General features: G+C 48.6%; 1 protein-coding gene, 1 long non-coding RNA gene and 1 other non-coding gene across 7 annotated transcripts; 1 reads left to right on the top strand and 2 right to left on the bottom strand.

Annotated features, from left to right (window-relative positions):
* Window positions 1-2,985: 2,985 nt before the first annotated feature.
* On the top strand, window positions 2,986-4,611 carry LOC132679705 (uncharacterized). Of its 2 annotated transcripts, XR_014137355.1 has the most exons (4): window positions 2,986-3,112; window positions 3,370-3,523; window positions 3,696-3,847; window positions 4,129-4,611. It is a non-coding gene; the product is annotated as an uncharacterized LOC132679705 (long non-coding RNA). The 2 variants fall into 2 exon arrangements; XR_014137354.1 differs by having other exon boundaries at window positions 3,696-4,611.
* Window positions 4,612-32,962: 28,351 nt separating this feature from the next.
* On the bottom strand, window positions 32,963-123,093 carry ACTR3B (actin related protein 3B). Of its 4 annotated transcripts, none has more exons than XM_078437173.2 (12): window positions 122,905-123,075; window positions 103,222-103,277; window positions 88,756-88,880; window positions 87,773-87,883; window positions 76,837-76,932; window positions 75,020-75,127; window positions 72,211-72,354; window positions 68,961-69,134; window positions 67,307-67,399; window positions 35,306-35,431; window positions 34,336-34,419; window positions 32,963-33,834 (listed from the first exon to the last, which is right to left on the bottom strand). In XM_078437173.2, the coding sequence occupies exons 1-12, from the start codon at window positions 122,946-122,948 to the stop codon at window positions 33,739-33,741; spliced, it is 1,257 nt and encodes a 418-aa protein (XP_078293299.1). In that variant the 5' UTR covers window positions 122,949-123,075; the 3' UTR covers window positions 32,963-33,738. The 4 variants fall into 4 exon arrangements, with proteins under 4 accessions (XP_078293299.1, XP_078293300.1, XP_078293305.1 ...); XM_078437174.2 differs by lacking the exon at window positions 122,905-123,075 and adding an exon at window positions 121,384-121,838; XM_078437179.2 differs by lacking the exon at window positions 103,222-103,277 and having other exon boundaries at window positions 122,905-123,093.
* Window positions 84,416-84,518, bottom strand: LOC144615776 (U6 spliceosomal RNA). The gene has a single exon (XR_013554399.1). It is a non-coding gene; the product is annotated as a U6 spliceosomal RNA (small nuclear RNA).
* Window positions 123,094-144,179: the final 21,086 nt, after the last annotated feature.

Genomic DNA, 144,179 nt, shown 5'->3' with positions numbered 1-144,179 from the left:
CGTCTTCTCAATAGCTGCAGAGAAAGCATTTGACAAAATACAGCATCCTTTCTTGATAAAAACCCTCAAGAAAGTAGGGATAGAAGATCATACTTCAAGATCATAAAAGCCATATATGAAAGTCCCAACACTAATATCATCCTCAATGGGGAAAAACTGACAGCTTTCCCCCTAAGGTCAGGAACAAGACAGGGATGGCCACTCTCGCCACTGTTTTTCAACATAGTATTGGAAGTCTTAGCCTCAGCAATCAGACAACACAAAGAAATAAAAGGCATCCAAATCAGCTAGGAGGAGGTCAAACATTCACTCTTTGCAGATGACATGATACTTTATATGGAAAACCCAAAAGATTCCACCAAAAAAACCTGCTAGAACTGATATATGAAGTCAGCAAAGTTGCAGGATATAAGATCAATGCACAGAAATCAGTTGCATTCCTATACACCAACAATGAAGCAACAGAGAAATCAAGGAATTGATCCCATGTACAATTGCACCAAAAACCATAAAATACCTAGGAATAAATCTAACCAAAGAGATGAAAAATCTACACACTGAAAACTATAGAAAGCTTATGAAAGAAACTGAAAAAGACACACAAAAAAATGGAAAAAGATTCTATGCTCCTGGATAGGAAGAACAAATATTGTTAAAATGTTAATATTACCCAAAGCGATCTACATATTCAGTGCAATCCCTATCAAAACAACACCAGCATTCTTCATAGAGCTAGAACAAACAATCCTAAAATTTCTATGGAACCAGAAAGGACCCCAAATAAAAAAAGCAATCTTGAAAAAGAAAACCAAAGCAGGAAGCATCACAATCCCGGACTTCAAGCTGTATTACAAAGCTGTAATCACCAAGACAGTATGGTACTGGCACAAAAACAGACACTCAGCTCGATGGAACAGAACAGAGAACCCAGAAATGGACCCACAAACATATGGCCAACTCATCTTTGACAAAGCAGGAAAGAATATCCAGTGGAATAAAGACAGTCTCTTCAGCAAGTAGTGCTGGGAAAACTAGACAGTGACATGCAGAAGAATGAACCTGGACCACTTTCTTACACCATTCACAAAAATAAACTCAAAATGGATGAAAGACCCAAATTTAAGATAGGAAGCCATCAGAATCCTCAAGCAGAAAGCAGGCAAAAACCTCTCTGATGTTGGCCACAGCAACTTCTTACTCAACACATCTCTGGAGGCAAGGGAAACTAAAGCAAAAATGAGCTATTGGGACCTCATCAAAATAAAAAGCTTCTGCACAGCGAAGGAAACAATAAGCAAAACTAAAAGGCAACCAACAGAATGGGAGAAGATATTTGCAAATGACATATCAGATAAGGGGTTAGTATCCAAAAATCTATAAAGAACTTATCAAACTCAACACCCAAAAACCAAATAATCCAGTGAGGAAATGGGCGAAAGACATGAATAGACACTTCTCCAAGGAAGACATCCAGGCGGCCAACCGACACATGAAAAAATGCTCCACATCACTCACCATCATGGAAACACAAATTAAAACCACAATGAGATACCACCTCACACCTCAGAATGGCTAACATTAATAGCTCAGGAAACAACAGATGGCAGTGAGGATGCGGAGAGGGAGGATCTCTTTTGTGCCGCTGGTGGGAATGCAAACTGGTGCAGCCACTCTGGAAAACAGTATGGAGGTTCCTCAAAAAAGTAAAAATAGAACGACCCTACGACCCAGCAATTGCACTACTAGGCATTTATCCACAGGATACAGGTGTGCTGTTTCGAAGGGACACAGGCACCCCCATGTTTCTAGCAGCACTATCGACAAGAGCCAAAGTATGGAAAGAGCCCAAATGGCCATCGATGGATGAATGGATAAAGAAGACGTGAGATATATATACAATGGAGTATCACTCGGCAATGAAAAAGAATGAAATCTTGCCATTTGCAACCATGTGGATGGAACTAGAGAGTATTATGCTAAATGAAATTAGAGAAAGACAAACATCATATGACTTCACTCATATAAGGACTTTTAAAACACAGGACATATGAACACAAGGAAAGAGAAGCAAAAATAATATAACAACAGGGAGGGAACAAAACATAAGAGACTTTTAAATATGGAGAACAAACAGAGGGTTAGTGGAGGGGTTGTGGGAGGGGGGATGGGCTAAAGGGGTAAGGAATCTCCTCCCCAAATCATTGTTGCACTATGTGCCAACTAACTTGGATGTAAATTTAAAAAATAAATAAAAATTTAAAAAAAAAAAAAAAAAGTCAAAGTCTGATCTGGTCCAGAGAGCAGAGACAGCCCCGGGGGATTTACAAACCTGCCCGCAAGTACCGAGCGGAGTTGTGGGACACACCACGGGGGCTGGTGGCATTAAGGGAGAGAAATCCCCTCAAAGGAGATGGGATCCCGGTTGTATCATAAAGGGGAGGCATTTGACTCGACAGAGGGAAAGACGTGGGACGCCCAGCTGGTGGATAGCTTGTCTCCCATGCTCCCCGTTCATGCACTGTGCTCACGATAATGGTCTTTCTTACGGAAGAATATGCTCGTGGCCTCCGCTGGCTACAGGGTAAAATCTCAACACCTCCACATGCCGGGCCCGGTCTCCTCACTCCCTCCCTCGTGCCGAGTCACTGCCAGTCTCTGGCTACAGGGCTCACTTCCCTTTGCACAATCTCTGTGACCTTGCCTGTTCATAAGAGTCCATCTGGGAAACTCCTACGTCCTTAAAAGTCCCTAAAGCTTCAAGTCAATGTGACCCCCTCCCAGTGATCCTTCCAAGGCCAAGGAGGTTCCTCCCTCCGCCCTCCTCTCTGGAGTGCACACCTGTGCACCAGGGGCCACGCGGCCCTCACCTGACCTCAAGTCTGTCTCTTTGTGACATCATAAGCTGCCTTGTCAGGAGAGCTCTGGGGAAGCCGACTCAGATGGTGATTAGCACACAGGGGTTTCTGGGGATGCACAGGTGGGGAAGGGCAGGGAGGGGAGGAAGGCATGAAGCCAAAGGAGAAGTTGGGCTGGGGTGCAATCTGAACAGAGGCCTCGGCTGACCCTGGGTGAGGGTCCGAGGCAGGGACAAGGCATTGGAGGAGGAGCAAGGGTGAGACAGGAGGTCCAGGAAGTGGGGGTGGCCTTTTGGGGGGGGTGCTCTCTGCAGCACAGGCATCCCTGTGGGGGCTTCAGCCTAGGGTTGACTGTCACTGGGGGCGATGCAGGTGGCACAACCCTGAGGGCATGTCCCGACACCCACCCATCACTCGTCACGATAGCAATAAAGAATGGCACCTAACAAATTTTCATCGCCTTGAATGAAATATCCTACTATTAAAGGATCTCCTCATCTCCCATTATCTTTAGGAAAACAGAACGTTCCTCTGCCACACTGGGTGTCCCCGGGGGCTGGCGATGACTTCTGCAGACCTCTAATCTCCAAACGCCGAGCTGCCCACAGCACCCCCCCGCTTTGGAGCCTGCGGGCAGCGAACAGTCAAATCTATTCCGACCTCCAAGGGTAAGACTGCGCCACCCAGGGGCACAAATCAGGCATTACCGCATCTATTTCAAAAGCCACAGCTCCGTGCCTAAAATGCGTGCATGACATACGAGTCCCAAGAACATCTCCCGGCAAGTTTGCTGGGTTTCGTGTTTCGAACCTGGTGCAGATTGCATGTTCTTCCAAACAGCTGCGGTTCGAGCTGCTGGTCAATCTCAGCCTCGCGTGAAGGCAAAGCGACAGAGACGGGGTGGGATCCGGGAGCAATACCTCGTCGTGGGCACCCTGCAGAGCGTAAGCGTGCAGACACGGAGGCTGCAAAGCAATGAATGCCTCTGTGAGGTAAGGGGCTGGGCCCGGCAGCTGGGGGAGTCCCGCCATCGTCAGCATTCGACGGTCTGTCTGCTGTGCCACCTGCCACGCTTGGCTTCCGGCACGCTGTGCCTGTCACGTGGCCCGGAGGCAGTCCCCTTGGAGTCCCCAGATGCTGGCTCTCCCACCTCTGTTCTTGTGTGACACAGAGGTGTGGCTATGCGCGGGGGAGCCCAGGGCTGTGGGGAGAAATCAGAAATGCGGCCAAGAGGGAGCGGGTCCAGGAAGAGCCACGGTTCGACCCTCGCCAGGCCATCCTACACCGGTCGGACTCTTCCTCCGGGGTTTGGAAAAACCGAGCAGCCACAAGAGGCTCCCAGGTGTCCCATCTGCCGCCTTTCCTCCCGGGGGGGAATCTCAGGAAGGTCTGGTGGCCGCAGCCGTGACCTCCATCACCACGCGCCCGCGAGTGTGAACGGTCACAGCTGTGGCCCCCGCACACACCAGGCTTCACCGCAGCATCCCCTCCCCGTCCCCATCCCAACACTCACCAACAACCAGGAGGCGTTGGGGGAGTGTTTAAAAACCATGATCACCCATTAAAGCCTGTAAGGCACAGAAGACCTTCACGCGACCCTTGTCATCACAAACCAACACGTTCTCAGGGTTCCGGGCGTCATCAGTGAATAAGATGCTGCTTAAGTGACATTTCTAGATGACCCGGTCAGGCCCGCCTGGTCATCGACCGACGCCTTATGGTAGCCACGTTAACCTAAAAAGCTTTCCCAAATTTACGCTGTGTCTTCACGCCTTCTTCGGCCGGGAGCCGCGACCGCGCTCCTGCCCATCCCTGGGAACCATCCCTGTGCATACGGACCGCGGTGCTGAGCTGGCTTCCTCCTCTGTATTGGCAAGGTCATGGCCACAGCTGGAAGGCAGCCCTCTCGTCCCTTCCCATGTGTGGCCTCCCGTGTGCTAAGAGGCCAGGGCCGGGCAGTTTGTGCCTGAGACGCGCCGGCCCTCCTGGGTTCCGGGCCCACTTCCCAGGTGCGCCCCACACCGCTGGGGCTTCGGGTACCGGAGCAGCAGGGAGGAGCAGGGGCCCCGGACCCAGCCTCTGCACTTGCCTCTGGGTTCTTGTTTCCAGGGAGCTAGAGGGTCTTACAGGCACACGCGCTCTGAAGGCAGACAGTTTGCCCTGCCACCTAAATCCTGCTCGGTTCTTTACCGCCCCAAGCGGTAACGAGACTTTCAAGCACACGGAACTCCTGATTTCAACTCAGAGCCGACCTCAACTGGGCGTGGGTGCCACGCCAACCGGCGGTAACTGCTCTGCACACGCAGCCAAGCAGGCGGGCGGCGGTGCGGGGCGCCCTCTGGTGTCCTCCTCTGGGATAGCCGGCCCGCAAATCCCTTCAAGGGCCAGCCCCACCGTGAGCCCTGATGGGGCCAGGAAACGCGTACCATGACAGGTGCGGCTCCCCTCCCTGGAATCTAAGGAGTCGGAGAACAAAGGGAGGAGGGAGAGCAAAGCGCTCATTCCCAGCATCGGCCCATTCCGGTCCTTTTGCGTCCCTGCATCCCTGCCACCTTTCCCCTCCCAGCACCCCAGAGAGCCCCATTTACATCCTCTGATTTGGAGACCAGGAAACTGAGGGTCAAAGAGGTGAAGAAATACACAGAGGTTCACACAATTAATAAATAGGACCCAGGAGTAAAACCCTGGCCTCCAGATTCTCGGGCCAGGGCTTATAAACATCATTATGTACTAATGAGTGTAGGAGACAGGATGGAAGTCGTTAGGGGTTGACCCAAAAGTAAGATCCCAGTGGTTTGGAGACGCGGAATGTGCGGGAGCAGGCACTGGACCTCGCAGGGTGCTCACTAACCAAAGGAAAGGAACACACCACCTCATAAGCACAGCCAAAGTATTAGATGATGTCGTGCACAAGGAAGGCATTCCATACAGTGGAATTACTGGTCATATTTCTGTTTTCACTAGTGAAATAGATGGTTTTAAGATTGTTTTTAATATTTTATTTATTTTTGAGAGAGATGGAGACAGAGTGTGAGCAGGGGAGGGGGAGAGAGAGAGGGAGACACAGAATCCGAAGCAGCTCCAGGCTCCGAGCTGTCAGCACAGAGCTCGACGCGGGGCTCGAACCCTTGAACTGTGAGATCATAACCTGAGCCAAAGTCAGATACTCAGCCAACTGAGCCATCCAGGTGCCCCGTGACGGTTTTAATGTTAAATTATAAACCAAAGATTAACCTACCCAATCAACTGATAGTTCAGACAATTCCACAACCCCCCCCCCCACACACACACACACATACACTGCACACGTGTCTTCTAAGAAACGACCCCAAACCACTAGCCAGTATGGTTGCCAGATTTAGCAAATAAAAATACAGGACATCCAGGCAAGTTTGAATTTCACGTAAAAATGAATAATGTTTAGCATAAGTATGTCCCATGTAATGTTTGGAATGTGTCATAAATACTGCACGGGACATACTTATGCTTAAAAATTATTTGTTATTTACCAGAAATTTCTGCTTAACTTGACATCCTGTATTTTATCTGGCAGCCCTATTTGAGAGCTGGCTGGGGTGGGGCATGTGAGGCAGAGAGATGGGTGGGGGTCCCAGAACGCAGGAGGTGTGCAGAAAAAGAGGCAAGAGGAAACATCAACACACACATACCTCGGGGCCAGCCTGGCTCGTGAGTGAAACAGCTATACGGACAAATGAAGTTATGCCAGGAAAATTACTCCTATGGGCTCCCTTCTGAGCAATAGTCTTTCATATGTGACTACCATATTTTCAGTGGAGGTGGGAAGAAATGACTTTTCTATTCATAAATATTTTATACCTCTTTATATTCAAAATAGGCATTCATTAAAGGCCCTGAATGGCATATCCTATTTTACTGTATTTGGAATTGATGGTGATGAAATTCTTACGGATCTACTTTTGCATCAATGGGGCTAAAAACGTACACGTCGTTCGTCATGTCGGACATGGAGAAAACTGGTACCGTGTTTCTGGGTTATTCAAATGTTGTCTAAATACGTATGACTGATCAGTGCCTCAGGCAGCTTCCTGGCAAAGCCAGCCCTTAACCCAGATGTGAACAGCACCTCATTCGGGCAGCATGGCCCCCATCTTTGCTGGGCTAGGTGTTGAAGAATATGAACATGGCACACGGCTGGAGTTGGCTTTCCAGTTTCTCTGCTGCCGTGTCTCCACCCACTTCCCTTTCTGTCACCTTCCCTAATTTAAAAATAAGTGGGAGGGGCACCTGGGTGGCAGTCGGTTAAGCATCCAACTTCGCCTCAGGTCATGATCTCGCGGTCTGTGGGTTCGAGCCCCGCGTCGGGCTCTGTGCTGACAGCTCGGAGCCTGGAGCCTGCTTGGGATTCTGTGTCTCCCCCTCTCTCTGCCCCCACCCCCACGCTTGCTCTCTCTCTCTCTCTCTCTCTCTCAAAAATAAATAATAAAATAAAATAAAACAAAATAATAGGTGGGAGTTCCCAACTTTCATGCAGGGAAGAATATGAGATCTCCTCCTCGCCACAAAATCATCAAAATCTCAACGAGATGCCAGGCCCCCCACCAATATTGGAGAGGAGGGCTGGAATTATTTTATTTGAATAGTAGCGGGGGGAACCAACAAAAACAAACAAAATGCTAATCCTCAGGGCTTTGGGGGGACAGAAAATAAAATCGACACTGTTGATGAAGCATCCGCCGCCAGCAAGTACCATTCCGCGCCTCCCGTTTCCAAGTCGAGACCAGGGCAGGGCGATAGCGATCGACGAGTTTGGGGGAATCGGAGGCACTGATTCACGGAAGCATTAGAAGCTTGCCTGGCGTTGTTTGCGCTTCGGCCAGCCAGCGTCATTATGGTCATGTCACATGTGCTGGAGGACACCCCGGGCAAGATGTTGCTCGAAGGCCCCTCTCTTCCAAGCTGGCTGGCCAAAGACCGAGCGGAGGTCAACTCAGGGAGAAAGGTCACGGCCCATGCGCGTCACGGGCCGCTGTGACAGAGATGTGGTTTGGGGGGCGCCGGCCCTTCCGAGGACTTCAAACACGAACACTACTAGTTTGCTAGGTCTGTCCACGAAGTACTCAGGCCGGCAGCTGAAGGACGGAAACGTCCCGTGTCACAGATCCAGGTGCGGACGGGGCCGGCTCCTTCCGCGGGCGGCGAACCCGCAGCGCCCCTCGTCCCCAGGTGCGTGGAAGGGCCACCCGCCCTCGTCTTTGCGAGGCGCTCCCCTCCCCGCCGTGTGCGTGTCCTGAGCGGGCCCCCCCCCCCCCCCCCCCCCCCCCCCCCCCCCGCTCATCGGGACACGGTCACATCGGAGCGCGGCCCATCTCGCTCTGGGCCTGAGCACATCTGCCAGTGACACACGAACCCGATTTCCAAATAAAGTCACATTCCGAAGGACGGGTGTTCGGGCCCCCCTACACGTGAATTGGGGGGACACAGTGTAGCCCCTAACGGATGCTTTTACAGGTCACCGCACCCCTCCTCCCAGACGCCCACCGCTCACACCCTTCGACCCCCCAGGCGCTGGCATTTGCAGCCCCACCACGCACATGGGGTGGGGTGGGGTGGGTGGGGGTGCCTGTGGCCCTGCCCACAGGGGCCTGCTGCGTTCACACCCTCCTCCTTCGCCCACTTGATGATGCGCCAGTCAGCCCCTCGGTTCCCCCGTCTACAACGAGAGTGAGAGCGCGAGGCCCTGGGTGGATCCCAGAACAAGGCGCTCACCCGCCCCCGGCCCGCGAATCGGCGGGCGCAGTGCCTGGCGCGCCTCACACCCGCTGGGCGCAGGCCTGTCCCCCACTTGTCAAGAGGACGAATGGACGTGTGTGGACCCGGTTCACTGTGAATGCTGTGTAAGTGTCACCCACGACTATCGCTGCCGCTGTTGGCTCTCACAAAGGAGACTTCAACACCATCGCAAGTCTCGGCGTGTAATGCAGCGGGGAGGGGTGGGGGGCTGCAGGAAAGGTCAGGCAGGTGGAATCCTCAGAGAGCAGAAGGCTGAGCTCAGAGAGGTGCCATAACCAGCCCTGGGCGTCCAGCAGCCCAGGCAGGATCACGCTGAAGACAAAGGCGTCTGAGGACGTCAGGATGCTAGAAGCCATGGTCAGTTGCCACTGTTTAAACGGCATGCCCGAGGGGCACCCGGGTGGCTCAGTCGGTTAAGCGGCCGACTTGGGCTCAGGTCATGATCTCGAGGTTCATGGGTTCAAGCCCCGCATCAGGCTCTGTGCTGACGGCTCAGAGCCTGGAGCCTGTTTCAGATTCTGTGTCTCCCTCTCTCTGACCCTCCCCCGTTCATGCTCTGTCTCTCTCTGTCTCAAAAATAAATAAACGTAAAAAATTTTTTTAAAAAATAAAATAAAATAAACGGCATGCCCGAGCAAATTAAGATCAAGACGGACATCTTCAGGAGTCTGTGCTTTAGGTACAAAAGACCACAGACGCTGACAGCCCACAACCCAGAATGGTCCTGATCTGTGAGGGATGACGCATCCAAGACCCCCCGCCCCTTCTTCCAGGGCCAGAAACTGCCCCGCGTCCAGGCTCCTGAGCCCTTTGGGGCCTGCACAAGCTGGCAGTGTCCCCGCTCACGTCCCCAGCGGTCGCCGGCCGCCATCCGGGAGGCCAGCACGTCCACGCAGAGCCAGCTGGCTGCCACGGCCCCCGGATGCCCCGTCAGCGGCAGCCAGAGGGTGACGCGGGTGAGGGCGGTGGGGGACGGGGATCCAGCCCGCTCACGGCCATTGTCTTTCTCCGCACGCTCTCTAAGCTCTCTAGTCAAAGATGACCAGTTGGGCTCAAAGGGCGAGCCCGCCAAGTCCCCTAGGGCCCGAGATGCGGGGACCCGAGCCTGCTGGTTTGCGCTGGCCTCAGACGTCGCACAAATTCCCTCATCTGCCTGTGGCAACAAGCTATTCTCGCAAGGGCTTCATTACTTCCTCATCGTCGGGATTTATTTGCTTCATTTTTCTTGTTAGGAAACATTTAAAAAATTAATCTCCAATCTGGGGCTGCTGTTAATTTAAAAGCTCCTCCTCATTTATTAATGGCATCGTCCGTCACTTCGATCATATCCCACAACCACCATCGCCCCCACACGGCAGCACATGTGAGCACACGTCCTGCTGACTCCAAGTCCTTCCTTCGCTGTCTCCCCTTCCTGGTGAAACACTCGATTTTCCAGGGCGCCTTGGTGGCTCAGTTGGTTGAGCATCTGACTCTTGATTACAGTTCAGGTCATGATCCCAGGGTCATGGGATTGAGCCCCACATTGGGGAGAGATTCATATTCTCTCTCTCTCTCTCTCTCTCTCTCACTCTCAAATAAAAAATTTACAAACTCGATTTTCGGGGCACCTGGGTAGCTCCAGAGGTTAAGTTTCTGACTTTGACTCAGGTGATGATCTCACGGTTCATGGGTTCGAGTCCCATGTTGGGATCTGTGTTGACAGCTAAGAGCCTGGAGCCTGCTTGGGATTCTGTGTCTCTCTGTCTCTCTCTCTCTCTTCCCCTCCCCCCCAAAATAAATAAACATTAAAAAAAATTTTTTTAATAAAATAAAAACTTGATTTTCCATCCGCCCGGTGAACCATTGTCTCCATTATATCTGGGGGGCTTGAAGGGGCCATTTGATAAATGCTAGAATTAAAAACTGTTGGAGTGGGCAGTGCTCTTACATGGTGAACCCAGGCTGCCCGGGGTCCAAGCTCACGGGGGCCTATGTGGCCCCCTCCCACTGGCCCATCGGCGATGCCGTCCAGCCCCCATCAGCGCAGCTCACCAAATGCAGCGAGTGGTGGAGGCCACAGGCACCAGTGAAGCCATCCCCTCCTCGGCCCCTTCCTCGGCTCTGCCGGCAGTGAGCTCCCGGCCAGACGTGTGCCAAGAAATGCTTGGTACTTTGGCATCAGAGACCCACAAATGTTAGTTGAAAAATTAATTAGATGGTACTTAATATGAGAACAATCGATGGTTTTATCAGCCAACAGCCACAAAGAGTATCCCCTAAAATTAGAACAGCAAACAGATTTTCTCTCTGGCGCCAGCTCCGAACAACTGTGTTCATGGACTCTTCCAGAAGATTCTGAGACCACATTTAGGAATGGAGGAAAGACCACTGCCGCAGTCGCCCGGGACACCCGAGCTGGAGAGAGAGGGTGGGTAGTTCAGGCGTGTCCAGGAGAGAACAGACTGAACAGGACATACACACGTGGTGGGGGGGGCAGGGGCCAGACAGAGACTTATTTTAGGAAAACGGCCCTCACAGGTGTAGGAACTGGCAGGTGTGGAGCCCGTGGGGCTGGCCGGCAGTCTCAAAACCCAGATAAACTTGGTCCTGCAGTGTTGAATCTGAAATACATATGGCAGCAGGATGCAGGCTGGAAACTCGGGCAGGAGTTCTTAAGGCAGGATTTCTTCTTTAGGAACCTCAGTCTTTTCTTAAAGCCACCGGCTGATCCGATGAGGCCCACCCTCATTTATGGAGGGTAATCTCCTCCACTTAAATTGTACAGACCTATACATACAGAGAAAAACTGGTGGCTGCCAGACGGGAGATGTGGGGGGATGGGCAAGATGGGGGAGGGGACAGGGAGGCACGGGCTCCCAGCTGTGGAATGAATGGGTCACGGGCATAGCAGTCACAACACAGAGAACACAGTCGATGGCGTCGTATCGATCGTGTGGAGTCACCGTGTCGTACGTCTGAGACGAACGTAACTGTGTGCCAGCTGTAGTCACATTTAAAAATTTTTTTAAATAAACAAATAAATAGAAAGCGCAAAGTAACTGATGTTGTAAACGCTAATCACATCTACCAAACAGCTTCCAGATAGCATCTAGACGAGTGCTTGGCCAACAGCTGGGCACCACAGCCCAGACGGGCCAATCCAACACCACCCGGACCTCCAATACCTCCGCGGAACCCTTGAAACAAGGCACGGAGGCCACGCACCGAACAGGTTCTCAACAGCATCACTTCCTAGCAGAACACGGGTTTTAAAGTTGATGCGCGGTCACAGAACGTGGAAGCCCCGAGGAACTTCCTAATTCCATCGTAAGTTTCCCTGAGGGCCCAGGAGGCACCCGGCTCGCTCCCCTGCCTCCCGGAAGGTCCCGCTCACCATTTCTGAAGTCCTAGAATCTCCTCCCCGACGCCTGGGAAAGGGGAAGGGGGAGGGGGGGCCTCAAGAAAAAGCGGCGTTAATATCCAATGGGCACTAATAGTTTAATAAGCTGAAATAAATTGATTCTCCATTATAAGCCAAGAGGCAACAGTCAGGCTAAATAGGCCTCCCCTTGCTTACGGCCGGCGCACCGGTAACATATAGATGCAGCGAGACTTAATTGGTTTCCTCGAGACTGCGCGGAAGAAAGAAATCACCCAACCCAACTGCTAACGCTAATGAGACTTTCGGAAAGCTCCATTGTGAAAACAGATCACCCTCTTCCCCGGTCACTTCCCAATCTTCTGGATCCAATTTATGCGCCCAGGCTCCCCGCGGCCTCCCCGCGGCCTCCCCAGCACACCCCTCCACCAGGGAAGTAACCACAGATTCTCGGCCCCGACTGACTGGCAGTGAGGACCCGGCCCGGACGCAGCTCCGATGGCGTGGCTCTGTGGCTCCAAGTTACAGAGGCTGCTTGAAGTCTCTTCCCCTTCTTCAGCCACGGAGCCCACGCAACCGCACGCCGTGGTGACCCCCGGGGCCCCCGGCCCGTGGCATCATTCGGCGCTTCCGGGTCTGGCGTGGGGCGCGGACGTCCCGTCTCCGAGTCAGAACGGCAGACGTTTAGAAGACTCAGCCACACGTCCCGTCCTCACGGCCAACACACGCTCCAAGAGTGAGCCTCCCTCCCCTTACGCAGACGTCTGCCAAACGGAAGCACCACTGGGACAATGCGACTTGGCAGATGGCCCACAAAGGCCTCTCACACGTCATCCGGGCTGATTCTCCAACCTCCCTGCGAGGGAAGCTGCCAGAGTCTCGCGCCGTCGACCGGGGGACGGAGATCAGGCCATGAGTCACACAGATTGCGAACGCCCGCGTGGGGCTTCAACCTGCAGAATCTGAGCTCCGCTCTTGCAAGGAAGCCGCGGGAACGTGGTTCCCTTCCAGCTCCTGAGTGGGTGGGGAGGGGCGAGCACAAAACCCCCACGCGGCACAACCACAAGTAACCAGAAGCCGGCCAAGATGGGCCCCCGGCTTCCTCGGCCCCTCTCGCCACAGGCACCTCACTGTCCCCGTCCGCCTGGAGGGAGGGCGTTGGTCATTTGTCACCTGAGTCCATAACCTCAAGCTGACTGCTTCACCAAAGCGTTTGCACTTTACGTCAGTTGTTTCTAATCGTAAAACCTAAAACTTTGGTCTATTAGACGTTCATCCAGAATGTGGGTAGTGTGTACCCCTTAAGCTTACACGGGCATTACGTCAATTATGCTCAGTAACCCCGGGGGAGAAACAACAACAAATAAGGAGTCGATTTGTGGGGTGCCAGTCTGTGGGGGTACGGAATCGTGGGGCACCTCCCGGGCCCCTCCTGGACCCTCAGCCCCCCACACCTGTCCATCGCTCTTCCCCAGGCTGGAGGGCCCTGAAAGCGCCACCAGCGATCACGACCGCTCTGCTCCTCTTTGGCTGACACCCTCGGGTCAGGAGGAAGGAAGCACCCTGCCCTGTCCCTCACCGCGCTGCCCCGATGCAGCCTTCTTCCCGTCAGTCACCATGAGAACTTCTCAACCAGTGAACCAACAGCCTTTCCGGGTTTAACCAGGGACCAGACTTTGCTAGAATTATCACGGCATCTTAGATTCAGGCTCTCCCTTCCTGCCTCCTCCGCTCTACCCCTCCAGGCCTGTCTCCCACGCTTGACTGTGCGCACAAATCACGCGGGAGCCTGTTCAATGCAGGCTCAGACTCAGTGGGTCTGGGGCAGGACCTGCGACCCCACATCTCCGGGCCACGGAGCACCCTGCCAGTAGCAAGGACCCAGTCTTCTCTGGACAATCACGCTGAGGGCCGACTCTTTTCTTCCAGGCCTCACAACCTATCCCTTTCTTCTCCTTCCCATTTTTCAAGACCCCTGAGCTACTAGAACCAGCGGAGAATTTAAAAGCTCGGGGGCCTACAGGAATGATATTGACCTAGCTAGCGCAGCAACTGGGTCGGTCGGAAAAGAAGCTGTCCACCAGCCACCGTGCAGACTAGCGAGGGCACTGAACCCCTGCCTCCAGCGTGGACTTGGCCGTTACTGGCTGAACTGTGGTCCCCAAGAAGCTGTGCTGGAAGCCTTACCTCCCAGAACCTAAGAACAGGACCTCATTTGCAAACGGGGTCTTTGCCGATGATAAGTAAGTTAGGATGAGGTCACACTGGACTGGGGTGAGCCCCGAACCCAATATGACAGGTGTCCTCACGAGAGGAGACGCAGACAGGAGAACGTGCAGACACGCAGAGGGAAAACGGCGGGACTGGAGGGACACAGGCGCACCCCAGGGCACCCCAAGGAGCGCCAGCACCCCCCCCCCCAGACGCCGGCACAGGGAGCGTGGCCCTGCAGACCCTCGATTTCAGACTTCCAGCCTCCACTCCTGCTGTTTAGACCCTCCCCGCCACGTCCCCTCCCCGACGTGCCAGGTTGTGCCAGCAGCCCGGGAAATGCTCCAGGTGCGTTATTTTGTTTGGTTTGCCTTAAACAGCAGTCAGAGGGAGAGGGGGGCTAAGGAAGGAGACTGAAACTATGAGGTTGAAATGAAGGATTCTTCCCCTTCTTTCTTTCTACGGCCTCGTGCCTACCCTCGGTGAGCCGAGGAAGACAGAATTGGCTGTGTTCTCAGGGAACGAAGAGCCAGCCGTGAGCACCATCTAAGTGTTCTATTTCCTTAAGGTCAAAGGAAAGCGCCTTGGAAACGCATCCGTGCCCCTCGAGGCTGCCTGGACCGACTCCTGGGTAATGGACTCGAACGTCAGCACCTGTGAGACCGCAGGGCGGGCGGCCTGAAGCGCAAGGCCCAGGAAGGAGGCTCAGCCCACCCTTTTTAGAAGGAAACCTATAAACATTGATCCTTCAACTGAGCTGTGGCCAGAGACCGCTCATGACTGCCCGACGTCCACTCTCGTATTCCTTAATAATAAAACACGGGTTCTTAGCTGGGCCCGGGGCCACCGGGCTAAGTGACTACATTTACCGCCATCCCATGTGACCAAGTTCCAGAAGGTGCTAGAGGGTGTGTCTGTGAGGTAACCTGAAAAGGGAGAAGCATGCTCTGTTTGCCACTTCCTTCACCAGCTGGCCGGAATGCAGGTGTGTCAGCTGGAGCTCCAGCCACTACTTTGGGCCATGAGAACGGGGGCCACAGTCTCGGGCTGGAAGGCCAGAACATTGGAGGAAACATGGGCCCCTGATGTCTTCACAGAGACTGTGAGCGCAGCCACAGATAGCCGCATGAAAAAACAAAAAAGACCGAAAGCCCTGTGTATTAAAACTACTATCGATGGTTTTCTGTCATGTGCAAAGTAAGAAGGTTCTTTCATTCACAAATGAAAATTCCACTCTTACATCAGCCCAATAAATACACGGAGGGGAAGAATTTAGACCAATTAACTATCCTCTATCCATGGAAAGCTTGTTTGAAAATAATTAGCTTCATTAAAAGAGAATATTTTCCTACTTGCCTGACAGGAAACATTACTCACCCTCAAGGAGAGGGTGCAGAGTTTCCATAACAAGAACTGTTTAAATTATTCCTTTTTTGTCTTTTTATTGCTCTGATCCTTGGATTCGACTTACACTTCAATCTGACCGTGAACTTGGGACTGTCTTCCGCTGACCTAGGTAGTCTCCCCTCCAAACTCGTAGTCACTGGATAACATTTTGATTTCCAAAATTATTCAAAGAATTTGATCCTACAAAAAATACAGTTTAACTAAAGTCGGAACTAGCATTCAACCGTGTGTCGCTCCTGACAAAGGGGACAGGTGGGCCGGCTACTACCTGTCTCCTGTCCTTCCAGTTCTCTCGTCCCTGCCTTTAGACCCTGCCCTCATGTGCTCCTTCCTGGAGGAACTCGATTTGCTTTTCACTGCTTCAGAGTTCAGATGCACTCACACAGGAAAGTAAGCAACATGTCTGGAATTAGACCGGTGACAAATGAAGGTTAAAAAAAAAATAGCAAGGGTCTGAGAAAGCCTGAAGCACACTGGGCATTTCAGATGCCTTCTTCAAAGGGGGAAGTAGCAACCTACCCAGGAGATACCACCACACGGGGGACATCACCACCCAGGGGACACCACCCACCCAAGAGACACCACCCACCCAAGAGACACGACCTACCCAGGAGACATCACCACCCAGGAGACACTACCTACCCAGAAGACATCACCACACAGAGGACATCACCACCCAGGGGACATCACCACCCAGGAGACATCACCACCCAAGGGACATCACCTACCCAGGGGACATCACCACCCAGGAGACATCACCACCCAAGGGACATTACCTACCCAAGGGACATCACTCCCCATGAGACATCACCACCCAGGAGACACCACCACGCGGGGGACATCACCTACCCAGGGGACATCACCACCCAGGAGATACCACCCACCCAAGAGACATCACCCCCCATGAGACATCACCACCCAGGAGACATCACCGCCCAGGAGACATCACCACCCAAGGGACATCACCTACCCAGGGGACATCACCACCCAGGAGACATCACCACCCAGGGGACATCACCCACCTAAGAGACATCACCACCCAGGAGACATCACCGCCCAGGAGACATCACCACACGGGAGACATCACCACCCAGGGGACATCACCACCCAGGGGACATCACCTACCCAGGAGACATCACCACCCAGGAGACATCACCTACCCAGGGGACATCACCACCCAGGAGACATCACCACCCAAGGGACATCACCTACCCAGGGGACATCACCACCCAGGAGACATCACCACCCAGGGGACATCACCTACCCAGGGGACATCACCTACCCAGGGGACATCACCACCCAGGGGACATCACCCACCTAAGAGACATCACCACCCAGGAGACATCACCGCCCAGGAGACATCACCACACGGGAGACATCACCACCCAGGGGACATCACCACCCAGGGGACATCACCTACCCAGGAGACATCACCACCCAGGAGACATCACCTACCCAGGGGACATCACCACCCAGGAGACATCACCACCCAAGGGACATCACCGCCCAGGAGACACCACCCACCCAGGGGACACCACCTACCCAGGAGGGCGGGTAGAGGAAGCTTCTTCCCGACACACTTCACCACCCAGGCTGACACTGAAGCCTCAAGTCCAGGACACAGCCAAATAGTTTTGGCAACAATAGAGATACCTAGAGATGGAAAGTTTTATTCCCCAGAATGGCAGGGGGCGTCTCCCCATAACAGCAAGATGGTGTGGGCACTGGGGCTGCACTCCAGGAGGTAAGCAACAGCACGTAGGACCACTATTGAACACATACATGTGGGGGGGGGGGGGGGGGGGAGAATGGGGGGCATGTGACAGACAGGAGGGACTTCAGAGGTGTGCTTGTGGAAATCACCGCAGGGGACACACTCGACTCCGTGCCAAGCACATCTCTGTGGTGTCCCGCACAATCGGGACGGGAAAGCTAAAGCCCGTTTCCCAGCTGGCCTTGCGGTGGGGACCAGGGTCCGTCAGGGCAGGGGTCAGCGGTGGGCAAGGCTCACACCAGGAAATCTGGCCCCCGGCAGCTCTCGGATGGCAGCTGTGGGTTTTGGCCCGAGAGCCACGTGGGGGAGGGGGCCGGGGCGTTTCCGGCTGGATCCCTGACCCTGCTCCTGGCAAGCACGTCCCCGGCTGTCCCGGGATTGTGAAGCCACCTAACACTTGCTCCTTTAAAAAGCTGACGTGGAACCCCCGATACGCGGGAAAGCGGCGCTCGGAATGCAGGGTCTTGGATGCAAATCTCTGCCCAGCTCCTCCAGGAACTCCATGCTAAACCTTTCTGCAGTTGGATCTTACTTAAACCTGACAGTATCGACAGCAGAAGAAAGCCTCGGGGCAGGTATTTCTTAAAATCCCCTGCCAGCCTCACTCTGTTGAACGGACTTTGTGCTTTCAGTGTATTCTGTTCTATCTGTGGCCAACCGAAAGTTAGAAATGATCGGCTCTGGAGGACAACCTCAGCGTGTACCAATGCACTGTGGCACAACTCCAACATGAATTAATTAACAGAAGGCTCTCTGGGGATAAAAAGACAACCTTGTGGAAGCAAAAGGTCCGTAAATGTTTGAATTGATCGATGTATGGGGCGCCTGGGTGGCTCAGTCGGTTAAGCGGCCGACTTCGGCTCAGGTCATGATCTCGCGGTCCGTGAGTTCAGGCCCCGCGTCGGGCTCTGTGCTGACCGCTCAGAGCCTGGAGCCTGTTTCGGATTCTGTGTCTCCCTCTCTCTCAACCCTCCCCCATTCATGCTCGCTCTGTGTCTCAAAAATAAATAAACGTTAAAAAAAAAATTAAAAAAAAATGAATTGATCGATGTTTGCACGAACTCTTGCCTGAAATCTGTGGACACGGTTGTTGAAATCCTGTCCTTGCTTCGTTTGACGGAGACAAGTCTCCTCTTGTAAATGAGAGCCACGTTCCATGACCACGGGGTGCACTGCCAATGCCATTTTTATATACTCATTTTCACGGAGTTTTTTAAATTCTGCACTTTCTCGCTTGTCTGATACAACTGCGGGTTTCTGCTGGATAACCGACTTGTACTTGACCAAAAGGAAAATGAACTTGAGTGAAGAACCGGTTGGGTCCATCCATCGCTGGGAGTGGCTCCATGCCCGATGCGGCCTCGGCCCCTCAGTTCGACGCCATCGACTGGTCCATAAGCTGCATGGTCTGCCCTCCCCTTTAATCTCCCCTTTGGCTGAGAATGATTCTAGCGGACTCTTAACCACAGAAAACACACTGATGGTTACCAGAGGGGAGGTGGGGAGCGGGGGTAGAAACAGGTGACGGGGATTGGGTGATGAGCACAGGGTGCTATAGAGAGGTGTTGAATCACCCTAATATACACCCAGAACTAATATTACACTGTATGTTAACTAACTGGAATTTAGATAAAAACTTGCAAAAAACAGATGATGATTCCAGAGAACAGGGACTGTGTACCATCCACCTCTCCAGAGGCCACGGGAATTTGCCCATCATGAACTAACACTAAATATGTTGTCCTAAATGAATGATTCCAGAAAGAGTCACCCGCAGGCGGTGATAATTTGCATTTGACAAAAAAGCGAGCCGTGACATGCCTCCTGGCCCCCTGCATCAAAAGCAAATCCTGACAGAGGTGAAGTCATTGCTGAGGGCTGACATCGCCCCTGATGTGTGCGTACCAAGGTCTAAGTCCAGCTAGGGGCAAAAGGAAACCCAGGATGTGTGTGGGAAGCGAAGAGACAACTGTTTGCCTGTTATATCTGCACGTAGGGGCCGCTCACAGAGGCAGTGGCTTTATTTAGCTTAAAAATCAGGGGCGCCTGGAGCCTGTTTCAGATTCTGTGTCTCCCTCTCTCAGCCCCTTCCCCACTCACACCCTGTCTCTCTCTCAAAAAGTAGACATGTTTTAAATGTCTTAAAAACTTTTGAATATAAATATAAGAAGTAAATAAAAATCATGGGACACCTGGGTGGCTCAGTCGGTTAAGCGTCCGACTTCGGCTCAGGCCATGATCTCACGGTTCGTGAGTTCGATCCCCGCGTCAGGCTCTGTGCTCACAGCTCGGAGGCTGGAGCCTGCTTCGGGTTCTGTGGCTCCCTTTCTCTTCCCCGCCCCTCCTCATACTCTCTCTCTCTCTCTCTCAATAATAAATCAACATTTAAAAAAAAATTCTTTTTAATAAATAAGTAAATAAAAATCGAACTAAGCCCCCCAGTGACCAACAGTGACAACGTCCAGAGCGTGACCGCTTCCTTTCCTGGGCCAGGGCAGCTCAGGAGCCCATCACAGCGGAGGGCGCCATCGTCCGCAAGCCTGGGCTGCCCGGCTCCGCCCTCCGGACTCCCCCACGGGACCCCTCCGGGCGCCACGGCAGACACGGTGACCTGTTTCCCCGGCGGCAGCCCGGCAAGGCCCCCGCCGCGCACCCCTCACTGCCCACAGCGTGGCTCATCTGCTCGGGCTCAGGGACTCCCCTACCTCGTTCCAGAAATGTGCGAAATCAGACACCCTGAGGGACAAACTTCACCAGCGGGGCCAGGAGCGGGGGGGGTAAGTGCTTCATCCTTACCCGCCCCGTGTGTGATTCTGACACAGGGCCCAACAGATTCCCGGGAACTCTTGGAATTTTGACCCAACAACTCAGTCCACAGTGAGTGCTTGCAGGGTTTGGGGGGGTCCCCACGACCAGCCTCGGGCTTGATCATTCACTGGAAGGACTCCCAGAACTCACTGGAATCTGTTATGTTCGTGGCTGGGGTTCACCAGAGGGAACATCAGCCACGGGAAGAGGCCCACACGTGGGTCCGAGAATGTCCCAAGTCGTCCTCTCCTGGGGGAGCCGTGGGCGATGCCCACTCCTCCTGGCACCCACGTGCACACAGCACTGCCAACCCGCTCACCCAAGCGCTGGTGTCCAAAGCCCTGGGGCTCAGGGACGTGGCCGTGACCTCCAGTCGAGCACTGACCTTCAGTCACCAGCCACCCTGGGGGTGAGGCTGACACTGTGTGACCCAAGGCCCCCACCCGATCCCACTGTCAGCAAAGACCATCTGGCGTGGCCCAAAGCCACAAAGCATCCCACCGGGCACGACATTCCAGCGGCCGGAGACCCGCCGGAGGGCTGATCCTCTGCTGCTAGACAGGACACGGACACGGCGTGCCCCACGTTGTCGTGCAGGTGGGTCCAGCGAAACGCTGCCCCTGAACTTGAGGACATCTGAGCAACCCAGGCAGGAAGAATCTCCCAGGCAGCCCCGCGGCCACTCTCGCTTACTACTCAAGTGTGAAAGTGCGATGGGTCCACTTAAGAAATTAAAACGTTGTTTTTCAGCACATAATTGTTTCTCTTCTCCTCTGCTTTACGGGAAGACTCGTGAAATCGATAAATAGTATTCATCCACAAGCTGTTGGTCTCACTGCCTCTGCTCCTCCGAGGGGTCACAGCACTTTTAACAACAGGCATCATCAAGAAGGAAAGGAAAACAGAGCGTCAGAGCAAAGTCACCTTCATCTGGGACGGGACTGCCTTTCGTGCTGCCCCCCCTCCCCCCCCCCCCGCCCGAGGTGAGAGGCCTGGGCGGGCGGCACCAGGCCAGCGTCTCCCGTCCTTCGTGCATACTTCTGCGACCTGGGAGGGAGGTCACGGAACTTTGTGTGTTTGTTTCTGGGGGACTCGGGCGTTAGGCGACACCAGCCAGGGCCGGAAGGTGCACGAGCGGCCATGTGATGACACAGGACTCCACACTCAGGCCAAACCATCCGCTCTTGCCGTCTGGAAATTCTGAATAATTTCCGCACCAGGGGCCAAGCAATCGGTCAACGGATGCCAAGGGGGCCTGGCGAAGGGTCACGGTGTTGAGTGCGTGGAGAAGACTCGTACAAGGCCCCGCCCTCAGGCACGGACCCGGGGAGGGGACAGTCCCTCTGGGGCAGCAGAGGCACCAAGAGGCCGCCCCACGGCCGTCAGCCCGCAGGCCCGAGAGAACGCATGAAGGCTGCAAACTGCCTGGTCAAGCGTGGCCTGCCCTGACCTGCCGTGTCCGTGGCTTCTGAGAGGCCAGGACACGTGGTCTGCGCCCTCCAGGGAGATCAGCGGAGGAGGCGGAAGCAAGTCTGCCCTGAACCTAGACACCCACACCCCTTCCTCAGACACGCACACCCCGGTCTCCCCACATCTACCCCAGGGGGCCCTGGCTGCATTCCCAGCAGCCTACAATCGCAGGGTCGTTGCGTCCCAGGAATCGTGCTAAGCCCCGTCCGTGCAGTCCCGCCCGCGTGAGGTGGGCCCCAGCGCCCTCCTTTTACAGGACAGGGTGACGGGGCAAGACCTGCCCACCACACCATCAGGTCGAGGAGCCCAGGGGGCTTGTGTGGCCGGGATCAACCACATGTGTTTCCGGATCTTGCTGTGGGTCGGACTGCCTTTCCCCAAAATTCGTATGTTGGACTCCTAACCCCCAGGGCCTCCACACGTGACCTCATTTGGAAACGGGGCCATCGCAGATGGGATTCGGCAGGTTAAGATGAGGTCACGCTGGAGCAGGGTGGCCCTAATCCAATGTGACTGGTGTCCTCATAAGAAGGGGAATGTGGACACCGACAGGTGCAGGGAAATACCACGTGGGCGAGGGGAGGGGAAGGGAGAGGACTTGAGCACATCCTTCCCCAGCACCTGCGGTGGACCCGGCCCTGCCCCACCTGGATCTCAGACGTCTGGCGCCAGACTGAGGGACAATGAACTTCGGTTAAGCCGCCCTGTTCGAGCGCCTTTGCCCCGGCAGTCGCGGGAAGCTAACCCAGGTCTCCCAGCCGTTGTCCCGGGTTTCCGCGTCATCATCACAATATTCCAGGAGAGTCACGGGGTGGCCCTCATCGTATCCATTCCAACCGCACCTGAGGCCCGAGGAAGTGAAACGGTTCCCCGAGACCATGCTGCGCGCCAGGAGCGGAGCGGGGGACTAGAACCCGGGGACCTCGTCTTCTCTGAGGCTCTTTCACGGTCTCACGAGGCCAGAGTCGGGAACCCAAAGTGTTTTCGGGAAAACATATATTAGAGATCTATATTAGAAGCGCCTCAAATGTTTCATAAGTAACAGCAGCATCACAGCGCGGACGCAGGGCTGGGACACCAACCTTGGTGTTTTGAGTGATGAAGACTGTAGACTGGCCCAACCATCCACACGTTTTTCAACATCTCACTTTTCCACCTGGGGGACTAAATATATGAACAGACAATAGCCAGACTGTATGTGACCACAGCTCTGACCCCCAACCCGCGGCCACCGGTCGGGGAAGCCAAGCCGCGGCCTGCGGCAACCAGCCCCAAACGGCCAGGCCTTGATCAACACCCGCCAGCTCCCCTCGCTCTCGCCCCCACCTCCAACTTAGGACAGACGGGGAAAGCCAAATACGTCCCCCCAACCAACCGCGTAGGATCCTGCTTCTGGTCAGCCCTCCTGACTTCCCCACGCCCACGGCCCCCAGCAGGACGCACCTGACCCCCTTTTCCACGGTGCGGCTCCCCTCTGCCAGCTCGGAGTCCCCACCCGGCACAAGCAATGGTGGCTGAGCCCCTCTGAAGAAAACAGCCATGACTGTTCTCATTTAGTTCTTCATTTATTTCCACACAGCAAAGCTTTGCCTTCTTTACCACGAATTTTTTCTTCCAGAACCAAAAGGAAAGCAGATTTCATTTTATATTTTCCTCTACATTCTCCACGAGAGATGCCACCACATCACATGGCCAGAGGGCAGGCAGCCAACCACCAGAGTTCTCCCGGGCTGAGAGAGCCTCCGTCGTCGAGAACCGACCCCAACCTCCAAAGGTATGAATTAAGAAAACTTCTGGGGGCGCCTGGGTGGCGCAGTCGGTTAAGCCTCCGACTTCAGCCAGGTCACGATCTCGCGGTCCGTGAGTTCGAGCCCCGCGTCAGGCTCTGGGCCGATGGCTCGGAGCCTGGAGCCTGTTTCCGATTCTGTGTCTCCGTCTCTCTCTGCCCCTCCCCCGTTCATGCTCTGTCTCTGTCCCAAAAATAAATAAAAAACGTTGAAAAAAATTAAAAAAAAAAAAAAAAAAAAAAAAAAAAAAAGAAAACTTCTGAACGTAAGTGACATCTAGAAACTCTGCCCTGACCACAAACATGATGCCCACTGAAACTACTAAAATGAACAGAAATTATTTTTCTCTTTAAGAATATTCCCCAAAGTGGGGCGCCTGGGTGGTTAAGCATCCAACTTCGGCTCAGGTCATGATCTCACAGTTCGTGAGTTCGAGCCCCACATCGGGCTCTGTGCTGGCAGCTCGGAGCCTGGAGCCTGCTTCGGATTCTGTGTCTCCCTCAAAGTCTGTGCCTCCCCCTCTCGCACTCTGTCTCTCTCTCAAACATAAATAAAACATTAAAAAAAATATATTCCCCAAAGCACAGAACTTATAGAACACTGGGCGTTCTCACTTGAAAACAAAAGATGAATTGACATAGCATCACATCATTTTTATTTTTATCCTACTCATCAAAAGGGGTTGTTTTCACTAAAAACTAGAAATTAGACATCACAGCAATGACCACACCGTCAACTGCCACGCGGATAACACTGTAGGAATCACCGCCCCCCCCCCCCAAAATCCCTTCCCTTTGGGGCATTTTGTTTATATTTGAAATTCCAGTAAATGAAAATTGTGCCCTTAAGGAACAAATGTCTGCCTAAACGCGGTCTGAGGAGAGTAACAGACTGAACATCTGCGTTACCTCGGATGAGTATGAGCCTAAGAAATGAGCGACCACAAAAAGAAACACGAGACAGCCATCTGTCCGTCTTTCTGCAAAGCACCAAAATAGCCGCTGGAACTTAATGTCCCTCACTTACCACCAGTGACCACCAGAAGCACCATTATGAGTTCTCTTCAGCTCACGATACAAGTAATATTCCGAAGAAAAAAGGTTTTAATTTGTTTAACTTTATTTATTTGTTTTGAGAGTGCGACAGAGCGGGGGAGGGGAAGAGAGAGACTTTTTTTTTTCCCCCTAAACAAAGTCCTTTTTAGAAACCTCATCTTCTCTCTCACAGAACAGTCTACCAGGGGCGGAAACACAGGCGTCCCTCCACCGACACCCCCTCGTGAAGGCAGCTCTTCCGGGGGGACCCCAAGTTCCCCGGTGGTCTAGTGGTTAGGATTTGGTGCTCCCTCTCTCCCGGGGGGACCCCACATAGACGGGTGTCCCCAGCTCTGGCCTCCGGAGCCTGGGGCCGAGAGCCATCACCCCTGTAGGCTTCCCAAGTGATTAAGAGCTCTCGGCCCTTGAGTAAAGAGACACCCTGCACCTTCGCACGAGCTTCCCGAACATGTCTGGCCCTGGAACTTGCTCCTTCCTCTGCTGCACCGAACACGCTCAGAAGCAATCGTTTCCTAGCACGCCATGCACGGCTCACTGCGAGCAGGACTGCGTAAGTCGCTGGTCTCCTCCAGGGGTCCCGGGTGGGATTCCCGTGTAGCCCAGCAGGCCTGGCACTGTCCCACGCACAGACTGAACCCTCACGGCCGTGAGTCAGGCAGCGCAGGTCCTCAAGGGGACGAGGTCACCGGCGTCCCACAAACCATCTCTGGCACCGGGGTGCGAACACCAAGCCCCTTTCCTGCTCTGTTCAAACCGGCCACGAGCATTCACTTCTGGGCAGGAAATGAGTAGACAGAATTCCAGGATTCACAGCTGGAGGCTTTCCAGAACCATCTATGGTGAACAGAGGAGTTTAAGATTTCAAGAGAAAACTATACGCTTAAAAACGGATAGCCTTGGGGCGCCTGGGTGGCTCAGTCCGTTAAGTGGCCGACTTCGGCTCAGGTCAGGATCTCGCGGTCCGTGAGTTCGAGCCCCGCGTCGGGCTCTGTGCTGACGGCTCAGAGCCTGGAGCCTGCTTCCGATTCTGTGTCTCCCTCTCTCTCTCTGCCCCTCCCCTGCTCATGCTGTGTCTCTCTCTGTCTCAAAAATAAATAAACGTTTAAAAAAAAAAATTAAAAACAAAAACAAAAACGGATAGCCTTTTGTGTGAATGTATCAGCGACTTTCTTTTTTCTTTTTTTTTTTTTTTTAAGGAAAAGCAAAAAACAAAAACCCTGAAAAACTGTTGTGGGTTGTGGTTATTAAGCCCTATCAATATTGTTACCCCACGTCATGAGGTGAATTTCCTAAGGTGTCACCGCAAGATCAGGCACCCACACTTAACTGCGTTGTGAATGTAACTTTTCAGGACCCTGGCACCCAAATTCATTACACAGGTCACCATGCGGGGTTGGGTGACCACGCTATGTTACAGGGCACAATCCCACCTGGAAACAAGGCTGTCCGTTGAGTCTGCACGCAAGAGCTTGTCGGCCCTTTTAGAAGTTAATGATCTGGGGGCACCTGGTGGCTCAGTCGGTTAGGCGTCCGACTTCAGCTCAGGTCATGATCTCTCGGTTTGTGAGTTCGACCCCCGCATCGGCCTCTGTGCTGAGGGCTCGGAGCCTGGAGCCTGCTTCGGATTCTCTCTCCCTCTCTCTCTCTCTCTGCCCCATCCCCACTCATGCTCTGTCTCTCTCTGTCCCTCTCAAAAATAAACATTAAAAGTTACTCAATTGTCGAAATGAGTCAGAGAAATGCCATGCGATTTCACTCGTATGTGGAAATTAAGAAATGAAGGAACAAAGGAGAAAAGAGAGACAAGCCAAGAAACAGACTCTTAACTACGGAGAACAACTGGTGGTTACGGGAGGGGACAAGGGTGGGGCACGGGATGAAACAGGTGGCAGGGACTGAGGACACTCGTGATAATGAGCAGGGAGTAAAGTGCAGAACTGCTGAATCACCAGACCGTGCACGTGAATCTAATGTAACACCGCACGTTAACTACACTGGAATCAAAATTAAAAACTTAATTAAAAAGGGGCGCCTGGCTCACTCGGTTGGGAGAGCGTGTGACTCTTGATCTCGGGGTTGTACGTGGGAGCCTCACGCTGGGTGTAGAAATTACGTTTAAAAAAAGAATCTTCGGGCGCCTGGGTGGCTCAGTCGGGTTAAGCGGCCGACTTCGGCTCAGGTCATGATCTCTCGGTCCGTGAGTTTGAGCCCCGTGTCGGGCTCTGTGCTGACGGCTCAGAGCCTGGAGCCTGTTTCGGATTCTGTGTCTCCCTCTCTCTGACCCTCCCCCGTTCATGCTCTCTCTCTGTCTCAAAAATAAACGTTAAAAAAAAAAAATTTTTTTTAAAGAATCTTAAAAAAAGACTTAATTAAAAAAAGTTACTCAACAGTCAACCAGGACCATGAGCTGCGTATTTCTAGAAAGTTTATAATGCTGTTAATCTTTGCCATCAGGGGACATTTAAGTTGTACGTCCTACTGCAATAACCTTCTTAAACTCTAATTCAGAGAGCTGTAATTATATCACCAATGATGTTTCGATTACCTATAAAGTTTAATTTACTGCAGACATAAGACCTAATAATACATGTGAAAACCTACTAATTTCGTTTAAGAAAATGGCTACATAATCAGAAACGCAAGCACATAGACTAGCCCAGCTGAGATGGGAAACATCAGTGGAAAATATCACTTAGTCGTTTGTACTTTTACAGCTCACTACTTATTTCCCTAGATGGCTTATTTCTAATTATTATGAGGAGTACTTTACATCATGCTGTTATCCTAAATTCTTTGACAGTTCTCAAGTGTCACTGGTAACGGGCAAATCACCGTCGCTCTTTTTCTGCAAAAGAAATAAAGCACCGTGCTAAGAATGCAAAAGACCGACTATTTCTAAATACAGCAAGAGAAATTATCTTTCAGTTTTTACGCTGAAAGCTGCATCCTCAATTTCAAAACGTCTATTCCCTACCTTCATCCAGAGATCATAGTATCCGATTGTTCTGATTTGATTCCCCTCTGACACACCTCATCGACTTTGCCCGCTGTTTTACAGAGTAAGACATCAGACTCTGACCTTCATGCATACGTTAGCCAAGCTCCAGACGAGCGTTCACGTCCAGCCGACTTCACCTCTCCTGTTCCAGGTTCGCTCAGTGACTCCAGAAAAGCTACGGCTCTGGGCACAACCTCCCAGGCGTGTCTGTGCGAATCCCATCATCCCTCTTCACTTGCTTAAGGGCTTTATTCTTAAGAGAAAGACCTGTGCTCGCTTCGGCAGCACATATACTGAAATATGTTAAGAGAAAGACCAAAACTCTCACCCCAGCCCCACCCTGGACACCCTTACGTCCCCCCCTGCCTTCCACACCAGGCGTTGGTGCTGCACTGAAAACTGCCCTTGTGACCTGTTCCCGGACCCCTTCTCACCGTGGCTCACAGGCCCCTAGACAATGTGCAGTCACAAAATGGGGACCTTAGCGGAGCACCCGGAACCCAGCAACCATCAACAGATGATGGCTTTTCCCGTTTTAAAAACAGCTTGAGGGGGCGTCTGGGTGGCTCAGTCGGTTAAGTGTCCGACTTCAGCTCAGGTCACGGTCTCGTCGTTCGTGAGTTCAAGCCCCGTGTCAGACTCCTCACTTACAGTGCAGAGCCTGCTTGGGATTCTCTCTCTCCCTCTCTCTCTCTGCCCCTTCCCTGCTTGCTCTCTGTCTCTCTCTTTCGAAATAAATACATAAACTTAAAAAACATAAAAACTTGAGGCACAAAGGATGGGCCGCACAAACAGAGGGTGCTGCGGTTTCTATAGCCGGCAGCCTGAAGGGGTCCCCCTGGAGTTGCGAGAGAGCAGCCCCACACTCTCGTGTCACTTCCTTCACACGACAGTGTCCCCCACGGCCGTCTCTCGCTTCTCCTCTTTCCAGCAAGCATCTCTTCTGGGATGTTCCGCACCGCAGGGCGCCCCGACCACGGGCTCCTGGCCGCGTTGCCGTTGGCTCACGGCTCATGGAGGCAGAGAGGGAGGTGAGCATGTCCCAAGTGGCCCAGCCGCCAGCCAGGCGCCGTGCCAGGGCGTGAACTGGGGATCTCAGACGACCTGCTCTCCGCCTTATTCTCAGCCCCGCCGCACTACGATGAGCAAATGACACAAAGGGCACCTCGCCGAAACACTCCATCATCTGGTGTCACTGCCGAGCGCACACCAGAAGCGCGAAGAAAGATCACTTGAGGCCAAAGGGTATCTGGTGGGAAACTACCCAGAATACATCTGCAGTAAGTGTTAACGTGGCCAAGAGGGACTTAAATGGAGCTCTGATCAACTGTGACGGCTGATCTGACCCCTTAATACTGAAAATACAGCCAGGACATGTCATTTCTATTTTGACACCATAAACCCCTTAAGTTTTTAATTATTAATTTTTTCATAATTTAAAGTTATATTCATTTTTATCAATTAAAAAGTTCTGAAGTTTTCAGTAGCAAATACCATTAAACTAATATATATTTGTGCATACACACGTAATTAGAAATCATCCATGGCACCCCCCGCCGAGCTAAAAAAAGGGTAAAAGTCAACCAGGGAATAAATAGCTGCTTACTTTTGAGACGTAACACAGGGCAGAAGGAACTAACATCTTAACATGAGAAAAATCTTCCATGATACCAATATCAAGCTATAGTTTCTTTTCTCCTTTTTAAAAAGATTTATTTCCATCTGACCGTGTAAAACTGACGTAATCGCCAATTAGAGCCCCACGCAATTATTTTGCCAATCAATTTACATTGCTCCTTAACAAGCCTGACAGCTACTTTTAAACGAAACGTTATGAAATATTCTCCAATTAAGTAAAGAATTATTTAACAGATAAATATTCTTAATGGGGCTCTCTCGTGGTTGTAAATGAGCTGTGCACCTGATTAAACCCCACAAGCTTGTCTGCACTAGTGTAATTTTTACAAATGAGATAGAATGGAGGGATCGTAAAGAATGAATTAATCACGAAACGATCAGGAGTTCGGTCACACAAGAGCTCGTTATTCACATTGGTTAAGTTGGAGAAGGAAGTATTACTACCGTACAATATACTGAGGTCTTCAAGATCTGTGCGGGGCAATTTCCTCCACTGGACCCTTGTCGATTCCAGTGCAGGCGGTAACCACCGTTCAGGGAAGCCCACCTTCCGAGACATGTGACAACATGACATACCCACCTTTTGGCACACGGCACATCTACCAGAGTCTCCGTCCGGAACGAGATTTTCTATCGTTACAAGTCCTAAGGTCAAGGGGAGCCTGGGTGGCTCAGTAGGTTAAGCGTCCGACTCTTGGTTTTGGCTCAGGTCATGATTTCACGGTTCATGACTTCCAGCCCCGTGTCCGGCTCTGTACGGACAGTGCAGAGCCTGCTTGGGATTCTCTCTCTCCCTCTCTCTCTCTCTCTGCCCTGCCCCTGCTCTCTGTCTCTCTCAAAATAAATGAATTAAATGAAATCAAAGGGAAAAAAAAAAGAAGTCTTAAGGTAATGATAGTGAATGTCCCAGACGCTCGAAAACCAGGTTTCATATAAGGTCACCCAAACACAGAACACTTGTCAGTGCAGAGCACGCACAGCCTGGAAAAACCAGGGAGGGAGTCTCCGTGTGAACGGGAATTTATCTCAAAAGGTATTGGGCAGATACCGTGTGCCAGGCGTTGGAAGGTCCCTGGGGGTACAAAGATCAGTCCCCTATTTTCAAGGACCTCAGTCCAGGGAGGGCCACAGGGCATCACTGGAGCATGGAGAGGCTGGCCCGACGGGGGAAGAGGCTTCGTCCAGAGGGGATGCCGGAGCCCTCCGAAGGAAGGGAGCCCTTCTGGGGGTCGCTCACTCCAGGGCGCCCACACCTGCCGCCGCAACCACCCAGTGACAGCCTGTCTCGGTGCATTCATCTGAGGCGTGCCTGTGGAACAAGCATAACCCAAACCAAAGATGTCCTCGTGCTGGTTATGAAAAGAGCGGCTCAGAGCACAGAGCTGGGCAGGGGGACAGCAGCAGTGCAGGCAGCGGTGGCTTTTGTACGGATGTTAAAGTGATTCGATTGTATCAGCAATGCGATGCTAAGAAGAGGCCAGGTGACGTTTAGATCCTACAACTCTACACGGAGATCTTTTTTTAAAAATATCTTCTTGGGGCGCCTGGGTGGCTCAGTCGGTTAAGCATCCGACTTCAGCTCAGGTCATGATCTCACGGTCCGTGGGTTCAAGCCCCGTGTCGGGCTCTGTGCTGACCGCTCAGAACCTGGAGCCTGTTTCAGATTCTGTGTCTCCCTCTCTCTCTGACCCTCCCCCGTTCATGCTCTGTCTCTGTCTCAAAAATAAACAAACGTTAAAAAAAAAAAATATCTTCTTACTGAAAGTTCTGAAGGCCATTGAATGCATGAACCGAAAATTCCCTTCCCCCACCAAAACTATTTTTTAATGCAATTGTGACGAGTAGGGCTCTCAGGACACAATAACTGCTTTAAATTTTTTTAATGTTTTTTTAAAATTTATGATTGAGAGACAGAGACAGAGCATGAGCATGGAAGGGGCAGACAGAGGGGGAGACACAGAATCCGAAGCAGGCTCCAGGCTCTGACCTGTCAGCACAGAGCCCGACGCGGGGCTCGAGCTCACAAACTGCAAGATCGTGACCTGAGCTGAATTCGGACGCTTAGCCGACGGAGCCACCCAGGCGCCCCTACGATAATTGCTTTATAAACAGAATAACAATGGCTAAAACTTATTGAACACTTACTGTGGGCCCATTATGGCTCTAAGTGCTCAAACTCTTTTACTTGCCTTGTGAAATACAACAAAGTCCACGCACATGATGAAACAGTATTAGCGGGGCGCCTGGCTGGCTCCGTCGGTTAAGCGGCCGACTTCAGCTCAGGTCATGATCTCGCGGTCCGTGAGTTTGAGCCCCGCGTCGGGCTCTGTGCTCACAGCTCGGAGCCTGGAGCCTGCTTCGGATTCTGTGTGTGTCTCTCTCTCTGCCCCTCCCCCATCCATGCTCTGTCTCTGTCTCAAAAATAAATAAACATTAAAAAAAAAAAAAAAGAAACGTGAGTAAAACGTTATGAACAAAAATGAAAATAATGCAACATCAAAACATGCTATAAATCCTGTGTCAGTAGCTTCCTAGAACACATTCCATACCAAGGGATGTGGATGAGAGGGGGAATGTTTTCTAGCTCCTGCGGCTGTCTCCAAACTCTTTTTATTCCAGCATCTCATGAAATCACTGCCCGGGCTCACGCCATCGGGTTGGACCCCCGCTCCCCCGGCTGGTCGCAGTTCTCCTCCTCCTTTTACAAGAATCAGGAAAGCACACTTTACATCAGTAATGCCTTCTCTGCTTCCTACCTGCTGGTAGGCACGCACTGAATTCTTTTCAGCCACGGTTTCCTATCTGGAAAATGGGGAGAACAGTGATGCCAATTTCCAAGAGCTGTTGTTAAGATTAAGGAAGGTCACGCACGGTCCCCACTTAGCAAAGTTCCACGTGGAAGGACATGTGGCGCTCCCGCTGCCACGTGTCGGACGCATGGGTGTGCGTGAAGGCAGACAGACCGGCCCGGAACTCAATGCGACAGAGTGGCTGGAGAAACCACACGAAACCAGAACAGACCAGAGGTCCTGAGAAGCAGCAGACCCCCGAGGGAAAGCAGAGAAGCTGTTTCTTTGGACAAAGTAAGAACTGAGTGGTCTGAAAGTCCCCAGTGAGGAGACGAGGGTCTGGGGTCGCTGACAGTTAATCAGGAACCAGGCGGGGACGGCCTACGGCCATACCACCCTGAACGCGCCCGATCTCGTCTGATCTCGGAAGCTAAGCAGGGTCGGGCCTGGTTAGTACTTGGATGGGAGGAACCAGGCAGGGACGGCCTCGGGCAGAGGAAACTCAGATTTCACCACGCTGGGAACTTACTGCTGTTCTCAACCTCGTTTCTAAACTTAAATAATAAAACTAAATGTTTCTTTATGAAGGCTAAGCTTCAGAGAATAAAACCTACTTCGTGACTTGGAAGCAAGTACCATAACAGTGTCAAACGGAACGCATTACATGAAGAACGGCGCAACACTAAATCTCTTACTTTCGCCAAGTACCTTTTAAGCCAGCAACCTACTCAGCAAACGTCAGAGCAACCACTCAAAGCTCAGCGATGAGTTCTGGGTTCCAAGGAAGGGATGCTGGAAATCCGCAGAAGCACCCTCCCCGCCCCGCATCCAGAGCCCCTCACGTGAGCATCCGGGGCGCCGCTGGTGACCGAGTGGCCACTGATGGCAGGCGGTCCCCGTCGTTTTGGGAAACGTCCTTCCGCGGACTTGGTACCGATCACCAAATCCTCCGGTGACGGGAGACAAACCGCAACACCCTTTGGAACAAGCATGAGCCCAAAGGGGAGACGGAAAGACCAGCACAGCACGACAGGAAATCTGTATAAAGAGTCTAACCGCTTTTATTACAACGGTGCACGGTAGCATTTCATCCAACACTCCAACGGCAAACCAGCGTCTTCTATAAAACAGTTCCAGAAAGGTCAAACAGGAAAATGAAGAGATACATTATCTGTAATGATTCTCGTACAACAGCGTTTAGTGTTGAAACTTCATGTGACGCCAATAAAGCGTGATCATTTTCTAGCAAACATGTGGCAAAAAAGTTTGCTGTTTTGTTTTGTTTGCCTACAGACACATCAGAACATGCCTCACAAGTAGAAACGTTTTTACAGCAACTCCAAGACACCAAAATCTATTCGTGCTTAGGCTCGGCCAGTTGTACCAAATACCAGGAAATACAAAATAATAGGAAATATAAACATCAATTTGTATTTCAAGTTTATAACGTTTTATTTACAAAAATAGGCCGGGAGGGAAAGGGGGTGCAGCCCCATATTCTTTCCCGCGGGGACCAGTTTGCGCCTTCTGGGGGGATTTCCTCACCATTTTTAAAGTCGCAGGTGAATTCCTTCAGAATTCTCCGCGGACTAGAAGCTCGGAGGCGGGGAGGCGGGGAGGCGGGGAGGCGGGGAGGGCGCGGGGAGGGAGGGCGGCCGTCGGACGGCGGGCACACGGGGGGCGTGCACGGAACCGCCTCATGCATTCGGCGACGCAAGCACGCTTCTCGACATCGACACTGGACGCCACTATGTACAGGAGCTGCGGTCTCAGCCCGGCGCCGCGTGACCGGGAGACGCCGTCGACGCGAACACTAGGACATGACTCCGAAGACGGGGTTGTGGCGGCAGATGCTGGGGCCATACTCCTCGTAGTCCTTCTTGGTGTGGCACACCTGAAAGAACTCGGGCTAGGGGAGGCAGCGGTTAGGAGCGGTACAGACACCTTCCGGAAAGGAACAGGACTAGTAAACCGTCACGCAAAGGAGACCCCGGTGGTGAGGTTCTCGCCCTCTGAGGCCCGACTACGGACGGAGGTCACTTCGGTTCTTGGACGTGTTCACCCTCCGCTCGAACCAACCACACGCTCACCCTACAATGGCGACTCACTAGCTCGTCACCCAGTGAGGAGAAGAGTAAAAACTACTTGGGGCAGTCATGGGAATCAATGACTGACGCAAGGTGTGTGAGGTTATTTTGGGATCCCGCTTACCCACACTGTCTGCAAGCCCTAATTAGGAAGGATTAGTCGTGCGATGGACGTTACCATTAAGACGGTTCTTATACGTCACAGAATTAAAAGTGCAACTGTTGAGAGCCACACACCATTTAACCTTCACAGGGCAACGTTCATCCCAACTCGACAGAGAACGCAGAAATGAAAACAGACAACAATCTAGAAAAGGACTTACAGTCGAGGCCAGCATCGAGCCTCCAAACCACACCGCATAGCGCTGCATATGATGCGTTATCACCTGAACCTCCACGGGCTTAGGCTGCGAAAGAGAGTAAGGGACGTTGAGTCACCAGGGCGGTCGAGTGGTCACCCAGCAACCACTCAGCAGGCAAGAGGACAGCTCTGCCCTGAGTGCTGACTGTCGAGGGGCCTCCTCCCAGCTGACAGCTCGAGGCCCATCCCCGATGTTCTAGTGCCTCGGTGGTGGCATCGGCCACACACAGCCTCTGACAGGAAGGGTCTCGGCCAAACGCCCCCAGCCCCCAGTGGGGATGGTGCAGAGAACAAAGCGCCCACATCAAGGAAGGGTTATCTTTCACGAAACTAAAGGCGTTTGAAACAGTAAGAAATCCAAGCAACTAACCCAGTTGATTTTTTTTTTTTACTAATCCAATTAGATGTTTCAGCGTCACAGAACTAATGCCAAGCGTCCCGAAAACACCGTGAGAAAGCTGCCACCAGTCACTCCACCAGGCCAGAGGGTGTGCATTTGCTCCCGTCTACACCGAGGCCCAGCCCTGCCCGGAAGCCCAGGGAAACTCTGCAGCTCGTCAATGATTACCTTCGGGTAACACACCGAGACTCCCCGCTAAGGGTGCTTACTTTAGTTTCGTGAGAACACCTCCAAAAAAACATAAAAGACCCTCACTGTCAACTGGTCCCAACCCGGTAGATCCTGGTCATCACAAAGAAAGCGCCGGCAGGGGTGGGTCACGAAGTGGTTGGTGCCACCCCAGTAGGGACACCAGCCTTAACGACACTCTTGGGATGAGTTCGGCAGCAGCGACCCTCGAGTGTGATCTCACGGTGTGGCTGGGGAAGGGACTTGAACCCTGGTGCGGGCTCCCCAGCTGGCCGGCCGGCTCCTCGGGCTCTGTGGGAAGGAGCACAGCCAGGCGCGCTCGGGGCCCGGAGACGCCTCCTACCTTGATCCGGCCACCGCTGAGCTCTTCGCTGAGTCTCAGCCTGGCATCGACCACTCGTTTTAAATCTCTCTGCAGTCGACGTCCGAAGTCCCTGAACATTGTGGAGCCTCCTGAGAGAACGACGTTCTAGAAGACACAAAGCAGAGGGTTTCCTTTGATGAAATCACCCGCCCACACTGTTCCGTAACCCGCCTCGCCGCTTCTGTGAGTAACACCCTTCGACCTATCTAAGAAGGTAAGAACCGAAGCAGAGCCCGTGCTACCCCACGGTGTACATTCGTGGCGTTTGGCTCCCGTGTCATAAACTCCTTCTCTCCGCACTTTTCCTTAATCATAACCAAGCAAAGCCGTAAAGCAATTCTGCTCCACAAGCTCCCTCGACAACGAGAGAGCTTCACAAGGATCAAGAGGCTCAAACAATCTATAAACCCCCACACTGACTTGCTAGAATAATCTAAAGCCAAATTAAAACTGGATCTTTAGCTATCTTGCCTTAATAATTACTGGGGTGGGGGAGTCTTTCGATTAATACTTGAAGCTTCCTGGAAGGGTGAGGCTGGGGAGAAAGGGTTCCCTAGGAGATTATGTGGAGAAATGACACCCTGCTGCCCACTCCCCCCATCACTCTCAGATGTCCCTAAGGAGCCAGACAGAAGCCTGTGTGGGAGGGGGAGGGAGGGGGAGGGAGGGGGAGGGAGGGGGAGGGAGGGGGAGGGAGGGGGAGGGAGGGGGAGGGAGGGGAGCTGTATTAAATCTCTTATCGGATGTTGATGAAAGACAAATACTGTGTTCTTTCAGGACACAGGATAGTATTTACGACAATGAAGCAAGAATCAGGATAGCCTGACAACTTTTTTACAGAAAGTATCGCTTGAGAAAACTGTGTACAAGAAAATAAAGTAATCCTTCCCGGAGCCAGAAGCCCCGCTTCAAGACCATCTGGCGACACTAAACATTAGACCTAACCCCGCTCTCCCCGAACGCCCTGAGTAACTGCAGGATCCCCCCACCCCCACCCAAGTCCTGTCTGAACGTAAATCCCTCACCACACGGAACAGAACGGGGAAGCAGGCCTTCCTGTCGCCGGTGACCCGGGTTACAGGTCAGCTGACATGACGGTAGAACATGCCCTTCCTGACACCTGCCGCCCTCGTGCTGAACAGAGAGGCCGCCCCTTCTCGTCAACGCCCACAACAGCCACCAGCACCCGCTTAGCCTCGGGGAGAGACACACAGGTGAGCTCAGAGACTGGAGGAGAAGGAGCAGGTGCACGAGAGGCCACCAGTGATCCTGTCCCCTTCCTGGGGATGTACGCCATCTCCACCCGAGCGTCCGCAGAGGGAAATGCCACATTCGCGACCGCCCACCACCCCAACGCGGCCTGGGGTCGCCGGGCTGGACACACTGCCAGAGGGGGGTCTCTGAGCAGGCCATGGCCGGGGGGCGGGGGCGGGCGGGGTAAGCGTCAGTAAGCAGCCAGCAGTCCAGCTAACGTTTCTGTCACCGTCAGAAGTCTCCGTCCGGCCCACTGACGCCGGCCGATCGGGGCTGGCGAGGCCGGGAACTGGGGCTGACTCTGGGCTGAGACGCCCACGGCCTCCCTGGGGGAAGAAGCGCCGTGCAGCCCAGAGCCCTGAGCAACCGCGGGGCTGCCCCCAGCCCTGCGGCGGCCCCTTTCTGCTGGAAGGAAAGCAACGCTGAGCACCGCAGACCCCGGGGGGACCCCCCTCGGCCAGAACCTGCGAATACACACCAGACACAAGGAACCGGAAGGCCTTCTGCCGCCAGAAGTACCCCTCACGGCCGGTCCTCACCTGTGCGCTTCAGTGTTCCCTGAGCACTGTGGCCACGGTCCCCAGGGAGCCCAGACCGCGGCCCCTTCCGCCTCTACGGACGCCCCCGCAAGAACCTTCTCAGGGCGCCCCTGCCCACACGCAGAGAACCTTCTTGGGGCGCCTCTGCCCGCACGGTGAACCTTCTAGGGGCGCCCCTGCCCACACACAGAGAACCTTCTCGGGGCGCCCCTGCCCACATGGTGAACCTTCTAAGGGCGCCCCTGCCCACACACAGAGAACTTTCTCGGGGCGCCCCTGCCCACATGGTGAACCTTCTAAGGGCCCCCCTGCCCACACACAGAGAACCTTCTAGGAACGCCCCTCACCACACACAGAGAACCTTCTTGGGGCACCCCTGCCCGCACGGTGAACCTTCTAGGGGCCCCCCTGCCCACACACAGAGAACCTTCTGGGGGCACCCCTGCCCTCATGGTGAACATTCTCGGGGTGCCCCTGCCCACACACAGAGAACCTTCTCGGGGCGCCCCTCACCACACACAGAGAACCTTCTGGGGGCACCCCTGCCCACACGGTGAGCCTTCTAGGGGCCCTCCTGCCCGCACACAGAGAACCTTCTACGGACACCCCTGCCCACACACAGAGACTGTGGGGCAAGCTGCAAACCTAGATCTTTCAAGCAACATCTTGTCCCAGAACCAGCGTCATGAATAATCACTGTTATGCTCCATCACCTTGGGGAGAAATCTCCCAGAAACAAGAGAGAGTCTGGCTCCTGTCAGAGGCAGGGAGGAGGGGCATCCCCCACAGCTGCAGCTTCGGAAACACAGAGCTCGGGGTCGCCCTGGGTCTGACGCTCATGCACGACAACACCCAAGGGTGAGACCTGCAGGAACCAGTCCTGGACAGACCACAGGGAAATCCTAAATGAAGCAAAACGAGGGGTTCTGACTCCATGTCCTTTCAGAGAGGTGTCATCACCTGGTGACACACACAAACTGCGCATCTGTTTGCTGTTACAGATCACAACACAGGAGGCCTGGGCGGCTCAGTCAGGTAAGCGCTGACTTTAGCTCAGGCCACGATCTCGCAGGTGGCGAGTTCGAGCCCCACGTCGGGCTCTGTGCTGACAGCTCAGAGCCTGGAGCCCGCTTCGGATTCTGTGTCTCCCTCTCTCTGCCCCTCCCCTGCTCGCACTCTGTCTCTCTCAAAAATAAACATTTAGAAAAAAATCACAACTCAATGGGGCCCCTGGCTGGCTCAGTCTTGGTTAAGCGGCTGACTCCTGATTTTGGCTCAGGTCATGATCTCATGGTTCTTGAGTTCGAGCCCCACATCAGGGTCTGTGTTGACAGTGTGAGGCCTGCTTGGGGATTCTCTCTCCCCTCTTCCCCTGCTCATGCCGTCTCTGAATGAATGAATGAATGAATGGATGGATGAATTATGACTCAAAAGTATTCTTGAGATTTTGGTCATCGTATCCTAGAACAAGACTCAAATGGCAACTGATCCCACTTTCTAAATGCTGGTCAGAAAAGATACAAAAATGCTGACTCAAAGAGGCACATGCACCCCAATGTTTACAGCAGCGCTATTGACAACAGCCAAAGTATGGAGGGAGCCCAACTGTCCGTCAACAAATGAATGCACAAAGAAGATGTGAATGGAGTATTACTCGGCAATTAAAAAGAACGAAACCTTGCCACATGCAACAATGTGGATGGAATTGGAGGGTATTATGCTAAGCGAAGTAAGTCAGAGAAAGACAGATGTCATATGTGGAACTTGAGAAAAGCCAACAGATGAACACAGGGCAAGGGAAAGGAAAATAAGATACAGAGAGAGAGGCAGACCGTAAGAGACTCTCCAATCCAGAGAACAAACTGAGGGTTGCTGGAGGTAGGGGGTTGGGAGGTGGGGAAGATGGGTGTCGGGCATGCGGAAGGACGCTTGTTGGCCTGAGCCCTGGGTGTTATATGGGAGCGATGAATCCCTGGGTTCTACTCCTGAAGCCAAGACCACACTGTATGTAAACTAATATGAGTTTAAACTAAAAAAATAAATATAAATGCAGGTCAGACCAACCGACTATTTCCTGGAAAGAACTCAGCTTATACTGAGGAAGAAGCAAGCAGGAGCTGGGGGAGGGACAAGGACCACGCCTGTGTGAAATCTGACACTTTGAAGTGTGCTTTTAACGAGGTGCTTTGTTTTTTGCTATTGTTTTTCACTTACTTTTACTTCTTAAATCCCACCACACACAACTCTTTCAAAACCCTTCCAGGCTAAGACTACCACACAGCCTTGCTCCACGGCCGTGTCATGGCATGCCCTGAGGGTTCCCGAGGAAGCCCGGGTCTGTCCATGGCTCCCCTCGGCCCACCTCAGCGTGGCCAACATGTTACAGTGGCCAGCTCCTTGAAAGTCCCAAGAAGCCCCTGTGAGCCTATTCTCCCCTTAAATGGCTGTCAAAAGATATGAACTGCTTTTAATTGAACACCCAACACGATCAACCAAGAATCTTCCGCTGCCGAATCTCAAAACTGGGTGCTTGTTATTTTGAAAGATAACCTAACGGGTATATAGTGTATATTCATGCTTCTGAGTGATCTAAATTTTATTACTACGTCACAACAGATGGTCGGAAGGCTACCCGTGTGTTCGGTGTTCTCTTGGGATCCACCCAAGGGACTGTGCGTCTGGGCTCCACACTCTCGGCACAGGCCGCTCTCATAGAGACGGCTGGAGAACGTACTCTCGGCGAAGGTCTGAAGCGGCAGCTTCTCTTAGGTCTCTGTGTCAGGAAAGGCTGCACCTCTCAGGAAAACTCACTGGTTGTGATCGCGCGTCTCAGAGGCCCTGTGACTTCCACGACAGATTGAGGCCTCCCTCGTTCCTCTGGCTAATGGGCCTTTCATGAATGGCGGGCTCTGCTCTGTCCTCGTCCTGCCCTGCCATGTTAGTCTGCTACCCTGTTTTCCCTGCCCAGACGCCTTTTACATTAGACGTATTTTCCCAACCGCCTCAAACTCCGCACACTAAGGTTGGGCAGGTAGATAGCGGAAGTTTCTAGGAGCCGAGAAACAGGAAAGCTGAACGCGTAAGAACCAGCTTCAGACAAAATAGCTCAATGAGACTGGAGCTTATGAAAGAATGCTTCGTCTTACTTTGGACTTCCTTCCTTCCTTCACTCCTTCCTTTGTCGCACAGCAGACCTCGACAGCCTGAAGTCTGCTGTAACCAACAGTCAACTTCCTATTCCCTTTCGTGCACTTGTTGTGACAGGCGCTAATGCAAAGACCTTGCAGAGCACCAAAGAGCAGAAATCATAACCTGGGTGCTGGAAGTTCATTCACAGGCTTGAAGAAGCTGTCTGAATCCCAGGAATCCAGAGATTCTCAAAGGGGCCTGTGATCTCAAAAAAAGTTAGAAAATGTAAAAAAGTGAAACTTTAAAATGCAAATTTCTGTCATTGTGGAGACTGACATTTTAAGAAGTTAATGTTTTGAACCTTCTAAAAGCATTTTAAAGTTATTAATTTCATATTTTTCTCTAAAAGGAGCTGTTTGTTTCTTCCATTAAAAAACAAAACAAAACATTCTGTGACTGAAACTTTGTTATCATTGAGAGATGCCCAGCAAGGTCACTGCACAGGGAAGCTGAAGGTGCACTGAAGTGGCAGTGATTTGGCTCCGGAAGCAGGGTCCCTGGACCCCTGGTGGACCCCCCACCTCCGAGGTGCCCACTCACCACCGTTAATGAGAGCTACGTAACAGGCCCCTGAAAAAGAGTTGAGTCCTTTCAGGAGCAAGCATCCATATCAGGAGAATCTATGAGGCAAGGTCACAACCCAATGACAGGTAAAAGACAAGACAACCCTCTTTTCCATTGCTTTGCTTATTATCTGGAATTAGGATGTCCTCATTGGGAAATAAACATGAGCTCAAAATCACGTTTTGGAGCTCCATCCACATAGTCATTATGTTCTGTCTAGATCAACCACAGTTAATATGGTCAAGAACAGTGAACTTTAAAACTATGCTACAGAGGGAATCCTGAAGAAAATACCGCACGAATAATGGCAAGATTTAAGATAGTTCTATCCATCAAATACATTCTGGAGAAGTCAGAAAATTCATATTTTCAAATGCATAAGCTCAAAAGTAATCAGCAAATGACAGCAATGTGCAACAAGACAGATAATAAAAAAGCAGAACTGAAAAGACTAAATTAGGGGTGGTCTGGATCCAGGTTGTAATGAGATTTACTGAGGTAGAATATACTGTGTGTAAATGTGTATTTAACTTCACTGTAGGACTAGAAATGAAGAAAAGCAAGTCCCTGAACTAAGTCAATTAAGACACTAAAAGTGACAAGTGGTGAGATAAACCACCAATGGGTCCCCCCTGTGGACAAGATGGCTCTCACTGACCATAGCAAGTGGACGACATGGGTCTCACTGACAACAGTAAACAGACACGATATGGCTCTCATTGACCATGGTAAGTGGACAAGATGGCTCTCATTGACCATGGCAAATGGATAGATGGCTCTCACTGACTGCAATTAAGTGGACAAGATGGCTCTCATTGACCATGGCAAATGGATAGATGGCTCTCACTGACCGCAGTTACGTGGACAAGATGGCCCTCGTTGACCATGGCAAATGGATAGATGGCTCTCACTGACCGCAGTTACGTGGACAAGATGGCCCTCGTTGACCATGGCAAATGGATAGATGGCTCTCACTGACTGCAATTAAGTGGACAAGATGGCCCTCGTTGACCATGGCAAATGGATAGATGGCTCCCACTGACCGCAGTTAAGCGGACAAGATGGTTCTCGTTGACCATGGCAAATGGATAGATGGCTCTCACTGACCGCAGTTAAGTGGACAAGATGGCCCTCGTTGACCATGGCAAATGGATAGATGGCTCTCACTGACCGCAGTTACGTGGACAAGATGGCCCTCATTGACCATGGCAAATGGATAGATGGCTCTCACTGACCGCAGTTACGTGGACAAGATGGCCCTCGTTGACCATGGCAAATGGATAGATGGCTCTCACTGACCACAGTTACGTGGACAAGATGGTTCTCGTTGACCATGGCAAACAGACAAGATGGTTCACATTGACCAAGCCAAGTGGACAAGATGGTTCTCATCGATGATGGTAAGTGGACAAGATGGTTCGTACTGACCATCACTGAGTGGACAAGATAGCTCTCACTGTCCATTGCAAGTGGACAAAATGGGTCTCAAAGACCACAGTCAATGGACAGGATGGCTCTCATTGATAAGGTGAACTAAGCATCACTTTATGAGAATGTACTGGCTATACTGATTTCGCCCTGAATCCTTTCCCATTTCTTCCCTAGAACAGATCATCTCTATCTTGCAGATTATAAGGCTTCTTCTGTTGATTTTGTTGTGGCAGAAAAGAGATTAAATACAAAACAGTACTTGGTAAAACAAAGTTGGATTGACATTAAATCCCTGGAGTGATGCCTGAACTTAACAGTGATTCCGTCTTCCTGTCTAAGACATACAAAGGGATCTGGTGCACAGGGCTCTGTAATAATGTTAAAACATGTCAATCAAACTAGGTACTTAAAGGTACTGTAAGGAAATAGAAACTATCATCAGAAAATTTCAAATAGGCCAGTTTACCCAACAGAACTCGAAGCTGGATTTCAGAGACAGAATTTGTAACATAAGCCATCATCATAAAATACATAAAAAATTTATGGGGCGCCTGGGTGGCTCAGTCGGTTAAGTGTCCAACTTCGGCTCAGGTCATGATCTCATGGTCCGTGAGTTCGGGCCCCATGTCAGGCTCTGTGCTGACAGCTCAGAGCCTGGAGCCTGTTTCAGACTCTGTGTCTCCCTCTCTCTGCCCCTTTCCCACTCACACTGTCTCTCTCTCAAAAATAAATAAATATTAAAAAAAATTTTTAAATACATAAAAAATTTGGTAGATTACATCTAGAATGACCATTTATTTTTCAAATACATTTCTATTTACATTTCAACCCAGATAAGCACAGTAACCTAGCTTTTTTAAAAAAAATTTTAAAAATCAGTTAATGGCTATTTTAATACATTTAATCCTACTTTTTTAGAAAAGGCAAATATTAATCCAACAAGTCGACGTAATGGATTTTTTATTTGAAAAGAAAAAACTTACTTGAAAATAAGTAATTTCTTTTTTTTTTTTTTTTTTTTTTTTAATTTTTTTTAATGTTTATTTACTTTTGAGACAGAGAGAGACAGAGGATGAACGGGGGAGGGTCAGAGAGAGAGAGGGAGACACAGAATCTGAAACAGGCTCCAGGCTCTGAGCTGTCAGCACAGAGCCCGACGCGGGGCTCGAACTCACGAGCCGTGAGATCATGACCTGAGCCGAAGTCGGATGCTTAACCGACTGAGCCACCCAGGCGCCCCGAAAATAAGTAATTTCAAGGTAGCAAAAGTGGGACACCTTCATTCAGATTTACCTAACACTTTACCACATCTGCTCTATCATTTGCACTCAAAAACTCTCTCTCTACACACACACACTTTTTTAATCATTTGAGAGTAAATTACGTATATCATGGTCCTTTACTCCTAAACACTTAGGAATGTGTCTATTAAAAACCGGAATATTCTCTTACGTTACCACAGTACTACTGTCAACTTCATAAACTTGCATGAATGCAAAACTTCTATCTAATCTATTATTCCTATTCCAATTTTGTCACTTGACCTATTAATAGTCTTTATAGCATTTCTATCCCTCCAGTCCCGGACCTGGTCTAGGGTTACTGCAATTATCTGTCATATCTCTGTAATGGATTTTTTAATTAAAAAATAATTCACCAGAGTTTGAACATGAATGTTCATTATGATACTTTAGAAGCACTGCGAGGTCTTGAGTTGCCTTCAGAGAAATAATATGTAAGAACCATTTTTCATTCACACAATAATAAAAATGGCACTGAATATACGCGGTCAAATGATTTTAGACCAAGTTGCCAAGGACTTCAAGAGGGAGAGGATGGTCTTTTTCAAGCAAGAAATGATGTTAGAAAAACTGACGCCCATAGGAGGACGTGAGCACTTGCTCATTACCGAACTTCACGTGCACAGAACTCACAATGGATCAGACTTAAACGTAAGAGCTAGAACTATGTAGAACCTCCAGAAGAATTCTGGCTTTTTCAATCTTCATGGCTTTGAGGTAGGCAAACATTTCTTTCATAGCACATAAAAAAAGCATGATAAAAATGGGCTGGACTTCATAAAATGAAAAACTTTTGTTCTTCAAGGATACCACTAAGAGAGGCACGTGGCCGCCTCAGTCAGTGGAGTCTCCTGATCTTGGGGTCGTGAGTTTGAGCCCCACACAGGGGTACAGGTTACTTAAAAAAAATAAATTAAATTAAATTAATAAATACAACTAAGAAAACAAAAAGACAAGCCACAGAGTAGGAAAAAACATTTGCAATACATATATCTGACAAAGGACTTGTATCCAGAATATAAAAAGAACTCTTACAACTCAATAAGATAAACCAATAAAAAAAAAAAAGTCAAAAAATTCACACATTTCACACAAGAAGATCTACAAATGACCAATAAGTCCATGAAAAGATAATCAACAGCACTTGTATTAGAATCATACGAAATCATATTTAAATACATTACACACCAAGTTCAGATTAAGATATGAACGAATGAAACTTCTACATTGTCAGTGGAAGTGTAAACGACGGCACAACCACTTTGGGGACCATCTGGCAGTCTTTATAAAGTTAAACACAGTGCCTGGGTGGCTCAGTTGTTAAGCATCTGACTTCGGCTCAGGTCATGATCTCACAGTTCTGAGTTCGAGTCCCACAGCAGGTGGGCTCGAGTCTGGCTGCGGGTGAGCACGAGCCCAGGTGAGTCCCACTTCTCTCTCTCTCTCTCTCTCTCTCTCTCTCTGCCCCTCGCTCACTTGCCACCCTCTCAATAAATAAATAAATAAAGTTAAACATACATTTATCATATGATAAAGCAATCACACTCCTGGGTAATTACCCAAGGGAAAGAAAACATATATCCACACAGACTTGTACCCAAATGTGCAGAAGGTTTTGTGGCAGCCAGAAACTAGAAACAACCCAAATTATATCGGGGGGGGAGGGAGACACATTGTAGTGTATCATACAGCAGGTGCTAATTGGGACAAAAGTTATGAACTACATTAACCTGCAACTTAAAAGCACGAACCGAGTAAAAGGAGCCAGAAACAGAGGACACGCCAGTAGGAGTCCACTCACACTCGTCCCTGGGAAGTCCAATCGGATCTGCAGTGACAGAAAGGTCCGTGCTCTCCAGCAGCTGGGGAGGGACAGGGACGGCCGGGGAGAGGACAGGGGACCTTGTACAGGTGACGGTCATGTTCTGTGTTTTAACTGTGGTGTTGACTATACGGGTAGGTAAACATGTCGAATCTCTTCAAACCATACTTAAAATGGGTTTATTTTACTGTAAGTAAATTAGATCTCCAAGTTGAATTTTTAAAAACAGGGCAACAGCACGTGATAGAGGAAGGGCTACGGTGAACTGAGGACCCACTGAATGGGCAGCCCCCTAGATGCACGGAGCAAGGAAGCCAGAGGGGGGCGATCCCACTCAGGAGGCCCGGTGTCTCTAACCCCTCACTGCCCTAATGTACTCCGCCCACATGAGGAAGGAGGCGTAGAGCCAAATCCAAGTTTATTGAACATGTAACTCCCAGGCGCTGCTGTGGACGGCAGAAACACGGGCTCTGTGGCCCAGGCCCCGAGCAAGCTCCAGGCCTCACCCCGGTTCCACGCCATGCTCGGAATCGAGAAATTCTAATGTGACCCAGTAATCTCAAGAGACTTACAGAGGACCAACCCTGGATCTCAACCCGCTCGCCTGCAAGTAACTGCCCACCCTATCCTTCTGCCTCTGAACACACACCTGTCGTCCTCAACCCCCGCTTGGATGCCCCCCACTAGCAAGCACCTTCCTTCACGGAGACCCACGACAGAGGGGCCGGGCCGCAGGGGGAAGTGTGCAGTGCCCCGGCCAAGGCACTGGTCTCTCTCTCGTGTTCGGCTCCTGCCTAGGCTTCTGAGCACCGAGCTATCGGGGGCACGTCCACACGTATGCTCCACGCATGCGTGACGGGATCGGCGGGTCCCGGAGCCCGGCAACGACTTGGGGTCGGTAACACTGCACACCCCTAACCAGAAGCTGCAGGCCCAAACTGGAGCCTTTACTCTGCCTGGCGACACTTCTAGGCTGCTGTTCTCGACTCTCTCATTCTAGCAGGCTGCACTTCTGCCTATGACTACGGGTTTCCCTGGGACATGAACTCTACCTCCAGGCTAGAGAGGCATCACATGGACATGGGAAGGCGCCGTGTGGACATGGGAAGGCACCGCGTGGACACGGGAAGGCACCGCATGGACATGGGAAGGCTGCCGAGTGGTCATGGGAAGGCCCCCACGTGGACATGGGAAGGCTGCCGTGTAGACCTGGGAAGGCCCCGTGTGGACATGGGAAGGCTGCCGTGTAGACATGGGAAGCCTGCCGTGTAGACGTGCGAAGGCCCCGTGTGGACCTGGGAAGGCTGCCGTGTAGACATGGGAAGGCTGCCGTGTAGACGTGCGAAGGCCCCGTGTGGACCTGGGAAGGCTGCCGTGTAGACATGGGAAGGCTGCCGTGTAGACGTGCGAAGGCCCCGTGTGGACCTGGGAAGGCTGCCGTGTAGACATGGGAAGGCTGCCGTGTAGACGTGCGAAGGCCCCGTGTGGACCTGGGAAGGCTGCCATGTAGACATGGGAAGGCTGCCATGTAGACGTGCGAAGGCTGCTGAGGACAGAGCTGCCCGGCAGGGGCGTCCCACTGATGCAGCCTCCGCTGCCCCTAGATGGCCGCAGCCTAACGCCCACCCACAGCCCCCCATGCCGACCCCGCTGCGACGCCTTCCCCGGCCACACTGCCTGCTGCCGGGTGGGACGGAGGGCACAGCTTTCAAAGGAAGACACACCAGCCGTTTACACTACACAACGCAGAAAGCCGGGCTCTGCATGACCCCCCCGCCCCACAGGAACAGGAGGCAAGAGCACGAAAACAGCATCCTAAAGATAAACACACACTCGTGTGAGCAACCCTGTTTCTGGAGCAGGCAGTCCAGGCCCTTCCCGGTCTGAGCGCTGGCCCGTGCCCCTCCACTGGAGCCAGAGCGACAGCCCCAGTGGGGCTCACACTCTTCTCTGCTGGTTTTGAGACCAACAGGCAAATCATCTTCTCCTGAGGTCTGTAAGGAAATCGAGGAAGGTAACACACGGGCAGCACGTGGCCCGGGACTGGACCCAGGCACGGGCGCTCTCTCGCGGAGGCCTCACGAAACCGGTGGGACCGTCCCCCCGTCCCCCCCCCCGACACACACACTGGGGACTGAGCAGGGCAGGCCCGCCCACACTCTGCGCCGCGTCACTGGCACAGCGCACGGCCAGCGGCGGCTCCCCGGCGAACATCTGGGGCCGTGGGGGCAACAGTGAAGGATGTCGCTTTCCTCGGCTCTGGAACAAAGGGGGAAAGGGGAGGAAAAGACTCCAGCAAGTAATTCAGGAGCCACAAACAGGAGTGACCACTTCCACGGACTTCCTGCACGGCGGTCCTCTCACGTCCCCCCAGCGCACAGGTTCTCGACCAGGGACGATGCGCACGCAGGGGGCACCCGGGACTGTCCGGAGACGTCTGCCGGGGTCAGGAACGGGAGGGTGGGATGCCCCCGGCACCCAGCGGTAGACTCCCGCGGTCCCCGCAGGACGGGACTCTCTGGCCCAGCATCCCCGGCACCGAGACTAAGAGCCCCGCTCCCGTGTTAAGAAACCCAGAGAGACGTGTGCCCCTCTCGACCCCCAAAACAGCAGCCGCTGCAACGAGAAAGCACAGAAAACTGGGCAAGACCCCTGGGAACTTTAACTTGAAGACGAGAAGAGGCCATCAGCGGGAGCCCACCGGGGCACGAGGCGCTGTCCACGGGGCACGACGTGGAGCGGCACCTGGAACACTGCCGGCAGTCACGGGAGGGGCGTCCGCCGAGTTGCAGGCCCCGCACCCGGCCCGCAGCAGCGTCACTCGGGGACACTACCGCCCCGCTGGCCCAGCCCGAGAGGACCCTGAGGCCCCGAGAGGTGGAGCAGCCCCCGCGGGGAGGGCTCAGACCCAGGGAGCGCACGGGCCATCCCTCCCTCCCGGGCCCCGCGGGACGGTCCCCAGTGCCCCACACCCCCCACTGGGCCTGCTCCAGCCCTGGCACCCATCTGCACAAAAGCGCGAACGGAGCTCCCTACTGGGTCTTCCTTCTCAGGTCACACAGCACCACTGCCCCAGCCTTCTGGCACACGGGGCTCCCCAGGACCCGGCGACCCTGCTCCGGAGAGGCTGCAAGTTTTGATATCAAGCCTCTAACAACGTGCCCACCACACACAGCAGAGGACCACCCCATCGACGCAGGGTAAAGAAACTCTGAAGGGGAAATGGAGTCCTGCCCGGGGCGTGGCAGGAGGGGCAGGAGGGGCAGGAGGGGCAGGAGGGGCGGGAGGGGCGGGAGGGGCCGGGCAACCAAGTTCAACCAACAGCATCTCCCAACAGCAGAGAACAATGGTGGCAGGAAAAGCACCACACCCAAGGCAGCAGGAACTAGAGGAAAGCTCTGGCACTTTTCCGGCCCCTCGGGAGTTGGCAGATTCTTACAATCACCAACCAGGTTGTACGTTACAAAGAGGAAATCAAAAATCCAGTATTTCCCTAACTAACCCAGGAAAACCTTTCTCAACATTCAACTACAAAAATACACCCTTCCCGTCACCCCAGGCACAATTCGAATGGAAAAAGCTCTTTTATAAAGAGACCAGAAGGCCCACCCCGCCGCACCAGCAGCCCCTGGGCCGTCCGCACTGTCCACAGGCGGGGCCTGTGTCGCCCCGAAGATGCCAGAGATGAACCACACGAGGAGCCACAAGGTGCCACCGCAAGGCTGGTCCTCGGCCCCTCGGCCAGGCCTTCCCCCGCCCCCCCCCCCCCCACACCATTCCTCCGCGGGACCGCATCCTGCTTACCGACATATCACCCACTCTGCTCTGAGAAGTGGCTCCCGACACGTGTCGGGCAGGACTCCTGACGACAGGCCAGACGCGAGATGCTGGCCGGGGGAGGCGGGGAGCCGCCGGCCGGCCGAGCGCAAACAGGACCCGTCTCCTAACTGGCGTTACGAGAGAGGTACAGTGTTACCCAGACTTCCTATTTTCAACCCAAGTGAGTGCCCAGAGAGCCGTCCTGACACTTATGTCTCGCTCACAGGCATCATCTGTTTGGTTTACTACTTCTTTCGCTTTCAGAGCGAGAGAAAAACAGAGACAGAAAAAAAGAAATCGGTGAAATGACCGATAAATACAGTCTCGCCATCTCATTTCAGAGTGAAGCAACAGCACCCATTACAATGAATCTGTGCCTCAGAAACACCAACATTTACCTCAAGGATCAGAAACCAATTCCCACTTGGAAGAGTGAGTAAACGCTGTTCTAAGGGCACCAAAAATAATAAAACTTTAATATTCTAAAGTCAAACCCCTTACAGAAAAGAAACAGACCCATGGAACAAATTATCGTAACACACGAGCAGGGACAGAAGGCTCACAGCCGAGCACCAAACACAGAGAAAGCATCTTAATGTGCCCTAATTATCTAATATCGTATTCGAAGTTACAATAGAAACAGTGTAGACCACTATTCTCACTGTAAAGCAGTCAACAGGACCTCTTAAAATACAATTTTGAATTTAGTATAAGCGTTTTTTTAACGTTTATTTTTGAGAGAGAGACAGAGACAGAGACAGAGTGCGAGCAGGGGAGGGGCAGAGTGAGAGGGAGACACAGAACCTGAAGCAGGCTCCAGGCTCCGAGCGGTCAGCACAGAGCCCGACGCGGGGCTCGAACCCATGAACCGTGAGATCATGACCTGAGCCAAAGCCAGACGCTCAACTGACTGAGCCACAAATACGATTTTGAACTTAATGTTTCCTTTAACAGTTAAATATTTACTGAGCCTACTTCTCTGAGTACTTTTTTCACTAAGATTCTAGATTTGGTCTTAATTGAGCCCAAACTCCTTAGGAGCGCACACCAAACCCCTCTGATCTCACCCCAGTGTCTGCCCTGCCTCCTCGTGGTCACGCCCACACGGCCTCCGCAGCTCTGTGATCTTCCCTGCCTCCACACAGCGGGACCTGTGCCAGAACCCCAACGCGCCTCCCTCCGGGTCTGGCAGCACCCCCCCTTCCCTGTCTCGGAGCTCCCCAACCTCGACGTACTCTTGTGCATTCGCCCGGCAACATTTACTGAGAGCCCGCCATGGTCAGTGCTGAACCTGACAGGTCAAAACGGAGAAGACACCGGCCATCACACGGAGGAAAGTAACAGGCGCGGCGGAGGTAGGTGGTGCGCAGGACACATTAAGGCAAGGGAGTGTGAAATGGGGTTTAAGGGACAGGGCGGAGACGTGATTTTTAGCAGGCTGGTCAGGAAGTCTCGTTAGAAGAGAACATTTAAGAGAGGACTTGAAGGCACCAAAGAAGTGAGTCAAGTAGATACCTAGAAGAATTTCCCAGGCAGAAGGGGCAGCAGGTACAAAGGCCCTGTGGTAGAAGTGTGCTTGGCGTGTTTGTGAAACAGCAAGGAAGGAAAGGAGGAGTCCAGAGTGAGGCAAGGCAGACAGGAGGAGCGTGATGTGAGCTCCTAAATTAATGGGCCAGGTCACCTGGAGCCGTGCAGCCCTTCCAGGGCCAGCAGCTTGGACCCCGAGTGAGCTGGGAAGGCTCTGGAGGGTTTTTCTCGCAGGGCCTGATCTGAGACGTCAACAGTATCACTCTGGCCACTGCGTTGACACTGAAGTCAGAAGGGAGACCAGTTAAGGATACTATTCTCGTTGCACTGGCGAGAAACGACGGTGGCTTGACCTGGGGCAGCAGCGGACGCGGCAGTGAGAGACGCTTCCACGTACCTTTTGAGAACAAAACCAGCGGAACCTGACGACGGGGTGAATGTGCAATTGAGAGAAAAAAGGAACCAAGAAGCCGATTTCCAAAGTTTCTGGCCTAAACTCCAACTGAAAGGCTGGAGCTGCCGCTAACTATGGTGGAACCGGTCTGCAGGGCCAGATGGGGCGCTCTGCTCAGGGGACCTGGAGTCCGAGGGTCTGCCAGACGCCCGTGGACATGGGAGAGGACCTGGTCTGGGCTGCAGGCACCGAGCGTGGAGTCATCGGAGAATAAGCAGTGAGGAAGGCAGCCGACAGACACAGAAGGGGAGGGTCCAGGACCACCCCCCCATCCTACCCCGCACAGGAAGCGGTGGGTGGCGAGGCAGAAGGGGGTGGGCCACAGAAGGGGAGGGTCCAGGACCCCCCCCCCCGCCCCCTGCACAGGGTCAGCTTGGGGAAAGCCACGAGGGTGAGGTTCTGTCCAGAGGTACCAAAGCGAGAAGGTGAGGACAAGTGCACAGAAAAGCTGCACAGGACTTCTGTCAAGGAGAGCGGAGAAAGGAAGGCTGGGCGGACAGAAGCGGGGTGCAGAGGGCCTCTTAAGGCAGCTTTGAGAAGGAACGGCCTGTTCTAGGCTCACTGTTACTGGACGCCATAGCGAGGGGGGACGGCAAGAGTGACGTTCAGGCGGAGGCGTCCTCAGGTGTCCAGGGAGGGCGGCTGCAGGTAAGAGTGGGAGGGGATGCTAGGGCAGGAGGTCTGGATCTCGGTGAGCCACGCACCCCTGCCCACAATAATGTTGTTGTGTCGTTTGTTCTTTAGAGGGAGAGAGAGTAAGAGAGAGCGTGAGCAGGGGAGAGGGGCAAAGGGAGACGGAGAATCCCCAGCAGGTTCCACGCTCAGCTCGGGGTCCAACACAGGGTTTGATCCCACGACCCTGGGATCATGACCTGAGCCGAAACCGAGAGTCGTACGCTCAACCGACTGAGCCACCCAGGTGCCCCCACGATAATATTCTTAAAGGCATAAAATGTGCAGGATTACAAAGGAAACCAATTGGGCTGAAACACAATTATCAAAACTCAAAACTATCTGGGGCACCTGGGTGGCTCAGTCGGTGAAGCATCCGACTTCGGCTCAGGTCATGATCTCGCGGTCCGTGAGTTCGAGCCCCGCGTCGGGCTCTGTGCGGACAGCTCGGAGCCTGGAGCCTGTTTCGGATTCTGTGTCTCCCTCTCTCTGCCCCTCCCCCACTCACCCTCTGTCTCTCTCTCTCTCTCCTTCAAAAATAAACAAACATTAAAAAATTAAAAAAAAAAAAAAAACTCAAAACTATCAAGAGAACTCTGCCACCTGTGGCAGTAACTCCTGTCTCCCGCTGCGCAACCAGAGCCGCAGGTCTTTGGAAGGTGTGCATAAAACAGGTCACGGAACCCACCACCACCACTGGCACGTGGCAGGAAGCCCTCCCGGATGTGACTGGCGATGACGCCACGGGCACTCCGCCTGGCTCAGGACAGCGTCTCCTTCTGGTTGCTGAGTCACACCTTCACTGCTCTTCCTCTCACTTTGCACTTCTACTTCCCAAAACCCCGATGGCTCCGCCCCCGAAGTATGGCCGAAACCCGACCACTCCCCACCACCCCCATGACTGTGTCCAGCTGGGTGAACCTCCCAGCTGGTTCCTGACTTCAGTCCGGACCCCCGTCCCCCGCTTCCAACATGGCAGTCACGACCGTCAAGTTACAACATGTCCTGTCGGGTCACTGCCATGCCCAAACCCCTCCGATGGCTTCTCAGCTCTCTCAGGGCCTAAGACAAAGCCCTCCCTACACTTCGCAAGACCCAGGCTGCTACGCAGGTTGCGCGCTGCATAATTCCAGGGCGGCCACTGACTGAGACCAGGGGTTGGCAACTCCTTCCGGGGCCAAGACTGGGCCACCGACTCTTCTGGTACAACCTATGAGGGGAGAATCACCTTCACATCCCTAAAAGGTTGGGGGGAAGAAAACAAAAGAGCAATACTTCACAACACATGGAAATCGCAAGTCAGGGCCCCCACGGCACCCACCCCCTAGTGGAGACTAAATCCTCATTCCCCAACTATTGCTAGGCCTTCCTCCTTAGCACGTATGCATTTTACCCGTTTGTTTTTTTTTTTAATGTTTATTTTTATTTCTGAGACAGAGAGAGACAGATCGTGAACGGGGGAGGGGCAGAGAGAGAGGGAGACACAGAATCCGAAACAGGCTCCAGGCTCTGAGCTGTCAGCACAGAGCCCGACACGGGGCTCGAACTCACGGACCATGAGGTCATGACCTGAGCCGAAGTCGGACGCTTAACCGACTGAGCCACCCAGGCGCCCCTACCCGTTTGTTTATTTTTGTCGAATGCCCCACAAGAGTGTAACCAGCATGACGGCAGGGAATTTCTTCCTGTTTCGGTCACAGCTGACCCCACAGCGCCCAGAACAATGACCAGCACATAGCAGCTGCTGGTAAGTACTGCTCAACGAATGGGTCCTGGGTCAGAGCCCCCACAGTCAGCTCCGCTCTGGGGACACCTTCCCAACCAGGGCCTCCTGCAGGCCCACGCAGGATTTCAACTGAAAATCCAGGAGTGATCCCAGACCCAGTGACCCAGACGGGCACTGCCGCCAGGCAGCACAAACCCTCCCGTCAGAACCGGCCTGCTCAGAAAGCGTCACCGGCGACCCACCACCCGGAATGTCAGACTACGTCCTGGAAAGAAAGATCTTGACCTAAGCCACAAAGGTATCAAAAGCTTAATGCAAGAAAAGAGTCGGATACTGACAAAAACAAAGGATGGAGCATTAGGTCACATTAAAAATGTTTTGGGGGGCGCCGGGGTGGCTCCGTCATTGAGTGTCAGACTCTTGCTTTCAGCTCAGGTCATGATCTCACGGTTGTGGGATCGAGCCCTGTGTCTGGGCTTGGGATTCTCTCTCTCTCCTTCTCTCTCTGCCCCTCCCTCACTCACGCGTGCTCTAAAAATATAATAATAATAATAATGTTTTTAAAGAATGTTAACTTATGAAAATGTTCACAACATAATGCACAGGATACAAAATATAAAGGCAGCATAATATATCTACCTATTCACATTTCAAAGATATAAAAAGGAAAGGTAGTCAAAGCAATAAGCAATGATTACAGAGAACTGACTCGTTTTATTTTTTTAATATAATTTATTGTCAAATTGGTTTCCATACAACACCCAGTGCTCATCCCAGCAGGTGCCCTCCTCAATGCCCATCACCCATTTTCCCCTCTCCCTCACCCCCCATCAACCCTGTTTGTTCTCTGTATTTAAGAGCCTCTTATGGTTTGCCTCCCTCCCTCTCTGTTTGTAACTTTTTTTCCCTTCCCCTCTCCCATGGTCTTCGGTTAAGTTTCTCAAGATCCACGTATGAGTGAAAACATATAATATCTGTCTTTCTCTGACTTATTTCACTTAGCATTAATACCCTCCAGTTCCATCCACGTTGCTACAAATGGCCAGATTTCATTCTTTCTCATTACCAAGTAGTATTCCATTATATATATAAACCACATGTTCTTTATCCATTCCTCAGTTGATGGACATTTACGCTTTCCATAATTGGGCTATTGTTGAAAGTGCTGCTATAAACATTGGGGTACAAGTGCCCCTATGCATCAGCACTCCTGTATCCCTTGGGTAAATTCCTAGCAGTGCTATTGCTGGGTCATAGGGTAGATCTATTTTTAATTTTTTGAGGAACCTCCACACTGTTTTCCACAGCAGCTGCACTGGTTTGCATTCCCACCAACAGTGCAAGAGGGTTCCCGTTCCTCCACATCCTCGCCAGCATCTACAGTCTCCCGATTTGTTCATTTTAGCCACTCTGACCGGCGTGAGGTGCTATCTCAGTGTGGTTTTGATTTGCATTTCCCTGATGAGGAATGACGTTGAGCATCTTTTCATGTGCCTGTTGGCCATCTAGATGTCTTCTCTGGAAAAGTGTCTAATCATGTCTTCTGCCCAATTCTTTCTGGATTATTTGTTTTTCGGTTGTGGAGTTTGGTGAGTTCTTTACAGATTTTGGATACTAGTCCTTTATCCATTATGTCATTTGCAAATATCTTTTCCCATTCTGTCAGTTGCCTTTCAGTTTTGCTGATTGTTTCCTTTGTGGTGCAGAAGCTTTTTATCTTCATGAGGTCCCAATAGTTCATTTTTGCTTTTAATTCCCTTGCCTTTGGAGATGTGTTGAGTAAGAAATTGCTGCAGCCGAGGTCAGAGAGGTTTTTTTCCTGCTTTCTCCTCTAGGGTTTTAATGGTTTTCTGTCTCACATTCAGGTCCTTTATCCATTTTGAGTTTATTTTTGTGTATAATGTAAGAAAGTGGCCTAGTTTCATTCTTCTGCAGGTTGCTGTCCAGTTCTCCCAGCACCATGTGTTAAAGAGGCTGTCTTTTTTCCATTGGATCCTCTTTCCTGCTTTGTCAAAGATTAGATGGCTGTACATTTGTGGGCCCAATTCTGGAGTCTCTATTCCATTGGTCTATGTGTCTGTTTTTTGTGCCAATACCATACTGTCTTGATGATTACAGCTTTGTAGTAGAGGCTAAAGTCTGGGATTGTGATGCCTCCTGCTTTGGTTTTCTTCCTCAAAATTACTCTGGCTATTCGGGGCCTTTTGTGGTTCCATACAAATTTTAGGATTGCTTGTTCTAGCTTCAAGAAGAATGCTGGTGCAATTTTGATTGGGATGGCACTGAATGTGTAGATAGCTTTGGGTAGTATTGACATTTTAACAATATTTATTCTTCCAATCCAAGAGCATGGAATGTTTTTCCATTTCTTTGTATCTTCTTCAATTTCCTTCATAAGCTTTCTATAGTTTGCAGCATACAGATCTTTTACACCTTTGGTTAGGTTTATTCCTAGGTATTTTATTGTTCTTGGTACTACTGTAAATGAGATCAGTTTATTTCTCTTTCTGTTGCTTCATTATTGGTATATAAAAATGCAACCGATTTCTGTACATTGATTTTGTACCCTGCAACTTTGCTGAATTCATGTATCAGTTCTAGAAGACTTTTGGTGGAGTCTGTTGGGTTTTCCATGCAGAGTATAATGTCATCTGCAAAAAGTGGAAGTTTGACTTCTTTGCCAATTTTGATGCCTTTTTTTTCATTTTATCGTGTGATTGCTGATGCTAGGATTTCCAACACTATGGTAAACAACAGTGGTGATAGTGGGCATCCCTATTGTGTTGACTTGTTTTCCTTATTGAATATTTTGGTATTTTTCAAACTTTCTAAATGCATGTTAAGTTGGAAATCATAATCTCTGCTCATCTACAGAGTGTAAATTTTCTAGACTGAAGTTGTATGCACGACGCAGGCTCGACTTGCTAAGTGGCCACGAATCCTAGCTGCACAGCACGCCTCTCACTCAGCGTGACCGCACGATCCATTTATTCAGCTCACTGTGTTGCCTGGATTTCTCAGGAGCCCTCAGCAATCATAATAATGCCTTACTTACCTGGCCGCACAAATGTTTGTTTCATGATGTCAAATAGAAGTCTCGATTACACAATACCTCTAAAAACAGAAAGGCCCTGTCTTTATGCTAGGAAAGGCCACTGCAGCACATGCCTTGTAACACTGCACGTAACCGGTTAGCCACCTGAAGCCTCAGTCAGAAAGATGGAAATACGGTATGTATTACCAGTAAGTTCCATTAATTAATACCTAATATGGCATTAACAATGACAAAGTTATGGGGCTCCTGGGAGGCTCAGTCGGTTGAGCATCCAACTCTGGCTCAGGTCATGATCTCGTGGTTCACGGGTTTGAGCCCCACGTCGGGCTTTGTGCGGACAGCTCAGAGCCTGGAGCCTGCTTCAGAGTCTGTCTCCCTCTCTCTCTCTGCCCCTCCCCTCTCACGCTCTGTGTCTGTCAAAAATGAATGTTTAAAAAAATAATAAAATTGGGGTGCCTGGGTGGCTCAGTCGGTTGAGCATCCGACTTCGGCTCAGGTCACGATCTCGCGGTCCGTGAGTTCGAGCCCCACGTCGGGCTCTGGGCTGATGGCTCAGAGCCTGGAGCCTGCTTCCGATTCTGTGTCTCCCTCTCTCTCTGCCCCTCCCCCGTTCATGCTCTGTCTCTCTCTGTCTCAAAAATAAATAAACGTTAAAAAAAATTTTTTTTAATAAAATAAATAAAAAAATAATAAAATAAAATAAGATAAATAACATAACATAACATAACATAACATAACATAACATAACATAAAATAAAAAATAAAGCATGACAAAAACTCCCATTTCTGTCATACTAGCAGATTCCGTGCTAGAGACTCTAATCTCATCTTAACTCAGTTTGACAGACATACACTGCCACCTACCCACCATCCTGTGTAACTTTAACCCACGTTCCCAGTTCATTGGGTTTGCTGCAGCACAAAGTAAAATGCTCCCAGGGGAGCCTCTGCCCGGCCACTCACTGCAGGTGAGAAAACTCCGTCAAAAGCTCCTGGGAACGACCCCTACACTGTACTCTTGAAAGGCTGGCCCTCTTTAGGGACAAGAGCTTCTGGACTCAGATGGAACCCAGAGACTGCAATCCCAGCAAAGTCTGAACAAGCCTGTTTGTGAAATATGGAAATAAGGGCTGCAGGATGCCCCCCAGTGTCCTCGAGAAAATCCAAGTGCCTCTCCGGGGTTGGCTCTAAACAGATGCCTGATCTGGGGGACGAAACAACTAATGACAAATGTCTCACAAGAGTGTCTGCACATCCTCTCTCCCCCTTGTGAGCCCTCTATTCCCTGCAGATGCTGTCATCTGGCCTCTGCCCAGCTCCTCCCGGCCTCTTCTCTGAGAGCCCAACGGCCACCTCTCCACCTTCATCGGCGTCACCTGACCAGGCTGATAACAGCTGTCTTCCCTTGCCTTCCACAGTTTTCTTTTTTGAGAGAAAGAGAGAGAACGCACATGTGCACGCACAGAGAGAGAGAGAGACAGAGAAAGAGAGAGGGAATCCCCAGCAGGCTCCACACTGGCAGCACACAGCCTGACACGGGGCTGGATCCCACCAACCGTGAGATCATGACCTGAGCCGCTCAGGCACCCCCAGAGTTTTCGTTCTTTCTTCAGCTACTCCCTCTACGCTTCTGTGATGGTTAATTTTATGAGTCGGCCCGGCCTGGCTACAGCACTGGCGACTTCATCAGCACTAGCCCAAGTGCCGCTGTGAAGGTATTTCGTCGATGCGGTTAACGTAACGAGGACCCTCGGTGACGTGCATGGGCCTCACTCGCACGGATGAAGACCCGCCTCAAGAGCAAACACTGAGGTTGCTGGAGTGGACGGAAGCCTGTCACTAAGGCTACGGCGTCAACTCTTGCCTGGGTTTCCAGCCTGCTGGCCTGCCCTGTGGATTCCGGACCTGCCAGTCTGAAAGCAGGACGGTTCTTCACAATAAATCTTACAGAGAACTAAAGCAAGATTAGATAGATGATTAGGTAGATATAGATATAGACATACAGGGATAGAGATATAGATACATAGACACAGAGATATAGACATACGGAAATATAGATATATAGAGATATAGAAATACAGACATATACGTATATAGATGATTAGATAGAGATCTAGAGGTAGAAATATTGAGATATATAGATTACAGATACAGAAATATATAGAGATATAGAGGTATAGTTATAGATATATAAACATAGATATATAGCTATAGATACACAAATATATATAGATACACAAAGATAGATATGTAGATATAAATACAGATAGATATAAACACGTCTAGACACACAGACAGGTATAGACACAGATATAGAGATATATACAGACACAGACATACAGATAGAGACGGAGGGGGGATATCCTATTGACTGTCCCTCAGGAGACCCTGACTGATGGCCTCATTGGCCCCCCTCCTCTGCCCGCCCCTTACAATCTGACCTTCCTGTCTTGTCACCGGCACTCTCTCCCTTGGTGACACTGATGATCCCCGAAAATCTCAGGTCTTCTTGATCCTCCACAGCCCATGATCCAAGTCCACGTCACTGGAAGCTGGAACTCGTCTTGTGACCCCTCAGTGGGCTCCCCTTCTCCTGCATTTGCTACCCTGGTAATGACATCCCCGTCGTCCCAGATGTGCAAGAAACCGGCCTCATCGGAACATCATCAGACACCGCGGAGCCCGTCTCCTCTCTCTCCACCCGCCCGCCCGCCCTCTGCCCTGTCTGCCACCGCTTGCTTCCCCAGCCTGGGTACCGTCCCACCCGGCCCGCGGCCTTTCTGGCCCCATCACTTCTTCAGCACTTCCAAAACCTGAACTGGATTGTGTCTCCCCCCTCGTAAAACCGTCAATGCCCTTAGGGTAAGCTGACTCCACACGAGGCCCCTCCCTCCAGACCCACCACACCACCCTCCAACCCCGCTCGGTACCAGCCGCCCGCAGCGCCCCCTCCTGTGGGCCCCGCGTGCGCAGCCCCCACCCTCCAGTGTCAGGTCGAGATGCGGGAGGCCCTCCGGACACACAAATGCCCTGCTGTCCTTCTCCCCTGGCCCCGCGAACAGACTACGTCCACCAGCCGAACACCCTTCCCGCCTGCTGACCAGGACGCCATACCAGCCTTCGGGACACTGAGAAAGTCCCAGCAGCCAACAGCCACGCGTGGCCGTTTGTGCTTAAATTTTAAGTGAACAAATTCTAGACGCTGTTCCTCGGTCGCACCAGTCACGTTCCAAGGGCTCAGCAGCCACTACAGCCAGTGGCAGCTGCGCTAAAGGGCACAGATACAGAACGCGTCCACCACGGCAGAAAAGTGTGCCGAGAACACGGGCTCAGACGCTGCCCACCGGGAGCCTCCCTCGCACCCCGTCGGGGGGAGCGCCCCTTGTGCCCTCACAGCCCACCGCACCCCGCGATGGCGGTCTGCCCATCTGTGTCGCCAGTGGCCTGGCCTGGTGCGGGTGCTGGGTGAACACGCACTCAGCGCTGTCCGGGGGACACCGTCACCCATTTCTCCCCCACTCCGGTCACAGCGAGCTACTCAAAGTCCGGGGGTGGGAGTCGCGGTCTCTCCCGGGTGACCCCACAACCGTGCACTTCCGGACACGTCCGCAGGAGACACCGCTGAGGGTTATGGGGGATACAGGCACAGAGTCAGGGCTGAACCAGCAGAGCTCTGGAAACTTCTCTGCCCACCGCCCTGCCCCAAACACAGCAGCTGCCTTTTCTCTGTTCACGTGTCAGACTTGAATCAGGACTTCATCTGAATGAGAGGCTTATTTTGAAAAGGGCTGGAAAAAAACAGTATCCTAAAATATGTATTTTTCTCTCTCTCAAATACTAAAGATATTTGAACTGATTCAACATTAAGAACGAATATAATAAATATAATTCATTTACTCTGCAACGTGCCTCCTGATTTAAAAGGCCGTACCATAATTAAAATACGTATACCCAATTCAAACAGTTTGTTACAGAAAAATCATTCCTTGAACCGTTTCAAGATGTATTCGCACCTGCCTGACAAACGTAATAAGACTTCTTAACAACTCCCAACCCACCGCTAAGGCACGTTTAACAATATCTTGTCACTAGCCCTGCCTGCCCTCCCTCCTAGATTGGTTTCTGACTGCCTTCAATACCACCTGAGAATCCACCCAAAACAGATTTCTTTTTCTAAGTTTATTTATGTATTTGGGGGGGGGGGGGGGAGAGAGAGTGCATGAGCGTACGCACCCATGAGTGAGGGAGGGACAGAGAGAGGGAGAGAGAGAGAATCCCAGGCCAACTCCACGCTATCAGCACAAAGCCCAATACAGGGCTTGAACTCAAACCCCGTGAGATTATGACCTGAGCCGAAGTCAGACGCTTAACCGACTGAGCCACCCAGGTGCCCCGCAAAACAGATTTCCGAAATACGTGCCCTGCTCTCCCACCGCAACCTGTGAAGTGCCCTCCCCCGCCGGCCTCCCCGCTCATCTCCACAAGCCGAACCTCAGACTCTGCTCAACTGCCACCTCTGAAAGCTTTCATGACCCCATCTCATTAAATGCAATCTGCCCCTTCCCTCAATTACCAGAATATGCATGACTCACTTGAATGACATTTAGCTTGCAGGGGTTCCATTCGAATTGTCTCGGTGTTATCTGTGGCTTTTGGAAGCTCTTGAAGACAAGAACCACCTCTCATACACACCCACATCCTCTAACTGAACGACAATGGAGTCCCGCAGTTAGCAGGTACCCAGATACCAGATACACAGAATTCAGACGTAGAAGACACTTAATTGCACTACAAAGCAACTCAAAGTGGCTTTGCCCTCAAGCAAAGCATAAAAGTCACAAAACACTGACTAATCCAGAAGAGAACTAGTTGCTAACAGTGGTTCTCATTTCGCTGAGCCTTAGAATCATCTGGGAAGCTTTTACAATCCAGATGCCCAGGCCAATTATATCAGAATCTCCGGACAGAGACCCAGGCGTGGGTATACTGTAACGCTCTGGAGGTGTTGGTGTGGTGGCCAGGGATGAAAACTTGTTTCCAGAAGCACCTGCTCCTTGTCATAACCTGGTCTTTGGGGGAAACCACGGGACTACCAAGACTGGACCCTCACACGAGCACCCCTCCAGCCTCCCGCCTCCATAACGTAGCAGCTGAACTAAAAAGGGAGGCACGTAAATACCTACCCTTCTACTCTACAGGCCAGAATGAAATAAAAACTTAGGGGCGCCTGGGTGGCTTGGTCGGTTGAGCGTCCGACTTCGGCTCAGGTCACGATCTCGCGGTCGGTGGGTTCGAGCCCCGCGTCGGGCTCTGTGCTGACGGCTCAGAGCCTGGAGCCTGTTTCAGATTCTGTGTCTCCCTCTCTCTGTGACCCTCCCCCGTTCATGCTCTCTCTCTCTCTGTCTCAAAAATAAATAAACGTTAAAAAAAAAAAAATTAAAAAAAAAAAAACTTAGATTACGACTACTTTTGTCTAAAAAATTGTTTTGCCTTTTTAAAGATTCTAAATTGTCAAAGCCACCTATCATTCTCATTCTTCCACCATCTCTGCTTTCTTGTCTACTAGCCCGAGCAAGGTGCTAGCTCAAGGGCCAGCACTGTCTCAGGTGCTTCCAACAGAGCCCAAAGTAAGCCTCTTCCTGCTCTCCTCCTCCCCAGAGACCACCGGCAGTGACCGAGGCTGGGCCTGGTAAACATCAGTCCTGGCCTGGCCGGTCTAGACAGCCCCGTGAGGAGCGAGCTGGGTGAGGGGAAGACGGCCTCCCCTGAAGCCGAGGGCAGACCCTCAGGGCACCCAGAGTCCTGCTGGGTCTCCAGGGTCCCACAGCTGCCCGTGTGAGGCTGTGGGGTCTGCAGGGACGACGCGCGGCGGCCACGTGCTCAGGAGCCCAGCGCCCACACCCCGGAGGGGCAGCGCACCCACGCGGCTAATCCTCCAGGGCTCGGCACACGCACCACCTCCTTCCCAGTCCTGAGTTCCGCGGTCCGGACCGTGTCTCCTACTTGTGTCCGGGTCTCTCCGTCCTGCTGGAGCCGGGGCAGGTGCAGGGGCCGCCGGAGCCAGCCGGGCGGGGAGGCAGAGGAGCAAGAGAGCAGGGAAGCGCGCGCGGCCCCAGACACTGACCCGGCAGCTCCCTGGAGCGAGGCCACCGCGTGCTCCCCTCAAGTTTTCGCAGCGTATCTTCCAACTGAGAGATTTCAGGCAACTTTCGTAAACCTACAAGCCCACACGTGTGCGTGCTTCCCCAACACAGACGCCGGCTGGCGGCTCTCTCCGTGACAAGGCCACGGCCACCCTGACGAGGAGGAGGGGCAGTGGAGGGGGACCAAAAGAACAGGGTGAATCTGAACCACAAAGCCCCAGGAGAGCCCTTCACGGCCCCACAAGGGGTGACAGCGGGGGAAAGCTCAGCAAGCACCGGCCGAGCAACCCGGAAGTGAAAAGGGCCTGACAGTCGGCTTCCCGAGGGCAGCAGCGGCCGCCGGTAAGCAAACACGCAGGCCAGAGGGCCCATCGGGACGCTGTCGGGGCCGGGCTCCTGGCCCTCTCGTGCCTGCAACGGACCCAGCTCCCAGGACACAGCACCTCCAGTCGCTCGCGTCGCCTACGGCTGCTGGGGCAGCACCGAGGAAACGCAACACAGACCGAATGGCCTGAAAAGCCACAAGTATTCACCGTCTGGCCCTTTGCAGAAAAGTCCCCATGAGGGAGAAGCGCTACGACAGCCAGTGCCTGGCAGGTACCCCCAGGCCTCTACACGGAGCTTCAATGCCCATCGAGCCCTGTGTTCTAGAAACAAGTTCCTTTCACGGTGGCCGTGGCAGAAGCACTGGTGCCCACAGACCCTCCATCGCCCTGCCCACCCCCAGTGCCTGGCGGTACAGCTAGCCGCGTCACTGTGCTGCCCGTGGCCTGCCACCCCCCACCGGACGTGTCCCCTGAGCAGACATAGATATCAGGGTTAAGTTTTCCGGTAACATATTCTAGTCCACCCTGATATCTTACAAAGGGACAAGGGGGTGCGGTCCCATCTGTGTCCCTCTTTTCCCCACAGGGCATGGAGCCTCCCCCTCTCAACCCTACCCGAATCCTAAGCCAACTGCGAGGCCGCGATGACACTGCAGAGGCCACGGAAAAACTCGTGTGGCTCACAGAGCGCAAAACGCACTCGGCACAAATGTGACAACCACGGCCGACTAAACCCTTCCCAAAACCGCAGGGGAGAAACGACAAGCCCAAAGGTGACGTGGTCAGGGACGCAATTTCTCTTTGGAGGATCATCCTGCGTCACGTGATGAAACACGCGTGGGTTTTCCAAGATGTGGGACACGGCCTGGACTCCAAACCCAACTGCACCACTTAGCAGCTCATGACCTCACGTGCCCCCAACTGCTCTCAGAGCTCAGTCTTCTGATCTGTAAAGGAGGATATCATCGTCCTCCAGGGATGTGTGTGAGGAGGGAAAGACCAACAGCCTGCGCGTGACGGGCCCCACCGGACACAGCAGGGCTGCCTGGAGCCAGCGGCCACCTCGGGTCCGTCTGCGGAATGGGGAGAGAAACCGCAGCCGCCCCAGGCCACGGCTGTGAGGAACATGCTTAACCCAGTTCTCAAGGCGTATCAGCGCTCAACAAAGGAGCCGTGGCTATTTATTAAATGATCATTTAAAGTCTGCAAATAACACGATTTCTTCGAGAGAAACCTGTTCAGAGATGGAGACGCCCCAGGCTGTTTCTGAACAAGGTAAGGGGCACCTGGAGAACAAATTAACCAAAAAAAGGAAATCTGAGATTTCCTATCATTTAAAAAATTTCACTGAGAAGCTCAATCACTTTCTCCAACTTCCCGAGTACAGTGCTGACAGAAATCTGAGATTTTAAAACGATGTTGGGAGGGGCGCCCAGGTGGCTCGGTCCGTTAAGCGTCCGACTTCGGCTCAGGTCCTGACCTCACGGTTTGTGGGTTTGAGCCCCGTGTTGGGCTCTGTACTGACAGCTCAGAGCCTGGAGCCTGTTTCGGATTCTGTGTCTCCCTCTCTCTCTGCCCCTAACCCACTCGCATTCTGTCTCTGTCTCTCTCAAAAATAAATAAACATCAATAAAAAAATTTTTATTTTAAAACAAATGTTGGAAAACACAAGTAACTGGGCTAAGGCCCTGCTTTTGTCCCACTGCCGGTCCTGACCCTCCCCGGGCCGCACTGCACCCTCCACATCCCATCACCTGCCCACCCCTCGACCCCGGGCTCTGTGCTCACCTCCTCCAGGCTGCGGCCCAGGGAGTGGGTGTGCACGGCTACCAGCACCAAGGGAAGCTCTCCCCACGGCCCTCACCCACCACGATGACCCTGAAGCGATGAAACTAGCCAGTACCTCCTCTCACTCTGTGTCCCCAGGCCCGACCGGCCCGCAGCTACTGGTGACAGCAGAAGGACCCTCAATTTAGGAGACAAAACGTAAGCAGCGACTTGCATGTGTAGCTACTGTGATGGCTACAGGAAAGTCACCTGGAAGCATCCAAAAAGCATCGGAAGTGGAGGCTAGATCCCCCTAGTGGTGAGGAGGCAAAGTGCCGGGAGCTGAGCCACCTCTGCACACTCTCTCGTTCCCAGCCCCCAAAACCTGTTTTCCCTCCTCCACTTTGGAAGTGATATCCTCTCCCACTTCTAATCCTCCTTCGCTCCGATGACTGTTATTAGCCACTTAAAACTTCCACGCCTGGAAGTGGCATCCCAGTGCAATTACTGGTCGGAAGAGAAGGACCAGGCACCCTACAAGGGAAGAGACAAGAGGCCAACCCCTTCGGGTGACCCCGAGCAGGTTAGCGTGGTAAAAGGAAAGACCGTCTCATCTTTTCTGTCACTCCTGCCCAACCTCGCCAGTTCAAGTCACAGAGATTAAGGAACCCGTCCTGGGACAAGACGCACAAAGCAGGACCAAAGAAAGCCTGAGACCGATTTGCTCCAGTTCGCCCAGGTACCTCCTTCTCCCATGTCCGGGGCTCAGTCCACACGCTCTCCAAAGGCCGTTTCTTCTTCGAGAATCCTCTGAATCCACTGAATGTGAACTAAACTGTGCAGAGAAAAATCCCGCCCCGTATCTCGAGCGATCCGTAACTGCCGCACGACTTGCATTCCCGTTACGGTGCAACGAAGACTAAACAGTGGACACCTGCTCCTCACTTTCACGGACGAGAAGACACAGCTAGTGTGGGGGGAGAGTAACAAGTGGGAAGAACGCCGCGTGCTACTCCAACAATAAAAACATGAAGCCTCAATACTGCCATCTGTCTTGTTTCCCTTTTCTTGCACGCTTTACTGGAGGAGAGAGATGTAAAGAATATGCGACAAATAAAAATAGAATTATAACTTGTTTTTACCCATAAAAAGTTGTCTACATAGTGAATTTTTCCAAATAATAAAGATAACATCTGTTGGGCCACCTTGGTGGCTCAGTCGATTATGCGTCCGACTTTGGCTCAGGTCCTGATCTCACGGTTCATGAGTCTGAGCCCCGCGTCGGGCTCTGTGCTGATAGCACAGAGTCTGCTTGGGATTCTCTCTCTCTGCCCCTCCTCCACTGTGTGCTCTCTCAAAATAAATAGACTTAAAAAAAATTCGTTAACCATAAAATTTCTAATAATTTTAAACACAAAAAGTAGAAAGTACAATCCATTCCTCACCCCCAGTATTGTGTAATCATTCAAATCCTTTTCTCATATGCAACTAAGAACTCTGTTTTTACATAAAATGACATAATACCATATGTAAATTTTATAACTTGCTTTCTCACTAAACAATACACACTGTTGACATCTTTTCATTTGAACTGACATTGATTTACCTCACTCTCTTCAAAGACTGCAGATGAAACAAAATTTAGCAATGAGCCCCCTCGACTGAGCCTGATTCCCTCCTCTCTCGCATGCAGTACTGAGCCTGATTCCCTCCTCTTGCGTGTAGTACTGAGCCTGATTCCCTCCTCTCTCACGTGCAGTGCTGAGCCTGATTCCCTCCTCTCTCGCGTGAAGTACCAGAGTCTGAGGAAGGCGGGATAAAGTGTGAGGCAGTGACGGGGTGACACACTCAGGCAGATGCTAACTGACACTGAAGGCCACCCGACCACCACCTTCTGCTCCCAGCACATGGCTGTCAGCCATATTTCTTTATCCTGTAATCACACGGGCTAGCTTTTTGTCATTTCAAGTTTCAAAACTCCTTATAAAACAGAACTTTGGAGAAAATATTACATGAGCATTTTCTCTTTGTTTCGTCTCAGGCTCTACCTTCTCCCGACAACACCTCATTTGACACCGAACTAAATATGCATGAAACAAGACAAGTGGAATTCACGAAAAGCATGAGGGGAAGTATCGCTTTTATCTTCCCATCAGTACATGTGGTTAAGACTGTCCAACTTAACACAGCTTGCCAGATAAGAAGATACTAGAGTATTCACATTAATTATTTCTGGTTAATGAGACTATTTCCAGACATTTAGGTCATCCCCACTCCTCTAAGAAAAATATTTTACTGCCATAGTGGCCTTGAACAAAGCCTATCGAACAAGAGTGAAATGGGGATGTGTGCTGAAACGAGGTCAAAGCACCTTACCCAAGCGGCTTATACCTTATACAGCGGGCGGCGCACGTCGATGGGGCAGTTCTGTATTACTTCATCAACGACATCCGAGATGGACTCCATAAAGTCTGGGTTGGCAAACTAAATTTCATACAAATGTAAAAGAAACATTATACATTTCTGTCAACAGGACAAAAGAAAAACTCTTCTCAAAAAGTAACTTTAACAAATACAGAATTCACCATTCCTTTAAAAACTTCACTTTGGAATGTTCAATGTGTCAAATGAATCCCATGTGACTGTGTGTAGTAATGATGACATATGTCCCCTTAAGAGATGAGACGTGTGATGGGGCGCCTGGGTGGCTCAGTCGGTTGAGCGTCCGACTTCAGCTCAGGTCATGATCTCACGGTCTGTGAGTTCGAGACCCACGTCGGGGTCTGTGCTGACAGCTCGGAGCCTGGAGCCCGTTTCGGATTCTCCGTGTCCCCCTCTCTCTCTGACCCTCCCCTGTTCATGCTCTGTCTCTCTCGGTCTCAAAAATAAATAAACGTTAAAAAAAAAAGATGAGACACGTGGGTTTAGTGAGGGAAAGTGATCAGGCTGACAAAGAGACCAGCTTTGCATTAGGAGCACACGCGTGATGTGTGGGATATGTAACAAGGGACACGGTGAGTACATAGTAACACTTACGAATATTCATAGTATGAAAAAATCAGCCAAGATATAACAAAAAAAAACACAAAGAGCAGAGTCAATGAAAGATCACTGCAGCGGGCTAGAAGATGGGGGGAGGGGTACATCTGTGATGACGGTGGCTTTAAAATGACACAATCAACACGGTAACAAGCAAGCTGAGTGAACAGCCTTAGATTTAATTCTACAACTTACATAAGGTGAAGTATAAATAACTCGGTTACATTGCATTTTAAGCATGTTTTAGAATCAAGGAAAGCCCGAATGTACAACAGTCTCAGGGACCCAGGTGCTCAGCGGCTCACCCGACACTGTCACCTTTATGGCTGTTGTAAGTTGGTGTCGTCAGAGGCAGGAGGGAATGAGCACGATGTGACTAGACTGTAGGAACTCGTATGTGTGTGACATCCCCCTACACAACAGTCATATACACAACTAAAAACAGGCAGCAGTTTGTAACCTAGGGAACATAAGCTGAATTAGGCAGGAAAACAGACCAAAATACGAGTAAAATGCCTTTCATTTAAACCTTAAAATGCTGCCTCATAATCACTGCTCCTGCAAAACTAGTAATTTTTTGTGACTAACAGTTAAACTGATGACGTGTGTAATTCTCAAGCACTACGTAACGACGGACAAGGCCAGCCCTCGGGAAGCTTAACCTGCCCTGCAGGATGGACTGTCCTGGGCTAAAACCTGGGATTAGGAAGGATGGTCACGAAAGAGGGAAAGGCCACGTGTCACCCCACTTTTAAAAAGAGGCAACTTTCACTTGGTCCCTGAGAGAAACTACTTTCCGCAGCAGCGTGAGCTCGCTTTGAATTCCATCACCTTCTCTGCTCTCCCCAACCGCCTGCAGGCCAACTGGTCACCGGCTTTTCGACCACGAGGTCTGTGCGGAGGCAGAGGGCAGCAGCCACGCAGACGGGGCGGCCTCCACCCACACGACGTGGCAGTCCTGCCACGCACGCCTCGCTCGTGCACTCTCTGGGAGCAAACCTCTTACCTCTGGGTGAAAGAAAATTTCAGGCCCCAGGAATCTTTCGTAGCCAACGTCTATAATGAACTTCTTCTGGTTGATCGCATTAATGCCCGTGTACTGCTTGATCCACTTCCGGGGATCCACGTCATACTTGGCAAATTCCTTGACTATGTCCGGGCAAATGTAACAGTATTTCTCCTGGAGACACGAGCACAAAGACGTCACGAGGCATTAACCGCGCAGTCTCGTCCCTCCAGCAAATACCCAGTGAGCCCAAGCACTGAACACAGCAGGACGCCAGTGTGGACGTGCCATCGGGCCTCACACTCGGTCACCTTTCACCGCAGACACGACTACGCTCCTATGTCGGACGTGTAAATCCGCTCTCTTTGCAACTCAGCTATGAACCAGTCTCACTCCAACAGATTTTGTCGCCATTCTGTCTGGAACCACGTCCACACGTGTCTACTATGCGTCCTGTCTCCCGTCTCCTCCTCCCTCATGCCTCTGAGGCCCCCACATGGCCCTGGCCCGGGCGCTCCTGCCTTCGGCCTCTGGACCAGCAGGCCCGCGCCGAGTGCAGGAGACTGATCCTGACGCCTGCCATGATCGATCCGTTGGTCGTTGACCTGCCGTGCAGTCGGACACGGCCCAGTCACGGGCCCCGGGACGAGTACTTCCCGAGTGCCGAGGCGTGCAGGACGTGCAAGGGATCCCTGGCCGCCAGAGCACACGCGCTGGCTGAGCGCCGCACAGTTCGCCACGACCACAACAAAGAGGTCAATGACACAGTATGTTGTGTGGTGGCAGGTGCCGCCGAAAAAAAGGCAGACGCGGATAGGGGGACGGGGGTCCTATGCGCCGCCGCAAGAGAGAACCGCGAGCGGCCTTCCCCCGGCATCGGCAGCCAACCGGAGACGCGCACAGCAGTCGTTCCCTCGGCATCTGGTAAGGCCTGACGGGGAACCGCCGGGTGGACCATCGGTCCTCAGAGCCGACCTCAGCACACCAGCAGGTGGCACTTGGGTACCAGCTGCCGAAAGGAAGCTTTCTGTGGGCAAGAGCCAAGTGGGCGCTGCGTCAGGCACGCAGCTGGCGCTCATCACGGATTCCGGAAGGACCTGTGCAGGTGTTTCCATGACATTAAGATCAAAGTTTCTCAGAATCCCTGAAACGTATTCTAATGCCATCCTTGATCTGCCCTAGCAGAATTTTCAGACGGACGGCAAGATCTGCTACACATCCCTGTTCCCTGATGACAGAGGGAGGGGGCGTCAGGCAACACGACTTTAAATCCACCGGGCTGCGGACAGAGACACCGAGCTGTCCTCAGAGCCTGGTCCGTTTCTCGCGGCATCTGCCCTGGCTTAACCGATGGCGTGAAATGCCTCATAAAGCTGGGCGGAGTGCAGCAGTCTTCGTCTTAAATTCTGGACCCAGGCTGCAAGGACGCTGTGTGCCACGATCTATGCAGCCTCAGGCCTGCTCATGGCCACGGGAGATGGCCACAGTAGCACCACGACACTGGGGCACCTCTCAACCAGGATCTCTTGGGGTACCTCTCAACCAGGATCTTTCCAGGATCTCTTCCTCTACACAAGCAGAGAGGAGGCAACAGGCAGCAGGTAACCCACACGCAGGGCCAGCACGGCTCATCTGGAGGGTCAGGGAGGAGTCTCCTACTCCGGCCCTCACAGCTGAGCAGGACATCATCATAACCTGAATGGCCCCCTCCAATCTCAGGGTCTGGACCCCGCATAGCCTGTGAGTAAAGCAAACACCACCACAAGGACCGGGAAGGCACCAGTCACCACACTCAATAATCTTTACGAGAAAGGGAACACTCACACTCCCCAGAGGGACCCCTAAGTGTCAGGGACAAGAAGTTCGATTCTGATTCACATTAGCAACAGACTTGGGATGGCGAGGAAGCATGAATCAAATACCCAAATTTCCTTCATTGAAGACAGGCAGGGAAAGAGGGAAAGCCTTGGAAAATACTTTAGCTTAAAAAAGAGTCTTGTGAGACTTCTGTCAATTCTGCCCCCAGGTCTGCCCAGAGCTGTCCTGTTCTGGCACCAAGAGCACCGAATCCCGGTCGCTCGTTCCCCTCAAACGCCTCTGTGGCTCAGAAAGTGTGTGTCCCGTGAGGAAAGAGATGCTCAAGGTCACACATCCCACCTCACAACCTCGCTCCTCTCCAAAAACAAACCCTTCCCTCTTAATCCATGTGGTAACTATCCTTGCATCACTGAAATCTCTTGCATTTGACTCAAACAATAATTTGTCCTGATTCTGAAACGTAGTAAGGGAAGTTCCTTCTAAAAGGATCTTTTTTTAGAAGGAACTTCCCTTACTACGTTTCAGAATCAGGACAAATTATTGTTTGATGACATTAAGATGCCGCGAGAAACGGACCAGGCTCTGAGGACAGCTCGGTGTCTCTGTCCGCAGCCCGGTGGATTTAAAGTCGTGTTGCCTGACGCCCCCTCCCTCTGTCATCAGGGAACAGGGATGTGTAGCAGATCTTGCCGTCCGTCTGAAAATTCTGCTAGGGCAGATCAAGGATGGCATTAGAATACGTTTCAGGGATTCTGAGAAACTTTGATCTTAATGTCATGGAAAGGATCTTTTTTTAGAAGGAACACAGACGAACCGAAGGGTTGGGCCCAGCGGACACCTTAAGTGAGGACCCATGAGCCATGTTTCTTCCAAGCTTTAAAACCCCCCGTAACTTCTCCAGCGTGGTAACTAGAGGCCAGAAAATACAGATGGGTTTTAACGATTCTGGACCCTAGAAAGGCCTCAGTCTCCACGGTTATTCTCAGGGCAAGGAACCTCGCACGGCAATACCCGACAGGAGTCCGAGCCTTGGCTGGCTTCGCAGACTTCCTAACACCGCTGTGGCTGCTGTTTGCTGCTCATTCCAGACGTGAAGCACATGCAGTTAATTGGGGGTTCCATCTAATTAGGCTCCAATTAAATGATGCTGTACTACGTGCGCCTGTGCTCAATACCCGTTATCAAGCTGTTCTCATTTACAGCTGGAGCTTCCACAGCATTTATGCTCAGAGGAAAAGGCTAAGCTTTTGAGGCTTCCTGCCCTGCAACTCAAGTGGTAAACAGGACCAGAGACCCACGTCCTCGGGGAGAGGAAGGAAAGCGGGAGCAGGGGGATGGTAGCAAGGGGAAGGGTCGGAAACACCATTTCTCCCCCTCCCATTCCCCCCCACCCCCCTCCGCCCAAACCAGCCCATTTCCCATCTGTTTTTACCTTGATGGCTTTTGCGGTCTCCAATGACTGCTCGGGAGGGATTCCCACCTCCCTCTCCCTTAGCAGCTGCTGAATGAAATAGGTAATATCTCTACCTGCAATCGGGATGTGTTTGATGCAGCTTCCAATTACATAACCTTCTGCCTAAGGAAGAAAAGAGGCAGAAGGACCAGAATGAGTAACTCCAGTAGGGCAGAGCTCCCCGGACCCCGTGTCCCACCCCCTCACGGCACACCAAGCGTTTAGAGTCCCCACTGTGCACAAAGCCCAAGACTGGAGGTCTTTTACAGTGACTGCATGCACAGTTCCATGAATATAACCTGAGACTCTCTGTAAGCAAGCAAAATGATGACTGTGTCAGGAATGTGAAAGGAAAAGCCGGTTCATTTCCAATAAGTCATGTTGTCAGAAGAGGAAACTGTTTTATGTTCGTCTAACAAAAAGGAAAAAGTTTTACCTATAAACTATTAAACCAACTATAAACCTACTTATATTTAAGAGTCAACAATTTGGTTAAATACACGGGGCTCAGACAACCTGCATTCGAATCCTGGTTCCACATCTGTCAGCTGGGTGACCACGGACCAGTCTGTCACCACGTTTCAGCCCCACAGCATGGGGTGAACAAGACCCCACGGGGGTTTACAATAGAGACTTGAGGAAGGCAAGCACATAGCACTGTTTCTGGCACGTACTCAGGACTCAGTAAATAACCCCATTTATTGCACGAAGAGCTACACTCGCTGGGAGTAATTCTGGCGAGTTACCCCCCAGCCTGCGCATTTGGAGGCCAGTGCTGGTCAGGACAGGGACCCCTCTCACTCAGCTGCTTTCCCAGCAGGTGAAGCCTGCCCACCCATGCCCAGAAAGAAACTGGGGCCGTGCCCAGAGCTCACACACCCACAGCGTGCAGTGTGGCCCAGGTCCCTCGCCAGCCTTCCCGGGACACACACGCCCCGCTCACTCTCTGGGGGCTGGCGGCCAGAAGGGATGGCTTCCCGCCACGGTCCCTGCAGGAAAAGAGTCTGCGCCACATGCCCGTGTGACATGGGGTGGAGGGGACAGTCCACCTCGCCTACAGTTGATCGAGGCTAGTGGTTACCAGCACTGCACAGTCAGCACTAAGCTGTAAGGGCACGTGACTGAGTTCCTGGCGTGGTTTTTCTCATGTACCTGAACTCTAGAAGTAAGAAAAGATTTGGCCCCTCCACAGAGTCCAAGCTATTTATAAAATATCTTAGTATGGAAATAAAAGTCATGTATAAATTAAAGATCAATCTAAACTCATAAGAATACTAGCTGACACAAACCACTCATAATTATCATATTGCATGCCTCACTCGTAACATTTTCTACCAGGAAGTCAACCAGTGTTAAATAAGTATCAGCTCCATCATAGCATTAAAGACTTTAAAAAATAAAAGTAAATAAAAAAAAACCCTAGACGTCCAACAACAGGAAAGCCAACGAATGAATTATCCCAAACCCACGTGATGGGCTACTAGGCAATTATTAAATATTTCTTCACAGAATATTTAAACACAAGAAAAAACACTAGGCAGAGATCAACATGTAAAACATAAGTTTAGAATCCTATGATACAGTTAGAATACAGAACCAGACATAGAATATTCCAGTTTTGCTTAAAACATACATATGTGTGCACCTAAGCAAAAGAACGTGGAAAGCTCTCCAGACAAAAAGCATAATGCAGTTCTCTGGGCATGTTTCTGGGTCATGTTATTTTCTTCTCCACATTTCTGTTAGTTTAGTACAACTCGTACAACAAATGGAATTTTTATAATCAGAAAAAAAAGGATAAACAGACAGAGATAAAAACTTCTACGACCACTTTCTCTGTGGGCCTGCACTCGGCATGAAATGTTTCCTTCTCTTCTCCTCACCTGAGACACGGGCCAGGCCAGGCCACAAGGTCCTCTGCCGCCTCTCCCCAGGGGCTCAGTCTGTACTCAAGGTCGAGGGCATAACCTCAGGGAGAAGCCAGCGCTGGAACCTGCCAGTCAGCGTCACACACCAGGCCTCCTCGGGGACCCACAAGAGGAGTGAGTGTGCGGAGACCGGCCCAAGGGTGCAACCCGCACCGGACCTGCAGGGACCAGCTGCCCCGGCCCCAGCCCCCCTACCCCGACCCGGCAGGGGCCCGAGGAGACAGCACGGGGCAGATCTGGCTTTGCTTCTTCCTGACTGCAGGTGTCTCCTGAAGCCTGAACTAGGAATCACTTCTCTAACGTTTTGAAAATTAAAACCAACAAGCGACATCACAGAGCATTCTGCAAGTCAGAATGTGCCTTCTCTGCTGCTCACTCCTGAATACATTTGAAGACAAGAAGTCATTCCTCTAAAGCATGAGCCGCTCAGAGGAATACAACCCTGTCACGGAACGGCGGTAACCCCTCGGGTGGCCAGGCACCACGCCTACAGTCTGGAATCCAAGAGGACGTCTGTCCCAGCAGCCCCGCACGTGGGCCAGGAAAACCTCCCTGGTGACGCAAACGCCTGGAGGAGCAAGCGGGGGCCACGGGACCAGACCACGGCCGTCGTCCCCACTGCAGGACCTTGCCACTCACAAGTGCTCACAAGGACCAGCTCACAAGTGCTGACGCCACGGCCCAGGGGCGCTGTCCTTTCTCATCTACCGGGTGTAAAAGCTCTTGCTACCTTTCCTAAGCACAGCCGTGACTTTTAACGTGGTGTTTTGATTACAGAAAGCGTGTCTTCTTTCATTTCTTCCCTTACCTCGAAATCAGGTGAGGCCTACAGAGAGTGAAGCACTGAACATCCTGCTTACCACTGGGATGGCGTGAGTGACCCCGTCCCCGCTGTCGATGACGATCCCCGTTAGCGTGCGTTCGCCAACTTGCCGAGACGTCCAAGATGCAGCCAAGGCCAGCACCGCCTGGATACGAGACGCGGAATTGTCAGCACACAGGAATGTTTCTCAAGTCGCTTGCCGTCAGGCCTATCAATACGCTCTTTTTACTTAGTCCACGTAACTCTCCACCTCCCCTGTCCGCCACCCTCCCCGAAAATTCAAATTCCAAATTGAACTTAAGGATTGAGTATGAGGTATTGAACACACTTAAGCTGAATGAGCCAAGTTTCCAATAAAATAAATCAAATCTGTACAAAGGAAAGCCCATGAGAAAGGAACTTTATAAAGGAGTAAGAAGATTTTAATCTCTAAGCCACTAGTTCCCAATGGGCTGCAGTGAGGGATCACTTGTGGAGTTTATAAAAAATTTTTTAACGTTTATTTATTTTTGACAGAGAGAGAGCGAGAGCACATGAGCAGGGGAGGGGCAGAGAGGGACACAGAATCCGAAGCAGGCTCCAGGCTCTGAGCTGTCGGCACAGAGCCGGACGCAGGGCTCGAACTCATGAACTGTGAGATCATGACCTGAGCCGAAGTCGGATGCTCAACCGACTGAGCCACCCAGGCGCCCCACTTGTGGAGTTTATAAAAGAAGAAAACACCGGTTACCAAGCCTCACACCCAGGAACTCTCATCTGGCAGGACCAGGGCAGTGGCTCTCAACCAGGGGCAATGTCGCCCCCAGAGAATCTCTGGCAACGTTCAGAACCACTTGGGATTGTCACTCAGGGAAGGAGAGACAGGTGGTGGTGCTGCTTCTAGTGGGTAGAGGCCACAAAGGCTGACAAACATCCTGCAACACACAGGGCGGCCCCCACCACAGAGAACAGCCCATTCCAAAGCTCCGGGGCTGAAAACCTTGGTCTGAGATGAAGCCTGAGAATCTTATATAAAATGCCCTCCAGGCAGCCTTGATGCACTTGGCTGTGGTTCAGGGTTTTCTAAAAAGTCTCCCTAATCCATGCAACGTAAATAACCTATGAGAAGAGCAGATTTCTGGTTGAATAGATGTGGAAGTGTTGGGATGAACAGACCTCTTCAACGCAGGCATTCTCAGGGCCTTTACTCTGCTACCCACCGTAAGTCACCACATGCAGGCTACAGCACATAGGATCTCCCAAATTATTCTCCCATGCAACTCCTCTTCCTTTTCCTTAAAAATAAGGGACCAGGTATCATGCAGGAAACATTTTGGGAAACACCTATCTCAATATTCCCCCAAATTTCAGCCAAGTTCTTTATACAGGATCACAGACAAACAACTGCCAAAACCAACAAAACTCCCCACACCGTGAAGAAGAAGTTTCAAGAGAAGTTCTGGAAGTCTGTGGAAACACAGGAGCCCAGATCCATAGGGGCGACCCTCTAAAGGTGTTTGTTTTCTTTTTTAACAGACTCCATAGTATCTTTCCTCTGCTATGATCAAAAGGGAGAAAGGCCAAAAAGAGAACCATATCTATATCTCAATCTTGTCACCCAAAGAAAACACGTTAGATTGTAAGGCACGTAAAAAGAGCCAGATACGTTCTAGATCAACAGTGTACATATAAAAACATAAATCATGGAACGCGTTCTTTACAGTGTCTGAATGGGGTGGGGGAGTTGTGTTCAGGGAGTGGGAAAATGAGAACACACAGCACACTCCTACAGCAGAGAGCCTTTGGATTCACCATTTCCTCCACGGTTACGCAGCTAAGGTCTGTTGGGAACTGTAAAAATAACTTTGCCCTTACCTGAACTGCAATGTAGAGTCCTGGCACGTTAAATGATTCAAACATAATTTCTGCAAGATATTCTCTATTTTCTGGTGTATTCAGTGGAGGCTCTGTCTGTAGGAAAACATTTGCTATATTTAGTGACCACCCAAATTTCCTGTAATTACATCAGAACCATAAAAAAATTAACCCAAAAGCATGTTAATGAGGATGCGTATAACTCCCTAATTTTACAGATAGAGTACATTTACAGTGATTAATTAAAGAAATCTGGCTATGAGTCGTAAAAGCTTTAAGATGGCAAAGACTTGGGGAGCCTAGGTGGCTCAGTTGGTTGAACATCCGACTTTGGGTCAGGTCATGATCTCACAGTCCGTGAGTTCGAGCCCCGCGTCGGGCTCTGTGCTCACAGCTCGGAGCCTAGAGCCTGCTTGGGATTCTGTGTCTCCGCCTCTCTCTGCCCTTCCCCCACTCATGCTCTGTCTCTCTCTGTCTCAGCAATAAATAAAAACATTTAAAAAAAAATTTAAAAAAAGATGGCAAAGACTTCTCAAAACATTTCTGTTCTTATTACCACCACCCCCAAAACAGGAACAAGTTACAGCAAATAAGATTCTTTCTTCAATAACGTAACACCTGAAACTGAACGGGTCTGCCGCAAGTTAGTTGCCAAGGGCAGTAAAAACTCAAGCGAAGACTCTGAAAGAGGACAGCAGCGACTTTGGACCCCAGGCGAAGTACAGAGCTCTCCCCAGGAGAACAGAAGCAGGGAGCCCTTGTTTGGAACAAGAGTATCGGTCTGAGCAGATGAGCCGAGGAGCCACCCAAGCCCCACCTGCCGCCAGAGCACAGGACACAAGGTCAGAAGCAGCATCTCTGCTGTCGGCCGCAAGGGAGAAAAATCCAGGGGAGAAGAAGCGGCTTCCCCCAGACACCGCCCTGCCCCCACCCCCAGCCCCAGCCCCCGCTCACACAGGTCCAGGAAGAACACCCTCCATTCAAAAGACGAGGGAAAAGTGCACAGAAACCAGCCAGAGACCATATAAAAATACTAAGAGGAGAACAAGAGGAGAGGGGAGAGAGAACAGGAAAACCCATGCCCAGAAAAATAGAAAAACAAACGCATATACAAATCAAGACCAAAATCATCTCAAAAAAACTCAAATGTCTATTTTAAAATCATCACCATTATCAAATTGGAAGATTAGAGAAAGATAAAAAGAATAAATAAACCTGCTCTTGGTCATTCAGCAATATGTTGTGAACATTTTTCCATGCCAATAAATATGGTCATACATCACATATTTAAAGCTGCAAAAAGAAAAAAAAAAAAAGAATAAATAAAAATTCTCTGGGCCTTTCGGCAAAAAGAGAGTCCACAATACCCTTTGTTATAGACTGAACTGTGTCCCCAAAATTCGTATGTTGAAGCCCAACCCCCAAAGTCACCGCCTTTGGAGATGGGGCCTCCGGGGAGGTAATTCAGGTGCAGTAGCATAGGACTGGGCCCTAATTCAACAGCACTAACGTCTCTGTAAGAAAAGGAACAGACACCTGAGAGCTCTCCCTGTCTCTCCACATGTGACCACAGAGGAGAGGCCATGTGAGGACACGGCGAAAAGGGGCCACCTACAAGCCAGGAAGAGGGCCCTCACCAGAAACAAGCCTTACCCCACCAGGATCTTGGACCTAAAGCCTCCAGAACTGTGAGAACACAGAGGCCTGTGGTTGAAGACGCCCAGCCTGTGGTCTTTTGTTACAGCACTTGGTGCAGACCTCGCTACCTTTCCAGCGGGAAAAGTTCAGCCAGCCCCAGCCATCAACATAGCTCCATTTAACACTGGGACACGCGGGGACTCCTGGGCCTTACAGTCTTCCAGGCAGGAAGGTGTGGCCCAAGAATTCTACATCTGGTCACACTGCCAGTCGAGCATGTTGCGAAAACAAAATTTCTTTAACATACAAGAACGCAGAGAAGCCCTTTGTGGATGAACTCTATTAGAAGATAACGTTCAGCCAAAGCCTTACAGTGAGCACTTAATCCTTTCACGACGCAGCACCGAAGATTGCTCTTTTCTGGGATTTACAGAACAGAATGTAAATGTCATAAATTAAAACAGCAGAAATAACATCAAGCTGAAAGGTATAAGGGAAAAGGAGAGAATACAAAGACAATGATATCCTCTTACCATGGACTCAAATACATCGCTTTAAACTGATCAGGTATTAGAGGCATTAGTACATACAACGTTATGAATGCTGACATCAGAACAAGTTCAGTAACAATCAATCAAAAGCAGGAGGCAGATGAAAGGAAAAGGAAGTAAGAAAATGTGGAAATGTACCGACTTGCTCACTAATCACAGTAGGAAATAGTCAATCACCTCCAAACACAGAGTAAATATATGCAATTAGTTGTATTAAATTATGTTTTAATACCAAATTAGAAAGAATACACACTCACTACAAAGCAAAGAGAAAACTAAGCCTGAGATTTAAAAAATTAACACATAAATAAAACACATTAAAACCAGAAAGCATAACACAGTGCAAAATAGCTCATTGAAGAGCAAACGTGCCTGTCCCATAGCAACATACTAGACCAGCATGGTCCAAAGGAGAGTTCTGAAGTCCCAGTGGTTGGGTTAAATCCCAGCCTTTGACTCTACTGTCGATGGAAAGTGATTTTCTCTCTCTGGGAAATGAGCACTGACCTCACAGAGGTGGAAAGATGGATGGAGTGGAAGTGCTTACAGTAGCAGCACCTGGCACGCGGAATGTGCTTGATGAGAGTGAATTATTACAACTAAAATCTTCAGCAAACACAAGTGAGAAACTCACTTACTAAAAAAAAAAAAGTCTCTCAGCGAAAACCATGAAACAAAATAAAATTACATTGTGGAGACAAGAGACCCATCTAGAGCAAGATGCTCCAGACAGGTCAAATGTCAGCACTGTCTGTATCAGAAGAGGAGAAACCACCTAAATGCCATCGTGAAGGACACGATTAAGTGACTGACGCCATATCCATAAAGGAGAGCACCTGCCCCAATGACAAAGAATGAGATCCATATGTGCTGCCATGAAACCATCATGACAAACTGTTACATGAAAAGGGAAACGGGTCTCCAGAACCTCTACATTCTGTTTTTTGTTTCAATATTTATTTTTGAGAGACAGAGAAAGACAGAGTGCAAGCAGGGGAGGGGCAGAGAGAAAAGTAGACACAGAATCCAAAGCAGGCTCCAAGCTCCGAGCCATCAGCACAGAGCCCGATGCGGCGCTCGAACTCACGAACCGTGAAATCATGACCTGAGGTGAAGTCAGATGCTTAACCGACTGAGCCACCCAGATGCCCCCACCCCCGCCCATCTATGTTCTTAAATATTCCTCTGTGCCAGTAACTTCTAACGAAAACTTTTTAGCAAACGAAGAATTGTTCCAGGGGAAATGACCAGAGCTCTGACAACAATGTGAACACAGTTAACCCTGCTGAACTATGCATTTAAAATAACAATTAGGAGGGTAAATTTCATATTACATTTTGATCACAACATTTTTATTTTCTTTAATAAAAAGAAAACAAGGTGGGTATTTTGATGCCACTTATACAAAAGTTTATGTATAATTTACATGTCTGCACACCATTACCTCTGGAAAGATACACCATTAACTGGTTAAGAACTGATAAAGGTGGTTTCCTCTCCCTCCCCCTTAGAAGGTCTGGGAACCGGAACAGAGGTGAGAAGGAAACACACTTAGCCCTGGAAGCCCTTCGGCACCTTCTGAATCCTGTGCTGTCTGCGTATATTACCTCGTCAAACACACAAACAATCTAGCTATCAACCAGCTGCAGGCTTTGGTTTAAACTCTTGTGCAGCAACTGATGCAAAGCTCAAACACAGGGCCACGAGAAAGTTTTAATCACCGCAATCGGAATCAATATATTCCCTGGATGGGAGAGACAGAGAGCAATCTTAAAACACAGGAGAAAAATAATGAAGTCATACACAAAAGCAGATCATACATAAGGGATCTAAAAGTCACTCAACAACATATTACATATTTTAAAGTCCCTACCTCAAAGGGTTGAGGTTAAATTTGCTAATACCTGCAAAGCGCCCAGCCTATAGTTAATGCTATAAATGTGGCTGATTACCGTTAAAGACTTCTTTTGGTTAAAGCACACAAACAAGGCCTGCAGATTCCAACAGGATTGGCCACAATCTCTCTCTCAGAGAACCTATCAATCCGATCAACCTGAAAAATGGGCCTAATAACCACCCACCTCAAGGTTGTTGGCGGAATTAAAGAAATATAGGTAAACACTCGGGGAGGGTGGGGGGAGCCTGGGCACAGAGCAAGTAATTATCAATACATGCACTGCAAAGCAGCAGAAATCACATACGTTAACTAAAGGGAGCTATAGTTCTCTCTCACCTTGAACGGGAACCCACATACTTGAATAATAACTTAAATTTATAAAAATAAATAATAATAAAGTATTTATGCTGCATAGAAGTGGGTCAGCATCAAGAGAGAAAGGTGTAGAGGGTCTGGAAAGTACGAGCATAATCGGGCAGTGTTTGGTCCGGAGCAAACACCAAGCCTATAGGAAGACATCGCCAACAGGAATTACGGTAACCCGGGGCGCCTGGGTGGCTCAGTCAGTGAAGTGTCCAACTTCGGCTCAGGTCACGATCTCGTGGTTCTCTTGAGTTCAAGCCCTCCGTCGGGCTCGCTGCTGTCGGCACAGAGCCCACTTCAGATCTTCTGTCCCCCTCTCTCATCTGCCCCTTCCCAGCTTGTGCTCCCTCTCTCTCTCAAAAATAAATAAATCTTAAAGAAAAAAAAATTACAGTAACCCTGGCTCCCTGGACTTTTCTGGAGTTTAAGTTCAGTGTCAAATATGTTCCAAATAAACCCCAAATGGATGAAGATTAAGTATAAACATCAAATGGAAAAAGAGTCACTACATAAAAATTTCGAGCTATAGATGTTCAAAAAACATAGGCAAAAAAAACACAACAGAATAAAAAAAAATGTGCTGACAAAAGTCTCCTCCCAATTACGTGAAAGAGATCACTATATAGACAGAATGCAATACGTGTATAAAACGCGGTCTCCTCGCCCCAAGAAGGAAGGATGCTCTGACAGCTGCCACACCATGCTGAGTGAAGGAAGCTGGTCACAGAAGGACAAATACTGGGTGATTCCATGTGTACGAGGTTCCGGGAAGGGTCAGATTCACACACACAGAAAGTGGCGGGGGTGGGGGGGGGTGCCAGGGGCCAGGGGAGGGGCTGGAGGTTAAGTGTTTAACGGGGACAGAGCTTCAGTTCTGGAGACGATGGGGTTCGCGGCTGCACAACAAGGTGAATGTACTTACTGTTAATGCCACCAAACTGTACATTCAAAAATGGTTACAATGATAAATTCTATCAGAAAAAATTTCTAATTCAGAAAAAAGTTCATAGAAATCCCAGCAATAGGGGGACAAAACAGAGGAGACTCATAAATATGGAGAACAAACAGAGGTTACTGGAGGGGGTGTGGGAGGGGGGATGGGCTAAATGGGGGAGGGGCATTAAGGAATCTACTCCTGAAATCATTGTTGCACTACACGCTAATTTGGATGTAAATTGTAAAAAATTAAAAATAAAAAAAACCCACAAGATTCTTCAGTGGCTTCTCAAGACCACCTGATAAGTTCAATAAAGGAGTCTATTTGGGCAAAGAAGAAAGAAAGAAAGAAAGAAAGAAAGAAAGAAAGAAAGAAAGAAAGAAAGATCCCAGAAAAAATACAAGCAATAAAACACTGATATCCACAAGAGCACGGGACATGAACAGGAAATTCACAACAGGAAAGAAAACTAAGACACGTGTGAAAAAATGTTTAAGGTCAAAGTTGTCAAGAAATGCAAATAAAAACAAGGTGATTTTTTATTCCATCAACTAATCAAAAAGGGTCTCAATGAATGCTGACGGGAGTCCACACGGTGGCCTCTGTATAAATGCAGACAGAGCACGAACAAGGGGCTAAAGGCTCAGAAGGCTAGTCATACTTCTGCGCCCCAAAATCAAACACTGCTAGTTCTTTTTATAGGGCTTACTTATTTTGAGGGGGGAGACGCAGAGAGAGAGGGAGAGAGAATCCAAAGCAGGGTCCACGCTGCCAGCGCAGTCGGACGCAGGGCTCGAACTCATGAACTGTGAGATCACGACCTGAGACAAAACCAAGAGTGGGACACTCAACCGACTGAGCCACCCAGGTGCCCCTGGTAGTTCTTTTTATAGAAAAAAATGCTCTAAATAGAGGGCGAAACCGTATGAGCAAAGACTGTATTGTTTCTTATAAAATCAAGAAACTGGAAACACAGTCAACGTCTAAAAAGAGCCGAACTGCTAAGCAGACAGGAAGTACCCACTGGATAGAGGACCACACGGCCACTGAAACAAGTGATGGCAGCTGTGTGAGAAAATGAGGGGGTGGGGCACGCAACAGTGAGTGCAAACCATCTAGAAACAGGAATGGAATGATCAGATGAAACTATGCCCAATGTGAATAATTAAGTTGCTACGACCGGACTGTGGAGAGTCCCAGAGATGTCCTCCCAATGTTCTGCCATACTTGCAGTTCTGGAATGGAAAAACATCACCACCAGAGGCCTGAAGCCCCAGGTCACGGTCTGTAGGGGAAGCGCCACAGGAACTGCTATCACAGCCTCCTGACTTAACGCATCCGCAGACACACAGCACAGGAGAGGGAACAGCACGCCGTGACAGGGCTCTGCCCTGCCTGCTGGCTCCCCGGAGGATGACACGCTCCGCACAGGCAGGACCCAGCCGCGGTTCTGAAATCGGCTCAGTTCTTGTTCTGCCACTGTCCTCATGCCTGCGGTCACGTCATACCCAGCATCCATTCTGCCTTCTGCCACGCTGACAGAGCACTGATCAGTCACAGGAGGTGGCAACAGGCCAGAGGAAAAGCATTTCCCAGACTTCACCTTGTGGACAGGGCTCACCAAGTAGGTACATTCCGGCCAATCAGAAGCAAAAGCTGGGGAGCATGGCTTCTAGAAAAGCTCTGTACAAGGTTAGGACTTAAGTAGTAGTCTCTCTCTTGCCCTTATCCCCTCCTCTCCTGGAACACAGACATGATGACTGGAGCGGCAGTAGCCAACTTGTGATCCTGAGGTATCCTTAGAATGGAAGTCATATGCTAAACATAGTGGAGCCCAGAGGTCCCTAATGACACTAGAGAACCACCACACCAGCATTGCCCCCCCCCTACTACTTCTATTAAAGAAAGATAAAACCCCTAATTTGTTTAAATGACTGTTTTTTACACTTTTATTATTCACTGCCAAACAATTCACCATCTGTGAAGAATTTACACTAAAATCTATGTATTTCCATTTAAGGGAACATTTATGGTATAATTAGGCTCTCCTGGCTCTTGAATCTGGTTCAGCATTAAGGGCAATATCCTCAAGGATTCGGAGAAACGTAACATAAATCCGTCTTCCTCCGTCCTTCATTTCTTCTGTGCTTCCTAGCCACAGTTGTTCCTCTGGGAGAGCAATTTATCTTTTTTTCCAACAAGGAACACTTCACGAGTCTGCGTGTCACCCTCACGCAGGGGCCGTGCTGATCTTCTCCGTATCGTTCCAATGTTAGTGTGTGCGCGACGAACACAGATCAACTGAAATAAAACCTTCCCGAACCAGTACGTATAACAATATCTAAAATGGCAGTATTGAGTTTTTCTTACTTTTTTTAAATACTGAAGCATATGATTGAAACAGCACATAAATGCAAGCAACGTAAACATGCTTATTCATAACAATGGTAAAATATCATCTGGTATTGATTCAGAGATGAATAATTAATCAGTACCACAAAAATCAATCCCTATTTCTGGAAAAAGACAGCAAAATGAACACACGTACCTACATCGCTCCACTCCCACATGCCTCTGTAACTGCAATAGAGGAACCTCAAAAACACAAATCCTCAAGGCAGGGAGAGCGGGACAGCAGATGACAAGATACCGGAAGCTGGAAAGCGCACGGCCAGTGGTAACTATAGCTCGGCAAACCCAAGGAAGCCAACCCGTGCACTGGCCGCCAGCCACCGTACTGGGCAGAGCGGGTCCTAGTCATTCTCAAGAATAGGAAGGAAACTACGGCAGCGAGACAGGACATACTGCATGTGACGACTAATTCTCAGGGATGCCCAGAGAGCTGGCTGAGCATTATTTCTGGGCGTGTCGCGAGGCTATTTCTGCAGGAGATTAGCATCCGGTAGACTGAGTAAAGAGATCTGCCCTCACCGATGTGCGTGGGAAAGGCGGAGGACGGGTGGCATATCCTCCTCTCTCCCCTGCCCCACCCCACTCGAGCCGGGGTGTCCGTCATCCCTGCTCCTGGACACCGCAGCTCTCCGCTCTCAGGCCTTTGTGAGCAGCACGTGCTGCTTGCTTGTTCTGGCTTGATTCGTGTTCAAAGTATGTGCACATCTCTCCTGAAGTTATAACTCCACTTCCACTCAAGGGCACTGCAACCCTCTAAAACACATGACTCTATTTTGAACCCCGGGCAACTCAGTACTGAACGGAGGACAATTCTCATTTACTGTCTCCTCGGTCCAGATGACCAGTACGACTTGAGACTCTGAAACTTCTTGAAAAACAGGAGCCGTCACGAGCTCATTCTCACCCTGTATGTTCAGATGTCTGCTCGCAGCAGAAAGAAAGAACAATTCTGTGAGCTACCAAGGGACCTATAATTTAGACCTCTGAGACTCTCTAACACCAAGAAGCTCTCATGTGATGTAGCAGTTGAGCAAATGTCTTCAATTAACTTCTATGACTTGGCCGTAAATCTCTACCCTTGCTTTCCTCCGCTTTAACTATTCCATTAACTGATGATTAAGGGTATAAACCTGAAGGAAACTTACCATTCTCATCACTTTCTCAGTCACCGCCTGCAATGAAGTGACTTACAGAATTCAAAGCACAATGTACATAATATAATATTTTCCTATCTTTAATAAACTTGATTTTTTTTAACATTCGTTATAGATACTCGTTTTTGGCAAATGGACTTCAGCTTTTCCATAGTCAAAGCAAACACCTCCGATTCCTTCCTGGCAAGTGGCTTTACCTCACTAGCCTCTAAACATGCCAAAAAAAAATGATTTTAGGGAAAACTTCCTGCAGGCTGCGTCCTGGTGGTAGCGTTTGCTCCACAGACCTGCTCTGTGTGGAGTGAAAGGGAGGAATCCTGGCGCAGAGAGCTGAGGCAGACAGAAGGAAGCAGCTGGGCACGGTGCCTGGTCCTACAACCCCATCCAACAGGTAGTTATGTGATGTGCTAGAGAAGGAAACATGCCAAATGTGACAGGTGGGAGCCTGTGATTTGTTTTGGCTATAAAGACAAAGCCACTCAGACACACTGTCAGTTTCCTGGCTTCATTTATTTTACATAAACCACTGTAGGTACACAGGATAGAAAATACACAGTGGCCTGTAAAACACATTACCCATACTTGGCAATTCCCAGTTGCAAAGATACAGCCAGAAAAACGATCAGAGCACTTTCAAGGACTTGCCTTAATAGATATCAAATATATAGATTCCACAAACTACCACAATAGCCTTGCAGTTAACATATTTTAAGTCAGATAATTCTAAAGCACACTCCATATTTAACATTAGAAAGAATTATATAATTGGATCTGGGACCATTTGACAATATCCTTGCATGGAGAAAATCCAAAGCTAAATTATGTACGTTTTAATATGCAGCTTATGTTACATGCAATTGCTCTCTATAAAGCAAGCGTTTTGAACATGTAATTAATTTTAACTTAAAAAGAACATTTCATGGAAGGAAATACATAATGTTGAGTAGAACAAGTAGAAAAGATTCCATAACCAAGAGACATTTCTCCTCATTTCTCTGTAATGTTTTATTCTATTTGAACAAGATCAATTAAGTGCCATAATCAGGACCCATAACTAAGCTCAGTCTTATTTTATAAGACTTAAAGCCTGGCAAAATAGTGGCTTCACTGGTTTCCTCTGCTACAAAGCAAAAATCCTAGCCCTCCAGCTCCATCAGGAGGGCATCGCTACCCACACACGGTCCCCCCGCCCCAATCTTCCTCGCTGATGGAGTCTGTTTAGGTACTCACCCTCCTGGGGCCAGGCCATCAGACACCGTCCCCTCCCCAGCCCCCAGGAAGAAATCGGATTAGTCTAAACCCATCAATGTAATTTCATTCCCCCTGCTAGTGACCAGGCCAGGCAGGGACAGATGGGACACACAGGCTGGGAACATTCCCGGGAAAGGGACTCTTCATTCTTACAAAGCGTTTCTACCTCTAAGAGCGTCTAAAGCATGAGGTGGTGCCATCCTGGAGCCTGTGGGGAACCAAGGCCGCTCTAGTGCCCTCGAGTGGTGAGCCCTGCAACCGCCCAGCTCTGGCCTTGCTGTTCTGATGGCTGATGATCCCCTGTTGACTTCAGACATTTTTGATGAGCCTTCTGTTATGTGCCAAAAAAGCACCGGATTCATACAAACGGCTTTACAGGAATTTAAAACTCTCCAGGGAAGAATATCTTGAGTTTACAATCTAAGTAATCTGGGGGCACCTGGGTGGCTCAGTTGGTCAAGCATCTGACTTCGGCTCAGGTCATGATCTCACGGTTCGTGGGTTTGAGACCCACGTCGGGCTCTGTGCTGACAGCTGGGAGCCTGGAGACCGCTTCGGATTCTGTGTCTACCTCTCTCTCTGCCCCTCTCCCACTCACACTCTGTCTCTCTTTCTCTCAAAAATAAACAAACATTTAGAAAAAAAATTTTTTTAATCTAAGTAATCTGGAAAAAGAAAAATCTAAGTAATTCGGGATTTTGAGGATATGTTCCTCTCAGGTCTAGTTACTCACCATTAAAAAGTAATGATCCTCAGGTTCAGCTCGAAGGTATTTAAAAATCACTTGTTCCATGAACCTTTCCATTAGATCCCAGTCTTCAATTATTCCATGTCTTATTGGCCACTACAGCAAGAGAAACCAAAATACGTCAGCCTTCAGGTCACAACAGTAAGAGTAAGAGTCCAACGACGCCAGCCCAGGACGGACTGGGTTAGAGAGGAGGGCTGCCAGCACAGGGACGGACCTCACTCACCAAAGGAAACAGGCACGTGGGCAGAAAGATTAAGCCATGCTCCTGTTTCCACTCTGCAGCCCTTACTTCCAGGTACAAGGAAGTGCGTTAACAATGTGTAACAGATGGGGCACCTGGGGGTGCTCAGTCGGTTGAGAGCCCCACTTCGGCTCAGGTCATGATCTCACGGTTCGTGGGTTCAAGCCCCACATTGGGCTCTGTGCTGACAGCTCGGAGCCTGGAGCCTGCTTTGGATTCTGTGTCTCCCTCGCTCTCTGCCCCTCCCCCCTTGTGCTCTGTCTCTCTCTCTCTCTCTCTCTCAAGAATAAATAAAATGTAAACAAAAATTTTAAATACCCCCTTCAAAAACAACAAAACTGGGGCACCTGGGTGTCTCAGTCAGTTAAGTGTCTGACTCTTGGTTTCTGATCAGGTCACGATCTCACATTTTGTGAGCTCAAGCCCCACACCAGGCTCCGTCAGCAGAGAGCCTGCTTGGAATTCTCTCTCTCCCTCACTCTCTGTCCCTCCCCCGCACTTGCGCGCGTGCCTGTGCACGCACATGCGTACTCTCTCAAAAATAAACTTTAAGACAAATTTGTTTTAAATAAAGTTAAGAAAGAAACTTTTTAAACATAAAAATAAAAATACATCCCTTAACTCCTAAGTACAGTTTCTAGACCATCTGCCATTCTGCACTCTCCCTTCTACTGTTCTGTTCTCGGCTCCACACTAAGGCAGCAAATCCCTAAGGGGAGCTCACCTTTGTGGCATACGTGGGCTTATCGATGGCCTCGTCCCCTATGAAAAAGTCCAGGTCATCGACTCCTCTCAACACCCTCCTCTGGGCTTGGTCAACTACCTTTGCCGACTCCCTGATGGCAATACCTTAAAAAAAAAAAAAAAAAAGCACAAAGATTTCCATCACTATTCATATTTATCTGAATGATCAAGAAAGGATCATATAATCCCCATGTATGTACAAGTACATTTTCAATGTTAGGGTTTTATATGGGGTGGGGTGTTCATAGAAAAGACACTATCAACAAGTACATAAAATACAGAAACAGCTTTTATGTTGCAGTATTATTTTCAATGGTACAAAGGAACTTAGCTGATCTGCTTTTAATGCTGACAGAAGCTATATCACTATATTTCTCAATTTCATCTGGAAAAATCCCACAAGACAATAAATGAAACGCCCTTGGGGTATGTATCAATAGGTTCCAAATTTTAAAATACAATATAGGAGACAAATTAAAAATATAATACAAAAAAGAAGAGTAAACTGAAAAATAACACCTATACACTCTCCAGTCCTTTTTTTAAATAAAACTCTGCATCAGATAGATTTAAAATATATTCTTTTAATCTTGTTATAGGAAAAAAACTGACTTCACTCAAAGAAACAACTAGGAGGCTGATGGCTAATATCCATCACAAAAAAGAAAAGTACAATAATCAAACAACTGCATTACGTAAAAATGCCAATGGCTTTCTGATACATCATTTTAATAAGGGGTTACCGTGACGTTTGAGAATATACTTAGTAAAAATCACATAGAACTTCACTACAGAATTTAATATTTAATGAAATGTGGAAGCTTGACAAAGATAAAATTTTCCATTTACACTCCTAACCCTTGGTCATACTCCGAGCTCCCATAAACTCACCTTCATCAAATTTATCCCAAAACAAATTAGCAGACACATGAACGTATTTTTTAGAGCAGATCATCTGAAACCCCCAAATCAATACGAATGAAGGGTCGCAACAGTCACACGAGTGAATGTGAACCCTGTTTGTGAGAAAGGTGTTTTGCAGCGACAGGGGCAAGAGGTAAAAAGGAGGAGTCCGGAGTAGAAGTCACTCACTCTGTCCACCTCTTCTCACTCCATCCAGCTCATTGCCACACTTAGACTCAAAGCCTTCCAGTTACAAAAGGTGGCACAAATCTAGGGGACGGGATTTCTGCAGGACTCAAGGAGCAGGTATGGCGTGGAAATGCTGGAGACAAAGCCCAGCAAGCAGTCAGAGGTGGTGAGCATGTCCAGAGCCCTGAAGCTGGTCACAGGGCAGAAAAGTCTGCTGGGCCCTAAACAACTGAAGCAATCTACAGAAACAAATAAAACCACCTCTGAAAACTGAGCAGGCCACTCAATGGCACACTGACAAGCATCACACAGGATCATCTGACGCACACGTCATGCACGCAGAGGGCCCCTGGCAGCACAGCTCGCAGCAGACCGCAAGGTCCTCGCACAGGGTGCCAGTGTGAGTGACAGATTCTATCCTCTGGGCAAGATCAAACTTAATTATGCATGAATTTATAATTAAACTGCCAAGTCAAAATAAAAGATTGTGAAGACACAGGGCAAAAAAAATCTGCGATTCATTCCATCATTCAACTTTGCCAAGAATTTGGGGGCAACATATTAACCAGAAGAAAAATCACCACCCTGGGGTGCCTGGGTGGCTTGGTCAGTTAAGCATCCGACTTCGGCTCAGGTCATGATTTCATGGTGTGTGTGCTCGAGTCCCTGCATCAGGCTCTGCACTGTTAGTACAGAGCCTGTGTGGAATCTCTGTCTCTGTCTCTCTGCTCCTCCCCACTCACTTGCATGCATGCACTCTCTCGAAACAAATAAACTTAATTCAAAAAAAAAAGAAAGAAAAGAAAAATCACCACCTTGAAGAAAAAATACTAAACTTAGTGAGGTGACACTACCACACTCAGAAATACAAATGAAAACCAAGTTAATCCTATCCCTCCCAAAAAGGTAATCAAAGTACTCTGGCCCCAAATCATGGTAGATGTATGTTTTAGTGGCCATGAGAAATAAGAAAAACACAAAACAAAACAAAAACGAAGTATACTTCTTTTAACTATTACTACCTATCATACATGAAGCAACTGAATCCACGAAACAGAGTAAAGGCACAGAGAGCTTATCTTCGAACTCTTTTGCGTAAGCCTACGAAAAGCAAGAAGTGGTCCACACGGTCCTTATGAAGATGATGGAGAAATGCACCTAAGAGAGCAGCTATCAAAGACCATCTATGAGCTTTCACAGACTACAGGACTCCTCACAGAGAAAGGGTCCGTGCCACCCCAGCAGCGATCTCCAACCCACCGCCGCCACACACAGTAACAGGTGTCAACACAGGTGACACTGAGATGGGAAGGACAATGAATAGAACAGATAATGGAGTCAACGGCGAAACATTCCAACTGGTTACACACAGGTGGCATCTCCACGCGATGGAAAATCAGGAGGCCACGAAAAAGAAGCCAGCAGGTGTTCATATGCCAATCTAGAAGGATGACTGAGGTGTAGCGCTTTGACAAAAACACAAGGTGCAGAGCAGTGTACGTGAGATGCCACCACTGTGTGAAAACAGATGCCTGTGTGTATCTGCTGGGATTTGCGGAGCATCTCAGGAAGGAAACACAAGGAACCAGGGAGAGGGGAAGTGGGTGGGAAAGAGTTAATTTTCACTGCGTCCTATTATACCATTTAACTTCTATGGCAGACGAATATATTTTCTACTCAGAGTTAATTAAATTTGGGCTTCCGCTTCTGCAAGGACAGAGTTAACCTAGTTTTCCTGCTGCTCTAAGTACAGCCAGAACCCGGGGACTTTCTAGAAGAAAGAAACACAGAGGCCAGAAGGTAAAGAGCGGACAGACTGGCTGGGGACCACAGGACCCCGGGAACAACACAGCCGTGAGTCTCCTGGGTCTTCTTTTTGTCTCCTGTAGCCCATACTGGTTACCCTAGAAACACCGATGAGCTCAAAACAAAAAGGGTGTACCCCCAAAAGCCTGCTACCTGCAACCAAAGAAGATAAAAGGGGCAGTCTAAACAATACCTGCTGAACTCCAGTCAAACACCCCAGGAAAACCACCCCTCCTCCTCAGTGCGAAAGCTGAACGTCCACCCCACCCAGCGGCATCAATCTGTCCCCTCTGCTCTCACACTGGGCTTTCGTCACAGGAGGCCGAGTGACAAGTCAGGACTGCCACCACCACCAGCAGTAACAAGGCACCCCTGTCCCTCCCGGCCAGAAGGCTACTTGCTTAGGCCTAATGCGGAGGCTGAACTCCCACCCACAACGAGCAGTAACATGGAGCCTTCCCCCACCCAGTGTCAACAAAGGCCAAGAGGAGACCTTGAACTTCAACCCCAAACTGGCATTAACAAGGGGCATCCCCCTTTCCTTACTGGAGCTGTATCAGAAATAACCTGCTGAAACATCAGATTTAAACAAGATCCAGAATCTCAGACTATCTAAAATGTCCAGGTTTAGGGGCGCCTGGGTGACTCAGTTGGCTAAGCTTCCAACTTCAGCTCATGTCATGATCTCACGGTTCATATGGTTCATGAGTTCGAGCCCCACATCGGGCTCTGTGCTGACAGCTCAAAGCATGGAGACTGCTTCGGATTCTGTGTCTCCTTCTAATCTCTCTGCCCCTCCCCCCACCAAAAAAAATAAACTTTTAAAAAATTTTTAAATGTCCAGGTTTCAATAAAAAACAATCCCTCACCACAGCAAGAACCAGAAATATCTCAACCAAAATGAGAAAAGACAATCAACAGATGCCCACCCCAAGACGACACAGATAACAGAATTAGTAAGCGAGATTTTAGGAGCGATCATACGATGCGTCAATCTACAAACACACTTGAAACAATGGAAAATACAAGAAAGTCTCAGCAAAGAAGCACAAAGTGAAAGCAAGGATAGAAGACAGAGACAAAACTGCATGGAAATTTTGGAACTAAAAATATACAGTACCTGAAATAAAAATCTCGGTGGATTAGTTCAACAGCAGGAAAGGACAGAGAAAAGAATCACTGATCTTGAAGATATAACAATAGAAGTTACCCAGCCTGAACAACAAAGAAAACAGATTGAAAAGCAAATGAACTGGGCCTCAGGGACATGTAGGATATATAATAAAAGCGCTAACATTCATGCATTCCAAGTCCCAGAAGGAGAGGAAAAAGGAAAAAGTATTCAAAGAAATAATGGCTAAAAATCTGCCAAATTTGACTAAAAAAGAAATAAGCCTACAGATTCAACACTGAACAAACCCCAAACAGGATAAACCCAAAGAAATCCATGCCAAGATACATTACAGCCAAACTTCTAAAAACTGAAGACCAAAGAAAAAATTCTAAAAGCCTCCAACAAATTTCTCATCAGAAATCAGGGCACCCAGAAAGAAATGGTACATTTTTCAAGTGTTGAGAACTGTCCACTCGGAATTCTAAATTCAGCCCAAATATCCCCAAAAATGCAGAGCAAATCAAGACATTCGTAAACAAAAGCTAACAGAATTTGTCATCAGCATACCAACTCTTAAAAAATGGCTCGGAAAGTTTTCTAAACGGAGAGGAAATTATAAAAGTAGGAATCTTGGGAGGCGCCTGGGTGGCTCAGCCGGTTAAGCCTCTGACTTCGGCTCAGGTCACGATCTTGCCGTTCCCAAGTTCGAGTCCCTCGTCGGGCTCTGTGCTGACAGCTCAGAGCCTGGAGCCTGTTTCAGATTCTGTCTCCCTCTCTCTCTCTCTCTGCCTCTCCCCGACCTGTGCTCTGTCTCTCCCTCTCTCAAAAATAAATAAACATTAAAAAAAAACTAAAGACAAAAAAGAAGAAGGAATCTTGGAACATCAGGAGGGAAGAAACACAGAAAGAGCAAAAATAAGCATAATTACTTTCCTTCTCCTCTTGAGTTTTCTAAATTATGTTTGGCAGTTATAGCAAAAATTGTAACACTGATGTCCTTCTCAATGTACGTAGAAGAAATATTCAAGACAATTATATCAGAAATGTGGAGCCTTTCACTCAGACTGGTAAGGTGTTAACACAGGAGACTAAGAAAAGTTACGTACAGGAAATGTAATAGACCAACCACTGAGATGCTACATAAAGAGATGCACTTGGGGCACCTGGATGGCTCAGTCGGTTGAGTGTCTGACTTCGGCTCAGGTCATGATCTCACAGTCCGTGAGTTCAAGCCCCGCGTCAGGCCCTGTGCTGACAGCTTGGAGCCTGGAGCCTGCTTCGGATACTGTGTGTCCCCCTCTCTCTGCCCCTCCCCTGCTTGTGCTCTGTCTCTCTCACTCACAAAAATGAATAAATGTTAAAAAATAAAAAATAAAAAGAGATGCACTCAAAAACACAATACATAAATCAAAACAAAATTCTAAAAAAATGCTCAAATAATCCCCAGGAACTCAGGTAAAACAAAACAAAGGAATAAAAAAAAAAGAACAAGCAGAAAAACCACTAATCAATAATTACAATAAATTATGTGACCTAAATACATTAGTGAAAAGACAGAGATTGGCAGAGTGGATTAAAAGAACCTGACTCTTCACAGGGCACCTGGGTGGCTCAGTCCATCAAGCGTCTGACTTCGGCTCAGGTCATGATCTCAGAGCTTGTGAGTTTGAGCCCCACATCGGGCTCTGTGCTGACAGATCAGAGCTTACAGTCTGCTTCAGATTTTGCGTCTCCCTCTCTCTCTGCCCTTCCCCTGCTTGCACTGTCTCTCTCCCTCTCTCAAAAGTGAATAAAAACGTTAAAAAAAAAAAAAGAAAAAGGGAAAGAACCTGATTCTTCAAATATAAGGATATATGTAGGTTGAAAGTAAAAAGACAGAAAAAGATATCCACACAAATGTTAATCAAAGAAAGCATGATTGACTATATTGCCAACAGAAAAAGTAAATTTTAGGGGCGCCTGGGTGGCTCAGTCGGTTAAGCGTCCGACTTCAGCTCAGGTCATGATCTCACGGTCTGTGGGTTCGAGCCCCGCATCGGGCTCTGGGCTGGTGGCTCAGAGCCTGGAGCCTGCTTCCGATTCTGTGTCTCCCTCTCTCTCTGCCCCTCCCCCGTTCATGCTCTGTCTCTCTCTGTCTCAAAAATAAATAAAACGTTAAAAAAAAAATTAAAAAAAAAAAAAAAAAGAAAAAGTAAATTTTATAACAAAGAAAGAAAAAATTGAAAAGAACATTAAAAAAGATAAAGGGTCAGTCCATCAAGAAGACACCGCAATCCTAAATGTGCACGTAACAAAGAATGGAAGCGCAAAGTACTGGAGACAAAAACTGATGAGAAAAACAGACGAACCCACAATTAGAGCTGCAGACCTCAATGCCTCTCTCAACAACTGATAAAAGGACAAAAGAGCTCAACAATACCATCAACCTACGGGAGCCAACCAACATATACAGAATACTCTACCCAAAGAGAATAGAGTATATACTGTTTACAAGTGCCCGTGGAACCAAAATAAACCTTATACGGGGCCATAAAAGAGACCTTAATAATTTTATAATCATTGTAAAACCATACAGTCGGTTGGTTGTACAGGTTGGCTCAGTCAGTGGCTCAGTCGGTTAAGTGTCCGACTCTTCATTTCTGCTCAGGTCATGATCACTCAGTCATTGAGATCGAGCCCCACATCAGGGTCCACACTGAGCAAGGAGCCTGCTTGGGATCCCCTCTCTCTCTCTCTCTCTCTCTCTCTCTCTCTCTCTCTCTGCTACTCACCCACTTGTACACACGTACCCTCTCACTCTCTCAAAATAAACTGTAAAGAATAAATAATTTTATAAGAGTTATACAGAGTATGCTTTTTGACTACAATAGAATAAACCCAAAAATCAATGACAGAAAGGTTACCAGGAAAATCCCACAAACATCTGGAAGTTAAACAATGCAGTTCTAAATGTGTCAAAGAGGAAATCTCAGGGAAGTTTTTAAAATACATGAATGGAATGGAAACAAAAATACAAAATATCAAAATGTGTTGGACACTGCAAAAGCAGTGATAACTGGGAAAATTTTAACACTAAAAGTTTACATTAGAAAACAGAAAAACTCTCTGGGATGCCTTGGGTGGCTCAGTTGGTTCAGCCTCCATGTCTGTCTGTCTGCCTGTCTCTCTCTCTCTCCCAAAAATAAACATTAGAAAAAAAATTTTAATTAAAAAAAAAAAGAGAGAGAGTCTCAAATCAATAATCTATGTTCCCACCTTAAGAATCTAGAAAAAGAAGAGCAAAACAAAACCCAAAGCAAGAAAGAAGGATGAGAGCAGAAATCAATGAAATTTAAAACAGAAAAACAGAGAAAACCAATGAATCTAAAAGCTGGTGTATCAAAAGTTAAACCTTTTGCTCCGCAGAAGACCCTATGAAGAAGATGGAAAGAGAAGCTCACAACGGGAGAAATTGTTTGCAAACCATATATTTGACAAAGGACTCGTTATCTAGTATATATAAAGAACTCTCAAAACCTCACAGTAAAAATGTAACAATTAGAAAATGAGCAAAATACACAAAGAGACATTTAATAGAAGAGGATTCTCAGATGGAAAATAAGCACATGAAAAGATGTTCAACACCACTGGCCGTTACAGAAATGAAGATTCAGACCATGACGAGATACAACTACACACTTATGAGAAGAGCTAAAATAAAAAAACTGTGACAACACCAAATGCTGGCAAGGATGCAGTGACACCGGCTCTCTCATACACAGCTGGTAGAAATGTAAAATGGTACAGCCACTATGGGAAATACTTTGGCAATTTCTTAATAATACTAAACATAAACTTGCCATACAATGCAGCAATTGCACTACGCAGTATTTATCTAGAGAAATGAAAAATTATGTCCGCACAAAAACCTGTACACAATTTTCATAGCAGCTCTATTTACAATAGCCACAAAGCAGAAATAATCAAGAAGTCCTTCAGTACACGAATGTTTAAACAAACTGGTACATGCATACATTGAAATACGACTCAAATAAAAAAAGAAACTATCTGTCAATACATACAACAACTCAGATGGATCTGAAGGGCATTATGCCAAGTGAAAAAGCCAATCACAAAGGACATATCCTGTATGGTTCCGGTTATAAAACATCCTCAAAAAAAAACCCACAAAATTATGGAGATAGAAACAGATTAGTAGTTGCCAAAGGTTAGGAATGGTGGGGAGGAGAGTCAAGTGTAGTTATAAAGAAACAGCTCAGGAGAGACTGTTGTGGTGGTATGATGGTTCTACATCTTGACTGTAGTGGTAATCACAGGAATCTACACATGGGATAAAAGGACACGGAACTACACACACACAGACACACACAGACACACACAGACACACACTGCACCAATTTCCATTTCCTGGCTTCAATGCTATAGTATAACCATGTAAGATGTAGCCCTGGATGAAACAGGGAGAAGGGTACACAGGTCTCTCCAAGCTATCTCTTACACTGCCTATGAATCTACAATTATCTCAAAATAACATATTTGAAGACAAATAAAATATAGTTTGTAAATTATTTAAACAAATTAAAAAATAAAACCCCTCAGTTAGCTTAATGACGAACCAAAACTCATACGATTAAACTTAATAAAGAAAAATGTAAAAGTTCTGCAGATTAAAAAAACTGTAGGAGTATAGAATGTGGGTAACCAGAAGAAACAGACTATTTTCCAAATGTTAAAAGGTCATCTGAGGGTAATCTAGGGAAGATTATCAGAAAGGTGCTCAAAACTTACATATAAATTCTAGATCTTAGGAACATTTACTACAGTAATTACCAGACAACAGTAATTTCTTAATTAATACATCCAGTATATTTCCCAAAAGAATGTCATATATTTGATGAAACCTTCAAGAAATAATAATTCCTATCTTACTTACTGTTCTAAAGAACAGAAAAGAAAGCTGAAAAACTCATCTCCAAAAGCCAGTCTAATTTTGATATTCAAACCAGACAAAAATGTACAAGAAAGGTAAGTTATAGAGTAATTGCACTTTTAAACACTGATGCAAAAACCCAAATAAATATTTGCAAATACAATTCAACATGTAGTTGGTATTTCATAACCAAGTAGGGATTATCTCAAGAATGAAATAAATGACTATTTAATACTTGAAAATATATTAATGTAATTCATCGTATTATAGGACCTTAACTGTCCAAAACCATATGATCAGCTCTCAGTAAACTAGAAATAGAAAGGGCACTGTATTAACCTGAAAAAAGCATTTCCACAAAAACCAAGAGCAATGACTAGTGGCACACTAAAATCACCGTCTTTAAAATCAGACTGACAAAAGCACCCACTACCTCCAGCTCTCGTCACTCCGGCAGGAGAAGTTCTAGCCAGTACAAAAGACCAAAAAATATATATGAAATATTGAGATTGAAAGGGACAACCATTACTTGCAGTTAATAGTCTGAATAGAAAACTTACAAGAATCTGCAAGCTAATAGAACAAATAAGAGAAGCACGTAAGGTTGCTGGATTAAAAAACAAAAAACTCAATAGCATTTCTACATGATAGCAATTACTAGTTAGAAAATGTAATTTCAGAAAATTCACAACAGCAACAAACACATAAGGGTACCTACAGTTAAATCTAGTAAAAGGTGTATGAGCTTTATGAAGTCTATTACAAAAACATTACTGAAAAACACAACAGCCATTAATAAAGATCATGTATACCATATTCATGGATAGAAAAACTCAATTCATAAAGATGTCAAATTCTTCCCCAATTAATCTATAAACTGAATGTGTCTCTAATCAAAACCCCATTACAATTTTTCATAGACCTTAACTAATTTTAAAATCTGTAGTAAAGGGGCACCTGGGTGGCTCCGTCAGTTAAGCGTCCTACTCTTGATTTCAGCTCAGGTCACGATCTCTCTCTCTCTCTCTCTCTCTCTCTCTCTCTCAAAATAAATAAATAAACATTTTTTTAATAAAATAAAATAAAATCTGTAATAAAAAGTAAGGCCTAAGAATAGCCGAGGTTATTCTGAGAAAAAAGGGAAGAGGAACCACACCTACCAGATATCAAGACACTGGCTAAAGTAATAACATTTAAGACAGCATGAATTTGGAGTGAAGATAAACAAACGCATAAATGAAACCAAATAAAAACACCAGAAATATTCCCAAGCATATATGGTACCTCAATATGATTTAAAAGGCATAACAAATCGGAATGTACTCTTCAATAAATGGTGCTGGGACAAGTGTCCTTCCATTCAGAAAATAAGTAAAATAACTATCTCACACCATATTCAAAAAGTAAACTCAAAATTGTCACAGAAGAAAATGCAGAAAGTCCTTATGACTTTGGAGTAGAAATGCATTTTTCAAGATAGAAACAAATTATAAATGGAAAATGCGTACTGAATATTTTAACTATATCAAAATTTTACGTGTCTAGATTTAAAAAATCATTTAAAAAGATGCCATAAAAGACAATATTTGCAACATATTAATATTCAGAGTATACAAAGACAACTGCATAAAACTCCGTAAAAAAGATTAAAAAAATATGCAGTAGAAAAAATGGGCAAAGATACGAACAGGCAATGAAAGGTGCCCCACCTTACCAGTCATCAGAGAAATGCAAACTTATAAAATGACGCATCGTTTCACATTCGTCAGACTGGCGAAAATTTAAGTCTACCAATGTCAACTTTTGTCAAGGCTGTGTGGAAACAAAAACCCTTCACCAGCACCTCCGGGAGCTTCACTGTGCACAAGCACTCAGAAGAGCAGCCTGACAGCAGCTGAGAAGAGAGGTGCGCACCTGCACGACGAAACAACCCCATTTCTCCTCATTTTCTCTTGGGAAACTAGCGCATGTGCGTAAGGAGGGGTTTACTGCACCATTTTGTATAACAGAGAAAACTGGAAAATGCCCAAACGAAAGAAAAAAATTGAGATTCAAATGCTAGAACTCTGATCAAGAACTGTATATATCAACATTGCTAAATCTTAAAAACCGATTTCCGGGGGGCGGGGTCCTTTATAAAAGGACAATGCTGAAAGTGATTTACAGCACGGTGTCATTTAGGAAGGTCTATACCGGCAGAACAAGGCCACATACAGGTAAGGAACCCTGTTCCCATAAGGTCAGGACCACAGGAAGTTCCCGGCAGAGGAGGGAGAGCAAGGGGGGCGAATGGGCTGGAGGAAAAGGGAGGACCTTGCCCACGCTGATGCAGGGGTTCACAGATTTACAGGATGAAATCATGTCAGCGTTTGCTCCTTCTGAGTGGTGGGTGGGTACGCAGGTCTGTGCTATACTATCTTTTGCAACAGTTTTTAGCTGAAATAAAAACTTCTTAAAAACTCTATGCAACAGGGGCGCCTGGGTGGCTCAGTCAGTTAAGCGTCGGTCCGACTCTTGATTTCGGCTCAGGTCATTCTCTCACGGTTCGTGAGTTCGAGGCCCACATCCAGCCCTGCGCTCACAACACGGAGCCTGCTGGGGGTTCTCTCTCTCTCTCCCTCTCTCTCCGCCCCTCCCCAGCTCACTCTCTCTGCCTCTCTCTCTCTCTCTCAAAAATAAATAAACTTCCACAAACTGCTTTGTAACTATTCCATTAAAAGAAAAGCCAAAAACATCTCTGGGCTCCGTCCCCACCTCCCGTGGAGACGCTCCTCCGAGCAGGAAGCCCTTCACCTGATGCCAACGGGACCTTTACACCGAACTCCTCCGACGCCGAAGGTCGAACACGTCCTTACTTCCTCCCGACCCCTCCCCGCACCTCCCTCGCGCGCCTTCCGCGGACACGGTCAGCACACACATCCTCACTCCTCTGCCGGACACTTTTCAAGGACTCTCAACATACTGCGACAACTTAAAGACCAAAAAAGGCCGGGAAACCCTCCACTCGAACGATCCTGCACACGCTGCCCAGAAGCGCACGCCGGACACGGGCAGAGCCGCCCGGGAAGAGCCGGACGGGGCGCGCGGCACCTCGCCCGTCCGCTGGCTCAGGCCCGAGGCAGCCGTTCGGGGAACAACGTGGAAATTCCCGGGTGCGAGATGAAAGTAAAACCCCTCGAGAGGACACAGTCTGTCGTCATCCGGCCCTCCCCCACGCTCCCGGCCACCACGGTCCGCCGAGGGCCGGGCCGTGACCTCCGGCACGACGAGGGCCCGCCCAGGGCCCGCCCGCACGCGCCGCGCCCACCCAGCGGGCCCCGCCCATGTCCGCCAGCGTCGTCGGCGAGCTGACGCACATCCGCACGAGCCCCACCTCTTCTCTGCGGGCGCCACGTCGGCACGTGCGTCTCGAACTTCGCCTTGTGGACGGAGCCTCTAGAGCCCGAAAAATGATTCAGCTCCCGCATCTAACTAAGACGAGCAGGAAAGCCGACAGCCCCGGGCGACCGAGGCCCTCCACCCAACCCAGCATCCTCACCCGGGCCCCCAAATCTTCTCACCCCGCCTCCCGGGGCTTCTCCATCCCTTGCAACCGACTCAGCCGACGATACAGCTGTGGCTTTCCTCCCACTTCTCCGACTTTTTATGCTCTGTCTAGCTTCTGCTACTGTGAACGTTCTGAAAGCACCAATCTGAGAGCCGCCTTGCTGTCTGGCGGCGCATGAAATCCCGCTAATAACTGACTTCAGTTCTCCTCCCTGTTGATGATGACGGGTTGAACGGGCCAGCCGGCTGAACGCTGCTGACAGTTTGAAACGGCAACGCAGTAAAGCAGGAGGTGCAAGGTCAGCCTTTCAGAGCCGTGGCACTTAGCAAGGTTAAAATCCAATCTGCTTTGAAAAGTCAGAACGTCCGATTTATCAATCCAACATGGAACGATCAAGTTCCGGGGCATTCGCAATAAAAAAATTCTCAAAGGACTGACCTAGCCTACAAAGCGCCAAGCGTGATGGACCTAATTGCGTCTCCTAAAAATTCATACGTTGAAGCCCTTGCCCCCTGTGTGACTGCGTTCGGACGTGGGGACCGAAGGAGGTAATAAAAGTTAAATGAGGTCGTAAGGTGGGACTTAATCGAAGAGAACTGTTGTCCTCATAAGAAAAGGAAGAGACCACAGAGATCTCTCTTTCGGTTGTGTGCAGAGAAAAGGCCATGTGGGGACACAGTGAGGAGGTGCTGTCTGAAAACCAGGGAAGGAGGCCTCACTGTGAACCAATCCTGATGGCCCCTTGATCGGGGACTTCGAGCCTCCATTCTGGGATCCAATACATTTCTGTTATTTAAGACATCACTCTGTGGTATTTTATAACGGCAGCCCCCAGCAAACTAACACACCAAATTATGAATCCTAAATAAAGAACACAGCAGACAAATTGTGCCTGTTATTAAGGACACCCTGCCATGGTACCAGGGTGTTCAGACCTAGAAATCAGATTCATGATCAATTATACAGCAAGCAAGGAAGGAAGGAGAATGAGGTAAATAACATGTGCTCGAGGAATCTGGGGTACACTTCCTAGTGAGGTGAGTACCCATATACACCAAAAAGGCCTGCGCCTTCCCTGGAATAAACGCTAAGCCTCCTCTCCCCAGCTCTCCCAAGCTGCCCATGTTCCATAATGTTCCATACTGCTGACAAGGGCCTACCCTCACTGGGTCCCTGGCCCCGCACCACCTTACAACTTCTAAGATCACAATTCACTGCACAAGATCTACACTTAGGAGGCAGTGTTTCCCTTCCCCCTGGACTGATGCAAGTTAGTCTGGTAAACGGTCTCCAAATAATAACCCGGAATTTAAACAATTTCAGAGAAAAATTCTACCCTAAAAACAACTGACCTGACCTTGGAGGCTCCTGTGGGAAACAAAGAGTGGGTAGGACGTACTCTTGCCAAGATGTGAGAACATTTCTTCTTTTACGTCCGTCACTCTCTACTGACCAAAATTTAAACAAAAGCAGACACTCTGAACACAATAAAACAGTCATCAGGCCTCTCGTGTTTTTGGGGGTTTTTTTAAAGGGCATTCAATAGAGTGAACAGTGCAGCACAATGGATGCTCAGTCCACGGAGTCGCTAAGTTAATAAAACTGTACTTACTTAAAATTACAAATGAACCTTAAAGGACCAGATTTCTTCAAGGCAGCTCAGACATTTATGACTGAAGGAAAAGCCCCAGCCAACCACCCAGGCCGAAACTCCAACGATGGTGACAAGGGGCTTTCTCAGAAGAGGACCAAAGGGCCAGAAAGTTGGGGGATTTTAGGCCACAGCTACGGTCTATAGCAATATTCAGGACTAGGTGTCAAAATCAATAACCCTCCCCAGTAACCAGGACAATCTTCTAAAAGCAGATGGCAAGTCAATGAATATGCTTTGGAAAACAGAATCACAATGCCGAGAACCCCGGTCCTTCACACACGTTGAGGGTGGGGCTGTACTTACATGAAGGAATAATGAACTGTGGCTCAGTGTTGCCTGCGTAGCCAAGCTTGGTATACCTAAAAGCACAAAGTCATCAACACAGGTTTAGATAATAATACTGTCCTCTGGATCCCATTAGTGTCTTTTATCATAAGCTCTCCAAGTCCTACAACATCAAGCCTCAAAATATTCACTTGGAAAAAAAAAAAAAAAAGCTTATGATGACTGAGAATCAAACACTAATTTCAGATAAGCGAGCTGTTATTAAAACATAAAATGTGAAGCTTCTTTCTACTGGCAAAAAATTTTGCACACATGCATTAACACATAAATTACATTTGTGTGTCCCTCACGGCTTTAAACGTGCTTTTACACTCTTCTCCTTTTCACAAAAGTCCTGCAAAGGGAGTAGCCCTTGTCCCTATTTTGCAGATGAGAAAACTGAGGCATTGGGATGTTCGCTTGGCTGCCCCGAGCCAAGCAGCTGGTGAACAGAGAAAGAACCCGAATCTGAATGAGCAGGCTAAACTCCAGAGCTGGCTCTCAGAGAAGCACACTTACTTCTCAAACTTCATGAACTTTTGAAAGGGGGGGGGGGGGGGGAACGCGCTTAAAAAATGATTATATAATTTTCTTAAAATGTCATGGCATATGTCTAGAAACAGCCACTGCCACCTCCTGAGAATATCTGACAGGAGCATCTCTTTTTCATCTCATTTCAGAACGAGCCCATTTTCTGTCAAGATACTCTGTGTGATGGGTTCCAAAAGTCTTAACTAAAACAAATGCCAAAATACTACTATCTGTTCCAAAAGCATTTGCTAATCCCTTAAATAAAAAAAAATTTTTTTTTTAAAAAGTGGCAGGGGGGGACCACCACGGAGAACCATCTGCTGGAAATAAAAAACTGAAAATCGAAAAGACTCATGAGCCCTTCCTTCCTTATTAGCCGACTGTAATGAACAGTAAAGTCTGGACAACTGAGCCATCATCCTGCAGTAACGCTCATAACGAAGAAAAACACTTCCCAGCAGTGTTGAAAGTCACTTTGTTAATTCATTCCATTTTTATAAATTATTTCAAGATGCTTGATACTAAAATTTTTTGATGTGGTACTACATTCCAAATTCTAATAAATTAATTTTATGATTTGTAAATGTATTTTTACCATATGCTAATTTCACTATTTTTGAACACATAGTGAATGAATAAGGCGTGGGGAGCCCAAAACGGCAAGTTCGCTCCATTTAAATCACGCCTTACTGCTCAGTCTCCAAGTTCTTGGTGCCACAGGAACTCGGGTGAGGCTGGGCTCTGAAAACCATCAGGCCATGCCAGAAGTTTCTGGGAGCCATCTGTGGGCCCTCCAGGTTCCACAAATTACCAGATGCACAAACCAAGTGGACCCCACTGTAGGGCTCACCAGACCCAGAGGAAGGTTTCAAAGCTGACCCAGACCTGGGGACTTTCCAGAAGGAAAGCAACATATACTGAACTTTAAAAATTCCCAATTCGACCATCATTCTGGAAGTATATTCCAGACAATAAATACAAATGAACTGAATTGCTGACCCAAGGCTAAAGAAACCTAACAAGCAGGTCAGAAATCACTAAAACCCTCAAATTTAAGACTGTGGTTTTTTTTAAAGGCCACATCACTCACCCATCCCCCCAAAATCATGCAGCTTGCACTCAGATTATCTGCCTGCCCGCGTGGTGAGATTATAGCTTGTATGATGACAGAACGCAGTTCTTTTTCTTGACTGTACCTCCACCCCCAGCACAGTGCCTGGCATGTGGCAGGCACCCCATAAATATCTGCTGAATGAGTTCTTACCCTTGTAAGGAAAGGGATTTACTGCCAAACTGCGGGGGAAAGGGGCAGTGTTAGAAAGGGGGATGCTGAAGGTCAGAAACACAATGTGATGGGCCACATAAAGACCAGGGCCATCGTCTAAGCACAATCTGTCATCTACACGTGAGAAAACACTTGTTTGTGTGATGAAGTTATTAAGACAAACAAACAAACAAACACAGTGAAATGTTAACCTTTATTAAAATGAGGTGAAGGTATCATTTCTATCTGTTCCATTATATTTTGTATTTCTGAAAGTCAACAGAGTGCATTGTATTGGTCAAGACCATGCACTCCGGCACCAGACTGCTTGGATTCAAGTCCCAGCTCTGTTATTTGCCAAATGTGTGACTTTGGGCACGTTGCTCTACCTGTCTGTATCTCAGTTTCTCCATCTGTAAAATGGGCATAATAATACAACCTGTTTCCTAGGCTTAGTGAGTTTTATATATAAATAAGGAAGCAGAGAAAGCCCTAGAACAGTGCTACCTATACAAGTTACATTTTTGAGGGGGAGTGCCTGCATGGTACGAACAGCTTGGATCCTGGAGCCTGCTTCAGATTGTGTCTCCCTCTCTCTGCCCCTCCCCTGCTTGCTCAGCTTCTCTCTCTCTTGCTGTCTCTCAAAAACAAATGAACATTAAAAAATAATAGTAAGTTTTTTGACTGTTATTTTTCTGTGTGTTTGAAATATTTCCTAACTTGAAAGTTTTGAAAAGTTCACAACATGCACACAGCATGTTCTGTGGCCTCGTTCAGTCCCTCTGCCGTACGTGACTCTACAGCACAGACACCCCACTTTGCATTGTGGTGGAAATAAAATGCACAAATGGTAAACCCAGCAGATAGAAGACATCCTTCCACAATTGTGTCTTGTACCCTGAAATCGTGAGCCATGGCCCCGAGAAGCAAAAGGTCAGGCTGCAGAGATGGGCTGGTGCACGTTTAGACCAAAATTCAACTGAATACCGATGATGCCACCAGCACGACGTGCCCCTCGACAGCAGCTGCGGGTATGCGGAGACCCTGAGGCCACCGTGGTCTCTCAGACAGCACGGCCCTCAAGGGAGGCCTCTGTCATGGAGTCACGCAGGTAACGCAGCATCGGTAACAGTAAGTGAACGACGATTTTCATGACTGAGGCAAACTAACATTAAGATATACTAATAATCAGGGGCGCCTGGGTGGCTCAGTTGGTTGAGCGTCCGACTTCAGCTCAGATCATGATCTCACGGTTCGTGGGTTTGAGGCCTGCATCGAGCTCTGTGCTGACAGCTCAGAGCCTGGAGCCTGCTTTCGATTCTGTGTCTCCCTCTCTCTCTGCCCCTCCCCACTCATCTCTCTGTCTCACTCTCTCTCTCTAATAAACATCAAAAAAAAATTTTTAAGACATATTAATATTCTTATGTGTAAATAAATTACTATGAGATCCTCCCTTACCCTCCTACCAAAACTGAAACCATTAAAAACAAAGGCAAAAGTACAAACCATTCAGATCACTTATGGTAACTTAATGCCTTTAGTTTTTCTGTGCTACCCCTTATACAGCATCAAACACACTTGAGGTTTAGTTTCTTTGAATAACCACAATGTAACCAATGTCTAACAAGATTTTTTTAAAGAAACATTCAAATTTCAAGTGTTAATAAAATTTTCATCAAGCCAGGCTCATACCAAACTTCAGTGAGAACCTATTATCTAGAACCCAGTACATGTAAGCTGGCAAGTGCTCATTCTAAAACTCCCTCCTAGTACAATCCTAGTACTGGACTGGTATGCCCCGTTAGAGATGATGTTAGAACAGCTCAACTACATAAACAGCAGGACCAAAAAAAAAAGATCAGCAAGTAAAACACAACTCTTAAATACGGACCACGTCCCAGACACCATTTACGAAAACAAAGCAGCATTATTTTATTCCCATCAGTTTACTAGCCAGAAACCATGCATGTAGCAGCCACACTCTAAGGATAATGAAGAGGGAGGCAGAAAGCATGAGCCCACCCTCAAAGACTTCCTCAAAATGTTTACCTTTTAGAAACAGGATTTCAAATTGAGTTTTTTCTTGCAGCATGGCCTACTTTCTCCGGCAGGCCAGTTTAACATCATCTGGGTAGGCTTCCAGAAAAAATGTAACAAACCTGCTGAACAGATCGCGGAGAAATTTCTAAAATACAAATTCCCAGTGCCTGTCCCAGAACCATTAATGGGAATCTGCAGAGAAGGAGCCTGGACACCTATATTTTTAACATTCCTTGTCCCAACCCCATGGTTCAGATGGTCAACATGCTTAGAAATCACTAGATAATACAAATCACAAAGAACTAAAGAAAAGGAATGACGCTGGGAAGGAGAAGACAAAAATTTACTTGTAAACGGTAATTGCAGACCTGGAATATCTAAAGAAATTAAGTAGAAAATTAAAGGAAATAGGAAATTCAGTAGGATGGCCAGTTATTAAATAAACAGACAAAAATCAACAACTTTCCTACCTAACAAGAACAAGTGAGAATCTATGCTGTATGAAGAGATCCTAGTTGCAATGGCAACAATTTACCTTTACTATTTACTTTTACTATTACTAAAGGCAATAATATTACCTTTAGGACTAAACTATACAGATAAATGGATAGAGACACAGAGATAGGTAAATGTGTGTGAAGAACTCTCAATATACAAGCAGGCAAATAAATTGAGAAAAGTCTTACTCTTACATGGGAAGAGTAATATTCTTTTAAGAAACATCAAATATCATTGGGGAGCCTGGGTGACTCAGTCGGTTAAGTGTCCGACTTCAGCTCAGGTCATGATCTCACAGTCTGTGAGTTCGAGCCCTGCGTCAGGCTCTGTGCTGACAGCTCAGAGCGTAGAGCCTGCTTCGGATTCTGTTTCACTCTCTCTCTCTCTCTCTCTCTCTCTCAAAAATAAATAAATGTTAAAAAAAAAGAAAGAAAGAAAGAAACATCAAATATTAAATCCAGCTACAAACTGATTGCAAGACCATTCAAAATCTGGGCCAATACTGAAGATAGTGGTAGTAAGTTATACATGGGTGACAGTAAAAGGTTGAAGAGTCATTATACACACATGTTTCACATTATCTATCAGAACTTTAAATGCATATACCCTACTGTCCAAATGGCACATTTCTGGGAATTTACCCCAATGAAGCACTTTTAGATGTATGCAAAAAAAGACAGGAACAAAAAAATATTCACTACAGCATTATAATAGCAAAACAACAAAACACTGGAAACACTCAAATGCCATCAATTTGATGTATGAAGTAAATTATAATAATTCCATAAAAATGCTATACAGCCATCAAAAATGAAGATTTATGTTACTGCCATACACAGGCAATGTGGTTTGAAAGAAGCTGCAAAATAGTATATGTTTGTGATGTAAGGGAGTTTAATTGCACTCACAATGCTGGGCTCAAAACACAGCACTATGTTACTTCAGGCAAGTAAGTTAACCCCTCCATACTTTAATTTCTTCATCTGTAAGAGGCAAATGATAATAATCCCCCCCTAATGTGAAATATCACCATTTCCAGAAAATATTTCCTAATTCAAAAAGTAAAAGGATCCCATTATTTGATAACTTTGTTACTATTAAATGCTATCTGAGGCATAGTAGCCCTCTATGTTCTTCCACATAGGACCCTTCAATAATTTTCTGCTACAGCTTTACTACCTTATCAATTTGTGCGAGCCCTTACATATTGAGGATGTGAATGCTTGCTCACATACGTCACCCATTTTTCCCAGTTATACATTTCCTGGAATATAACTGTCGACAGTTTAGATGATCAAATCTACCATTTATCTTCCTGAACAACTTCCTGTGTAGTTTCTACTTTGAAAAGTCCCTCACTTTACTAAAATTTCATATTACTCCTCTTCCAGTGCTATGTATGTCTTTTCATCCAAATGGAGAGAGCTATGTCAATCAACTTGTCCCAAATATGTGTACATAAGGAATCAAGACCAACAACTTTTACATTAAAAGCCCTTGGTTTTCTGTTTGAACACGATCTTCCGAAAGGACAGCCAGCATAGCTGAGGTAGGCATTGCTTCCAAAAATGCATAAACTGGGCCACATTCTCAAACTCAATGCCACATCCATGCATCCCCTGACCAGAGACCCTTTCTCACATGGAAACAGAATGAAAAGCTGCATGAAGCAATACCAATACCACTCTGCCTTTTAAACAAATATGTTCTCTTAGCTCAAACTTCCAAACACCAAATCTCACTCCCAGGCCGACACTGCCCACCCCACCCCTGCCTTCTACCACCTCCCATTCTTACGTATCCTTCCACAGTCTCTTTCTGTCAATACAAAATATCCTCATTTGCCCCAAACATTTTAAACAGCTCTTGGGCAGAGCCTCTTTCACTCTTCCGTTAAGCGCCACTATTTTTCCACGGCAGTAACACAGACTTTTCAATTCTGCAGTCAAGAGAATTAATCTGTCAACTCAACATATTTATATATAGTTAAAATTCCTCCTACAACCATGTGTCTAGAGCAGAAGGTGACAATTTAAGCTCAATTAATCTATGTTTAAAAGTGGAAATGTCACATCCTAGAACAGTGTTTTTCAAACCATATCCTATAGGGAGGTTCTTTTGATTAAGACCCCTTATGAGGTCCAGTCTCAAACCCCAAACTTCAGCCAAAATAGCTCCTCTCCTTCATAAGGTCTTCAGTTTAAAAAAAAGGGGGAGGGACCACAACTGCCTTAGAATATGGTTCTCAGGACACTAAAATTATCCTCATGTCTTAATTATAGTTTCTAAGTAATACACACCCTCTCGATACTGTAAATTGGCACATGATCGAGGTCTAAGGTCTTCAAACACTCCTTGGGCTACTGAATAGAAAAGGGGAGTCTCTGTTTATAGGACAAAGAGTTCAATAGACAAGTTCAAATGTATTAATTATTTCATCTAAATCCAATATCCTTCTTTTGTCTGTTGACCTGTGAACCTGACCACATACACTTGTCCATTTGTCCTTCTATCAGCGGCATTTTTTGCCCTAGTTTGGGGAAACAGAACATCATGAGGTATGGTCTCTCTGTGGATTTTGATCTCTCTAAAGGGAACTTTAACTTCCAGATTAAAATGGTGGACTAAATGTATGATTTCATTATTTCACTTGGTCCCAAAGCCCCACAAAACTCAAAGCAAAATGACTTTTTAAAGGTATATCGATCCCCAATGACGGGAAGAAAAGAAGGGGACACAACAGCAAGAGTCTGGCTCCGGAGAGCTGAGGACCAGTGGTGACCGGCCTGGGGAGAAGAAAACCAGCAGAGGCAAGAGCTGAGGACCAGCCCGGCACGCACGCGTGTGTCCTGAAAGGCTCCAGACCTGGGAGCTGCACGGGCTCTGGGGAACTGAGACCCGAGGGCCCAAACCAGGGGGTCCGAGCGAGACTCCCCTCTGTCCACAGCTGGGCCACGGCTCCCCCGTGACCCCAGCGCACTCTGCACGTGGACTCTCTGGAGACTGTAAGGCAAAGGGCCTCCACCGGCAGTCACTCGGCATGGGGGACACCAGCACCAATCAGAAAACAAAGGGTCGCCTGACCATGTACACGGCAAAAGCTGAGGGCTCAGACACCCTGTCCCACCACTGCTTTCTCCCCGCTCCGCTCTCAGAAGCCCAGCACCCAGGCCTGGCCTCCATGCGGAGGACCCGAAGTGTAGCCTCTGGGGAAACTGACCAGTCCAAAAGGAAGAATCTAAAGATGCAGACGCCAGAACATTCCCCAACAAACAACCTGCCTACATCACCCCTGGTGACATTCAAAATCAATACGCAAATCTACACATTCAGAAAGTCCAATGAGCTTTTCCATTTTCTGACTTTTAATCATAAGCAGGCAGCCAGAAATTACCAACATCTGAGGAAACCCTTTCTACCGCAGAAAAAGATGAAAACTCAGAAGAAACAAGACAGGGGCACCTGGGTGGCTCGGTCGGTTGAGCATCCGACTTGAGCTCAGGTCATGATCTCACAGTTCGTGACTTGGAGCCCCACATCGGACTCGCTGCTGTCAGCCTGTCAGTGCAGATCCCACTTTGGATCCTCTGTCCCCCTCTCTCTCTGCCCCTCCCCTGCTTATGCTCTCTCTCAAAAAATAAATAAAACATTAAAAAATGTTTTAAAAAGGAGAAAAAACAAAACCTATATAGGGAGATACAGCACCAACACCACCATAAAAACACCATCATCAATACCCTACAAGAAGATACTACATTCAAAAAATAAAACGAGATACTATTAGTAAAAGAACATTTAGAGAACAAAAAGAATTCTTGGAAATTTAAATAAGAGAAAAAATGGAAAAAACTGAAGAGAAGGACTAGAAAATAAGGCAAGGCATATCCTAGAAGGAAAAGAGACAGAATGATGGAGAACAAGAGAGAAAGAGTAAGAAAATCAGAGAAACAGCCTAAGAATTCAACACGTGAACAGGTGTTCCAGAAAGAGCGTGCACATGAGCACATGCCCTGACACACATACACACACACACACACACAGCAAAGGAAGAAACATTTTTAAAGTTTTACCCAGAATTCAAAGATGCCAGTCTTCAGACTGCAGGAGCTCACACAAAGCCCAGCACAACAGAGGAAAACACACTCACTTCAAGGCACGTTGTTGTGAAACTTCAGAAACCAGAGACAAAAAGGAAACCCTAAAAGCTTCCAGGAAGCGGAGTAGGGGAATCAAAGTCATTTACGAAGTCTTCAGACTTCTTAGCAGCAAAGCAGAAGCAAGAACACAAAGAATCAGTGTCTGAAAAACTGAGGGAAAATTACTTCCCCAACACTGAATACTACATCCAACGATCAACCAAGTGAAGGGTTAGAACGAACACGTTTCGGACAAGCAGGAAAGGTAAACATCTCCCTCCCACACACCCTTTCTCAGAAAGCTACCGGAGGATGCCCTCTGCCAACACAAAGGAGAAAACCAAAAAAGACGACGATGTGGAACAGAGAACACACAGGAGAGAGGTTCGTGCGCCCCCAGAATGATGGCAGGAGACGCCAGGATGACAAAGGTGCACCCACTGGAGAGGAGGGACAAGACGAGGGACACGGGCATGTCAAAAGCACTCACTGTGAATCCCTGCACCCACAGGTGCCTCCCAGCCTCACAAAGCTGGCTATTGGAGGGCCACCAGCAGAGAGGAAAGCAAGCAGCCAGAAGGCAGGATTCAGGAAACGGACTCAATCCAGGAGAAAGGCAAAGGAAATGCCTAGAAGGTTATAAGCAAAGTCCCAGGCTGTGCGGCGGGCAGGCCTGGGAAGCAACCGCCCCAGAGAGAAGGGCCAAAGTCTGCAGAAGGAACATCTCCAAAAACAAACTGACTGGTGGGATCTGTAACGTAATTAACCTTGTGGAAAACTGTAGTGAGAAGCTGGCTACTCGAAAATATGGAAAGTCATTAGCAGTGGATACAAAGAAACCCAAATAAAGGCGGCAACCATGAGCTTCCATAAAAACCAAATTTAAGAGAAAAAACAATCATGGCACACTTTTACTCCATGAGCAAGTACATCTGCACACGCGTGGTAACACAAACACGCGTCACAAACTAGCTGGGAAATGTAATAACCCCTTTTGGGAGAAGAGGGAAGGAGAAACAGAGGGCAAAGGCAAAATGAGAGAGTTTAACCCTTTTCTTGTTTTAAGTTTATTTATGTGTTTTGAGAGAGACAGAGAGAGCACAAGTGGGGGAGAGGGAGAGAGAGACACACAGAGAGAGAATCCCCAGCAGGCTCCGCACTGCCAGCGTGTAGCCCGACGCAGGGCTCGAACTCACGAACCATGAGATCGTGACCTGAGCCGAAATCAAGAGTCTGTCCTTAAACCGACTGAGCCCCCCAGGTGCCCCAGGATGAGAGAATTAAAGAGATAATGTGAAAATTTGATAATCAAAAGACAGATTGATGTGCATATTATTTAGAAACACTGAAATCCATAAATGCTGAAAGATACAGAATTAAGAGCTGAAAGCAGCTGTTTCTGAAGAAAGAGAAAAGCAGGCAGGACAGCACCCATGTGTCTTCACATAAGCCCCTGAGCTCTATCTGACCTTTAATTAGTATGCATATTACTCTGATAAAATGAAAAATTTTTACATAAGCCCAAAAATAAATGATTAAATGAACTGCTTGCTTCCTTTAAAGCTTAAATAACACTCCTGCTGTTAGTCTGGCATGTTTTGGACCATCCTTTTTACTGACAAAGTAGAACTGGGACTCCCAGGGGACTGCAAAACCCCCTAAAAACAGGACACCCTCACAGCACTACAGTCACAGCTCGGGCAGACACAAACTGCTGACACAGAGGTACCCGATGGGGCAGCACCCCCTTCCAGAAGGCCAGGGAATTAAGGGCGCAAGACGTAACACACCATTCTCGGGCCGACACAGAGTAAGCGGGGGAGACCCGAAGGCCCGGGGAACATCATGTAAGTAGCTCACACAGGCAGCTTCGCTTCAAACTCTGGACACACTAGCAGAAAACACATCTGCACGTCCGTGCAGAACATTCACAAAACTGACCAGGTCTTAGACCCCATGAAGTCCAAAGAACAAAAATAAAGCAAACAGCATTCTCTATGGACATACTGCAACAACACCAGAAATTAAAAGCAAAATAAAAAACCAAACAGGCCTTTATACCTGAAAATTTTAAAACATGGTAGTAGAGAAATACTGAGTTATGGGGGAAACTCAAAACAAAAATACAGAAATTTCTTGAAAATTATAATGCAAAAAATAAATCCAAGTCTAAGGGATACATACAGCCTAAAATATATCAGTCAAAATTTTATGGTAATAAATGCCTTTTCAAGTAAAGGAAAAAATAAAAATAAGTTTAACAACCAGCTCAAAAATAAAAAGATAAAATAAAGGAAAGCAAAAAAAAAAAAAAAAAAAAAAAAAAAGGAAAGACAAAAGCAGAATGAGTCAAAATACACAAAACTAACAACTAAGAAGTAAACCCCAAAGCTCATTGTTTGAAAAAAGATCCACAAGACAAGTCACTAGGTAAGCCAAGAAAAAAAGGATGAAAACAAAACACATAAATTTGAGTGACAAAAGGAAAAATAACCATAAAAGCAGAGGACACTTTTTTATATCATGAGGCTACTATATACATACATTTGAAAAATCTGGATGAAAAGAATTGTTTTTAGACAAACAAACCACAACACAACTGATTCCACTAGATGGAAAGTCCCACAGGGTTCTAATAGGGTGAGCAACAAAACTCTCCCCACAAGAAAGCACTAGGCTCAGACAGTTTCACGGGGGAATTCTACCAAAACCTTAAAACTCAGGTAATCCCAATACTATCCCAGACTGTCCCAGAGCATAGAAGGAAAAGGAAAACCTCTTAATTTGTTTTATGAAGAGAGCGTAATGCTGACTCCAAAATCTGACAATGATTGCACCAAAACACCAAGCCATTAATCAGTCACACTTACATTGAAGCAAAAATCTAAATAAAATGTTAACAATCTACCTACACATCAAAAAATAATGCATCATGATCAAATGGGGGTTATCCCAGAATGCAAGAGAGATTCAATATTAGGCAATCTGTTAATATAACCCATCATACTAACTGGCTAAGGAAGAAAACTACCTGTTCCATTTACAATAAAGATACCTGACAGGGGCGCCTGGGTGGCTCAGTCGGTTAAGCGTCCGATTTCGGCTCAGGTCATGATCTCACCATTCGTGAGTTCAAGCCCCGTGTCAGGCTCTGTGCTGATGGCTCAGAGCCTGGAGCCTGTTTCAGATTCTGTGTCTCCCTCTCTCCCTGACCCTCCCCCGTTCACGATCTGTCTCTCTCTGTCTCAAAAATAAATAAACGTTAAAAAAAAAAAAAAAGATACCTGCCATCCAACACCCATTCCTGTTGTAAACATTCCAAAAAACAGAAATTGATTAATAACATGATACATGTATGCATATGTGTACCTACGTGTATTTGTATACATGTGCGTGCATGCGCGTACATGCGTATATCTGTATATACTTGTGCGTGCATGTGCGTACACGTGTCTCTGCGTGCTTGTGCGTGCATGCGCATACACGTGTCTCTGTATGCATGGGTATGGATGGTGTGTACACGTGTGTCTCTGTATGCTTATGTGTGCATGCGTGCATGCACACGCGTGTATCTATCATGCGCATACGTGCATGTTTGTGTGCTTGTGTGTGCATGCGCATGCATGCGTGTGTTCGTATATGTGCGTGCATGTACATGCATGTATTTGAATGCTTGTGCGTGCGTGTGCGTACATACATATATTTGTATACTTGCATATGCATGTGTGTATGTAGGCACATACACACACACACAAAGTAGCCCAAAAGCCAGCATATTATTTTGGAAACACCAGAAGCTGCCCCACTAAAGTAAAGAACAAAAGAATAATGCCCACTAACTCCATTCCTATTTAACATTTTAGAGGCAATGGTCATTGAAGTGTCAAAAAAAACCAGAGTCCTTACCAATAGAAAGAAAAGGGAAAAACACTCTATTTGCCAAAGATTTTGTATCTGGAAAACCCTCAAGATCAAGGAAAAAACTCATACAAACACAACAGTATCTTTTAAAGTAACAAATTACAAAATTAACACGCACAGAAAACTAATACCCTTAATGTGTTCAAGAAAAACAGAAAACATAATGAAAAAGAAAACACATTGGGGTGCCTGGGTGGCTCAGTTGGTTAAGTGTCAGACTTTTGAACTCAGCTCAGATCTTGATCTCAAGGTTGTGAGTTAAAGTCCTGCGAAAGGAAGGAAGGAAGGAAGGCCACCATTTATGACAGCAAAACAGAAATTCCATACCTATGTGTAAACTTAACAAGAAATCTACCTAAGGGAAACACTATTCCTAAAAGACACAAACAGACCTGAACTAATGGAAAGCTACGCCATGTTCTTCCATAGGAGGACTCACCATCATAAAGATGTTGGCCCTCATTGGGAATGCAAGCTGGTGTAGCCACTCCGGAAAACAGTATGGAGGTTCCTCAAAAAACTAAAAATAGAACTATCCTAGGACCCAGCAACTGCACTATTAGGCATTTATCCACAGGATACAGGTATGCTGTTTCGAAGGGACACATGCATCCCCATGTTTCTAGCAGCACTATCGACAATAGCCAAAGTATGGAAAGAGCCCAAATGTCCATCGATGGATGAATGGATAAAGAAGATGTGGTGTGTATATATACATATATATATATACACACACATTGGAGTATCACTCGGCAATCAGAAAGAATGAAATCTTGCCATTTGCAACTACGTGGATGAAACTGGAGGGGATGATGCTAAGTGAAATTAGTCAGAGAAAGACAGATATCGTACGACTTCACTCATATGAGGACTTTAAGAGACAAAACAGATCAATTTAAGGGAAGAGAAACAAAAATAATATAAAAAACAGGGAGGGGGACAAAACAAGAGACTTTTAAATACAGAGAACAAACAGGGTTAGTAGAGGGGTTGTTGGAGGGGGGATGGGCTAAACGGGTAAGGGGCACTAAGGAATCTACTCCTGAAATCATTGTTGCACTATGTGCTAAGTAATTTGGATGTAAATTTTTAAAAATAAAAAACTAAATTAAAAAAAAGACGTTGGTCCTCATTAAATTAAGTTATAAATTTAACAGAATCCAAATATAAATGCCAGGAGGCATTCTCCCCCCCACCCCACGCCCAACTAGAGAAGCTGATTATAAGCTCATTTGGAGGAACAACAAGCAAAAATCTATCAGAAAGACCTAAAAAAAGAATGGGATGTGTAGGAGAGGCCGGCCTCCCCAGGTATTAAATCATCCTAAAGCCTCAGTAATTAAAACCCCGTGGCGGTGGTGTATGAATAGACCAATTAATGCAACTCAAAACAAAATCTAGAAATAAAAACAACTGCACAAATTTAGTACATGATAAAGACAGCATCTCTAAGCACAGGGGTTTTTTCATAAATGATGTTGAGATAAACGACATAGCCAAAAGGAAAAAAAGACAGGAATCGTTCCAACTGGGTCCTTTCCTCATACTACATATCCCAGGATACATTCCAAATAGATGAAGGATTTAAATGGGGGCTGGGGGGAGAAGAGAGGAATGAAACCATCAGAAAACAAAACACCAAATAACCTGGGAACAGGGGGGAAAAAACTTTGACTCAAACTCTATAAACAATAAGGAAAAGATAAATGTGATTGCTTAAAAAAAAATCTTTGCAGAGCAAAAGACAAATGATACATAGGGAAGAAAATGCCTTTGCAACTGACACCATGAAGAGCTAACACCCTCACGTGCAGAAAAGAGTCAACAGGCTCAAGATGGCTCTCTTGAGACAAGTCCTGCTTGCCAGCCGGGCCTCTGACTGGCATCTGGGAACTCCGGTTTCAGGAGGGTTCCCCCCATTCCCTAAATGGTATTCACTGTGCCTAAGCCGTGCAAACAGTAGTTGATGCGGAACATCTGCTTCCCTTAGGGGGTTCTGGAACTTCGGCATGTGCTAGGCAGGGGTGAAAGGGCCAGGCCCAGTAACACCGGGCACCATCTTTAATGAGCTTCCTTGGTGTGCTGTCAGACTGGGTGCTGACTAAGCACGTCCGTGTCACTCCACTGACGACTCTGGAAACTTGCTCCTGGTTTCCTCCCGCCTCTTCCCTTGGCTGTTTTTGCTTTGTACTTTTTCACTACAGCCCTGTAATTGCTCCTAGAAAATCACTGAAGCCAGGAGCGGTCTGTGTGACGTCCAACACATCCTAACACACGAAGAGCTTCCCAAATCAAAGAAGCACGAGACCAAAAACACACAGAAAAATGGGCTAGAGAAATGATGAGACAGAAATGTAACGCCTCTTAACCACATGAAGAGATACTCATCTTCCCACATGAGAAGAAACTCAAAACTCTAATGTCACTGGGGTGCCTAGGTGACTCAGTCAGTTAGGATTCTGACACTTGATCTCGGCTCAGTTCATGATCTCACAGTTTGTGAGCTCAAGCCCCGCATCAGGCTCTGCACTGACAGTATGGAGCCTGCTTGGGATTCTGTCTCTCCCTCTCTGCCCCTCCCCTCGATCACTCTCTCTCTCCCTCTCAAAATAAATAAATAAGCTTTAAAAAAAACCTGTAATATCACTTCTTACCTTCTAGACTGATAAAAATCAAAATCTTTGACAATGTACTCTGTTGGTGAGTCTATTAAGAAGACACAAGCCCTTTCACACATTGCTGGTAAGGATACATACTGCTGAGCGGGATTTCGCACTGATGGGCAAACCTGCATATGCAGTTACCCTCTGACCCAGAAATCCCACTTCTAGAAATCTATCCCAGGGAAACCCAGGAAAACACACAAAAAGATGTATGCACGCACAAGGCTATTGCTGAAGTCTTCAGATAACAGCAACATGCTCAAAAAAAAGATGGGGACAGGTCTAAAGAACACCAGAAACAGTTTGCATGGGCCTTCATTGGCCAAATCTGGAACAATTTAAGCATCAAAACAAATAATGGCAATAACAGACAAAAACCTTTTGATTATAACAGATTATTACCTTTTGAATAAAACAACAGCCCCTACATACTGAATCTGATAAATAGATGACAACGATGGAAAAGTGTGCTCTTAGACTAAAACATTAATAAAAGTAGAAATGATGCTAGAGTTTAAACTTAAATCACAATTTGGCAACCCCACTGCAATCATCAATTAAGGCAAAAATCACCAGTGGACACTAAAACTAACGGGTGAAAGTTTAAGGAAAGAACAGGTATTTATTTGCATAATCTCAAATCTCTCTCTCTAAATGATATTAATTACAAAGGGGAAAACTGCAGTGGAGAAATCTAGCGGACATCACTCTATCGAAATAACCCAAGCGAGGGGCGCCCAGGGGGCTCAGTCGGTCGAGCGTCCGACTTCGGTTCAGGTCATGATCTCGAGGTCTGTGAGTTCAAGCCCCGCGTCGGGCTCTGTGCTGACTGCTCAGAGCCTGGAGCCTGTTTCAGATTCTGTGTCTCCCTCTCTCTCTGACCCTCCCCCGTTCATGCTCTGTCTCTCTCTGTCTCAAAAATAAACGTTAAAAAAAATAAAAAATAAATAAACAAATAACCCAAGTGAGCTTCATCCAAGAGGAGACAGATCACTCACTATTTTAAGCCTTCTGACTAGAGGCAGAGGTTCTGAGGATCTAACGTACAGCGTGGTGATTACAGTCGATAATACTGTATCATGTACTTGCAAGTTGCTAAGAGAAGAGACCTTAAATGTTCTCACCACAAAGAAGAAATGGCAACTATGTGATGTGAGGGAGGTGTTGGCTGAAGCTAAGGTGGTAATCATTTTGCAACAGATAAAATGAATCGAAATGTTGCACAACTTGAACTTCTACAAGGGTCTCTGTCAACTATATCTCAATCACGCTGGGGGTGGGGAGATTCTGGTAGGATGCACTTGGATAGAATGGCGCCTCGTGTGGTATTCCTGACCAAAATGCACACGTGTCCTGAATCTATCCTGCGGAAACACCAGACAAGCCTACACCGAGGGACCATATACGCAGCAACTGGCTTCCAAAAATGTCAATGTCCTGAAAAACAGAAAACGGCTCCGGGACTTGTACGGTTGGACGAGATCTGAAAGGCAGGCTGGTGACAAAACACAACGTGCGGAGCTGGACAAAGGATGGAAGAAGAGGCCACAAGTCATCATGGGACAGGCCCTGGGGATCCAGGCTGTGTGGACAACACCACTGCATACATCTTAGACTCTTTCACATTAGTCATCGGTCTGTGATTACAGAAGAGACAGTCCCTGTATGCATTGAAGTATTTTGGTATAAAAGGGCACAAGATCTGCAACTTACTCTCAAATGGTTCAGAAAAATACTATGTACAGTTAATACCCAGAATGATGGAAGTGAGGTTAACAGCTGGTGAAGCTAGGTGAAGGATACACAGTAGTTGGGTGCTCTTCTTGTAGCTTTCCAATATTTCTGAATTTGTTTTTCAAAATAAGTTTAGAAATGCAAGAAAGGGACACCTGGCTGGCTCAGTCAGTGGTGTGCAACTCTTGACCTCAGGGTTGTGGTTTCAAGCGCCTCATGCTGGATGTAGAGATTACTTAAGGTCTTTTTTTTTAATGCAAAAAAAGTTAAGAGAAGCAAGACTGGAATTTGTGGAATATTCTCTTAAAACTCTGTAACCCACTAGTCCCTTTAAATAAACAAAGCTTTATCTTCAGATCAAACGGATACCTCGGTCCATATTCTCCTGGCCCCCAGCACACTTGTGCTCGCTAAGGTGATCTCAGGGACTATTAGAGGAGGATGTGCGGTCACAGAGATGAAATTTATTTGCTATGAAAAGAAAAAAATATGTATATATACACTATTCGGTACACTGCTAAATCACTACTGTTCACTCTGTACAGTTCCACGTGAATTTTTCTTTTAGAATTTAATACTAGATAAAAAGCTTTTTCAGGGGCACCTGGGTGACTCAGTAGGTTGAGTGTTGGACTTCGGCTCTGGTTATGATCTCGCGGTTTGGGAGTTCGAGCCCCATGTCTGTCTCTGTGCTTATAGCTCGGAGACTGGAGCCTGCTTCGGATTCTGTGTTTCTTTCTCCCTCTGCCCCTCCCCCGCTGGTGCGCACTCTCTCGCATTCTAAGTATAAACATTAAAAAAAAAAACATTTTTTTAAAGAAAAAAAGCTTTTTCACCTGAGAAGCAGGTATGCCTCTGCCTTCCTAATGACAACAATTACATAATTGACAATGACTCTCTCGTAACTGTCAGGCAGGGAGACTAAGGCCAAATGCGAGGCCCAACTACGGCAGCCGCTGGTCTACAGCGTAGGAGGACTCCCCTTGGTCCTGGTTCATTTTAGGTGCATTTTTATTTAATCCCATTTTGAGGCTAAAGTCAGTCCACAAATAGTTTTCACTCTCTGGGAGACTACTACTGATACACCTAAGTGAACTTAAGCCTTCCCAGGCTGCTCCTTCTGATCACATACCGGGCCCTGGGAATTCCTGATAAATCAGTCACTTCCATAACAGAATATGTCCGTGCAGAACCCACTGGGAAGATTCCCTGCCACTGTCTACAACAGACTGCCAAAGCCTACGACAGAAAAAAAAAAAAAAACAAAAACAAAACTGCAAGGAAGTGGGGTCACAAAACAGTGACATAACTGAAGTTTTATCTCCAAGCGAGCTAAGTTACATTTATCACTTACCTCCAAAGGTCAAAACTGAGCACCATGTTGTAGGCATTTATAGCAAGAACGATGAGTAAGGTTCCCGTGTCACTAACAAAGGTATGACGAACCCCGTGGGCATTATCTTAGCGCCAGCTACCAAGAACTGCTTTAGATTTCACTAGGTTTACAAGACCAAAAATACAAAAGCAAGGGTTTCACATGCACGTGTGGGAATGAAAAATACATCTCCCTGTGGCCTTCACTCTTTGACACGACCACAGCTCGGCTGGGCATGGGATGCAAACAGATGTTGCAGGGGGAACGAATGCGTCAGACGCCAACAATTAAGGGGCAGGTGTTCACATCAATTTTGATTTTGGCTTCTGTTTGGGGTAGCAAAACAACTTCTAAAATAAAAGGCCATGTGACTTCTGATACGAATGCTTATTTCAAAAGGAATTAGCACAAGCCAAGAGGCACTTTTTCCCAGCCTGTAACCCATGCTAGTGGCTTCAGCAGGAAAAGGAAAGCACGATCAGTAGGAGATGGACTGTAACAAATTAAAGACACCCCCACAAGGTTGTCAAGGAAACCAAACCAAGTGCAGTTTTCTACAGAAAAGAATCAAGGTTAAGGTGAACATGCCACCAGAAGATTTTATGGCAAAAATCCTTAAAATCCCGTGTCGAAAAATCTTTACGAGACTCAATTTTAGTTCCAGGCTATTTTACCAAGTACATCCTCTGTAACGCAAAGCAGGCATGCTTGAATTTCCAAAGCACCAGCTGGATGGATTCACCTTCCTAACTAAAATCAGCGAAGCTTGGGACACTGAAAGTACGGGAAATTTCCTAACGTCTCTCTCGCACGTCGTTAACAACATCAGAAGAAACTATCTCAACCGAAAAGTAAAGAAGGGAAAAAAAAGAAAGAAAAGAAAAAAAAAACTAGACCACAAAAAAAAGGCTTTCCCCAATTTAGACATTGTTTTCCAAAATGGAGGCTTTTTAACATCATTCTTTTTTTTTTTTTTTTTTTTTTTTTTAAGCGAAAAGGCAAGTGAACCGGCCAAGCGAAGCAAGAGCTGAGGCTGAGTGAACCGTTCGACACCAGGAGGGAGCAAAGCGGGCTGCACAAAAGGTGTCAAGTTGGTAGAGCGACGTAAAAACCTCCGCGAGTAAGTGCTAAAGAATTATTAACAAGAAGGGACATGCACTTGGGGGGGCACAGGACCAGGGCCGCTCTCGGGCAGGGGCACGGGCCGGCGGGTGGAGGGGGCAGGTAACGTCAGGAGGGGCCGCAGCGGCCCGGCGCCCGGGAGGAGTGGGAGGCGAGGCGGGCGGCGCCCGGCACGGTGAGCAGGTGACCGGCGCGCGGCCTCCGCGGGCCGGGAGGAGGGGGCGGGGCGCACAGGTGGGCGGCCGGGAGCCGGGCCCGGGCCCCGCGGCGGGGCGCCGTGCGGCCGCCAGGTGAGACAGGGCGGGCCGCGGAGCAGGTGCTCGGCGCCGGGGCGGGGGCGGGCCGCGCGGGAGCGGGGCGGACGCCGGCGGCTCTTACCCGGTGCCGCAGTCCACCACGCAGGGAGGCAGGGAGCCCGCCATGCTCGGCACGCGTGCCGCTCGGCCCACGCGGGCGGCCCGGGAGGCGCCGCCGCCGTCCGCTCGCCGCGCCGCCCGCTCCCGGGAGCCACCGCAGCGCCGCCGCCGCCGCCGCCGCCGCCGCCTCCGGGGGGCCCGGATGCTCGGCGGCCGCCCACGTGACGCTGCCCGGCCGGCCAATCAGGCCGCGGGCACGCCCCGCCCCGCCCTGCCGCCCGCCCGCCATCTTTAGTGCTGGCGGCGAGGCCTGCTCGCGCGGACGTCAGATGCCGCTGCCGGAGAGATTGGGAGTTATTTTTATCTGACTTACGGTGAGCATGACCTCGTTGCCGGGGCCTGTCGCCTTCTCATCCCGTAAATCTCGGCTGGAATGTCACCTTCTCAGGAAGTTGTCCCTAATCATCCTAACTCGGTCTCCTCCCTGCACCTTACTCTATCTCAACAGCCTACTGCTCTCTTTGACAAAGCTTGGAGCAAATTTTTAACGTTAATTTATTTGTAGTTCCCCCCCAGCCCCACCCCATTGGACTGTAGGGTCCACTAGGATAGGGCTCGTGTCTGTCTTACCATTGATGACCTGGTGCTTAGCACGGTATTTGTGCGTACATGGGAAGCACCCAACTCTTTGTTGAGTGAGTGTATAACCTTCACCATAAAGACAAAACGATCAATGACCTTAGATGGAGTTAACGCTACAGCAAGATCCTCATGGGAAAATGTTTTTAAGCATCAAACATGAGATGACCCCCAAAGTTCTTACTGAAACTAGGGACGGGCGGGGAGGGTGCCTGGCTGGCTCCGCGGGTAGAGCATGTAGAGATTACTTAAATAAATAAATAAATAGGCGGGGAGGGTGCCTGGCTGGCTCCGCGGGTAGAGCATGTAGAGATTACTTAAATAAATAAATAAATAAATAAATAAATAAATAAATAAATAAATAAATAAATAAACAAACAAACAAACAAACTTTTTTTAAAAAGTGGGGGGGACCAAAGCAGGCCAGCACCTACCTACTATGTTATGAAGGTGCTGAAAGTCCCATTTGCTTCCGGCTCCTGCCCTATCATAAATTTGTGACATTAATTTTTAGGAGCTTTCTGGAGACATAGTTCCATACAGTTTAGTTTTAAAGCAATGTGCTTTTTTCCCTAGAAGAAGTAATAGATTAGTTGGTCATTCTAGGTAACCCATGATCATCCCCTACCCCCACCCTACCCTCACCCCCACCAAGGGAACTAGAGAGAGAAATAGAAGATGAGAGGGAAATGAAAGGTCAGGAGAATGGAAGAAGCCCAGTATAGGACCCCAAAGCCAGGGACAAAGACTGACTTGCCCACTCTGCATTTTGCCAAGGGCCGGCCCAGCTCCCACTTTTTCAAGGCCCTCGTCAGAATGTTGTAGGTAAACTACAGATTGCAATTTGTCACTGCCATGTCTCTTATTTTCATTCACTTAGTATAGTGCTTACTGTGAGGTTTTATGTTACATATGGCCCAGTTTGCTTCACCAGAGAAGACGCCTTAATGGAATTGGGACTAGCTAATGATAAAGCATGTGCCTTCGTGGGGTGCCCCCTCTGCATAAGACTAGTTGGGAATAGTGGCCATGATCAGCAGCTGGTAGGAAATAAAAGATTTCCTGACCTCAATATTCCCTCTTGATACCCCTTGGTAGATCAGCTAAGATGTTTTCATATGCAGATAACAGAAAACTTAAGGTGGCACAAAGAACGAGCAAATTTTATTTCTTATGATAAGAAATCCAGAAACCCCAGGGGTGCCTGGGTGGCTCAGTCGGTTAAACGTCTGACTTCGGCTCAGGTCATGATCTCACACTCCGTGAGTTCAAGCCCCACGTCGGGCTCTGTGCTGACAGCTCAGAGCCTGGAGCCTGCTTCGGATTCTGTGTCTCCCTCTCTCTGACCCTCCCTCGTTCATGCTCTGTCTTTCTCTGTCTCAAACATAAACACTAAAAAATATTTTTTAAAATTACAAAAAGAAAAGAAATCCAGAAACTCCAGGATAATTCAACCACTCGATGACATATTGGAGGCCTGTACATCCCATTCTACCAGGCTCTGCACACCGGGCTTTGTCTTCAGACTTACCACCTTACCGTTACAAGATGGCTACAGCCACTCCACATAACGGTAATGGACAGGGACAGGGGAAACGTCCCTATCTTCATTCCTTTCTAAGAGCGAGAGGAAGGAAGCACTTTCCCAGAAGTCCCTAGCAGCTTCCCCTCATGTTTCATTAACCTGACTCAATTTGTTTCCTAGGGCTACCGTAACAAAGCCCGCAAACTGGGGTGCTCAAAGCAACGAACATTTATTATCTCACAGTTCTGGAGAAAAGAGGGCCAAAATCAGGTGTTGGCAACACTGTGTCCTCTCTGAAGACTCCAGAGGACAATCTGTTCTGTGCATCTCTCTCCGCTTCTGGTGTTGCCAGAAATTCTTGGCATTCCTCAGCTTATACATGCATCACTCCAATCTCTGCCTCTGTCTACTGTCACACGGTGTTCTCCCCATGCACATCTACATCACCACACAGCATTCCCCTCTTCCTATAAGGACACCAGTCATATTGGATTAAGGTCCACTCTAATGATCCCATCTTAACTTGATGACAGCTGCCAAGGCCCTCTTTCCAAATAAGATCATATTCACAGGTCCCAGGGGTTAGGACTTCAACATGTCCTTTTAGGAAACACAGTTCAACTCCTGACACCAGCCCGTGCTGAAAGCAGTCATTGGCGAGGGGAACTGACGCACTCTGATTGGCCTCCACGGTTAAAGATGAACCCCTTGGCCTGGAAGGGGACCCTGTGTCCTCTGAAGCACGTGGCTGCCAATTCCTGGCTGAAGTTGGGTCTGAGCAACAAGAAGGGGAAAGGCAACCCATAGTGGCTGCCCTGCTCATAATTTTTCTAATTAAACCAGATCTGCTCCCTCATTCTGTGCCTTTCCACTCCTCAGCCTCTGCTTGGAACTGGCGCTGAAGCAAGTTATTTTTGTCGACCCGGCTGGCGCGACACCCCCTCTGTGAAGCCCTCCTTCCGCTCCATCATTCTCTCCTCCGTGCTCCCTCCCACCTTTGCACTTATTTGATGGCAAGGTAACGGTGATGCTTCCCTCAGGCCCGTATACCAGGAGTTCCCTGACACTAGAATTATGTCTTCTTTATATTTCCATCTCCAGCTCATCGGACCCTACCTAGCATCTTGTAGCCACTTTCAACGAATGAGCGTTGAGTAGATAGAAGTCATCGGAAAATGCTTAGAGCTCTCAGGTGCACATAACATTGGTTTGCGTTTACTTTTTTGTTGTCGTCAGAAGCAAATGAAAGCCAACAATGAGGCATAGTTTCTGTGTCCGCGCGGTCTCCGTTTTTTCCATATATCACAACATGTCCCGTGTTATTCTTCTCAGACCGTAGACCATACATCAGAGACTGACGGCATCGCTTTTGACGGTGTTAGGACAAAACGCCCACGGAGAAATAAATTTCGTGTTCTGTAAGAAGCTCTTCAGGTACAATCTCTATTGATCATACTGCCAAAGAGGCTTGTTTCCTCCGATATGCTTCTATTTGTAGTTGGCTTTCCTAAGCAGGAAGAGATATCTCTTTATTGCGCTTCTCCCCAGAAATGGGGAAGGCAGAACACTTCCTGTATAGAGTTCAGCATTTCCTCCATGGCCCACGATGTGACTGTTCACGGCTGCTATCCTGAGTCCTGAATAACTCAAGACCACCTTCAAAAGAACTTGTAACAAACATCTTTTGAGGCTGGGAATGATGCATATTTATGCATATGGAGACAACTTTAAAACAAAATAATCAGGGCTTAGAGGGTGTCGATCTAATGCAATTTAGTCAGTGAGCACCCAGACAATGGGATCTTAATTTCCTGTGTTTAACTAGTTATGCTGGGCCAAGAAGGAAAAAGAACACAAAAAAAGGGCTGTCTTCAAAAATGCCCATCCAGCCGCGCTGTGAATCTTAAATGGTAGAGCTGTAGGCAGGAGCGATCTGTGTGTTCTCCGTTGCCATGAGATCGCAAATAGAGAAGGGTACCAAAAAATTAGTGCCCATTCCTTTGAAATTAGCTGGCATTCTCCCTCAAGAGGAAGGGCCTGTCACCACACTCAATGGACTTCCCGGAGGTCTTGGCAACAGCTGGAGAAAATGGTCCAAACCAGAGCTGATCGGCCAGAGCGTGTTGAGCATGTCAGAGAGTCGGTAACAACCCCAAACCACAGGCCCGGTAAGGAAATCACCGAGAACGTGAACATGTTCAGATCAACTCTGCTGTGCTCCTGCGTCTGCCCAGGCACCCGCTCAGCCCGGAAACCGTCCTCGGCTGCTGCTCCTTTTCCAGGGCCTGCTCGTTCAGTCCGCTCACTCAGCTCACTGTCCCTCTTGCTGAACCACCCAGTGCCTTCACACTAGCCAGCCTGTCTCCATGCTTTGCCTGTCCAAGACCTCTTTGGGCCAAGCGGCACCGCTGTGAGAGGCGTGGTGGCAAAACACAGAGGGTTTGTACGTCACGCCAGCTTCCTTCCCCACAGCCTGCAACAAATCCCTAGGAATGACTATGGAATTCGATCCAAACCCTGACTGTGGCATTCAGGGTCCTCCACAAGCTACTCCTGAATTACCTCTCTAATCTCATCTCACATTACGCCCTTCACACATCAGGGCACGCCGACCACATGCCAGACACTCTGCATTGTCAGGTCAGCCTAGAACATTCTTCTTCACCTACCCCCATCCTCTTCCTCCTTCAAGATTCCATTCCACTCATCCTTCGAGTTCAATTCAAAAGCACTTCCTTTATTTGTTGGACAAAATAGGGTGAATGCTCCTTTATGTCTCTAATCAGATCAATCATAGTTGTTTTTTTTAAATGTTTATTTATTTTTTTAAATGTTTATTTATTTTTGACAGAGAGAGAGAGACAGAGAGACAGAGCATGAGTGGGGGAGGGGCAGAGAGAGGGAGACACAGAATCGGAAACAGGCTCCAGGCTCCGAGCCATCAGCACAGAGCCTGATTCGGGTCTCAAACCCACAAACCGTGAGATCGTGACCTGAGCCAAAGTCGGAGGCTCAACCGACTGAGCCACCCAAGTGCCCCTATTTATTTATTTTTGAGAGAGAGGAGGGTGAGGGGCAGAGTGAGACAGAGAGAGAGAATCCCAAGCAGGCTCCATGCTGTCCGCTCAGAGCCTGATGCAGGGCTGGATTTCACAAACCGTGAGATCCTGACCTGAGCAGAAATCAAGAGTCTGACGCTGAACCGACTGAGCCACCCGGGCGCCCCTGAGATCAGTCACTAGTTCTGGGTCTACCAGTCAGAATCTAGAGTTAAATCTACAGGTGCGCATATTAATTAGGTTCTCCGTTCTACCGAAAAGCACTATAACTTTATTCGTAACACTGTCCTAGCCAACTCTTACAGAGAACTGAACTACAAGAATGTCTTCGTTTATAAAGCATATTCAGTACATCATCACATTTACTCTCCATAACATCCCACAAGGTAGATATTATAAATACCTCCTTTAATCAAATAAGAACACTGGGGCTCATACTTTTCAAATTAGGATATATTGAAAATTCAGCTCTGTTTGGGTACCTTCTTTAGGCCCTCTTAAGAAAACAGGGAAATGCTAACGTGTCACAACACCAGTATGTGGGAAGCACGGAGATCATGTGGGTCCCAGTCGGAGCCAGGAGGGATCCCGACAGCCTGCCCTTCGGACCGACCCGGTCCCACACTTTGAAAATGGTGAGCTCTTCACCCAGAATGTTTTCTATTTCCAGCAACAAATGCCCACGAACTTCCATTAGGCAATCACTATATGTCCTAGGGACTGAGTAGCATCCAATAAAACTCTCATTGTTTTACCGAAAGGAAGGAAACTGCTGAGTGGCAGACTTGGATGCCAAGCACTCTGGACAGAGTGTACTGCCAGCAGCGAGGTGCAAACGTCTCTTGCCATTGTGCAATCTCACAAGCAACAGGTTTCGGAGGAGTTGGCTTCCCAGGGGCCTCCCCTTTCCTTACTGATGCTCGCTCTAGAACGTTTTTTAGAAGCAACACGACAGGAACTCTTATGGAACTAGAATGAGCGAAGCAAGACTGTGCCGCTTCAAAACATCCTCCCCGGGTGTTGACCCGGTCCCTCTGGGCCCGAGAAGGGGTGCGGGCAAAATGAGAGTTCATAGCGAATGATGTGGAGAAACCGAACGGTGGTGGGTGGAAAGCCGTGGAGTGAGAATCCAGGCCAGCTGAGTTTGAGTCTTTTCTTTTCTCTTTTATTGTAGAGAGAGGCTGAGAGAGACACAGAGAGGGCAGGGGAGGGACAGAGGAGAGAGAGAGAGAGAGAAAGAATCTTAAGCAGGCTCCTCGCTGAGCACGGAGCCCGACCTGGGGATCCATCCCACGAGCCTGGGATCATGACCTGAGCGGAAAGCAAGAGTCAGACGCTCGACTGACTGAGCCACCCAGGTGGCCCAGAGTTTGAGACTTTTCATCCAGCCGGAACTCTGGTTGCAACCATGTGTATCTGAACCATGTCGTCACTTACTTTTTCTCGTGCTTACCTTACTTACCAAGGTGCAAGATGAATTCTAAGCAAGAGTGGTTTGCAAAAAAAAACAAAAACAAAAAAAAACAAAACAAAAAACCAAACCCGGAGTCACTGGGTTCCTGATACATATAGCTGATAACAAATAGCTTATCAGTCAAGGTGAAAATCACGCTGTGCTCTCAATCCAAACTGAAAATGTTGTATCAGTTTATACCAATAAAAAAAAATGTATAAAATTAATTTGACTTTATTAGAGTATGGAAGGAGCCCAAATTTTGAAGTCTTTCCGAATGTGTTCAAATGCCATTTCAGAAACTTAAATATGTTTCTACATATTTATGAGCTTTAGTTTCCTTATCCGTGAGGAAGGGTTTTTCTGAGCTGTACAGTCAGTTTATAAAAATGCCAGGCACTGTAACATGGAAAGCGTTCAATGTCCTCGCTGCCCTGGTTCCCGGCACCTGCTTCTCCTTCTGGTTGGTAATTCTCATATACTCAGATTTGTGTGGCCACAATCACGCAGCTCTAATCTGGCTATTTGGATGATAACTAAGGGATAAAAAAAGGGTTGAAATAGACTGATCCTCACTATTACTTAAGATTTGAGACATTTTTCCATCCGTGGAGGTGACCTGTGTTGAATCGTTCCTGCTCTCTCGCCAGCTGTGACCCCAGGGACACTTAATTCTTACGGTGATAAAGCTTTTCTAATTCAGAGCTAAATAGTCTAGACTGGTAAAAGGTATAGGCTTTAAAGCCAAATGGACTGAGTATGAATTTCAGCGCTGACTTGACGAGTTTGTGACCTTAGGCGACTTATTGAACCTCCCTATTCCTCAATCTCCATCTCAGTAAAATTAAGGAAATAATATGACCTGCTTCATGAGGGCTGGTGCGAAGAATGAAGAGATGATTTATGTAGAAACCCTTCCAATGGTGCCTGATACCTAGGAAGTATTAAGTAAATGATAGTTATTATCATTATAATTTTTTAATTATTATTGCTGTGTGGGAATCAACATATTCCAGGTGGGCTTCAGTAGAACTTAGTTTTTAACCCATCCAGCTGGAGGAAAACTACCACTGGGAAATTTTCCAGTCATTCTAAGCTGAATACCTCATCTCTGCCTTAAAGAACAAAGTAAGCTCTATTTAAAAGCACTTAGTACTTCGGTGTCTGGCTGGCTCAGTCGGTTAAGCGTCCAACTTCAGTTCGGATCATGATCTCACGGTTCGTGGGTTCGAGCCCCGTGTCTAGCCCCACATCGGGCTCTGCACTGACAGCTCAGAGCCTAGAGCCTGGAGCCTGCTTTGGATTCTGTGTCTCCTCTCTCTGTTCCTCCCTGGCTTGTGGTCTGTGTGTCTGTCTGTCTCCCTCTCTCTCAAAAATAAATAAATAAACTTTAAAATCATGTAAACACTAAATCATTCAGCAGTCTTCCAAGCACACATGGAAGAGGGGACTGGGGGGGGGAGGGAGTGCCTTGCATGACCCCACCCTGCAGACTGACCCAAAACCCCTTCTGCTGGCTCACTTTCTCAGTCTGACGGCCCAAAACTCCAATTCAGCCCACACAGACCCATTCCTCCTACCATTACCCATGTCTTTCAAAACCCTTGCAAAAAAATACCCATCTAGCTCTTGAGTTTTGTCTTTTCTCCACAAAACAAGTAATGAAATGGCAACAACTACATACCCATCAATAATGGCTTTGAATGTGCACAGACCGAACATCCCAATACAAAGACATAGGGTGACTAGAAGAGATTAAAAAAATAATAATAATAAGACCCATCTATATGCTGCATACAAGAGACTCATTTTAGACCTAAAGACACCTGCAGATTGGAAGTGAGGAAGTGGAAAAACGCTTCTCATGAACGTGGGTGTCACAAGAAAGTCGGGGCAGCAATACTTAATTGGACAAAATGGACTACTTTTTTTATTAGTAGGCTCTGCGCCCAACGTGGGGCTTGAACTCAAGACCCCCATGATCTAGAGTAGAGTCCCATGCACTTCTGACTGAGCTAGCCAGGCACCCCAGACGAAAGAGACTTGAAGACAGAGACTGCAACAAGAGCTTTGTCTTTTCTGTTCCCGTCGCGCCTAGAAGGAAATGGTTGGTGACAGCAGTAGTGTGTTCCCAACGCTCCCCTTGTGGGGCAAAGAGGAGGTTGCCAGTGTTTCCTCCACCCCACAGTTCATTTGCAAACGCGGATATTTATGCCACCATGATACAGGTTTCTCTAGCACTCAGCAGTTAGCATAAGTGAACTTTCACACTTTGGAAATGGCAAGATATTTAATTTCACAAGAGGTCCCGGTGCCCACAAACCTGCCTGGAGCCGGTCACCTGTGATTTAGTAACCGTGACCCCGTTGCCAATGCACGGACGTCTCACACTCGCATGTACAGCTGCATTCGGAACTCGGCTGGCTCACAGAATCATGGCCAATGGGATTCTTGCTGGCTGGTTCTGGAAAACGGCGTCTTCATTCAAGCATCAGAACTTTCTCTCCTTTCTCCACATCCCACCCCCCCCCCCACCCCCCCCCCCCCCCCCCCCCCCCCCCCCCGCTCCCGCCACAGGCTTCTTCCTCCCAGCCCCTCTCCTGACCCAGCTTTGGTGCCCGGAAATCAGATCGTGTTCTCCCCTGTAGAGAATGATAAAACCCTGCAAGGATGACAGAAGTCCCTTTGAGATGTGATTCTGCAGCTCGAATCAAGGGATCAGGAGACTTCCTATAGGAAAACAGACAATGGGCCTTTTGTGGGTGATTAGTGTGAACATAAGCCTCAGTTTCTCTCTCGTCTTCTCCCCTTCCTTTTGTTACAGCCTCCCTCTGCCTTCCCCACTTGTTCTGCCCCTGGGTCACTGGGCAGGAACCTAGTGCATGGCAGGGCTGGCTTTGCTGGCTGCCCAAGACGGCCCCGTGCCTGGTTTAATGCCCCACTGCTGCAGCCACCCTGCAATTGTTTTTTTGTTTTTTTTTTTTTTTAGTGTTTATTTATTTTTGAGAGAGAAAGACAGAGAGTGGGCAGGGGAGGGACAGAGAGAGAGAGGGAGACACAGAATCTGAAGCAGGCTCCAGGCTCCGAGCTGTCAGCACAGAGCCCGACACAGGGCTCGAACCCATGGACCTGAGATCATGACCTGAGCCCAAATCGGATGCTTAACTGACTGAGCCACCCAGGCGCCCCCATCCTGAAATTCTTCGTCATCTTTTTAACAAGGGGCCTGGCATTTCCATGCTGCACTGGGTGCTGCCAGTTACATAGCTGGTCCTAACACCTGGTCTAGGGAGGTGACCTTCCAGGATGCTCATCCTGATTTACACCCCTAGTCGGCATGGGAGAAGTAGGAGATCAGGCTCCTGGACACAGGGATCCTACCCTGCCCATCCCCAAATCAATCCCCAGCACCCAGCAGGGGCCTGGCACACTGTGGAGGGAAGGGGAGGGGAGGGGAGGGGAGGGAGAGAGAAGGGGAGGACAGGGAGAGGGGAAGGGAGTGGGGGGAGGAAAGGGAGAGGGGAGGGGAGGAGAGGGAAGGGAGAGGAGGAGAGGGAAAGGAGGGGGGCAGAGGGGAGGGGAGGGGGGACAGGGAGAGGGGAAGAGAGGGACAGCAGAGGGGAGGGGAGGGGAGAGAAGAAAAGGGCTATAGGATTCACTCAAGCACCATTTCCACTGAACCCTCCCTAAATGAAAAGAATTACTTACGCTTCCCGCTTCCCGCTTCCCGAGCCCCTCTGTTGAGTGAGGGGAGAAGGAGAAGCACCACCTACCCCTGAGAACGCACACTCAGCTTCCAGTCACCCCCTCAGCCGTTCGAGGTGAATCCTCCCTTAACAAGTCCATGTAAGTGGCGGGTATTTGGCCACTGAGTGGATTTTTGTAGCAACTGGTATGAAGGCCGCGGCACACGTCGGGGACGGGCCCCCTTCAGGCCCGCCGCGGTCCGCACAGGCCACACGCACCTGCTCGATGGAAAGTACCCTCTCCGGCCACACAGAGCCCCCTGAGCTTCGGCTCCGAACGTCCCTCCCCAGCTCCCGCCTTCCAGACTCACTTGCGGAAGCTTCCCGACCTCTCCCTGCCCCTCCTCCGGCCCTGCCCTGACGTCACTGGCCTCTCGGCTCTCCAGGCCACCGGGGCTCCCTCTGCCGTTGGTGGTGCGGCTGCTGCTTTCCCGGCCCGCGGCCTCCGGGAGGACCGGCATGCCGCCCCTCAGCTCTCTGGCCCCCGTGCCGACCCTTCTGTCTCCTCTGCCGCAGCCAGAGTGCTAACGTGGCCTGGCCCCGGGGCTAACTTGTCACCGTTCCCTTCAGGTGTAGCCCGGAGCCCCCTACTGCTGTGGGATTATCTTGAGACGGCTGTCACATTAACCTGTTATCCACCCTGACTATTGAGTAGGAATTAGAATGAGGTGCATCACTTTCTCTTCATTTTTGTATTGATATATTTTGAGAGAGAGAGAGAGAGAGAGAGAGAGAGAGAACAAGCTGGGGAGGGGCAGAGAGAAGGAGAGACAAAATCCCAAGCAGGCTCCACACCATCAGCACAGAGCCCGACTCAGGGCTCAGATTCACAAGCCGTGAGATCATCATGACTTGGGCTTGAAACCAAGAGTCACTAAGAGCCACCCAGGCGCCCCAGACTCCCTTTGGAGAGCAAGTGGAGGCAGCACAGTGGGGGGGACAAGGCTGGGCCCCATGCTGGGAGCTTGGGGCAGGCGAGGAGTTGCCCACGAGGCAGCACAAAGGGCCATGTGTCTAGAAGGGAGGATTGTACACTGAGGGACATGAGAGCCGTGAACGTCAACCTTTGCCCGGTTGGAGGCAGAGGAGAGGATGACAACGTCCCTCAGTCCTCTTAGGTTAGTGGCAGCACAGGCACATTAAACCGGCAAAAGACAGGGGCGCCTGGGTGGCTCAGTCGGTTGAGCGTCCGACTTTGGCTCAGGTCATGATCTCACGATCCAGGAGTTCGAGCCCCGCGTCAGGCTCTGGGCTGATGGCTCAGAGCCTGGAGCCTGCTTCCGATTCTGTGTCTCCCTCTCTCTCTGCCCCTCCCCCGTTCATGCTCTGTCTCTCTCTGTGTCAAAAATAAAAAATAAACGCTAAAAAAAAAAAAAACAAACCAGCAAAAGACAGGTGGACAGGAGAGAGCCTCATATTCACACAGGGGGCCTCACAGAAAAGACGGAAGAAACCCTAGAAAGCAGTTAGGCCCGGGAGTTTGTATATCGTTTCAACAGAGGGCAAGAGACGGTGGTAGAAACGTGACAAGACAACGAAAAGAGGTTTGCGCTCCTATGGGCAGTAACCGATGGGAAGGTAAATAAATGGGGGAAATTAATGGAAAAGCAGGCTTATTCGGTAAGGTTTGTTTATGCAGACTCATCTCGGCGCTGACTTTTGTTTTTTAATGTTTGTTTATTTTTTGAGAGAGAGACAGAGACAGAGTGCAAATGGGGGGGAGGGGCAGAGAGAGAGGAAGACACAGAATCCGAAGCAGTTCCGGGCTCCGAGCTGTCAGCACAGAGCCTGACGAGGGGCTCGAACTCACGAACCGAGAGATCATGACCTGAGCCGAAGTCACATGCTGAACCGACTGAGCCACCGGCACCTTCGGCACTAACTTTCTGTCTCTCAGGATAGTTTTTCCCCTCCTCCTGGCTCAGGAGAGGGCGCGGGGCAAGGGAGGGGATGCACCTGCGCGAAAGGGAAGTTATGCCCTGCTTTGAAGCAGAAAGAGAGGGGGCAGAGAGTTCCTCCCGCATCTGCCGTGTCGCCATTGGCTTCGGCTCAAAATAATCCCATGCCAGAGGGGCGTCTCCTGGGGTGGTAGATTCTGGTCCAACGTCAGAGATAGGAACGAAGATTCCCCCAACACACAGCCTCCCTCCGCCAAAATAAAAGATTTTCAACACATTTTATAAACTTTTATCAAGTCCCTTTGAGATGCTGGCAGCCAGCCGAGGGGTTGGGGTCCAAGAATGAACACCGGCAAGTGGGTGGGGAGAAGGAGGTGTGCACACGTCAGTGCGTGAACAGGCTGGACAGAGTGGCGGCATTTTAGGGAGCGCCAGGGAGAGAACAATTAATTCCGAGTACGAGAGCTTGCACGAGTTCCACCGAGGGAGAAACATTTAAAAATAAAATAATGAGGGGTGCTTGGGCGGCTCAGTCGGTTAAGCGACCGACTCTTGATTTCCGCTTGGGTCGTGATCTCATGGTTGTGGGATCAAGCCCCACGTTGGGCTCTGTGCTGACAGCATGGAGCCTGCTTGAGAGTCTCTCTCTCCCTCTCTCTCTCTGTCCCTCCCCCGTGCTCTCTCTCACTCTCTCAAAATAAATAAACATTAAAAAAAAAAAAAAGATGCGGGGCACCTGGGTGGCTCAAACAATCGAGCATCAGACTCTTGATTTTGGCTCAGGTCATGATCTCAGCCCTGCCCGTCTCCCCCCGCCAGGCACCTGCCTGGCTTTTTAGCCGCCAGATCTCTGGCATGGATCCCAGTTCCAGTTGTTCTGTCCCACTTTCCCCGTAAATTTATCTGTACTTGTCAGATTAGGTGTCCCGATTTTTGGCCTGAACTGTACGAGAACCCTAGTCATCAGTTATCCCTAACCCGCACGTCCTGTCACTGGCTGCAATACATTCCGCGGGGACCACATGTCATGGGCGACCCCTGGTATAGCCACTGAACAACACACACTCCCCCTCAAAAGGGCCCGATTTTTCCCGGGTCCCTCCACCTTGCAACCATCTGGAAACCTCCCCGGGCTCTCTCGAAGAACTGCTTTAGGGATTCGGAGAAGGGAGGAGGTGATGGAGAGGGCGAGGCCGGCCCCCCGGAGAGAACCCCCAGTGAAACTTCTGGGCACAGCTGGTCTGCTTCCAAATACCTCCAGCAAAGGGGTTGTGTCAGAAAACAGAGGCGTGGACAGCTAACCCCGTCTGGGGAGCGCCAGACTCTCAAAACCGTGTTGTAGAAAGGGCACCATCAATATCCCGGGGCTGCAGATACTGGGCTCGCTCTCTATGTCACCGCCTGAAATTCTAGATTCCATTTCTTTAAAAACGTAAACAACTTTGGGAAGGTTAAGGGACTGGGGCATTCACATATCATCATAAATTAGTGGTCGCTTTCCCGAGCCAGCTACCGAGGAAATGGGATATTTGATGCAGGGCGCAGAGGGCAAAGGTGGCCGGGAGAAGAGGGCTGTTTATTTTTTTAAGGTTTGGACAACTGCCAGAGGCACTGAATATTTAATTAGTGCTGCAGGAAGAAAATTACTCAAGCAAAAGCCCGTCCCTACAACAGGGGCTGAAGGCAGTTTGCGGGCTCTTGGGCTCAGCACCCTAAGGAGAACATCCCTGAGGTGCAATAGAGGGGGCCCTGCCCCCCTTACGCTTCAGAGCCCCCCTCTCCCCCCCACCCCCCTTCTGGGATGCAAATCCAGGCCCACACTCCCATCAGTGACACCAGGTCGTATTTATGGGTAATCAACGAGAATGTCGAGTATTCTTTGTTTTTAATGTTTATTTTATTTATTTTGGGGGGGAGGACGAGTGGGGGAGGGACAGAGAGAGGAGAGTCACCACGGAGCCCAATGTGGGGTTCCGTCTCACAAACCGAACCTCAAGACCATGACCTGAGAGGCAATCAAGGATCAGATGCTTAACCGACTGAGCCACCCAAGCGCTCCGAATGTCTAATATTATTCACATGGGCAAATATGTTCTTAGTTCAAACAACAGAATGTAAAATGAACTTTCTTTAATACTTTTTAAATTTAAAAAAAAATTTTTTTAGTGTTTAGTTTTGAAAGAGAGAGACAGAGCAGAGTGGGGGAGGGGCAGAGAGAGAGGGAGACCCAGAATCCGAAGCAGGCTCCGGGCTCCGAGCTGTCCGCGCAGAGCCCGACGTGGGGCTCGAACTCACAAACCTCGAGATCGTGACCAGAGCCAAAGTTGGACGCTCAACAGACCGAGCCACCCAGGTGCCCCTGGTTTTTTGGGTTTTTTGTTGCTTGTTTGTTTGTTTTTGAGTGAGAGAGAGAGAGCACAAGCAGGGGAGGGGTGGAGAGAGAGGAGAGAGAGAATCCCAAGCAGGCTCCAGGGTGTCAGCTCAGAGCCTGACATGGGGCTTGAACTCACAAACTGTGAGATCATGACCTGAACAGAAACCAAGAGTTGGAGGCTGAACCGACTGAGCCGCCCCTGAATGTAAAGTGAATCTTTGGGACGCCATCCATGTGTAAGTCGGGAGATGTCTAGCAATAAAAATGGCTAAGTTTTTAAACACTTCCTAATCACTGTGCTAAAGGCCCTACATGGGTAGTTCCATTTCATCACCACCACAGCTCTGTGAGATTGGCGCATTTCTGCTACGCTCATTTTATAGACACAGAGGCGGGGTTAGAAAGCAAGTGGGGGATCCCGGACTCAAATGCAGTGATCAGACTCCAAACAGCACGTTCCTCGCATGCGCCCCTTGTGTTCAGTTACAGTCACGTGCTTTCATTCCGGGAAGGGGAAAAGATTGTCAACCCGCAAGGCAACTCTGGACGCTGTCTTCACAGGAGGTGGTGTGAGAAGTGAGTAGGATAGGGGCCTTGAACCAAACGGACGCGGGTTCAAGTTCTGACTCTGTCACCGATCGGCCAAGTTACCCTGGACAAGTTTCTCGTGGTCTCTGAACTTGAATACACTCGCCTGTAAAAAAGGGGGACGATGCCAACCGTATAAACAAGATAGGAAGGTAAGGGGGACATTAGAGCATCTGGCTCCGCAGAGTGTGAGCTCTGAGTTGAGGACCAAAGATTCCACCAAAACCCCAGTCGGAAAATGCCTTCTTGTTCTTCCCTCGATTCTCGGGAACCTTGTCGTGAGATGTTACGTAGGATTTCCCCACCAGCAGTGCACAGGCTGACACAATTCACCCAGCCGACAGCAACAGCCACGGTCACGGTAATGCAGTTGCATTTACAGCCTTCGCTGGGATTACCCACAGCTGACCAAGGGCAAACACAGCCCCAGTTCTCCAGCTCAACTGGTGGGTCGCCGGGATCAATGGCTAGGTAAAAAAAAAAAAACAAAAAAACAAAAAACAGCCTCTCCTTTTATTTCGTTTTGCTATTTTGTCCACGGCATGGAAGGTACTGGGCTACAGAGGCAAAAATACACAAGCCTAAAAACTATTCCAGAAAACTGGTGTTACGTCTTCAGAAGAATACAGGTTTCGCCGTCACCCACACTAGCGATACGAAGCTAGGTTTCCAGATGGGGCTGTACCCCCGCAAGCTCTCTTTTGCCTCTCTGGGTGTGCCTGGGAGGGTTGCACACATGCATGAAAAGTTGGGAAGGACTTTCCTGGAAGTGGGATCCGTGGAGGGTGTGAGGGTACCAAGGGTGCCGGTGACACTCATGTTTCCGCTTCATGAGGTCTGTCTTGTTTGACTCTAGAACCCTCTGCGGGTGGCATTGTCATCATTTTATACACGATGGACCCAAGTGCCAGAGAGGTTACGATATCGCCCCAGAGCACGAGGCTCGCTAAGCAACAGAACAGGAATTTGACAAGGTCCCTCCTATTCCACGCTTCTGAACACTAACGCATGGGGCAAATGTAAGTTGTTTAAACTGTCAGGGAGGACTACCTCAAGGAATATCTTTGCTCTTTTTTTTTTTCTGCCTCCCAGCCTGGTATTTTGGTATCAGTAACCAAATGTTGAATCCACCTGTAGGGACTCGGGGTCAGATATCATCATTGCCAGGCAAGATGAGTAAGAACCAGGGACACCAGCAAAGGGGACAGAGCTGGGGCACAGTCTCCAAAGGTTTGACTGAATACTGCTATTAAAAATTTTTGAGGGGCGCCTGGGTGGCTCAGTCGGTTAAGCGGCCGACTTCGGCTCAGGTCATGGTCTCACGGTCCGTGAGTTCGAGCCCCGAGTCGGGCTCTGTGCTGACAGCTCAGAGCCTGGAGCCTGCTTCAGATTCTGTGTCTCCCTCTCTCTCTGCCCCTCCCGCACTCTCTCTCGCTCTCTCTCAAAAATAAACATTAAAACAAATTTTAATGTAAAAGAATGAAATAATATTTTTAAATAATTCTCATTTAATTTCATGTATTAATGGAACAAAAAGCATTTTACTTTGTCATCGATTATGCTTCACTGTGTGATTTCACTTCACAAGATCTTTATTTAACACCAAGACAATTATTCGAAGTCTGGTGTCAAATTCGGTTTCCTTCTGTGTTTGTTTTCATTACTGAAACTTGCCTGCGTTGCTGAAAAAGATATTTCACAAAAACGGAGAAGTGAATGGCTTGTCTTTAACCTCTAAGAGTCTTTGAAGTACTCTGCAATGAAATAGCCACGGGACCTAGGTGCGGTACAAAATACTTTCAGGATCTTTCCCCATGGCATTTCAAAACTTTTGTGAGGATCACACAATTTAAGATAGTACAATCCATCGGGCTGCCTGGGTGGCTCAGTCGGTTGAGCGTCTGACTTTGGCTCAGGTCATCATCTCACGGCTTGTGAGTTCGAGCCCCACGTCGGGCTCTGTGCTGACAGCTCAGAGCCTGGAGCCTGCTTTGGATTCTGTCTCCTTCTCTGTCTGCCCCTCCCCTGCTCGTGCTCTGTCTCTCTGTCTCTCAAAAATAAATAAATGTTAAATATATATATGGGGTTGGAAGATGTGATCCTTCTCAAATCCCTTTAATTCTACAAAATAAAAAGATAGCCCATGCTAAGTACCTCTGGAAATTTAGTTCCACTCATAAATGTTATCTGTGCCTTTGTAACCCTTTGTTCAAAACAAAGCAAAGAGGAAAATCTAATTCTTTTCTACAATCCTTTGTCCACACCCTGTAGTTCTAGGTGCGTTCAGAATTCAGAACTGTTTGCACTTTAGAAAGGAAATGATGTACAGATAGACCATGACGTAAGAGCACTCGGGCCTGAAGCAGGACCCTGTCATCAATCACACTAATGTGTGATTTTGTTTTTTTTTTTTTATTTGTGTCTTTTGGGTTTTTTTAATTTTTTTTTTTTAACGTTTATGTATTTTTGAGACAGAGAGAGACAGAGCATGAACGGGGGAGGGTCAGAGAGAGAGGGAGACACAGAATCTGAAACAGGCTCCAGGCTCCGAGCGGTCAGCACAGAGCCTGACGCGGGGCTCGAACTCACGGACCGCGAGATCATGACCTGAGCCGAAGTCGGCCGCTTAACCGACTGAGCAACCCAGGCGCCCCCACACTAACGTTTCTGCAGTGAAATAGAGGAGTTTCCACACTAACGAGGATACAGACTAAAAGTAGTCTCACATCAGTTCTGGTCAAATTTTACGGCCAAAAACTTTCCCACATATTTAACAAAAAACCACCTGTTTTCAGACCCACCGTGGCCTTCAGATTTGCTGCAGTGGATTGCAGACCCAAGGCATGTCCCGACTCATGCTAACTCCTAGGTAAACCTTTTTCGTGCTGTAAATCAGCCGAATAGTTAATAACTTCCAAATACTTCACAACCTGCCACTACTTGTATTATTCAGAGTTTAAAGGCAAAACTTCACCGTAATGAAATGCCTCATACCTGTTCCAAGTCCTTCTAGCAATCACCATCGTGGTAGAAAATTACGACTGGTATGAGAAACTAGGTCCTTTACAAAACCAACATTTGAAAATTTTGTCTAATCCCCATACAGTTAATACACAGTGTTATATTAGTTTCAGGTGTGTGACAGAGCGATTCAACAATTCTCTGCATTACTCAGTGCTCATCATGAAATACGTAGTCTTAATTCCCATTATCTATTTCACCCTTTGCCCTGCCCCCCTCCTCTCTGGTTACCTTCGATTTGTTCTCCATAGTTAAGAGTCTGTTGGGGGGGTGCCTGGGTGGCTCAGTTGGCTGAGCGTCCAAGTTCGGCTCAGGTCATGATCTCACGGTCCGTGGGTTCGAGCCCCGCGTCGCGCTCTGTGCTGACAGCTCAGAGCCTGGGGCCTGCTTCAGATTCTGGTCTCCCTCCCTCTCTGCCCCTCCCCTGCTCACACTCTGGCTCTCTTTCTCTGTCTCAAAAATAAATAAACATTTAAAAAAAAATTTTTTTTTAAAGAGTCTGTTGGGACACCTGGCTGGCTCAGTCTTTAGAGCATATGACTCCTGATCTCAGAGTCATAAGCTCAAGCCCCACATTGGGAGTAGAGATGAGTTTCAAAAAGAGTCCTTTTTTTTTTGGTTTGTCTTTTTTTCCTTTGTTCATTTGTTGTGCTTCTTAAATTCCACCTATGAGTGAAGTCATATGGTATTTTCTTTTCTCTGACTGACTTATTTCACTCAGCATAATGCTCTCTAGCTCCATCCATCTTGTTGCAAATGGCAAGATTTCATTCTTTTTTTTATGGCTGAATAACATTCCATTGTATGCATATATACCACATGTTCTTTATCCACTCATCTATCGATGGACACTTGGGCTGCTTCCATGATTTGGCTATTGCAAACAATGCTGTGATAAACATAAAACGATGCGTGTATCTTTTTGAATTCGTGTTTTCACATTGTTTGGGTAAATACCCAGTAGACGAATCAGTGGATCATCTGGTGATTTTTGAAGGAACCTCCATACTGTCCTCCACGGTGGCTGCACCAATTTTTGTTCCCACCAACAGTGCACAAGGGTTCCTTCTCCTCCACACCCTCGCCCACATTTGTCGTTCCGCAACATTTGAGATTTTTGCAAGTGGCTTTAGGAACATTTTCAGAACTGAAATTAAATGGACTGGACTGTAATCTGTGGTTGTACTCTCTCTCCTCCTTTTTTTCTCTTTTTAATGTTTATTTTCTTTATTTTTGAGAGAGCAGGGGGAGGGGCGGAGAGAGAGGGGGACAGTGGCTCCAAAATGGGCTCGGCACTGACAGCAGAGAGCCTGATTCGGGGCTTGAACTCGTGAACCGTGAGATCCGTGACCTGAGCCGAAGTCGGACCAGGTCAACTGAGTTGAACCAGCTGAGCCCCCCAGGCTCCCCTCTCTCCTCCTTTTCTAAATTCAGGCGCTGCATTTGTCTACGGGCACCAGCTCTGCCCCCTTTGGATTCCCAACAACTGATGCCCTTCGTGATCTTATATCCCTCAGGTTCCTGGCAGGGAGTTAATCCAGAGCTGCCACCAGACATTCAACATGTCAACAGGAGATATGGGCACCTCACCCCGATGGAATGAAAACAGTCGGGAGAAAATGTGGACAAAGATACTCAAGAAGTGTCCTATCCTCTTCTGCTGAAGGAAGCCTTCCCATAGTTTCTGGTTCCATCTCGCGGTTTGTGAGTTCAAGCCCCGCGTGAGGCCCCGAGCTGACAGTGCAGAGCCTGCTTAGGATTCTCTCTCTCTCTCTCTCTCTCTCTCTCTGCTCCTCCCCCACTCATGTGTGCGCTCTCTCTCTCTTGCTCTCTCTCAAAATAAATAAACTTAAAAATATATGAAATTTAAACACTCCATCAAAATCGATTATTACGTATCTGTTGCTTCGTGATATCTAGCAATCAAAACAGTCACTCCATCGAAAAAGAAAATTAAAATCCACTGACAAGTCTTGTTCTCGTAATTGTGCTTTATAATTGATTGATTGATTGCTGTCAGCCATTGATGTCACTCTACTGTCGGTCAATGTCTTAGATGGATAAATGGCAAATTACAACATGGAATTAGTTAATATGATTACTTACAAGGATATAAGTAAAATTCCACTGAAATAGTACAATATTTCCTTAATCACAAGGTGCACCCTCAATTGACAACAGCTTTTTATGGGGGGGGAGCGGGAAACTGCCTTAAATAGTGTTTAGGAAATTGAATGAATGAGAAAAAAAAAAACCCGTATACTTGAAGAAAAATGTACAGTGCCTATTCCTGAAAAGTGCCAGCATGATTCTAGTGCCTTACCCTTGAGCGTACCCAAGAGAGAAGCCTGAGCCCAACTGCATTTCCCCCGATAGACCCTGGGTGAACTCTCACCCCTCTGCACCTTTGCAAGGCCATACCACTCACCTTTTGACGCGATTTCCAAGTTTGGGATAATTTTTGAAATAGTCTCCCTGCCTTTGTGAAGACAACCCCTGCAGGTCATTTTTGGATAAGAAGCAAAGCCTGGTCCCCTTTAGTCTGATGATTACACGGTTGCAGCAGAGAAGTTGTATTCATTTGGTTAAGTGCAACCCCCCAAATATCTGTAGGTGGAAAGCAATTATTCTGCTGTGTAATTTGATTTTAAAATTACGTGGAAGACTCTCCATCTCAGGTGTGTGAAGCCTGAGGGGCAATCCATTCCAGGGTGGGGAAAAATTTTCAATTAGCAATTGGCGTAGTTTCGTCCTGCCTCGGTGTAGAGCCAACCTTGCTCAGTGGCTTGTTTAGAGCCCCCAAGTTTCCAAAACTGTCGCAGCCTCACTCCCTAAGTTCCCTCCTCTCCTGTCTGGATGTCCCAGGGGCACCTCCAGTTCCAGCACATACAAAGAGATGAATCACTGTCTTCACCAACAAACGTAGTCTTTTCTCTGTGGGAAAGTATCACTCTCTACCTCGTCACCGGAGCCACTTACCCAGTCACGCGTGTA

Source organism: Panthera onca, chromosome A2 (genome assembly GCF_046562875.1).
Source record: "Panthera onca isolate mPanOnc1 chromosome A2, mPanOnc1 haplotype 2, whole genome shotgun sequence".
NCBI lineage: Eukaryota > Metazoa > Chordata > Mammalia > Carnivora > Felidae > Panthera > Panthera onca.
The sequence above is the reverse complement of the archived record's forward strand: the minus strand, read 5'-3'. Positions and strand labels throughout refer to the sequence as shown.

What these genes read in the sequence shown, in the direction of transcription:
- ACTR3B (XM_078437173.2), bottom strand. Translation starts at nt 122,948, where the DNA reads ATGGCGGGCTCCCTGCCTCCCTGCGTGGTGGACTGCGGCACCGG. An exon ending in ACAGTTCATTATTCCTTCAT is followed by an intron (nt 88,881 to 103,221) that starts GTAAGTACAGCC and finishes TTTTTTTTTAAG; the next exon opens with GTATTGCCATCAGGGAGTCG. An exon ending in AGCCCACGTATGCCACAAAG is followed by an intron (nt 87,884 to 88,755) that starts GTGAGCTCCCCT and finishes CTCTTGCTGTAG; the next exon opens with TGGCCAATAAGACATGGAAT.